The sequence below is a fragment of the Natator depressus genome, chromosome 11, assembly GCF_965152275.1.
Source record: "Natator depressus isolate rNatDep1 chromosome 11, rNatDep2.hap1, whole genome shotgun sequence".
Lineage (NCBI taxonomy): Eukaryota > Metazoa > Chordata > Testudines > Cheloniidae > Natator > Natator depressus.
The window spans coordinates 71,699,382-71,840,337 of NC_134244.1; the positions used below are offsets into that span (position 1 = coordinate 71,699,382).

At 52.4% G+C, this 140,956-nt stretch overlaps 2 protein-coding genes, 2 long non-coding RNA genes and 1 other non-coding gene across 7 annotated transcripts; 2 read left to right on the plus strand and 3 right to left on the minus strand.

Annotated features, from left to right (window-relative positions):
* Positions 1 to 4,303: 4,303 nt before the first annotated feature.
* On the minus strand, positions 4,304 to 21,031 carry LOC141996202 (antigen-presenting glycoprotein CD1d-like). Its single transcript, XM_074968169.1, has 8 exons — positions 20,838 to 21,031; positions 20,642 to 20,759; positions 19,144 to 19,574; positions 7,663 to 7,941; positions 5,978 to 6,259; positions 5,353 to 5,649; positions 4,437 to 4,536; positions 4,304 to 4,356 (listed from the first exon to the last, which is right to left on the minus strand). Exons 4-8 carry the CDS (start codon positions 7,850 to 7,852, stop codon positions 4,317 to 4,319), a joined length of 909 nt encoding a protein of 302 aa, XP_074824270.1. The 5' UTR covers positions 7,853 to 7,941; positions 19,144 to 19,574; positions 20,642 to 20,759; positions 20,838 to 21,031; the 3' UTR covers positions 4,304 to 4,316.
* LOC141996316 (U2 spliceosomal RNA) lies at positions 16,290 to 16,479 on the minus strand. The gene has a single exon (XR_012641524.1). It is a non-coding gene; the product is annotated as a U2 spliceosomal RNA (small nuclear RNA).
* A 1,281-nt stretch (positions 21,032 to 22,312) lies between the features above and the next one.
* Positions 22,313 to 25,027, plus strand: LOC141996204 (uncharacterized). Its single transcript, XR_012641499.1, has 3 exons — positions 22,313 to 22,393; positions 23,341 to 23,454; positions 24,910 to 25,027. It is a non-coding gene; the product is annotated as an uncharacterized LOC141996204 (long non-coding RNA).
* A 16,361-nt stretch (positions 25,028 to 41,388) lies between these two features.
* Positions 41,389 to 43,775, minus strand: LOC141996203 (uncharacterized). The gene is made up of 3 exons (XR_012641498.1): positions 43,516 to 43,775; positions 43,347 to 43,434; positions 41,389 to 42,641 (listed from the first exon to the last, which is right to left on the minus strand). It is a non-coding gene; the product is annotated as an uncharacterized LOC141996203 (long non-coding RNA).
* A 9,863-nt stretch (positions 43,776 to 53,638) lies between these two features.
* Positions 53,639 to 95,436, plus strand: LOC141996201 (uncharacterized). Of its 3 annotated transcripts, none has more exons than XM_074968167.1 (5): positions 53,639 to 54,002; positions 62,129 to 62,255; positions 62,865 to 62,978; positions 63,333 to 65,037; positions 89,770 to 95,436. In XM_074968167.1, exons 1-5 carry the CDS (start codon positions 53,979 to 53,981, stop codon positions 90,956 to 90,958), a joined length of 3,159 nt encoding a protein of 1,052 aa, XP_074824268.1. In that variant the 5' UTR covers positions 53,639 to 53,978; the 3' UTR covers positions 90,959 to 95,436. The 3 variants fall into 3 exon arrangements, with proteins under 3 accessions (XP_074824268.1, XP_074824267.1, XP_074824266.1); XM_074968166.1 differs by lacking the exons at positions 53,639 to 54,002; positions 62,129 to 62,255; positions 62,865 to 62,978; positions 63,333 to 65,037 and adding exons at positions 83,310 to 83,359; positions 84,192 to 84,279; positions 84,965 to 85,091; positions 89,034 to 89,147 and having other exon boundaries at positions 89,493 to 95,436; XM_074968165.1 differs by lacking the exons at positions 53,639 to 54,002; positions 62,129 to 62,255; positions 62,865 to 62,978; positions 63,333 to 65,037 and adding exons at positions 83,381 to 83,443; positions 84,192 to 84,279; positions 84,965 to 85,091; positions 89,034 to 89,147 and having other exon boundaries at positions 89,493 to 95,436.
* The last annotated feature ends 45,520 nt before the right edge of the window (positions 95,437 to 140,956 follow it).

Sequence of the window (140,956 nt, forward strand, 5' to 3'; positions counted from 1 at the left end):
AGGCCATGGCTGGCCATGAGCGCCCAGTGCAGAGTGTGGTGAACAGGGCACGCACGATGTGGGCTGTATGCACAGGAAGAGGGGGAGCAGGAGCACATCAGTGGGGTCACCACTGCATATGGCTCTGGTGAGACTGGCACTGGCTCCCAGGTCCAGTTCTGGGCTCTGCCTTGCCCAAAGGACATGGAGACACTGGAGAGGCTCAGAGAAGAGCTACAAAGATGAGTCAAGGCTCAAAAACCTGCCTCTTTGGGAAAGCCATATGGAGCTACATATAGTTAGCCTAGCCAGAGACGGTGGAGAGGGGCTTGATGTGTCTCCAAGTACCCAGTGTGACGGGATGCCCCCAGGGTGCAGCCTGGGACTGTGGGACCGCTGTGCCCCCTGAACCCTCTCCAGCCTGGGCTGTCTCTCACAATGCCCTGCTAGTGACCAGCAGCAACCCCGCCAGGCGCTGTTATCACTCAGCACAACCACATGTGGAGCCCCCCACACCCAGCTGGATTGCATGAATGCTCCCAGAGCCACTCCTGAATCACACCAGGAGGCACCAGCCAGATCCCCCCACCTCCCAGCCCTGTACCTCAGGAATATGCCGTGTATATTATTAATTGGTTCACCACTTCATCAATGGAAAGTGGATATACACCAGCCTTCAATAACAGCAATTTACCTTTCACTTCAGGCAAACTCGCTGGTAAAGTTAAACAGGTCAACAAGTTTATTGACTATAAAAGATAGATTTTAAGTGGTATTAAGTGATAGGCAAAAAGTCAGAGTTAGTTGCCAAAAGAAATAAACACCTAAGCGCACAGTCTGAACTCTCAACCCTCATAGATGGGGCAACAACTAGATGAAGCCGTTTTTCTCACCCCACTGGATATTGCAGTCCATAGGATACAGACTGAAATCTGGGCCAGTCTTTGGAGTCTCAAGTCTTCAGTGTCCTTGTTGCTTGCAGTGTAGGTGGGTGAAGGAGAAAGGCCCCTTCTGGACACGGTCTCTATTTTATACCCTCAGTCTCACGTGCTTGGGGAGCACAAGTCCAGGCATGTCTGGGAGCAATAGCGAGTCTCCAAGGTCAGGCTGAGCAATTCCCCTGGTGTGGCCTCAGGCAGGTGAGTCATTGCATTGTTGCTCCCTTGCTGGACAATGGCTGTTGATGGTTGTCTCACACCCTGCTTGGGCATTGGTCACTTTCCTTGCTGTTGCCTCTGGGGGAGCTAATATCTGGCTGATTCCCCAATTTACAGCATGTTTCAGTGAAAACCGTACAATTCTTGTCATTTCATATGCATTGAGGATATACATATCTAGACAGAACTATGACTTCTGGCAGATCATAACCTTTCTCCTGATACCTTACAGTCCCAGCAAAGCTCAGGGGCAACCCCTCCTGTGTTAACCCTTTCCCTGCCCAAGTTGAGCCCCACATACCGTCTCACTGACTCTGCTGCCTTCGGGGAACCTTTGGGAGCCTCTGATCCAAGGTGCAAGGAATGAGGCATCTGGGGCTCCGGGATCCTCACAGCCAGGGCTGATTACACTCCAAGCGGTGACTGTGGGGACCCCAGTAGGCCCTGGTGGGAGGGTCCAGCCATGTCATGCAGATGGCAGTACATAGTTAAAGGTTGTTTCCATTCATTGAGCAGGTTTTATTACAGGATCTCCACTCTCCTCCTACAGCTGAGGATAGAGCCCAGAAGTCCTGGCTCCCAGCAGGGCCATCCCTAGGCATTCGCAGAATATGCAGCTGCGTAGGACACCAGGAAATCTGGGGCCCCAAATTGCCCCGAATTTCGTGTTGTCCTAGGCAGCTGCGTGCTGCGTATGTGGCAGCACTGGCTCTGGTGGCCAGCCCTATCCCCCGGCCGGCCCCGCCATGGGCTGCGCCTGCTGCAAGGGCCATCACTAGGGGGCTGCGGGGCTCAGGACAACTCGCCCTCTGCCCCTGCTCCTCCCCATGCCCACGCCACCCCTTCCCCTAAGCCCCCACCCCTGCTCTGCCCCGCCCATCTCTTCCTGCCTCTGCCCCACCCTCACCCCACCCCGTCCCCCAAGCCTCCTCCCCTGAGTGACGCAGCCCAGGGTGGGGGATTAGCGGTGGGTCTGGCGCTGGCGGCAGGTGTCAGGCCCGCCCCCGCACTCGCCGGTGGTGGTGGGAAGCAGAGCGACCCTGCCCTAGTCTGCTCCACTCCGCCGGCTCCCAGCCACGTCACTCTGCTTCCCGCCATCGGCAAGTGCGGGGGTGGTCCCGATCCCTGCTGCCGGCGCCAGGCCCGCCTGCTAACCCCCCGGGTCACCCTGGGCCCTGCAGGGCCCCCCGAAGCCTGGGGCCCGGGGCAGTTGCCCCAAACCACACTGTTCACCAGCAGTTTCCACTGTTCTTGCTGCCTCCTGCCTGCTCCCCTGTCCTCTCAGGTGAGTCTCCCTGCCCTGCTTCTTCCCCCACACAGCTCCTTCCCCTGCAGCCCTCGAGCGCAGAACCCCGCCCCGTGGAGGGGCCGCTCCCACCTGATAGGGCAGCACAGTTGGTAGGGATGGCCCTGGCTCCCAGCCCCCCTGCTCTAACCTCTAGACCCCACTCCCCTCCCCGAGCTGGGACTAGAACCCAGGAGTCCTCACGCCCACCTCCCGGCCCCTTTCTCGATGCTTACATCTGGTGGTGAGCTGTGGAAAAGGACTTCGGGGCTGATCTCATTTGCATGGGCCCACCCACCTTGCCTAGGTGCTCAGCATGATGGGCTTGCTGGCCTAACGGTCACTTTTGGCTCGTGTGGGATCCCCAGTCTCTTTGTTATTGGGGCAGGGGTAATAAAGGGTTGTTATCCTGGTTGTGTGACTCAAGGACAGCAGAACTGTACTTGTCATTTTTTGACTGAGGGACTCACCTCCAACTCAATGGTACTTGCTAGGCAGGTGACAAGGGTTCAAAGCCTAGTGACTTGAGAGTGGAGCTAGATGTTTGTATTGGGGTGGTGGATGTAGGAGTTCTTTTGTACAGGTATCAGGTGTCTCTCAGTTATGTAGGAAGTTTAATTTTGATTCAATAAAAAGCTGTTTTATATGTTACAGAATTACAGCTATTAATATTTAGGTCTAAGTATTAGACCTGCTTTTGGATAGTGTCTCTGATGCAAGAGACTCTCCAGTGTGTGTGAGCTGGCAGGGAGATGTGACCAGGAGGGTGGCTGATGGAGAGGGCCAGAACAGAGCCCCTCAGAGACTGGAGCAAGTGAGATGCCTCCTTACCTCCATCCCCAAGGTGGGAGGTGAACTCTGCGGATGCACTGAAAAAGGACAGCAACTGTGAGTGGGGTGCAGAGAAGGGATGGGCACATTAATGGGACTTTTGGGTTGCTGGACTTAAGAACCCAAGGGGAAAAGGACACTGCCCAACTTGGTGGTGGGTCTTTTGCTCATGGTATAGGTTTATAAACCCTGTTTGTGGTGTTTCCCCAAATTAATGTCCCATTATTTCCCTCTTTTTATTAAAAGTTTTTTTTTGCTACACTCAGACTCTGTGCTTGCGAGATGGGAATTATTGCCTCTTCGAGGCACCCAGGGGTGTGTGTGTAATTGTTGCAGGTCACTGGGTGGGGGCTCGAGCCGGTTTTGCATTGAAAGGGAACCCCGAGATAATGAACACGGACCTTGTGGCTGCCAGCTCTGATGGGCAGAAGGGTTGCACTGGACCCCTTGTGCTAGGTGCTGCGCAGACACAGAACAAACCAACAGAATCTATCCCCAGAGCCCGTGGTGCCCCCCACCCAGCTCTGGAGGGGCCTTGCCCCCAGGAGCGCTCAACCCAGCCAGTGGCTTGGAGCGGCTTCTCTGGCATCCCATGGGCCATTCTGTTGTCAGGAGGTAGCTGGGCCTATGTCCCACGGTCAATCCGCTTGCTTCCCGGGCACCCCAGCTCAGCCCAAATGCCCTGCCAGGATCCCCTCCTGGTTCCCATGGCCCCCACCTTACCCTCTCCTTTTGTGTATGTAGCTGGGCCTGAACCCTGCCCCCAGGCCCTGGCTCCTGTAGCCCCTGGAGGGGCCTGCTGAGCAGCACCTCCCTGCAGCGTTTCCTGAATGGCACAGGCTAGTGCTGGCTCCATGTGGATCCTGGATCCCAAGCGTCCAACGTGTCCTAAACGTCCCAGAGGGAGGAGAATCCCATCCCCGAATCAGGGCCCTGAACTCCCAGTGCCCCAATCCAGATGGGGCCTCAGGGCCCTCTGCTGTGGAGCTGGGGGCAGATTCAGCCCCAAGATCCATGTCCCCAAGTGGGGGGCTGATCCCCACGTCTAAGCCGGTGCCGCCCCCTCAGGCTCTGGGTTCTCCTGGTCTGACGTCCCGGTGGCCCCTGGATGGAGAGAGCAGGGGGGATGGGTTATGGGGCATAACGGCCTCCCCACCCCCACCCCAGAGAGGGAGAGGACTCACCTGCGTATTCTCCACCACAGCACCACGGCCACGGCGGCTACGGCCAGAGCCCCCAGCGTGATGCCCACGGCCAGGCCGGGGCCCCAGGGCCTGCTGTGCCCTGTAACACACAGGGGGTGATGTGCTGGGAATGGGCATCTTGTTCCCTCAGCCTCCCCTGCAGTCCCCCCATCTCCTCACCTGGGCCCCCTGCCATCTGCCCTGCCACACCCCACCGCGGTTCCCTCAGCCTCCCCTGCAGTCCCCCCTCCTGCCCCCAATTGACCCACTGCCCTCAGCCTCCCCACCCTGACCCTGTTCCCTCAGCCACCCCGTCAGTCCCCCCTGCTGCCCCCACCCGACCCACTTCCCTCAGCCTCCCCCTCAGTCCCCACTGCTGCCCCCACCCAACCCACTGCCCTCAGCCCTGCCCTACCTCAGCCCTGTTCCTTCTGCCATCCCCACCATCCCACCTTCCCCTGAAACAGCCCCACTGCCCTCAGATGCCCCTACCCTGACCCTGTTCCCTCATTGTCCCCCATCTTCCCACCCTCACCGCTCCCCCCACATTCCCAGCCCCTCAGCCTTCCCGCATGCCAGTCCTAGTCCCCTCTGTCCGATCGCCTCTGGATTCCTGCCTCTCTCCCCAACCCCCCCAGCCCTCCCTACCTCTGCCCCATTGTCTCCCCTCTGCCACACTCCATACAGCTCTCCCCACCCCATCCCATTACTTCTCCCCTCAGCCCCCACCCTGCCCCTCCTGTGCAAGTCCTGTCCCATTCCCCTCAGCTCCTCCTCCCTGCTCCCCCGATCCATCCCCACACCTCCTCTGCCTCTCCCCAGTCTCACTGCCTGGACCCCACCCTGCTTGAGATGGGCAGCAAAAGCCCCCAGAGACTACGACTGCACCCCCCACCCCCCGGGGACATACACCTACCCCAGGGGATCAGCAGGCTCTGGCCCCCCAGGCTGCTGTGCTCCACCCGGCAGGCGTAGCTGTGCCCGTCGCCCGGCCCCACGGCCAGGGAGCTGCGCAGCTGGTAGGTCAGGTCCGCGTTGGGCAGGATCCCGCTGGAGCTCAGCCGCCCGCCCGGCCCCACCTCCTCCCCGTCCTGCAGCCAGGCCACGCGGATGGGCCGGGGGTAGAAACTGGTGACCCGGCAAACCAGCAGTAACGGCGCGGGGGTCCCGGCTGGGGGAGGCGCTCGGGCAAACACCACGGCGACCGGCCGCTCTGAGACAGGGGGAGAGAGACGGGACGGGGGAGAGGGGACGATTCAGTCTGAGCCTCAGGGACTCACTAGCCAAGCCCATCTCCATCCCCCGGGGTCTGGCGTTGGCCCCGCTGTCCTGGCCAGACCCCAGTTCTGCAGTTAGCATTGCTGACGGAATCCCCCTTCACGTCCTGTCTTAAAGTGCTGTGCAGTGTGGCTATGAAATCGTGACTGCGCTCCACCCCAGCTATAGCTGCACTGGTACACGACACCTGTTTAAACAGCCCCCCGCACCCCACCCCAGAAGTGGCTGCATCTCAGTGAGCAGGGAGTGGTGTCCAGCCTCACCTTGTCTCGCCAGAGACTCTTTCCCATACTGGACAAAGCTCTGGAGTTCACTGACACACGTTGTTCTCAGGAGGAACTGAGCCGTGGCAGACGTGCTCTTATCCTGGTTAAGAAAGTCCAGTGGCTTGAGGACCAACTTATCCCTGCGCTGAGTGACCCAGGTGCCCGAGTCCATGTTGAAGCTGATGAAATCCTCGCCGTTCACCGCAGAGTCACAGAATTGCCGTGAGGTGCCGTTGAGGTGGAGCTCGCAACCGGCGGAGACCTGAATAACAAAGGGGTCTGGCACAGAAAGGGCAGGGGCAATGAGGACGGGTCATTAGGAGGTCACCGGGGGGCAGGGGCAGGGGGCAGAAATAGAAAGATGGGGGAATAAAGACATCGTGTCAGGAGCAATGAGAATGTTAGGCCACAAGATGGGGCCAGGGTTGTGGGGCGGCCCTGGATGGAGTTAAGGGCACGTTGCAGTTTCTGTTTAAAACTGATGTTTTCCAAGTGCTCTGAGCTCCACACACATAGTCAGATTGGCTTGAAAATCGCTGCTCTCCATCAGGGCCTTAGAGTTTGTGGTGCAAATTTGGGCTCCCTTGCTCATGGGTTTTGTGAGATACAGACCCCCTATCCAAATCACCAGACTTTTAAATGTTAATTTTTTAAAAAGTGATTTGTGATGCTCTAGAGAAAATTATGGCCCTGAGCCTCAATAAACTTACATCCCTGGGCTCCCCGATCTCAGCTCTGCACCGGTAGCAAGGACAAGTCTGGTTCCCAGCGTTACAAAAGTCCCTGGGCCTCGGTTCTGTCTCTGGTGCGTACGCCGGGCGGTGACACGCACCTGTGCCCACAGACAGTTCACACCTCTGCCAGCGATTGTCTCCTCAGCAGCCTCAGGGCATGACACACCGAGAGTCTCACACTCCGTCAGCCGGAGAGGCAGAAACCTCTGAGCCCCAGGAGCATCTGTCTGAGCCCCATCACCGAGAGGTTCCTGCGGCTGCGAGCTGTGATCACAGGGCCGGCTGTCGCTCTGTCATGACATGCACATGCCCAGGCAGGTTGCCATGAAACTAGCTCTGCCCCAGCAAGGTGCAAGGGAGACTTTGTGGTGCAAATTTGGGGGCAGGTGGGTAAGGGGTTCCTGAGAGAAAGTCTCCCCCGAGGACCTTACTTTAGTGCTCCAGCACCAGACACCCAGTGCAGACACTGGGCTGAGCAGCTGAGAAGAGGCGTGCTGGGTCTGTCCCATGCCCTGGGGCAGGGCTGGTTCTGAGGGTGCGGGGCGGGATTTGCTTAGCTCTGCATTTCCTGCCCTTCCAAGTCATGTGTTGAAGGTGTCAGTTCTCAGTGTTCAGGCTGGCCAGGTTCCGGTAGCATGAAGAAGGGCCTTTGGTTGGGCACCTGGCTGTGAAAAACCATTTGCCACTGCTCAGGGGACAGGACACGGGGCTTTTCCCCTCCAGGGTGCACAGGCTGCAATCTGGCTGCAGAGCTGGGGGACTGGCTCAGCGGGGTGGAGAATGGAAAATGGGGCTATTCCCTTCTAGGGCACCCTGGCTCCATTCAGCCTAAGGGCCAGGAACTGGCTGGCTTGACCCCCATCCACCCTGTCAGGACACACTCAGTTACTACAGTGAGTGTGTCAGTCCTCAGCTCCCTGCTGGTTGTGGGGACCGCTCCATACTCACAGTGCTCCCCTTCATCCTTAACCCCTTTGTTCATGAGAAGGATGAAGTTGGACAGGTAGCGATGGAACATTGTCTCCAGGTCCTGCCACTGCCTCGGGGTCAGGCCCTGGTGGGCCCAGGGCTGCAGGAAGCGGATCCTGCAGGTGCTGCAATCCAGAGAGTGGGTCTCCAGGTCTCCGAGCAGGGCCATCCCCTCCACGTTGCTAGAACTGGCGTTGTGGAAGACGGTGGTTTTGAGCAGCCGGAGGGTGAGAGACCCTGGGGGAACAGGAGGGGAGGCTGCGGGAGGGAGGGGAGAGGAAACAAGTGGAGGACAAAGTGGGTGAGGAGAGAGATTAAGGCGTCTCAGTCTTGTTAATGCTCCCCAGCTCCACGGTTTTCCTGCTGAACCCTAACCTGCCTCCCCCCTCCTCTTGCACCCCAGCAAGGGTCACTAGTGCTGGATAAGTTCCTGGAGGACAGGTCCATCAATAGCTATTAGCCAGGATGGGCAGGGATGGTGTCCCTAGCCCCTGTTTGCCAGATGCTGGGAATGGGCGACAGGAAATGGATCACTGCATGATTCCTGTCTGTTCATTCCCTCTGGGGCCCCTGGCCCGGGCCCCTGGCAGAAGACAGGATACTGGGCTAGATGGACCTTTGGTCTGATCCAGTCCAGCCGTTCTTATGTGGTGCTGCCCCACCCTGGCCTTGGCATTATATCAGGCGCAACCTCCCCCAGCAGCAAAAAGGGCAGGGAGGGGGGGTCCCCACTTACCGGCCAGGGCCCCCCATGCCCAGGGGAGGAGCAGCAGAGGGAGCAGCATCCTGGCAGGGGAAGGGGATCCGGGCTCTGGCCGGTGTCCGTGCGGTGGGATGAGGGGCCCAGGGTCGCCCACAGGCTGTCGGTTCCTCCCCAGGCCACAAGCCTCGTCACCAACTTCTCCCTTTGTGTGTCTCTGCTGGGCTCTGTGCCCGCAGCTGCCAGCCCCGAGCCAATCAGGGCAGAGGGAGTCGGGGAGCGGAGGCCGCGCGGGAGGGGGAGCCCCGGCGGCAAGGTCAGAACTAGGGCCGGATCCGCGCCTAGGCAAACTAGGCCGGTATGCAGGGCTCGCCTTGGTGGCCAGCGTCCTGCTCCTCACCCTGCCCAGGGGCAGCCCAGAGCTGCACCCTCTGCCCTGGCACTGCAGCCAAACCTGGCCTAGCGTGGAGGGGAGGTTTGGGGGCCTGGAGAGGGAGTCCGCCCCCACTCGTGCTGCAGTGACAGGCCTGCCCTGTGGGGCTGGGCCTGGCTGCCCCAAGTGATGGGGGAGATCAGGGTGAAGAGTCAGAGTGGAAGGGAGGGCAGAGCCCCCCGCCATCTGCCCTCCCTCCCAGTGGCCCCTCCCTCTACCTGCTGACCCCTCCCTCTCCCCATATTCATCCTCAGCAGCCAGGCTCATCTCTAAACCCCTTTGATGGGGTGAGGGCAGGTCTGGGGGTTGAGCCTGTCGCCCACAGAGTCCTATTTCTGCCAGCGCAGAATGAGCACACAATTGCTGCCCCCCAGCAGGGGGCGCAGTCCCACAGGGTGACCCCCCCCCGAACTGCGTGACGGCGGGAAGGAGGCCAGGGCAGTCGTAGCCCCAGACAGACCCCCCACGTCCTGCCGAAGGAAGCCAGGCGCCATCACGGTACCCGCCCTGGAGCAGAGGCAGCGGGGCCCTGCGCTGCGAGACAGCAGGAGCTACGGGGGAGCAGCCGCCCGGCCCCCTGGACGCGCAGCGAGGGGCGGTCCGGGGCGGTTGTGCCGTGGGTGCTCTGCAGTGCCGATGCCGGGGCTTGTCGGCGTTTGCAGCCGGGAGCTTTGTTGTTTTGCACCTTTTAGGGTCGACATTTGAGCCCCGAGGCAGCACACGAGTGACCGTCCTTGACACACCAGCGCGTCCAGTCCCTGGGCTGGTACGAGTGGCAGTGCCACGGCCCAGGCCGGTTTATCGCTGCAAGGCCACGTGTTCGCACCAGGGCTGTGCAGACCGTGGTTTCTCTCCATTTCCTTCTGTGGTTTCTGGTTTGCTCTGACAGTTAACACACCAGCCAAACAAGGAAATACCATTAACCCCTGTTCCAGAGAGAAGCAAATGGGGAGGTGACGTGACCTGCCCGAGGTAACACAGTGAAACTGCAGCAGAGCTGGAAACAGAACCCAGGTGTCCTGACTCCTGTGTGGGGTGGTAGCTGCCAGACTGTCCTGGCCTCGCCCTGCTGTGGAGACTCTGACGGCCTTTCATTGCATGCCCCTGCCGTACAAATGCCACCCTTCTGCCGGGGGGAGTCGGCAGGAACCAGGGCCGGGTTCAGCATCGAGGGGTTCCTCATAACAATTCAGCACAGAACCTGCTTGAGTCCCCACCCGTAATTTGGGAAAATTAACCACCACCCCCGGCGCCTCTGAGAGCCAATGCTTCCCCCTCACTGAGTCGTGTATAGCAAAGAAAACCTTTAATAGAAAGAGGAAAGGAGCCCGGCACTATCGTGGTAAAAGACCATCACCACTAGTCATCAGCATATGACCGTGAGCCAAACGCCCACCCCGTCAGAATACGTTGGGCAGTGTCCTTTCCTCAGCTCCTCACTTTGTGTTGGGAAAGTCCAACAATCAAAGGCTCATTCTCCCCTCCCCCCCCCGCCCCTCTCACGGTTGCTGTCCTTGGCCAGCAAAGACCCGGCGTTCAGAGCTGCATTCACGGGGCGGGAGTTCACGTCCCACCCCGGTTACAATGAGGGACGCCTCAGCTGCTATTGCGGCCATGACTGCAAGTGGCTCCCAGGTGCCACCGTTCACTCTGTGCACCGCTGTGCGGCTGTGTCTCCGCCCCGTTGGCCACGGGCCTTCGCCGGCTCTGCTGCCACCTGTTTCTATTGCCACCTCGGCGATGCCACATCCTGAGCTCGCCCGGCTCAGCCCAGCTCTGGGGGCTCCAGCAGTTAGCGGCTGGGCCTCACCTCGGGCAGGCGGAGCAGTTGCTTGCAGCTGTCTCAGAGCCGCTCTCAGGCCTAGCACTCAGGCCTGGTGACCCGGGATTTGAGCTCCGGCAGGCAGTTAACAGAAGTCTCATCCGCGCTGTCTTTCAGTGCTAGACAGCAGAAGGGTCAAATGGTGTGTGGCCCTTACACAGAAACACCCCCCGCCCCCGGGAGAGACACCTCTCCCGCCCGTTCCCCCTCCCCTGGGATCTGGCACCCCTGCCGCCTGCAGAGCAATGCTGTGCCAGGGACAGACATGCCAACGCTCCCCAATTCATCGCCAGAGATGCGATTTCTAAGTCAAATGAAGCCTTACTTCTGTTCCGGGGCTAGAACTCTCAGATGTCACCGATATATTTTTTCAGCTGAGTTCTCTCCCCAGGACATTGCTGTGGGGCTGAGGAGAGGCTCCCGCTGTCAGCCCCTGGCAGGCTGATCTCCTGCCAGCCTGGGAAGTGGGAGAGAGGGGACCCCAGGGCAGGCCCCAGGCCTGGGGAGGGTGAAGAACCCAGAGGAGCAGAGTTGAGGGCGGGAGGGCTAAACTATGGCCTGGGGACCGCAGGGGGGCTGTGTTACCAGCACACAATTCTCTGTTAGTCGCACACTCCTTTAGGGCCACCCACCTTTACCCTGGCCCTAGGGCTCAAGGCGTAACCCTCTTAATGTAGGCACCCGCCCTTTCCCCATGCCAAGGGCTCGGGCGGAGCCTGACACTGCGGGTTTGGGGGTCTCTTACCAGTGACAGAGCCTTTCACAGTAATATCCTACTTACCCTCTCGTCAGCAACAGTTATTACCCAAAAATGCATACATTAACCCTAAAATGCTCACTACTCCCAGTCCCAAAAAGGCAGATAACTTTTCCCTGCTGGACAGTCAGGATCAGGTCATCTGGGGAGGCTGGGTGTTGAGGTCTGGCAGCTCTGACCTTGGAGCTGTGTCCTGGAGTTGGTTCCCAAGAACTTCCTTTTGGACCCCACTTTAGATAGTGAAACTTGAGCCTTGCTTAGCTGTACTGTAACCAATCATTGTACTAAAATGTTACAAACCAATCCTAACATAGTGTAACAAAATTCTCTAACCAATCCTACCACCTTAATTCATTCACCACCTTAATTAATTCACACCCCGCAAAATGAGCCATGTCACAGACAAAAACAATCAAAGAACCAGACAGAGACCAGAGAGAAAACAATAGAGAAGTGGGGATCATAAAGACAAAACCATAAAGAAATGGGGATTTTACACCCACAACTATTTATAAGTGATTGCTTGCCAGACAGAATGGGTCAAACTAAGTTTTCTTTAACCGCCTTAAGATCTGTTCCTTTATCTGGTGATGGTGGGTGCCATTAGGACAGGAGCCTTCCTAACAGCCCGATATTGCCCTGTTTTAATGTAGTTTAGATGGGATGTGAGGATGTAATAGCTCATGGCTGCTGCTCTCCTAATCTGGCTGCAGACAAAGTCCTCAGGCTTCATAGAATCATAGCACATCAGAGTTGGAAGAGACCTCAAGAGGTCATCTAGTCCAACCCCCTGCTCAAAGCAGGACCAAGCCCCAACTAAATCATCCCAGCCAGGGCTTGGTCCAGCCTGACCTTAAAAACCTCAAAGGAAGGAGATTCCACCACCTCCCTAGGTAACACATTCCAGTGTTTCACCACCCTCCAAGTGAAAAAGTTTTTCCTAATATCCAACCTAAACCTCCCCCACTACAACGTGAGACCATTACTCCTTGTTCTGTCATCAGCTACCACTGTCTAGATCTATCCTCTTTGGCACCCCCTTTCAGATAGTTGAAAGCAGCTATCAAATCCCCCCTCATTCTTCTCTTCCGCAGACTAAACAATCCCAGTTCCCTCAGCGTCTCCTCAGAAGTCATGTGGCTAGAGGAAAAGCCCTAATCCTTACAGCCGAAGTGAGGAAGGTGAGGGCTGATGGGGTGGCAGGGGCTGTATTGAGGGTGTGAGTAGATGGTGAGAGTGCTGGGAGGGTGAACTGAGGGTGGTGGTGTGTGCGGGGAGGTGGGGGCGGAGGGTACCCACGTACGTAACAGAAACGCGGGCATCATGCACTCGGCCTTTTGACCTGCAAGTTATTACATGCTTTTTATGCATTGAGGCAAAAAGGGAAGCACTGTAGAGGGTACAATAAATAAGCCTCAGAATTCAGGGGTGGGATTGCTGTTGCGTTTCTCATGTGAGTTTGGTCTCCATATTTTTAATAGGGGAAGTGTATTTGTTTCATAACTAGAGAGAAATTGGCTGATTTACAGACACCACCAACTGTGCCTGCAACTCCGTGATGTTCCAGGAATGTGGGGGGCTAGAGAGGAGACCGGGAGGGGAGGCCAGGAGGGCCACAACTGTAGCTCTGAGTCGGAATGGTCTGACTCAGATTTATGGGAAGCCAGGAGCTGGGATTAGCCCCACACTTCCTGGCCGTGGGCAGAGAGATGGGCAGGAAGCTCCTTGGTCACTAGAGAACTTGATTCATGCCGGAAGGGGAAGCTAAAGTAAATTGTGGTGAATCAAAATTCTAGTGAAACCCTCCAGTGTGATTTCGTCACGGCCCCACTGGGGAGTCATTTCCTGGTGCCGCAGTGCTGTCCCAGAGCCATTCACCTTTCTTATTCCTCAGGCAGACGAGCAATTCCAGGACCATGAAGACCAACCACAGCACAGAGCCCCGACCCCAGCCAGCATCTTGTCCCTGGCAGAGTCGGCCTGCGCCTCTGTGACTAGAAGAGCACGGGTGGTTTGGGCTAAGCCCAGCCTCTCCTTCCCTTTGTAACGTCCCTGCTCTCTGCCCCCAGGGATGGGGACAGGTCTGAGACATGCCCGTGTCTCCCGAGGGCTCCACAGAGCTAGGGGTGCCCCAAGGGCTCAGGGAATGTGCCGGGTTCAGAGTCTCTTACCCTAGTAAGAGGGGGCGCTGCAGGCTGATGTGCTCCACCTGCCAGGTGTAGACACCTCCGGGCTGGGAGCTCATCTCCATCATCACCAGGATCTGGAAGGACCAGTCTCCGGCTGTGCCTTCCCATTCTTGGACTGCTTGATTTCGGTCCCTGACGAGTAAAACCCCGTCATGGACCAACCAGCATCTTGGGGTGGGGCTGGGATCCCGATTTCAGGGGGGAAACTTTCACCTGGGGCTGAACTGAGAAGGAAGGGGAGAGAGAGCTGGGAGAGATGGAGTGGGATTCGGAGAACAGGTTCCAGCTCCCAAGTAACAGCCTTCCTTGGAAGGGGATGCCTAGTGTGGGAGCCTCTGCTCTGCAGCGCTTAGCTCTGGGGGCCCCCCTCTTTCTTTTCTTTATCTCTCTCTCTCCTGAGTTAATGCAAGTCACTGAGAACCCAGCACAGTGTAGGACTCTGAATCATCAGAGATTGGCCACGGACCCACTGGCTCAATATTTGATCTTTCTCAGATGCTTGCCTGGTGTGTCTTGCTCACATGCTCAGGGTCAAACTGATGGATTGCCATTTTGGGGGTTCGGGAAGGGATTTTACTGTAGGGACCTTGGGTCGCTTGCTCGAATCCTCTGGGTGTATCTCCCAAATCAATTCCCTGCCATTGCAGGGGCCGCAGGATCCGGTGCACCTCAGTCCCTCCTACTCTCTGCCTGTGGCAGACAAGAGAATAGTGGACAGATGGTCCCATCCAGATGATTGGGCTCTTTGCAGGGGTCACTCACTGGGTGGGGGGTAGTGGCCTGGGGCGTGCAGGGGGTCAGATCAGATTATCTGGCAGTTTCTTGTGGCCTGAAACTCTACCACTCTGACTCAAATCTTTCTCCTCTTCTGCTCCTAGTCTGGAGAAATCATTGACAGAGACTGTTCCTTACACTGAAACAACGATATTTTCCCAAGGGGAAAGGGTCAGAAATGTCTCTTTCAGGGGTACACAGATGAACAGCTGATCCAAACCACATACTTTTGGAAAGTGCACCAAGAAGAGCAGTGTGAACACCAACAGACAAACAAATGAAAAGAGAGACACTTAAGTGATCTACAACTGACTGTAACACAAAACTAAAAGCAACAAGCCCCCAATTCTAAGATCCCAGATAAAAACAAACACTAATAACCAGCCTGAAACAAAGACAAAACATGGGAACATCACAATCCCGATACTGACCCCACAATTGTTTTCACTTTTCACTTTCTTTGAACCGAAAGATTTTCTCAGCTGGGAGAGGCCCCGCTCCTGGAAGCGCTGCAATACCAGGCTGACTTGTGTAATGCGCAGAGCAAGCCCCTACTCCACCACCAACACACAGCTCTCCAATGGAGAACAGATCAGACATCACACTGGTAAGAACACATGTAACTTAAAAGATAACGTTTATGTTTCACAGTCCAAGAGACACAGACAAGGTTTTCATCTCAAGGCCAAGAGACCAAACATCAAGACACTTGGTCACAGCCTTTGAGAGACCAAGAGACTACCTACACTTGGTCTTAGCTCCGAGGAGCTGAGAACTCCAACACGACGCAGCCCTCCCGCTCCCGCCGCTTTCTACACCAGCAGGAGCAGCTCGCAGACGGACACCAGGCAGCATTAACAAGACTTTGAGAACTATGGAACTAAGTGGCAATCACTGCCCCAAAATCACTCCCCTACAACCCTTCAAAGCAAGAACTCTCCGCACAGGATTCTGCTCGCAGACAGAGAATTCCTTCCGCCTGCTTCGTTTAATTCATGTGGCCGGCTTCCCGGGCTCCTGGCAGGCACTGCTAATGTGCATAACCCGCCCACTGACATGTAACGCCATCTGTCAGCGTCAGCACTTACAGCGACAGGTCAAAGAGACTGGGCCAGCGCTAGGCCGGAGCCCGGTGCCCCTTTGGACCCTGGCACAGCTATCTGAACCAGTCCAGCAGCGTGTGGCAGACACTTACAGCTTCGCTCACCACGAGTCCAGCGCCTTGTCTAGCCACTACCCAGATGCCTGCCCTGCGCTGACCCCCAGCTTTTGCACTCAGCTCAGGAAAACAGGAATAGAGAGCTGTGCTGTGCAGGGACATCATGCTGAGGGCAGTTCTCTGGTGGCGGGGTGGGTGCAGGTCAGCGTGATGGAATTTCTGGTCTGTAAAAGTGGGGGGCCCACCAGTGCCTGAACAGTGACCCTCCTACCACATTCCATGAGTCCCCTGATGCCCTATGCCTTCCCCCAGGCCCTGCCCCACTCCTTCCCCATGAGGCTCCAGCCTTACGACGCCCATTCCCCCTGCCTTCGCAATTCCCCTTCTCCCCAAGCGCTCAGCCTCGCGCCACACCTTCCCCCTAGTCCCGCCCCTAAACCCCCCCCTTTCCCCGAAGCTTCGCCCCGCTGCCACCACATTCTCTCCCATGGGGACACAGATGAAACCCTGATCCAAACCACACACGTTTGGAAAGTGCATGAAGGGGATCTGTGCGAGCACAGACAGAGAACAAAATAAGAAGAGAGCCACTTCAGTGATCTATAAACAATAGTAAATGTAAGAAAAGCAGTCCCCCAACGCGAGAGACCCAATTTCAAACAAAATATAAATAACCAACCCAAAATAAATGAGTAATATATGAGCATTACAAAGCAGACACTAACATAAGAAATATTTTTCACTTTCTTTTAACCAGAAGATTCTCCCGGATGGAAAGTACATCACTCCTGGAAACACTGCAATACCAGGTTGATGCTTGGGATGGATGGAGTAAGCCCCTAATCCAGCTCCCTGTTTCAAAAATCCATTTAATACACAGTTCTCAAATAGAGAACATATCAAATATTAAACTGATAAGAACAGATTTAAAATTTTTATTAAAGCTAATGTTAAAAAATTATACAGAACACAGGTTAAGAAAAGCGTGTCTGTACATCTGAGTATCGTGCTTAGATTATCCACAATTACAAAGTTTGTTTTAAATGTAATAAGGTACACATAGTGCATAATCAGCAACAATCCAAATTAAGGTGGATAAATTTAACAATACTCTTTAGGTATTAACATCGAAGTATTTGGGTACATCACTCATGAAAAGTTATACAGAGACTTGGCTGTGGGAAGCAAATATATCAATGAGTGAAGATTGTCCCTCAGTATTACAAAATATAGGTAGGTTTCAGAGTAACAGCCGTGTTAGTCTGTATTCGCAAAAAGAAAAGGCGTGCTTGTGGCACCTTAGAGACTAACCAATTTATTTGAGCATGAGCTTTCGTGAGCTACAGCTCACTTCATCGGATGCATACTGTGGAAGCTGCAGAAGACATTATATACACACAGAGACCATGAAACAATACCTCCTCCCACCCCACTCTCCTGCTGGTAATAGCTTATCTAAAGTGATCATCAAGTTGGGCCATTTCCAGCACAAATCCAGGTTTTCTTACCCTCTGTCCCCCCCCCCACACAAACTCACTCTCCTGCAGGAGTGTGGTAATTGGAGGGGGGTGAGGGGGTGAGAGAACCTGGATTTGTGCAGGAAATGGCCCACCTTGATTATCATACACACTGTGAAGAGAGTGGTCACTTTGGATGGGCTATTACCAGCAGGAGAGTGAGTTTGTGTGTGTGTGGGGGGGGGGGGGGGGCGGAGGGTGAGAAAACCTGGATTTGTGCTGGAAATGGCCCAACTTGATGATCACTTTAGATAAGCTATTACCAGCAGGAGAGTGGGGTGGGAGGAGGTATTGTTTCATGGTCTCTCTGTGTATATAATGTCTTCTGCAGCTTCCACAGTATGCATCCGATGAAGTGAGCTGTAGCTCACGAAAGCTCATGCTCAAATAAATTGGTTAGTCTCTAAGGTGCCACAAGAATATAGGTAGGTTGTCCATTTAGAAAATACAACCCACTAGGGAAGTATTTCAGTTAATTACTAACTGCATTTTCCATTGGCACTCCAGCTCATCTCTCCTGGTATTGTTTATGTCCAGTGATGTGTTCTAGGTAGATGATCCTCACCCACCTGATAGCATCCAACACCATGAGTTACCACATCAACCAAACATAACATTAAGCAATTCTCTGGACACTCACTCTTCTGCCAGGGCTCGCTGGTGATGACGATTCCCAGTCGCAGTTGGCTGTGTGCGCCATATACTCCACCTATGGCACCAGGATTCCTAGTCCTTGGCGTGCCTCGCACCACGTCCAATCGCGGCCTATATGCTTCCCCAGCCCTCGCGAAGCATCGCGGGCCTAAACGAAGCACAGTCTCCCCCCTCTCTGACTCCCACAATGCTCCGCTGGCACCAATATCTGCATATTTAGTCAAGTGGCCCTGCCCCTCCTGCAGCCCACCCACGCCTGGCTCCTCCCCTTGCCAGCCCCAGCTGCGAGCGCAACAGCAGCCCCAGGAGCCCCCAGATCCTCCCTGCGTTTTCCCCAGGGCAGGCGGCCGTAGCTGGCAAGGGTGCAGGAAACTTTCCAGAAGTGGGGGGCCAAGACCCAACTGCTGATAGTGGGGGTCACAATTTAAAGGTTTGTCCTCTCCAGGCAGCCCCCACTTAGCCTCAGTTTCCCCTCCCTGTAGTTCCCATCTGTTCTCCTACCATGCCCTCAGGGGCACCCCTCACCAGCTCCAGCAGCTGCCACTCAGGGACCCAGCAGGGCCAGCAAGCTCTGGCAGAAATGGGGAGCACATGACCCCACATGACCCTCCACATTGCCTCTGAATGGCACCCCTGTGCAGGGGTGTTAAAAAGAGGGGCCATGCCCCCCCCCGCCCCGGTTCCGCTGGGTCGTGTCCCCACTTGCCAGTTGAGCAGGGTTTGGTCTGGTCCCTCCTTGGCTGGGGACCTGAATGGAAACCAGTGAGCTGAAGGGGACTTTGTAGGGGGTGCTCTCCCCTTGCAGTCCTTGCACCAGCGCAGCCCTAGGGGGGCCTGTGCTGCAGGGCGTGGGGTATGGGCGCTCTCCCCTCGCAATTAGCGCTGGTCCAATGCACCCCCACAATGCTGGGGGGCACCTTGTAGCTGCCTTTCCCTGACACCGGGAAGTCCTAGTGCGATTCTCACAGCAGGGGGTCTGCACTGTTGGGGAAGTGCTGAGGGACCCCATACCATGGGGGTCAGAGGGTCCATCATCCCACTGAGACTCCAGGGGGGCTCAGTCTCCATGAGTCAGGCACAGCTTGGCCTTTTCACCGCTCGCACCATCCATCTCCCTATGGGGCTTCTAAGCCCCCACTCTCAGCCCCTCCCATCTCTGCTGCATTCACCCGCCACCCACCATGGGGCAGGGCAGGGCTAGGCCAGGCCATTGTCCCACTGGCACAGCTGGGGTGGGCGGCCCAGAGAATTCAGTGACTGGCCCAGGCTCACACATGGAGTCACTTGCAGAGCCAGAAATTGAACCCCAGGATCCCAGCGCTTGAGCTCCTGGGCTCTCTCCTCTCCGCACCCCCCTGTCATGTCTCCACAGGTTCAGTTCATTGGCCCAGACCTGGAACTGAGCTTGGGAGATCCTTTCAGAGTATCGGACCCTCCCAGAGGGCCCCACGCTACCTTCAGGGAAAGCCACATGGTGTCACCGCTTAGCAGCCCTGCTTCACACCGAGCTCTTCCTTCAGCAAGTCCATCTGGGTTGGAGCCCTCTGTGAGGCCTGAACCCCCAAAGGGAGCGATTCCCCCCGTTCAGTACTTGCAGGGACTCAGCCAGCCTTGGCAAAGCAGGCGGGTTTATTCGGTGACTGGAACTCAGCGCAGGCCGACACAGCTCAAGGAAATGGAAGTTACAGCAGAGTTCCTTTGCGGGATCTCCGAGCCCCAGCCAAGCTGTGTGGCCCCCTTAGGTCCTGCTCTGTGCGTCTTTATCCCGTTCCCCTCTTTGTCTCTAGTTTTGCTCCTCCTCAGTCCTTTGTTCTTGGCCAGAGTACTGTCGCTCAGCCTCCTTCCTGAGAGGCAGGAAGTCTGTACAGCTCTGGGTCGCTGGGCCTCTGCAAAGAGTAAACAGACATTTTCCCCCACCGATGCAGCATAGAGGGGAGACTGAGGTGCATACAGTATTCATACAAAATATTACAGAAAAGTCCCACTCCGCCCCACCCTCCACCTGCCAGCCCACTAACAGCAGATTGGAGCTGGCCCCCCCGGAGGGCGAAGGCCCCCGTGTCCTATTCCTTGCCCCACAACGGCCTGCTGGTGGACTGGCACCGCTCTGGGCCCCGCCGTGCAGACACAGCACACAGTAGCAAGTGTCTGGCCAGGAATTTGTCCATCTCTTCTCAGCGTGGCTCAGGGCTGCTGTTCTACCTTGTAACAGGCTGGTCGGCGCAGCCCCCCTGCTCTCACCCACTAGACTCCGCTCCCCTCTCCTAGAGCTGGGGATAGAACCCAGGAGTCCTGACTAAAATTCCCCGCCTTGCTTGAACCCACTTCACATCCACAGCCCAGACGATTGCTGGATCACTGCAGGGCCGAGAAACCCCAGTCATGCCCAGGACCCCCGAGTGCTCAGTTCCGCACAGATGCGGAACAAAAGGACGGAAGCTATCCCCAGAGAGCCCATGGTGCCCCACACCCAGCTCTGGAGATGGGCCCTGCCCCCCAGGACCTCTCAGCCCAGCCAGCGAGTTGGAGCGGCCTCCCTGGCATCCTGTAGTGTCATCAGGGCTCCTAGGGGGTAGCTGGGCCTATGTCCCAGGGCCAATCTGCTTGCTTTCCGGGCACCTCAGCTCAGCCCGAATGCCCTGCCAGCATCCCCTCCTGGTTCTCGTGCCCCCTGCCTGGACCTTCTCCCTTTGTGTATGTAGCCGGGCCTGAACCCTGCACCCAGGCCCAGACTCTTGCAGCCCCCAGAGGAGCCTGCTAGGCAGTGCCTCCCTGCAGGGTTTACTGCATGACACAGGTCAGCTCCGGCTCCATGCGGATCCTGGATCCCAGTGATCCCACAGGGCCTCTGGCACAGGCCCTGGGCAGGCCCCTTCATGGTGCCAGACCCACTTAGTGTCTCACTCTGTGACTAGGGTAAGTGACCTGGCTTGACCGCCTCCTGGGACCGAACCTTGGAGTCTTCAGCACCCCTGCTTCACTTTGGGAGCCCCCTTCAGCGAGTCCACCTGGGTTGGACACCAGGGAGAGCCTTGTGCCTCCAAAGGGAGTGTCCACCCTGCTGCAAACATCTGCAGGGACAGCAGAAGGGTTTGTTAGCTGGCTGGACCACAGAGCAGACAGTCCTTGGTTAGCCGAGTCCCGCTCACCTTTGGGGGGCGCGGGGGGTCCCCGCGAGGAGACGGGCCTGGGCCGGGCCAGCAGCAGCGGGGGGGTTGCGGGACACGGGCGGGGCCGGGCTGAACGCCGCAGTGAATCCGATTCACTTCCTGCCCAGGGACCCGTTTCCACGGGACCCGGAGCCCGCGGCTGCCTCCATTGTGGGCTGGGCTCACAGCCGGGTGGAGCCGCTGCTGGTCCCCGCGGGGGGTGCGGGGAGAGCCCGGCACGGACCCCCCTCTGGGCCCGGCCGGGGGTACCCAGCCCCGGGCTCCGCCCGCCCCAGCCCCCACCCGGGGCCCGCAGGTGAGGGGCGGAGGCAGCGGGAGCCATGGGGGGGGAGGTTCCCGGCTCCGCTCCCGCCCCCCCAATCCCTGCGGCCCCCCGCCCCGGGGCAGTGCCTGGCCTGGGGGCGGGGAGAGGAAAAGCCAGGTCCTGCTGCTGGGGGGACGCGCTGCCTGGAACAGGGTGGGGGGGTCCCCCAACGCGGCTCTTTGGATCCTGCTCCTTTCTAGCAGTGGGGTCGGGGACTCTGTGCCTGCCAAGGGTTAATATGGGAGGCTGAGATTCAGTCGGGGTGTTTTTAGCAAAAGTCCTGGACAGGTCACAGTAATAAACAAAAATTCAGGGCCTGGGACCTGTCTCTGGCTTTTGCTATAAATCCCCCGACTGAAGCTCTACTCCTGAGCCCCACTGCTCCCCAGGGCCCCTGCTCCAGCGGTGGGGGCTGGCTGCCCAGCAGGCTGTTGCCCTGAGGCCCCCAGGGCTGCCCCCAAGCCCACTGCTCCAGCCACCCTCGGGGACGGGTGCTGCTCCGGCGCTCCCCGGGGTCAGCCATACCAGCCACTACTCAGGCGCTCCCCACAGCCAGCTGCCCGGGGCCCGGCCTGTGGCCAGCTGCACTGGCCTGCGGAAGTCACGGAATCGCAGCCTTATTGAGATGGTCTCGGTGGCTTCGGTCCTGGTGGGAGGGTTCGTGTGCGCACCACAATAAAGTGACCAAGGGTTTTCCCATCATGGCCGCGTCTCGAGCTCCTGTCTGCAGGGAAAAAGCTGGGGACCGGTGGGGAGAATGCGGTTGTGAAATGGACTAAAGCCCCATCGGAAACCTCCGCATTCGCCCTCCGACCCTGACCGGCTGCCGAATAACACTCACGTTTCACGGCAGGTCTCTCCGTTCTCCCCGGGGAAGTGGCGGGGAAATGGCCGAGGCATAGCTGGCTCGGGTGAGAGATTTTCAGGGGCCTGCTGGTGGGTCTGTGATGGTGGGGGCAGGAGGGGCAAACCTGCTGCTACATGTCCTGCCTGAGGCCTGATTTTTGGAACGCCCCCAGGTGTGGGGGGGAGGGTGAAGGGGCCCATTTCTGGAGGTGAAAACAACCCCTTCCTGTACAGGACTGAGAAAATGGACCAGACTCCCACTGCTGCAGCCTGAACCTGTCAGCCCAAGGCTGCTGTGAAACATGAAGGGAGATGCCCTGTCTCTTCGGATCCAGCTGCTGGGAATCGAGAGATTGTTGGGATTCCTGTCCTCTGGCTAGTAGGGGTGAGATAAATGTAAGGCCCCCCGCCACCACCTCTGCTGGGGTGGGGATAAAGAGCTCTCTCTTTCCCTCCAGCCCCTGAAACCTGCTGGCTTCTCTGTGCAGGGTAGGGGCGGCTGCCCCTCCCAGAGCTTCCTCTTCTTTCCGCACTCCTCCACTATTTATAATGGGATTGTGGCTGGGGCACCCGGTTCTGAGTTTGTTACATACAGCGGTGACCTTCGAGGAGGTGGCTGTGTATTTCACCCAGGGGCCAGGGGCTCGGCTGGACCCCGGTCAGAGAGCCCTCTACGGGGACGTCACAGAATTCTGAGACCGTGACCTCGCTCGGTCAGGGATTCCTGCCCCCTTACTTATTAGAAGCTGTGGGATTTCTGATATGCCCAGTTTCACTTCTGCTCGGGGTTCTTCCATGGGCACATCAGGGAATTGAGTCCCAAAGGCTGCAGATCCCAAGGGAAAGTGACTTTCACCTCCACACTACCACCCATGAGACAGGGGAGTCAGAGATGTAATGTAGACGCTACTTCATCCCAATCCCTCCAGCTGTCAAGAAGCATGACAGTTATCAGCGCATGTTAATTCTCATTTGCACACAAAATTCCTGCTTTCAATTCCTGAGACTTGCTCCATCTATGGAAGGGCCCTGGCTTCTGCAGGTTCAGACACAGGCAAGTGTTTCATATCAGCCGTGTCTGAGTCAGCAAGTCCCCCAGAGCAAACATCCTGGAAATTCCTCCTTGGGATGGGACACAACCCCTGCCCCCCCCATCCCCCCCACCCTATGCAGACCTCTGCTTTTGCCAAGTGGGTTCAGTGGCCACGTTCCCATCCATTTGGATTCCGTGTAACCCCCTTCATGGCATGGGGCCCGGTTATAATCAGAGACGGTTCCTTGTGAGAAATCCTGAGTGCACTCTGATCTCATCTGATTTCACCCCACGAGCAGGAGTCCCCCTACCCAAACCTGACACGGTCGCCCAGCTGGAACAGGGGGAAGAGCTGCGGGTCCCAGCTCTCCGGGGCTCTGAAGAAAGGGAGATCCCAAGAGGCGCCCATGCAGGTGAGAGTTGGTGAAAGTGAGACAAACTGTCCATTAAGTGAAGGAAAAAGCTGGGTCTCTTACACAAATGTGCTGCGAGTAAGGTCCTCCGATTCTGGCTCATCTCACCCCAGCCAGGGTTGTAGCCAGCAGGTCCAGTACCGGGTTTACAGGGGCCCCGGTGCCTGGAATGTTACCCCTCCTGCCTCTGCCTGCATCCCCAGGCTCGCCCCTGCTCAGCTTCTTCCCCCTGAGACCCTGCCTGCTGCTCGCTCCTTTCTGCCCCCTGGCCCCACCCGCCTGCTGCTTGCTCCTCTCCGCCCCCGGCCCCTTCCCTCCTCCCCTCAACTTGCCGCTCTCTCCTCTCTGCCCCCTGCCCCCCCTCCCGCCTGCCGCTCTCTCCTCTCTGGCCCTCCCCCAACCCCCACCTGCCACTCTCCCCTCTCCATCCCCTGGTCCCACCCGCCTGCCCCTCTCTGCCCCCTGGCCCCGCCTCACCACTTGTTCCAGAAGTGACACACTGGGGGGACAAGTGGGGGGTCAGTTGGCCCCCCCACGATTTCTGCTTGGCGGGCCATGGGGGAGGGAAAGAGGCTCTGTCCTCCCCAGGCAGCCGCCACCCAGAACAGAGCGGCTGGTGTGCAGAGTAGCTGGTCCTACCCCTTCCGCTCCTTGCCCAGGCCTGGCTGGCAGGGACAGGGGCCAAGTGAGCCTGAAATGTGTCGGGGGTGGAGGGAGCTGCTTCTCTCTGCCCCATGGCCCCTCCCCTCACCCGCTGCTCACTCCCCTCTCCCCTCCCACTTCCTGCTCACTTCTTGCCACCTCCTGGCCACTCCCCCTGCCCACTACTTGCTCCCCTCCACCCCCTTTCCCCCGTCACTCACCCTTAAGGCATAGCCCTCCCACTTTTAAAAGTGATGGGGCCATGGCCCTCTGACCCCCCCACATTGCGGCACCCCCATTGCCAGGTGTCAAGTTTTCGACCAGAAAGTCGAGGCAAAAAGGGGAACTGGCAGTGTGTGGTCAGCACTGCTGACTGGACGCTAAATGTCCGGATACGGGAGTAACCTCAGCCAGCCTCCTCACCGGAGGGGCGGGAAGAGCAGCGGTTTCTGCCTGGAGGAACTGCAGCTCAGCTGGAGAGAGAGAACTGGCTCCCAAGGACCCAGCTCCTGCAGAAGGAAGTAGGTGCCAGCTCTGCACCGCCCCGGGGGGATCCTGTCCACCCCTCCCCCCGCCTTGCTGTGCTTGCCCCCAGCACCTGCCTCGCTCCAGATGTGGACTGCCCCTCCCTGCCCCACCCCACTGTGCTCTTGCCCCGGCCCCTGCCTCACTCCAGCTGGGGACTGACCCTTCCGCCCACCTGCCACACTGTGCTTGTCCCCGGCCTCTGCCTCGCTCCAGGGACCTACCTGGGCTCCCTCCACATACACACTCTGCCCTTTCATTTTCTTTCCACGCTGCATTTGTTTCCAGGAAGGCACGTGGCATCGGAAGGTCAGCAGCGAATGTGCACACGCTGCAATCTGCCGCAGGTGTGAGTGAGGTGCAGGGCGGGAGACCGTAAATAGAGGAGAACGAACAAACCAGTCCCAGCGATAAAGAAAATAAACGACGAAAAAACATTTACGTGGTGCTCGGAAACAGAGGCGTAGAGCAGAAGTTGAAGAGCAGAAGGCAGAACTGCATTGCATAAGCAGTTACTTCATTAATAACAGCAGAGAGGCTGCCGGTGACCATACTAATCCTACTAGCTGCGCTAGTCGTGACGATGAGTGTGTAATTGATACTGGTACAGTGGCGGGTCCAGCCTACGTTGGACATGGTTCTGAAGATCAGGCTGTTTCTTCTGACGAAATCCTCTCATCAAAGAAAGAACCCAGTGATAACCTGCTGCTGCAAAACACACTAGTACGATTGCCTTCCTCCGATGCCGCTCTCTGGACCGTTGATGCTTTCACCCAAAGTACTGCATAGACGTGGGCCCTGATTTCTGCCGAAATCGCGATGGAAAATATGCAATGTCATCAAGACAACATAAGGGCAGAACAAGGTAATTATAACTTTTCTATGTTTTTTTTTAATACATTACTTCAGTGTTTTTGAGATCAATTTTTCCCAGAAAGGGGTTGACGTCACTATTCATTTTGAGAGACAATTGAAATAAGCAGATTTGTGCTGTCTCTATCTAAATGTAAAAATGTACATTCTAGGTTTTGCTCACTACTACACAATGAGCTGCTTACTCTCTCAATGCCCCACGAGTATGCCTGTATTCAGCAGAAATGTTGAAGAGTATTCATTAATATTAATTTTTTTATTTATTTTAGGAAACTCTGTGATACAGCCTTCAATCAAGTGTCCCCGAATGGTGAAATTATTGAAAGGCCCTGGCTCATATACTCACCATCGACTGGCTGCCTCTTCTGTTTTATGTGCAAATTGTTTTCTCCGAACAGCACATCTGCACGAGCCAAGAGAGGATTTGATTCATGGGATCACATTGGCAGACTCGGTGACCATGAAAGATCTACTGAGCACCGACAAGCTCTCACCGCTTAGACAATGCGTTTATCGAAGACTCAAGCCCTTGATAAACATACAGCAGATGGAAATATTAAAGAAAGAAATTACTGGACAGAAGTGTTGAAGCGAGTCATAGCAACAATAAAATTTCTGGCAACACGAGGTCTGGCACTGAGCGGGACGAATGAAACCTTTGGCAGTCTTAATAATGGCAACTTTCTGGGCTGCTTAGAGCTCATAGCAGAGTACGACCCTTTCCTGGCCTGCCACATCCACAACTGTGGGAATACTGGTCATGGCACAACGTCTCATCTATCATCGACAATTTGTGAAGAGTTCATTAAACTCATGGCTGACAAGGCAAAACAGGTCATTGTGGATGAGCTAAAACTGGCTAAGTATTTTTTCTTCAGCACTGATTCCACACTAGATACAAGCCCTACCGATCAGCTGACACTTACTGTGCGCTCCGTGCTGAATAACTGCACGCCCGTAGAACGCTTCTTGAATTTTGTTCCAGTTACATCGCATACAGGTCTTCATCTGTTTAATGTCATCCATGGAACCCTGAATGACAAACTAAATATCAATCTAAAGGACTGCAGAGGTCAAACATACGACAGGGCTAGTAACCTGTCCGACACTCAGGCGTGCAAGCTCGGGTAATTGCAGGCAGTGAGAAAGCAGTGTACATCCCATGCATGACCCACTCGCTCAACCTACGTAGCGTTGCAGCTGCAGAGTCATGCACGGATGCAATTACATTTTTTCGCTTTATCCAAAACCGGTATGTATTTTTCTCAGGATTGACTTATCGCTGGGGGGGGCCTCTTGCGAGATTCTCTGCACAAGGAGACATGTGAGGCCAGTAAGAAAGAACTTTTCCCGAAGCTCCTCAGTGACACAAGGCGGCCAGTTCAAGCGGGTGCACTTTGCAGTTTATCGTGCAACTACAAATCTGCTGCAGGCTCTTGGTGCGGACACGCTGCAGAATGGCTACACACGAGCAGAGGCAAACTCTCTTCAGCTGGAACCATGGCTCGGTTGGAGACTGCATTTATGACAACGTTTTGGAGTAGTGTCCTGACAAGAGTAAACAAAACAAATCAACTTCTGCAGTCTGAAACAGTGGACTCAGGCGGAGCTGTGACACTGCTGAAGTCACTCTCTGAGTTGCTGGCAGCACCACAGAATAGCTTTGAGGACTACCATGAATCTGCGATGTCTTTACGTTCTACAGCAAACTTCCAGTTACAGCAGCAACATCATCCAAAGCGTGTGGCTGATGATAGCGAAGAACCCGCTGTCGTGCTGACTGGTGAAGAGAAGTTCAAAGTTGAATCATTCTACGCCATAGTTGACTCACTTGGCAGCCATCTCAACAGAAGAATTCATGCATATTCAGAAATAAACAACCGTTTCTGTTTTTTAACGGGTGACCTTGACAGTAGTGCTGTTAAAGAGTCTCTCAGAAGTTTAACTGAATTCTATTCAGGTGACCTCAATGAAGAGATCTTTGATGAATGGGTACAGTGGTGCTCACTGGTAAAGCAACTTGCTTCCAAGCCGTTATCACAAGCTCTGCCTACACCACTGCAAATGCTGACCATAACGAACACGCAGAATTTGCAAACAGTCTTTCCAAATGTCTTTGTTGCGCTTCACATTTACCTGACACTCCCAGTCTCAAACTGCGGTGGTGAAAGGTCTTCTTCACATTTAAAAAGGATAAAAAGTGCTTTACATGCTACAATGATTCAAGAAAGACTTAACAGTCTTACTCTGTTATCCATTGAATCGGGGATGGTAAACTCTGTAGGCTTTTCCAATTTAATGAAGCGTTTGCTGCTGCAAAGGCACGCCGAAAAATCTGAAGACTTTTTTCATCCCTGTAAATAGCCCAATAGCTACATGCAGTGGTTTGGTTGAGTGAGTTATTCACATTCATACTTGCTATGTAATATGCAAATTACTTATCTGAAGCAAGACAAGTGTGAATGACACTGTAAATATATGCATCCGATGAAGTGAGCTGTAGCTCACGAAAGCTTATGCGCAACTAAATTTGTTAGTCTCTAAGGTGCCACAAGTCCTCCTTTTCTTTTTGTCTTCCGACAGTGGTCAACGCCATGTGCCCCAGAGGGAATGAACAGAACAGGGAATCATCAAGTGACAGACGCTCTTGCAGCCCCTCCTGGAAGAATCAGGGGGAGGGAGGGGATTTTATATATATTTTACAAATGACTAGAAACGCTCTCACAGCTGGTAGATTTCCTGTGGCGGGACTCACACCCAGGGCACGATGTGGCCCTTAACCTTTGTCTCCATTGCAGTCCAAACTCAGCGAGGCAGGTGTGAAAAGGGAAACAAATAAAAACACAACCTACCTTGTCTCCAGAGGCCCAACCCCCAGCTGCAAATATCCCCCATGCTATAGAGCAGTGGTTCTCAACCAGGGGTACATGTACCCCTGGGGGTACGCAGAGATCTTCCAGGAGTTACATCAACTCGTCTAAATATTTGCCTAGTTTTTCTACAGACTACATAAAAAGCCCTAGCGAAGTCAGTACAAACTAAAATTTTATAGAGACAGTGACTTGTTTATACTGCTGGATACTCAGAGTGCCAGCTCTGAACATGGACCCCCCGAAACAAATATCCTCCCCAAACCCCAGCTCTGAAACCCCCTCCCCCCAAAAAAACCCCAGTCATTGCTCCCAATGTTCAGAACACCCCCCAGTGGCTGATACCTGAGGAGGGGGTTGTTATAGCAGATTGAGCCTAGGGACTGTTAATTTATATTCATTCCACTTTAAAAAAAAAAAATCTTTCCCTTCCATCAGAATCCCAGCTGTGAGATTAAGCATCGGGCATGTTGGGTGCCGTAACCCTTACCATGCCGTGTCTGTGTCATAGCTAGAGAAATGGGTCCCCCCACACACCCACAAAGACATGGGGCAGAAAGTTTGGATCCAAATAGGGTGGCCAGATGTCCTGATTTTATAGGGCCAGTCCCCATATTTGGGGCTCTGTCTTATATAGCTGCCTACTGTACCCCCCCCCCCCGGCTCCTCCACCACCCCAGTTTTTCCACACTTGCTACCCAGTCCCCCTAGATCCAAATGGCATTTGCTACCAATACCAGGAGGAGGAACCGATCCAGCTATAGGAAAGGAAACACCCCCCAGGAATGAGACAAGAGGTCTCTGAGCCAGAAGGGGAGGGTAGAGGGGAAAGGAGGAGGACAGAGAGATAGTCAGGGGCAGCAGGAGCAATCAGTGGGGAGGGAGGTTCCCGGCTCCTGGCCCTACCCAGCCCTATTCCTTGCAGCCCCCCGGGGCAGTGACTGTTCTGGGGAGAGGCAGAGAGAGGAAAAGCCAGTTCCTGCCTCTGCCTGGTCTCTGTGCTGCTGGGGGGATGCGCTGCCCTTCCTCTTCTGGCTCCTGCGATCACAGTCTGCCACCTCTCCCTAGATGTGTTCTCCTGGTGTGTGTCCCCCCCCACCCCCCAGACGCTCTTCCTCTGGACAGAATGGGTGGGGGTGGGGGGATGTTCTGGGTCATGCTGCTGGATGCCTCTGTTGTGGTGCTGGGGTGATTTCAGCCAGTCCTCGCTGGGGACCCCCCATAGTCACCCTGAGGCCCTGAATCCTGCATAGGGGCCTGGAGCCCTGTGCAATGGGGCAAGCCCCTCTGCTGCTTCCTAATAGCTGCTAAAGCTGCTAAACTGGGGCAGACCCATGGGGAGCAGAGATGGGGCAAGGTGCAGAGTCATTTCCCTGCCCGGCCCCAGCCCTTTGCCCCGGGGCTCTCCCCTCGCCTGCAGGCTCCAGCTCTGGGGCTGGTGTGGGCAGAGCCCGGGGCTGGTTCCAGACACTGCAGAAAATCTCCCCCCCCGGGCACGGAGCAGGGTTAATGCAGATCTCTCCCCGCACACACCTCGGCTCAGCCCCGGCTCTTGGATCACAAGGAACGGAGCAGGAGCCAGCAGCAGCAGTATTTGACCTAGGAAGTAACAGGTCTGTCTCCTCTCTGTGCAGTAATCAGAGCCCGAATGACATAGCCTCCTTCCTCGTCCCCGCCTCAGGGCAGACACTGACCTCATCTCCTCCAGATCTGGAGTCAGCCACTGTCCTTCCTTGCCGTGAATCTGGATTGACACCAGTCTTTTACTGAGACCAGAATCTAACCTGGGTATGTGGCCCAGGAGGCATGAGGCCAAGACCTTTTTTTAACGTTGCCTACCCTGGAGATTTAGTATTCAGCAGTTGGTCCTCAAAATCATGAATGTGGCTTAAACCACAATAATTTGGAGCAGAGGCCAGGGAAGGGGTGGGGGGCAATTTGCCTTCTAGTTTTTGAGATTTTGGAGGAAAGCTGCCCACCTGCAAAGCATGTTTGAGCATTTCAGATTCAAAATTCCCCAATGGTTGTTTGCAGGGGACATCTCTTAGCCCACAGATCCCCAAACTGTGGGGTGCACCCCTTTAGGGGGCACAGAGGAATGTTTGGGGGGGTGCAGCAGGGCCTGAGCCAGCCCGCACAGGAGGTGGGGCAGGAGCGCCACCCAGCCACACTCCACCTCCAGCTCTCCTTTGTCCCCAGCCCCAGTCCCGCCCCCAGCCTCATCGCCCTGTCCTGGCTCTGTTCCTGGCCCCAGACCTTCCCCCGGCTGTGGGCCTCAGTGCCCTTACCCCTGCCTGTGCCCCTGCCTGCCATATCCTGGCTCCGGGGTGTGGGGGGGAGCAGAGAGGGGTTAGGGGGTGCAACTGAAAAGTTTGGGGACCACTGCCTTAGCCTCTCCTATCCCCTGGGGTGTGGGAGCTGCCATGGTCTCCCTCCCCACTTTCCTCATTTATGCTCACTACCCTGTCTCTCTAGTTTCCCCATCCGGTCTCCTTTTGCACTCGGTCTCCTCTCCTGCCATTTCCCTGCCCTTTCCCTTCACGGTATCCTACCCCTCATTTCCCCTTTCTGCCGACCTGATCTCTGTGGCCACCTCATCTTCCCCCACCCCTCCTCTGCACATTCATGTTGCTCCCCACATCCTCCTGTGGTGATTCCTTTTATTCTGTCCAGTGTCCCTTCTGTATCCCCTACTTCCCCATGCCTCTCTCAGCCCCTTCCTGCCCCTGACATCTTTATATGCCCCCTCAGCCTCCTGCAGCTCTTCAGTGTTCTTCCTGATCCCCATCCTTAGGCATGGAAATGCAGCCAGCTCTCCTTAGGGCAGCTTGGCTTCCACTTTCATATCATGAATGGGAAATGAGGGTCACGTTTAATAGGTGACAGGTTTCAGAGAGGCAGCCGTGTTAGTCTGTATCAGCAAAAAGAACGAGGAGGACTTGTGGCACTTTAGAGACTAACAAATTTATTTGAGCATAAACTTTCGTGGGCTAAAACCCACTTCATCAGATGCATGCTGTGGAAAATACAGTAGGAAGATCTATATATTCATAGAGAACATGAAAAATATGGGTGTTGCCATACCCACTGTAACGAGAGTGATCCATTAAGGTGAGCCTTTATCAGCAGGAGAAAAAAAAACTTTTGTGGTGATAATCAGGATGGCCCATTTCCAACAGTTGACAAGAAGGTGTCAGTAACAGCAGGGGGAAAAATAAGCAAGGGGAAATAGTTTTCCTTTGTGTCATGACCCATCCACTCCCAGTCTTTATTCAAGCCTAATTTAATGGTGTCCAGTTTGCAAATTAATTCCAGTTCTGCAGTTTCTTGTTGGAGCCTGTAATATTGCGACTTTTAGGTCTCTAATCGAGTGACCAGGGAAATTGAAGTGTTGTCTGACTGGTTTTTGAATGTTATAATTCTTGACGTCTGATTTGTGTCCATTTATTCTTTTACGTAGAGACTGTCTGGTTTGGCCAATGTACGTGGCAGAGGGGCATGTACATTGAATAGGGGAAAATTTATAAGTTAGTTTCCAGGGAATGTGAGATCCTGTGGCGCTCACAGGCACCAGAAATAAGAACATAAGAATGGCCACACCAGGTTAGACCAAGGGTCCATCTAGCCCAGTATCCTGTCTTCCAACAGTGGCCAATGCCAGGTGCCCCAGAGGGAATGAACAGAACAGGGAATCATCAAGTGATCCATCCCCTGTCGCCCATTCCCAGCTTCTGACAAGCAGAGGTTAGGGACACGATCCCTGCCCATCCTGGCTACTAGCCATTGATGGCCCTAGCCTCTATGAATTTGTCTAGTTCTTTTTTAAACCCTGTTATGGTCTTGGCCTTCACAACACCCTCTGGCAAGGAGTTCCCCAGGTTGACTGTGTGTTGTGTGAAGAAATACTTTTGGTTGATTTAAACCTGCTGCCTATTGATATCATGACTCCTAGTTCTTGTGTTATGAGAAGCAGTAAATAACACTTCCTTATTTCCTTTTTCCACACCAGTCATGATTTTATAGACCTCAATCATATCCTACCCTTAGTCATCGCTTTTCCAAGCTGAAAAGTCCCAGTCTTATTAATCTCTCCTCAAATGGAAGCTGTTCCATACCCCTAATGATTTTTGCTGCCCTTTTTTGGTACCTTTTCCAATTCCAATACATCTTTTTTGAGATTGGGTGACCTCATGTGCACGCAGCGTTCCAGGTGTGGGCGTACCCTGGATTTATGCAGAGGCAATGTGATATTTTTTGTCTTATTATCTGACTCTTTCGTAAAGATTCCCAACATTCTGTTCCCTTTTTTGATGGCTGCTGCACATGGAGTGGATGATTTCATAGAACTATCCACAGTAACTCCAAGGTCTCTTTCTTGAGTGGTAACAGCTCATTTAGACCCCACCATTTTATATGTATAGCTGGGATTATGTTTTCCAATGTGCATTACTTTGCATTTATCAACTTGGCTAGATTTGCTATACAACCATGAGAGTTGGGAACTCTGGAAGGTGGAGTCACCTCACATGCAGGGTAAAGCCTCAGGGCAGCTGTTTTCCCTCCAAAATCAGTTCCTCCAGTTTTAAAGTGGGGAGGGGAAAAATCTGAGGGGATTTTATATCACTATTTGATAAAGGAATGGAAAGATATTGCCTCACTTTTCCTACCATTTACATGGGCAGTGGGGAGCCCTAGGGTGACGCAACTTCGTCGGCTGGGAGGGGAGGATGGAGAAAGAAGGTTCTGGAAATTTCCAAGCCCCGTCTGTAGAACAGAATAGCTGCCATCTTCCTTCGTATTACCATGTCTCAGCAGTGGAAGCGTTCATTGATCCTGTGTGCTGCCGGGAGCTGCAGGGACTCAGTCACACACAGAGCGGGCCCTTCTGGAAAGCGGACCTCTCGTCTCGCAGGATCTGAGGCAAAAGAAAAACTAGTCTGTCAGGGTCTAGCCAGTTGCCCCATAAGCAGCTGGAAGACACCATTCCCTCAAGTGTGGCTTTGATGCTCATTAAACATGGAGAAGGTTACGTTCATCTGCAGACATGTCAATGTTAATGGGTGCATGGGGGGAAGAATTTAATCTGAAAATGTGAGGAGGAAAGTTGATCACAGGTGTGCTGACTCAAGGCAACAGATTCCTTCCAAAATAAGAAGGTGCTGTAGATAAAAATAGTGAGAAATGCCCCCAAATTTGAGGTTATTTTTACATCAACATTCTATAAAAAGTGAATAAACAGGCAAAATATGAAGGCATTACGTATCAATATTCAATAATTAGAAGGAACTGGCAAAATTTGAAGATATTTGATATCGGTGCTTAATAATTAAAGAGAAAAGAGTGGAAATTTGGGGAAATTTATATTGCTATTTGACCATAGATAAAGGGGCAAAATCTGAAAAGATTTTAGGTCAACATTCAAGCATTTAATAAGGAAACAAGTATAATCTGAGAGTTTACATTGCTATCAGTTAATTAGAGAGAAAAGGGACAAAAACTGAGGATACTAAATCAATGATAGATAATTAGAGAGAAAATGGAGCAACATTTTGGGGCATCTTGTGTCAGTATTTGACAATGCTCCATAATATGAAAGAAAAGCAGGAAGATTTGAGGGGATTTTATGTTGATATTCAATATTGGGAGATGTCAGGGTTCCTTCCCCACTCTGAACTCTAGGGTACAGATGTGGGGACCTGCATGAAAGACCCTCTAAGCTTATTCTTACCAGCTTAGGTTAAAAACTTCCCGAAGGTACAAACTTTGCCTTGTTCTTGACCAGTATGTTGCCACCACCAAGCCTTTTAAACAAAGAACAGGGAAAGAGACCACCTGGAGACGTCTTCCCCCCGAAATATCCCCCCAAGCCCTACACACCCCCTTTGCTGGGGAGGCTTGAGAATAATATCCTAACCAATTGGTTACAAAGTCATCAAAGACCCAAACCCCTGGATCTTGGAACAATGGGAAAATCAGTCAGGTTCTTAAAAGAAGGGTTTTATTAAAAAAAGAAAGGTAAAAATCACCTCTGTAAAATCAGGATGGAAAATACTTTACAGTGTATTCAGATTCAAAACACAGAGCATCCCCCTCTGGGCAAAACCTTAAAGTTACAGAAAACAGGAATAAACCTCCCTCTTAACACAGGGAAAATTCACATAAAACAAAAGAGAAACTAATCCGCCTTGCCTGGCTTACCTACACTGGTTGCAATATTGGAGACTTGGATTAGGATGGGTTGGAGAAGATGGATTTCTGTCTGGCCTCTCTCAGTCCCAAGAGAGAACAACCACATAAACAAAGAGCACAAACAAAAGCCTTCCTTCCCCAAGATTTGAAAGTATCTTGTCCCCTTATTGGTCCTTTGGGTCAGGTGCCAGCCAGGTTAGCTGAGCTTCTTAACCCTTTACAGGTAACAGGATGTTGCCTCTGGCCAGGAGGGATTTTCTAGCACTGTATACAGACAGGTGGTTACCCTTCCCCGTATATTTATGACAGGAGAGAGAAGGGAAAATCCGAGGGAGTGTTAGATCAACATTCAGTACATAACTGGAAAGTGCTGGTTCCTCCAGCCCTGCCATTAACATGGGCAGCAGTGAGCCCTGGGCGATGCTGTGTTAGCAGGGGCTGGGGGGTGGAGGGAAGTGTGGAGCCAGGAGGTCCCATGGCAGTTGGGAGGGGGCAGAAGTGGGATGGGGCAGATGATTTGCATCGGTGACTGGGGGGCAGCTGGCTTGTAGGGGGTAGAAGTTGTGACTGGGCAAACTGGGGCTAAGCAATACATTAATGTTCAATAAACTGTATAAAATGGGGTAAAATCTGTAAAGAACTGTACATAAATATTTAATAATTCATTGGGAATTTAATACCCGTTTCACAGGCCAGCTATCCTGTTAGCCATGGGCAGGCACTGTTCCCCCAACCAAGACAAGGCTTCTGGCTTTTATTTTTATTCAGTATATTCTGGGGTGGTGGCAACGGACCGTCTTCTGACCCTCACCTGGGATAGCGACAGAAGGCAACACCAGGGAGACGTCGCCGCAGAGAAAAAGAGGGCAGGGAGGCAGCCCAAACTCCTTGGCTATTTTATGTGGGCATTTGAGAAATAGCAAGAAAATCGGGCAAAATCTAAGGGGAAATAAGAGGAAAATGTTCATTAATGGGAGAGAAAAGGGCAAAGATCTGCCTGGATATCCATACTGGACAATTTGCGTGAAGTGGGGAAGAACTGGAGATAATTTTTAGTTGATAGTTGTGATAGACGTGGCAAAATCTGAGCAGATTTAATTTCAATCCAAGAGGGAAAATGGCAAAATGTGAAGGTGGAGACTAATATGCAGCAATTTAATGTTCAGGAGACTGTCCCCTTTTGGGCTTCTCTGGGGGCTCTAGCAGAGGCCTGACAGGGTCTTGGAGTTTCTCCCTCCTAAAAAGCACCCGTTCTGCTTGCTTTCTCCATCAGCAACAGATTCCCCCCAGATAAGGAGAAACTGCCCCAGTTCAAAGGGGAAAACAACTCTGAGGAGATTTCATGTCCATACTTGATAATCAGAGGGGAAAGGGCAAAGACTGGACAGAGCTGACATTAACAGTTAATTAAATAGAGAGAACAGATAAATGTGATGGGATTTTATATCCTTATTCAACAATGAGAAAACAAAAAGATTAACCTAGAACATAAGAACGGCCAGACTGGGTCAGAGCAATGGTCCATCTAGCCCAGTATCCTGTCTGCCGACAGCGGCCTGTGCCAGGTGCCCCAGAGGGAATGAACAAAACAGGTCAGTTTATCCAATGATCCATCCCCTGCCATCCAGTCCCAGCTTCTGGCAGTCAGAGGTTTAGGGACAGCCAGACATCTGGACCATCTTGGCTAACAGGCTGGATGGACCTATCCTCCACAAACCCATCTAATTGTTTTTTGAACCAAAGTTATGCCTGAGGGCTAGAAACTCAGATCCCTCCCCCGGGGTGCATTCATAACCAGGGAGCAGATTCTCAGGGGGCTGCCAGATCTGGGGGATCCTTTGTGCAGAGAGTCACTTTCCTGCCCATTCCCAGCCCTGTCCCCATCACCCGGCTGCGGTGCAGGCAGAGCCCGGTGCAGGGGCTGGGTCCAGCCGCCGCAGAAAGTCCCCCCCAGCCGGTCATAGAGGGGGCTTAATGCCAGGCTCGCCCCGCTTTTCCCATCTCCCACTTCCTTCCTCCCAGCAGCACCACCAGCCGCTGTCAGCTGATTCAGCCCCTTCCCGTGTCCCCCAGTAGCCACCTGCCTGCAACAACACTCGCTGCTGGGACCTGGGACTTTCCCAGGCTGGCAGTACCGGGTTTACCATGGTGCCGGGCCCAGAGTCAGAAGGGGCCCCAGCCAGCCCGATCCCCCGGCTGGCTGAGCCGGCCAGGAAAGCTGCCCCAGCCCCTGCTCCGCCACGCCTTTTCCCACCCCTGCTCCACCCCTGCCCCGCCCCTACTCTGCCCCTTCCCCCCCAAGCCTCTTCCCCTGAGCTACATCCCAGGGGACTGCAGCAGGGGTCAGGCCCACCCTGCACTCACTGGGCAGCGGGAAGTGGAGCGACCTGGCCCCAACCTCCTCCGCTCTGCCAGCTCCTGCTGGGGGGCAGTTTCCCCCCTGCTCCCCAAGCCTGGGGAGGAGATGTAGTGGTGGGGAAGGGGCATGGGATGGGGAAGAGAAGGGAATGGGGGAAGCGGGGTCAGGGGGAAGTGGGGGTAGAGGGGAAGAGGCAGTGGGGTGGGGAGGAGATGTAGTGGTGGGGAAGGGGCTTGGGATGGGGAAGAGAAGGGGATGGGGGAAGGGGGGCCCAGCATGCAGATCCCCTTGGCAGAAGCTGGGGCTCCCTTGTTCAGCAGGCCCATCAAACCCTCACCCTGACAAGCCCTACCTCCCCTGCATCTGTACCACCCTGATGAGTCCCCCAGACTCCCTCCCCACTGAGCCCCAAACACCTTCACCTGGATCCCCTGCAGAGTCCCATTGCGCCCGCACTTGGAACCCCCCCAATGAGCTTCTGTGTATCCAGATCTCCCACTGAGCTGCCCCCACCCAGACTGCCCCACAGAGAACTCTCTTACCCCCCACCTGGATCCCCCCACACTAAGTCCCTCTGCTGAGCCTGCTCACCCACACCTGGTGCGCCTGGCACGGGGGGGAGGGCCCCAGGGTGTTTCTGGGGCAGGCCTGGCCCTTGCACTGTGTCAGGGTCAGGTGCAGCTTCACTGCCAAGTCCCTTTCCCGGCGTGGGGTCGGGGGAGGCTGCAGGGTAAACTCCCACCTCCATGCAACCAGTGACCTGTGCTCCTCACTGCCATGTTGGAGCCTCCACATTTATTTATTGACAGATAAAATTTGCAGAATTTTAAAATATTGTGCAGTTGTGGTGGGAGGCCAGCGGGGGAAGTCTCTGGGCGAGGGGGCGCTGGGCATAAGGGTGGGGCACTAGGCAGGGGGGCGGTGTGGTGCGGGCCTGCCCTCAAGGGGAAGGGGCATGCTGGCAGCTCAGGGCTGGGCAGGCCAGCGTGCGTCCGGCAGCTGCAGGTTTGTAAATGGTCCCTCCCGCTGGGCTGCGCGGAGCGGGGCTGCTCCCGCCGCACTGGGCCTCATAGCCCTCAGCCCGCCCTTCACTCTGGAGACTGACCATCCCGCCCCCCTGCATCTTACCCCAGGGGGGCCACAAACATGTTTGGCACTGGGCCCACAGAAAATTAATCCGGCCCTGCAGGCTGGAAGAACCCAGGCATCCTGACTCCCAGCTCCCCCGCTCTGTCCTGCTCTCTCACCCCCCACTCCGGTGGGTGTACCCCTGTCACAGCCAGTGATCTGCATTTCTTTTCACTTCCATCCAAGCCGAGGAGGGTTCCCCCCGCATCCAGAGTCGCATTCACCGAGTGTCCCAAACACCCTAGGAGGGGCTAGGGTGACCAGACAGCAAGTATGAAAAATCAGGACAGAGTGTGGGGGGTAATAGGTGCCCATATGAGAAAAAGCCCTGAATATTGGGACTGTCCCTATAAAATCAGGACATCTGGTCACCCTAGGAGGGGCCCTGGCACAAGCCTATGAGAAGCTCCTCCGTGGTCGTCCCCCCCACCAACCCAGGGGGCCCCATCCTGGCTGCGGAGGACCCATGGGGTAACTTACAAACTGCTTCCCTTCTGGCCCAATTAGTTACTTGTCGCAGTTACTGACAAGTAGGTATTTTCCTTTGCTGCCCCCCGTCAAACTTTGCTGCCTCTGTCTTCTTTCCCATCCTCTAGGGCAGGGGCAGCAAATTGTGCTGGATGGGGCATTCCTGGACCATTTTGCTACCATTGTGAAATCACTATTTTGAATTTGGACACAAAAAAAGACGGGTTTTTGTGGCGGGGGGGGGGGAACATTCTATAATGTGAAACCTCCAGACAGTTGTATATAAAGCCCTGACGGAAGGCATTGCTATTTCTTTATTAGTCTCTTTTGATTGTAGATTAGGCCATACCATTTCTATAGCAAACAAATATTTAATGCACACAAAACTGTGAAAACAGTGCAAAGCATTGTAAACAGTATTTGAAATACTTACGAAGGCCTTGGAAACACAAGCTGTTAGGCAGAAAATTGACCATGGTTCCTTGTACAGACTTCCCTCCATTGTCTCTGTTACATATATCAGGGGTGCTGGAACAATTTGTGTAGTGGGGGTGCTGAGAGCCATTGAAGCAAACTGTTAAACCTGTCTGTCATGGAAACCACTTCAAGCCAGGGGCTATGGCAGCTCCCCTAGTTCCAACACCTAGAACACATATTGAACAAGTTTTCAACACAGAATCTGTAGTTCTGTAGGAAACAAAACAGACACCCCTTTTTTTAACCGTGAGGAAAAGACCTAAGGGCTAAATTCACCAAGGGACTTAAGAGTTGTGATGCTGAGTGTTGCAATGCCAAACTTTCAGATGCCTAGAAAGTCACAGGAACAGCGGTGTGACCCACAAAGCCTGAGTCAGGTGCCTAGGATCTCTGTACAATGAATGACGAGAGAGGGGAGCCTTAGAATGGGATCCACAAAAGCCAGCGAGCTCAGTGGGGAGAACCCCAAGCTAGCCAATGGGAGATGCTGATGACAGGGGTCTGTCCTAAGCCCCGTATGCCTCCTGATACTGAGGGGGCACACTGTAAAGGGAGGGACACACATGACCACCCCACATGTTGCCTCTGGGAGTAACTTCCAGCCCACCTTCCTGGGCCAGGGCAGCCAATCCTGCCAGCTCTTGGGGGGCTGGTCATAGGATCAGAGAGCACGTGTCTCTGGGCTTCAGCAGGGGAGGGGCAGGATGCAGGCAAAGCCTCTATCTGTGGCTGAGCAGAGACCAGGGAACCAGCTCCCAGTGCGTTCGCCTGTGACACCCCTGCCCTGCGCCCAGCCGTGCTCTCCCCACCCCACCACTGTAACCTGTGGGAGTGAGGGGACTCTGTCCTTCTCCCACAGTGCCTGTCCCCAGCACATTTCCAGCTTGCTTGGCTGTTCTCCCTGGCAGCGGGGTCCAGGCCCGGGCAGGGCGCGGGACTGTTTCACACACAGGCTGTGGGTGACTGCTCCGGGTCACTGCCTCTGGGCAACGCAGCAGGTGTCTGAGAGAGAGCCCAGCTGGGGAGGCAGCGGCGGCCCACCCCCTCTGCTCCCCGGCTACCTGGGATGGGGCCTTGCTTGGCCCCTGTCCTTGGCTGCTGGGCACAGGTGGGGAGCAGAAGGGGCAGTCCCACAGCTGGGTTCTCACAGGCAGCCTTTGCGCTGCACAGAGCAGCCACCTTCCTTTAGCCCGCATAAGAAGTGGCTCCATCCCATCCTTCCGCTCCCCCTGGGCCCGTCTGCCAGCCAGGGAGAGGGGCCAAACGCGCAGCAGGAGAAGGACAGAGCCCACCTCCAACCCCCTGCCAGGCCAAGCAGAACCAAGGTGGGCACTTGACCTCACATTGCCCCCACCCCACGTGCTGCCTATGCTAAGCCCCACCTGTCCGATATAGTTCAGCACCTAAGGGCCCATCTACTGTACACATTGTCGCTGATGCAAGTTACATCAGCATAAAGCCGCTGCAGTTAGCATGGGGCTCATGCACGTGCCTACTTGGCTGCTTGGGTCAGCGCTGCACATACTCAGCTGTTACCAGATGTGCCCGTTGGTACTCTCCTTTATTAGAGTTACTTTTCGGGGGGGGGGGGGGGATGTAATTCTATCCATGTACTGCTTGTGTTTTCATACGGAGCTCTACTCCTCCTCCTGCAAGTCCCCTCCCAATGGAGCTATCCTGCAGGACTTAGGTTCCCCAGGGCTGGGTTCCTCCAGCCCCAGAACCAGAGGAACACACACACACATTAACAGAGCAAGTCTGAGTGGACCGGGTCAATCAGCACTTTCAAGCCGACCCCTTATATGCCCCTGGGCTCAATAGGCTGCGCCAAGCAGCACTTTCAAGCCGACCCCTTATATGCCATAGGTACCACACAATAGAGTACAATAGAGTAAGCCTGAGCAGGCGGGGTCAAACAGCACTTCCAGGCGGCCACCCTCGTATGCCCCTGGACTCAATTGTCTGGATCGAGCAGCACTTCCCAGTTGCCACCCTCGTATGTCCCAGGTTCAGCACATCCCTATCCCCACTTTCACGTTACAATTGTTCTGGTCGTAACCCACTGGATGAGCAAACCCCACAGGATTTTTGGGTGCTACAGGGATCTTTAGCTTAGATAAGAGAAGTGTTATTGCAGAATAAATGAGGAAGCTAAAACCACAAAAGAGTAAAGTTCAAAGAGAGAGAGAGAGGGAAGCAACCAGCTTAACCATAAAAGTTATTTATTGAATAATAGTGATAACTACACAAGGAGAGCCTAAACAAATAGAGTTTGGATCCATGCATCAGAACACTTACTTGAACATAGGTAGGAGTTTTTGTAGAGAAACAACAATGGTTCAAGGGGGAACACTAGATTTGTTTATGGGTAAACTGATGACTCAAGGGTTTTCTTTAGGCTAGACAATAGGAGCTGATCACTCTTGGCTATGGGTGGTGTTCCTTCCAGGGAGCTCGCAATGCAATTAGGCTGCTTCAATATTTTGGACATCAGTCAAGGATTCATGACTAGAACTAGTCTGATAACTGCTGAGCTGGATGTGGGCTGGCGTATGTCCATTAACATCTGGAGCAGAGACCCCCATGATGCCGTGCTTCCCTGCTTTTCTGCTCCCAGAGTTCAGTGCGGTTCTTGCCTTGGAATCTCTGTTCTCTGTGCTAATGGAGATGCCTCCTTGTCCCATCTCTGATGCAGACGGGGCTACAGGAGTCGCCTTAATTCTATCACCCTTGTCAGGAGGGGTTTAGGTGTCTCCCACCACCCTTCACTGCTCTCTGCAAGTCTTTTCTCTGATCGGTGTTGGTTCAAGCAGAGGCTGGGGGGGAAGGGCAGGGAACTGTCCTAAGCTCCGTAAGCCTCCTGATACTGAGGGGGCACACTATAAAGGGGGGGACACACATGACCACCCCATATGTTGCCTCTGGGAGTAACTTGTGACACCCCCGCCCCAGCTCACCTCCGCTCCACCACCGCCCCGGAGCGCGCTTTTGGCCGTCCCCAACCACTTGGCGCCCTAGGCGACTGCCCTGGTGGCTCCATTAGTCCTCACGCTGCTCTCCCCCGGTGAGAGCCAGAACCCGCTGCTGCTGGCAGCTTTGCTGGGAGCTGTGGAATAGCTGCCCAGGCGGCATTGCCATGGGAAGGGCTCAGGACAGCGCTCGGGCCAAGCCCCACCGTCCTCAACAAAACCCAGAACGTCTAATGGGGTTTGCCCTAGTGCTACGACCAGTTCCGTCCAGCCAGTCCCATCCACGAGGCTTGAGAGCTTACAGTCAGTGGGAGTTGGGCTCCGCTGAGAATCCCAGCCCAGATTTCTCACCCTGCAGGCTTCTGGGATTGCTGTCACTTGGTTAGTTAAACCTTCTCCAAAACAGGTTGTTTCACACTGTGAAAGAACAATGCAAGGGTGTGACCCCAGTTTCATGGTGGTGTAAACCAGGGGAGACACAAGGTCAAATATAAAACATTCCCAGGCTCCACGAATAGGACTCCACTTCCTTGGTATCTCTGACATCATAAACCTTCTCCAGCCGCCAGCGGAGACAAGTTTGTCTTTACGTTGGGGAGGTTTTTTTGGTTCACCAATAAAAATAAAAATCAAACCAGCCACATCATTTCTGACGATTCAGGAACAAGCCAGATCCATCGGAAGATTCTGAGGGGAGAGAGAGAAAAACTCCTGGGATTGAAACTGCGTCGAGAGAAGAGAAGCCAGGAGTATCGGGTAGGTTCCTGCCCACGCTGCACCCTCTTCTCCAAGCCGGTGGCAGTCCAGCTCTGGCTGGAGGCCAGCAAGTGGCAGAGAGCAGCCGGTGACCTGGCGCTGGGGCTGATGCTAAGGCTGGGTGGCCACCCAGTGCTGGGGCCAGTGGACAGCTCGGCCAGTGCTGGGGCTGGCACTGGGGCCAGGTGGCAATCCAATGCTGGGGTCTGTGGGCAGCCGGGTGCTGGGGCCAGCAGGCGACCTGACACTGGGGGCAGCTGGCAGGCAGGCGAGCTGGCCCTGAGGCTGGCCGGTGGCCCGGGGCTGTTCAGATGGGGCTCCTCCAGCCATTGGGGAGAGGGCTCAGAGCTCCAGCGGCCAGGGGAGGCTGGGGGGATGTTGGGGGGGTTCGGGGGTATGTTGCGGGGCTCAGGCTCCAATGGGTGTAGGGGGGCTCGGGCAGAAGGGGTGGGGGCTGCATGGCTAGCCTCCCCAAAGGGGGGCTCACACACCGCCCATAAGGGGCATCTGACCTGATGGGGGATGGGTGGAGACAGAACTGATGGGGGGCTGGAGGGGGAGAGGATTAATAGCTGGGCAGGAGGTGGGCAGATGTGGGGCCGAGAGCTCCTGTAGCAGGGACCAAAATCACCCTACCCAGCATGTGGGAGAGTGGGCGACACTAATTGTCCCATGCGCACGCCCCAGCAATGGGCAGGAGGAGTTCACGCATCACCAGCCTGACCTAAAAACACAATGTAAACTTATATTAAAATGTTATAATTTGGGGGCCAATCTCATGGTTCGGGGGGGGGGTCGGACTCACGATTTTTGATCTCCCCAGACTGGCAGTACTGCACTGACGGGCAAAGGGAGGCAGCAAACGGTGAGGGGCACACCCTGCACCCGTCACAGCTCTGGGGAGCGGCAGAGAGGACGGGAGCGGTGAGAGGCAGCAGGCTGCGGGGAGACTGCCCCAGCCATCAGCAGTTGCCGCCCCGGACGGCGGGAGGGAGAAAGGCCGCGGCGGGGAAGCGAGGAACCCCGTGCGTGGCAGCTCTTGCCGCGGGCGCAGGAAGTGGGGAAAGGGAGAAGGGCCGGCCTGTGGCGGGCACGGCTCCTCCAGCCCCGGGGCTGCCGGGCGGGGAAAGGCAGAAGCGGCGAACTGAAGCAGGGACGCCCCGCGGCCGCCCGGAGCCAGCCGGGCAGCGGCGGAGCAGCGACCCCGCGGGGCGAGGGCGGCGGGGCCGGGCGGGAGCGTCCCCCGCAGCCCCGGGGCGGGTTAACGGGGCCCGGCGGCCCAGCCAGCGCGGGCAGCGGGGACCCCGCTCCCGCCCGGGTCAGGCCGGTCCCGAGAGCGCCCGGTGGCCGGCTGCGCACCGGGGACGCGTGGGAGAGGCCCCGCTCCCTGCAGACTCCGGCCCGGCCGGCGGCGGGGGGCGGCACGGCGGGGGGGGGGGGCGACCGCGGCTGGGCGGGGGGGCACGGCGGGGGGGGCAGTGCAATTTTGCAGGGGCGCTTTGCAGACCGCCAGAGACACAAACAAGGCAGCGGAGGACGTGGCCAGCCCGGCCCCACCCAGCCCGAGCCCCAGCCCGGCCCCGGGCGCGGTGCGGACCCGCCCCGGGCAGACCCGGCACAACCCATCCGGGGTCAGCGCCCGGCGGCAGGAAGCGCAGCGCGGCGGCGACTCCGGTGCGCCGCGACCCACGGTCCTCGCCAGCCCCCGGCCCTGGCTGCGGGCGGGACATTGCCGCGGCCCCCAACCCCGGGACCCTCCCCGTGCAGAGACCCCGGCCCGGCCCCCCCCCGGGACCCCGAGCCCCGCCCCGGCTGTGCCCCACGTGGAGCGAAGGTGAGACCTGCCTCCCCCCCCGGTGCAGCCCGTGCGGGGCTGGGGGGCCCGGCTGCTCCCCGCGGGGGGGCCCGGCTCCCTGCCTGGGCCGGGGGGGTGCCCAAGGATGTGGAGGGGGCAGGAATTGGGGGACAGGAATTGGGGGGACAGGGATTCACGGGATGTGGGGCGGCTGGGGAAACACACAGGTATCAGGGGGAGAATTCTGGGGCTCAGGGGAGCAGAGCTGGACTAGAGGGAAACTCGGGGGGGGGGATAAAGGGAAGGAAATGGGGGTGTGGGGGGAGGGGCTGGGGGGAGAATATGGAGCAAACAGAGACTGGCTGGGGAGGGCAGGGCCAGGAGGCGGGAGGGGGATGGGGAGAGATACAATGGCAGCTCACCCAGCCCATGGGGTAGGGAACAATCTCAGTATTTGGGGGTCTGACTCCTGAATGTTAAATGTTTGAGGTTGACGGGACTGAACTGGGCCCTGCTCTGATTTCTGTGCAGGATTCTGTGTGAAACCAGAGTCACTGCTAGCAACAGCAGGCAAGGAGCCCAGCTGGGATTTATTTAGGTTTGGTTCAGGTTTGGGTTCAGTTCCATTCAGTGTGTTCCCTTTCATTTGTGGTTCAAGCCACCCAAAGAAACAAAAATAGAAGTTCAGTGACAGGTTTAAATTGTATCCCAATCTCAGTGGGGGTAAACCCCCCAAAACAGCTGGAACTTAAAATGCCAACAGTCTTGATTTTTGATTCTTTATTTTGTAACTTTAACTTTACATGAGTTTTCCGAGTGTTTTTCTGTTGTCAAATGTACATGATTATTTTTTCCTAACCAAACTGTTTGAACAACGTCAGATAACCTGTTTAAACAGTTGCTTTGTCATATCGGAGCTCTGCAGTGACAGGACACATCTGAGGCCTGGAAATGTTCTTTCAGCACTCACTTGTCTTGCTGGACCTGCCAGTACAATTTGTGCCAGTTGGTACAGCTTGGGCATGCTGACATTTTTCTGATGCTCCCAGCAGTTGGGCAGGTTTTCTTCTTATTGAGATGTGGCTCATCTGCAAATGAATCAGAAATTGGCCCAACCCTTTCCTGGGCTTTCCTTTGTCCAGATATCGCTTTCTTTCTGGAGATTTCACAAGCGTTCAGAATTTCCATTTCATCTTTCAATTTCAGACCCGTCTGACATTGATTCTGTGTAATGAAATTTTGCCTTGACTTTGTCCTCTGCTGACAGTGGGGGTTGACATCTAGGATCAAGATATGTGTGTGACATTCTGTACTTTGGGGGAACACCCTCTGACTCCCATATGTCCTCCTCTGGATATAATTGTGATAATGCATATAAAGCATGCCAGGTGGGGTATCAGGGAAAAGGTTATGATTGGCTGAAAGTCACTGTTCCATCTGAATACGAATATCTTTAGTGCATATGAAGTTATGAGATTGTGTTATATGGTTGTCACTAAAATATGCTGTGGGTTTGGGAGGTGCCCAGATACTGGCTTACAGAGATAATGACAAAGGGAGGTAACCAACCCCTGGAAGGGTGCTGTTAAATAGAAATCACCAGCCATTGTCCAGCAACAGAGTTACAATGCAGTGACTCACCCTCATGAGGCTACACTAGGGAGAATTGCTCAACCTTGCTTAGAAACTCAGCAATACTGGTTTGTACTGTATAGACGTGCCTGGACTTGTATTCTCCAAGCACATGGACCAAGGGTATAAAAACCAAACGCAGGGGCCATGTTTGGCCTTCCTCCTTCACCCACCTACACTGCAAGCAACAAGTTACACTCTGAAGACTCCAACTGAGGGGACTGGCCCAGATTTCAAGGTGAAATCTGTATATTAAGGACTGCAATATCCAGTGGGGGTGAGAAAAACAGCCTAGTCAAGTTGTTGCCTAGTTTAATAGGGGGGAAAGTAACTTAAATTTCTTACGGGTACTGTTGTATTGCAACCCCCCCCCCCTTGGGGAGAGGGGCTCAGGGCAGAGGATTGGGGGCTCAGGATTGGAGGGTGTGGGGTGTGCAGGATTCAGGGCAGGAGGTTGGGGGACGTGGCGGGGGGCTCAGGCAAGCTCAGGGTAGGGGGTTGGGGTGATTGGGGGGAGCTTGGGTCTGGGAGTGTGGCCACCACGCTGCCCGGCCACTGGACCCCCCAGGATATTGGGGACCGTGCTGCCTGGCCACCCAAGTCCTGTGGCTGGAGCCTGGGGGTACTGTGGCCGCACCACCCAGGGCCTGGGGCCTCACACCCCCCACCACCACCACCACTGACCGTCATGCAGTGGGGCTGGGAGTCACGGGGGGGGGGAGGGGAGGGAGGGTTGGGATCCTTTGGGGGAGGGTAGAAGGGAAAAGGGGCAGAAGGGGAGGGGTGGGCTGCCCAGCACCAGCACTGAAACCTTACTAGTCGGCCGGCAGCATCCAGAGCCCCAGCTGCTCTCTTACCGGGGTGCCGCTTCGGGGTGCACCAGCCTACTTTCACCTTTGCTAATCGGGGTGAGAGTTTAGACTGCGTCCTTATTTTATTTCGTTAGGTAAAAGGCCAGAGTTAGTTATCAATCACATAATATCACCTAAAATCTGTCTTTTATAGTCAGTACGTTTGTTTTACTGTTTATCTTCACCAGTGAGTTTGTATGAAGTGTGTGGCAAATTGCTCAGGTTTTGCAAAGGCTGGTGTAGATCCGCTTTCCATTGCTGAAGTGGTGAACCAGTTAATAAATGTGCATTGCTCATCTTGAGCAGTCAAAGGCGGCATATTCCTCAGGTACAGTGCTGGGAGCTGGGGGGATTTGGCTGTGGCCTTTCTCTGTGTGATTCAGGAGTGGCCCTGGGAGCTTTCATGCGATCCAGCTGGGCGTTGGGTCTCCACATGCGGTTGTGCTGAGTGACAACAGCACCTGGAGGGGTTTGCTGCTGGTCACTAGCAGGGCATTGTGAGAGACAGCCCAGGCTGGAGAGAGTTCAGGGGGCACAGCGGTCCCACAGTCCCAGGCTGCACCCTAGGGGTCCCATCACAATATGTATGAGAGAAACATATTTTTCTGGGGTAGGGCTGGGGGATTGGAGGTGGGTATCATAGAATATCAGGGTTGGAAGGGACCTCAGGAGGTTATCTAGTCCCACCCCCTGCTCAAAGCAGGATCAGTCCCCAACTAAATTTACTGGAGAATTGCTAACATCGTTCCTATTTTTAAGAAAGGGAAAAAAAGTGATCCGGGTAACTATAGGCCTGTTAGTTTGACATCTGTAGTGTGCCAGGTCTTGGAAAAAGTTTTGAAGGAGAAAGTAGTTGAGGACATTGAAGTCAATGGTAAATGGGACAAAATACAACATGGTTTTACAAAAGGTAGATCGTGCCAAACCAACCTATCTTCTTTGAGAAAGTAACAGATTTTTTAGTCAAAGGAAACGCAGCAGATCTAATTTACCTAGATTTCAGTACGGCGTTTGATACCGTGCCACGTGGGGAATTATTAGTTAAATTGGAAAAGATGGGGATCAATATGAAAATTGAAAGGTGGATAAGGAATTGGTTAAAGGGGAGACTACAACGGGTCCTACTGAAAGGTGAACTGTCAGGCTGGAGGGAGGTTACCAGTGGAGTTCCTCAAGGATCGGTTTTGGGACCAATTTATTTATTTATTTATTTATTATTTAATCTTTTTATTACTGACCTCAGCACAAAAAGTGGGAGTGTGCTCATAAAGTTTGCGGATGATACAAAGCTGGGAGGTATTGCCTATTTAGAGAAGGACTGGGATATCATACAGGAGGATCTGGATGACCTTGTAAACTGGAGTAATAGTAATAGGATGAAATTGAATAGTGAAAAGTGTAAGGTCATGCATTTAGGGATTAATAACAAGAATGTTAGTTATAAGCTGGTTTCAGAGTAACAGCCGTGTTAGTCTGTATTCGCAAAAAGAAAAGGAGTACTTGTGGCACCTTAGAGACTAACCAATTTATTTGAGCATAAGCTTTCGTGAGCTACAGCTCACTTCATCGGATGCATACTGTGGAAAGTATAGAAGATCTTATTATATACACACAAAAAGCATGAAAAAATACCTCCTCCCACCCCACTCTCCTGCTGGTAATAGCTTATCTAAAGTGACCACTCTCCTTACAATGTGTATGATAATCAAGGTGGGCCATTTCCAGCACAAATCCAGGTTTTCTCACCCCCCCCACACACACACAAACTCACTCTCCTGCTGGTAATAGCTTATCCAAAGTGACCACTCTCCTTACATTGTGTATGATAATCAAGGTGGGCCATTTCCAGCACAAATCCAGGGTTTAACAAGAACGTCTGGGGGGGGGGGGTAGGAAAAAACAAGGGGAAATAGGCTACCTTGCATAATGACTTAGCCACTCCCAGTCTCTATTCAAGCCCAAATTAATAGTATCCAATTTGCAAATGAATTCCAATTCAGCAGTTTCTCGCTGGAGTCTGGATTTGAAGTTTTTTTGTTGTAAAATAGCGACTTTCATGTCTGTAATCGCGTGACCAGAGAGATTGAAGTGTTCTCCGACTGGTTTATGAATGTTATAATTCTTGACATCTGATTTGTGTCCATTTACTCTTTTACGTAGAGACTGTCCAGTTTGAGCAATGTACATGGCAGAGGGGCATTGCTGGCACATGATGGCATATATCACATTGGTGGATGTGCAGGTGAACGAGCCTCTGATAGTGTGGCTGATGTTATTAGGCCCTGTGATGGTGTCCCCTGAATAGATATGTGGGCACAATTGGCAACGGGCTTTGTTGCAAGGATAGGTTCCTGGGTTAGTGGTTTTGTTGTGTGGTATGTGGTTGCTGGTGAGTATTTGCTTCAGGTTGGGGGGCTGTCTGTAGGCAAGGACTGGCCTGTCTCCCAAGATTTGTGAGAGTGATGGGTGATCCTTCAGGATAGGTTGTAGATCCTTAATAATGCGTTGGAGGGGTTTTAGTTGGGGGCTGAAGGTGACGGCTAGTGGCGTTCTGTTATTTTCTTTGTTAGGCCTGTCCTGTAGTAGGTGACTTCTGGGAACTCTTCTGGCTCTATCAGTCTGTTTCTTCACATCCGCAGGTGGGTATTGTAGTTGTAAGAATGCTTGATAGAGATCTTGTAGGTGTCTGTCTCTGTCTGAGGGGTTGGAGCAAATGCGGTTGTATCTTAGGGCTTGGCTGTAGACGATGGATCGTGTGGTGTGGTCAGGGTGAAAGCTGGAGGCATGTAGGTAGGAATAGCGGTCAGTAGGTTTCCGGTATAGGGTGGTGTTTATGTGACCATCGTTTATTAGCACGGTAGTGTCCAGGAAGTGGATCTCTTGTGTGGACTGGACCAGGCTGAGGTTGATGGGTGGGATGGAAATTGTTGAAATCATGGTGGAATTCCTCAAGGGCTTCTTTTCCATGGGTCCAGATGATGAAGATGTCATCAATATAGCGCAAGTAGAGTAGGGGCTTTAGGGGACGAGAGCTGAGGAAGCGTTGTTCTAAATCAGCCATAAAAATGTTGGCATACTGTGGGGCCATGCGGGTACCCATAGCAGTGCCGCTGATCTGAAGGTATACATTGTCCCCAAATGTAAAATAGTTATGGGTAAGGACAAAGTCACAAAGTTCAGCCACCAGGTTAGCCGTGACATTATCGGGGATAGTGTTCTTGACGGCTTGTAGTCCATCTTTGTGTGGAATGTTGGTGTAGAGGGCTTCTACATCCATAGTGGCCAGGATGGTGTTATCAGGAAGATCACCGATGGACTGTCGTTTCCTCAGGAAGTCAGTGGTGTCTCGAAGGTAGCTGGGAGTGCTGGTCGCGTAGGGCCTGAGGAGGGAGTCTACATAGCCAGACAATCCTGCTGTCAGGGTGCCAATGCCTGAGATGATGGGGCGCCCAGGAAACTCTCTGAAAAAGCACAAGATCAAATCTGCACAGACACACCTCTGGAACCCCGACCTGGGATATTCTATCTACTACCCAAGATCCATAAACCTGGAAATCCCGGGCGCCCCATCATCATCTATGCGGTCTTGGGATGCATCTGGAGAGGTATTTGCAGTAGGGATAAGGAGGTTTTAGTACCGTTCTACAAGGCACTGGTGAGACCTCACCTGGAATACTGTGTGCAGTTCTGGTCTCCCATGTTTAAGAAGGATGAATTCAAACTGGAACAGGTACAGAGAAGGGCTACTTGGATGATCCAAGGAATGGAAAACTTGTCTTATGAAAGGAGACTCAAGGAGCTTGGCTTGTTTAGCCTAACCGAAAGAAGGCTGAGGGGAGATATGATTGCTCTCTATAAATATATCAGAGGGATAAATACCGGAGGGGGAGAGGAATTATTTAAGCTCAGTACCAATGTGGACACAAGAACAAATGGATATAAACTGGCCACCAGGAAGTTTAGACTTGAAATTAGATGAAGGTTTCTAACCATCAGAGGAGCGAAGTTTTGTAATAGCCTTCCAAGGGAAGCAGTGGGGGCAAAAGATCTATCTGGCTTTAAGATTAAACTCGATAAGTTTATGGAGGAGATGTTATGATGGGATAACATGATTTTGGTAATTAAATATTCATGGTAAATAGGCCTAATGGCCTGTGATGGGATGTTAGATGGGGTGGGATCTGAGTTACTCAGGAAAGAATTTTCAGTAGTATCTGGCTGTTGAATCTTGCCCATATGCTCAGGGTTTAGCTGATCGCCATATTTGGGGTCGGGAAGGAATTTTCCTCCAGGGCAGATTGAAAGAGGCCCTGGAGGTTTTTCACCTTCCTCTGCAGCATGGGGCACGGGTCACTTGCTGGAGGATTCTCTGCTCCTTGAAGTCTTTAAACCACTATTTGAGGACTTCAATAGCTCAGACATAAGCGAGAGGTTTTTCACAGGAGTGGGTGGGTGAGATTCTGTGGCCTGCGTTGTGCAGGAGGTCGGACTAGATGATCATAATGGTCCCTTCTGACCTTAATATCTATGAATCTATAAATCATCCCAGCCAGGACTCTGTCAAGCCTGACCTTAAAAACCTCAAAGGAAGGAGATTCCACCACCTCCCTAGGTAATGCATTCCAGTGCTTCACCACCGTCCTAATGAAAAAGTTTTTCCTAATATCCAACCTAAACCTCCCCCACTGCAACTTGAGACCATTACTCCTTGTTCTGTCATCTGCTACCACTGAGAACAGTCTAGATCCATCCTCTTTGGAACCCCCTTTTAGGTAGTTGAAAGCAGCTATCAAATCCCCCCTCATTCTTCTCTTCTGCAGACTGAATAATCCCCGTTCCCTCAGCCTCTCCTCATAAGTCATGTGTTCCAGTCCCCTAATCATTTTTGTTGCCCTCCGCTGGACGCTTTCCAATTTTTCCACATCCTTCTTGTCATGGGGGGCCCAAAACTGGACACAGTACTCCAGATGAGGCCTCACCAATGTCGAATAGAGGGGAACGATCACGTCCCTCGATCTGCTGGCAATGTCCCTACTTATACAGCCCAAAATGCCATTGGCCTTCTTGGCAACAAGGGCACACTGTTGACTCCTATCCAGCTTCTCGTCCACTGTAACGCCTAGGTCCTTTTCTGCAGAACAGCTGCCGAGCCATTCGGTCCCTAGTCTGTAGCGGTGCATGGGATTCTTGTGTCCCAGTTCAGTGTCATCTGCAAACTTGCTGAGGGTGCAGTCCACGCCATCCTCCAGATCATGAATCATTATCATTATTAATAAGCATTAATCAGTCTCCTGGGGGGCGGGGAGCGGGCCCTGCAGGTGGCTTCAGTGGGGAGGGGAGTTTGGAGCATGAGCCCTGCGTTAGGTGGAGCACTGGAGGGAGGAGCTGCCCCAGAGGTGGGGATGGTGGGAGGAGACCTGTCTAAGGGGAGAAGGTTGGGGAGCTGTTACCTTTGCCCTTGGGCTTGAAGAGTTATTACGACCGTCACAGCCCAGGGAACATCCAACCCCTTTTCTCCCCAGGGGTATCTCAGAGATGCGTCATCTACCTCTGAGCCCCCTTCTGCCTCCCATGGTGTGCAGACAGCTCCCAAGCCTGCACTTGTGGGCTTGCCCCCTTCTCGTTCTCTTCTCACTATATGTAGTTTTTTGGGTTTTTTTAATAATGAGCTTAAAAAAATGCTGAATCTTTATTTTAACTGTTAACAGCCCCTCCACCCCCCCCCCCCCTTTCTTTTTTTGTTCAGTTCCATTCGGGTTCAGTCGGTAACACAGATTTATGGTTGCGATTCGGTTCCGGTTCATGTGTGAAATACCAGTTTGACGATTCCAGTGTGAGTCCAGATGGGCGAATGAAATCAGCATCCACCTGACTGTCCCTTGGGGCTGCAGGGGCAGCAGAGGGGGGCTCGGTCGTTAGCTGCCCCCAGCAGAGGGTCTGGTCATTGCTCAGGCCGAGGAGGCCGGTGTCAATCTCTCTCTGAGCTCGGGATACTGGAGCCCGAGAGCTCGCTGGGCCTCCTGGGGCAGATGCTGCGGCTGCCTCCTTTGTGATCTGGGAGGCCAGGCTGAGCAGTCGCTGCTCCCCCAGTGGGGTCTGTGCTGGGACAGACCATCACTAAAGCCCCCCTGTGCCCAGCCGAGGGGGGACGTCATCCTGTGGCTGGAACCAACCCCGGGGGCGACCCTGGGCTCTGCTGGTATCAACTCCTGAGCCAGAGACTGCAGGTGATAAGACACCTGGGGGAAGTGCTGGGGGCAGGCAGGAAAGTGACTCTGCATAAATGGCCCCTCTTCACACTATGTCTGTTCCCGGGTGTCTGTGAGTCCCAGAGCTGCGGCCCCCGACGCTCCCAGACTCACCCCCCTGTTACCAGTGGCAGTAGCTATTGGAGAGGAAACGGAAACGCTGTCCAGGAATGGCAGGACAGCGACCAGTTCTTCTGCGCAGTTGGGAAAGTGGAGAGACTGGAAGGGGCAGCCGGAGCAATGGGGGGAGGGAGGTTCCCGGCTCCCAGCCCCACCCAGCCCCATTCTGTGCAGCCCCCTGGGACAGTGACTGTCCTGGGAAGAAGGTGAGGGGAAGAGAGAGGAAAAGCCAGTTCCTGCCTCTGCGTGGTCCCTGCACCACTGGGGGAATGTGCTGCCCTGGGGACAGTGTCAGGGGTGATACCCCAAAGTGGCTCCTTTGATTCTGCTCTTTTCTAGTATTTGGCTCAGAAGCTCTGTTCCGTGGAGGGTGTAAATGTGTCTCCTGGATTTAGTCCCAGTGGTAGGGGTCAGGTCTGTGTTGTAATGACGTCACTGAGGCTTCTCCGAGCATGGCAGAGTCTAGAGTGCAGGGAAAGAGCCTGGGGGGAATCGGGGTGTGAAATGGACTAACGCTAATTCAGAAATCTCCCGAATTTCCCTTCTCGCCCTGACAGGCTGCAGAATAACGACCCCGTTTTGCTCCAGACCATCCCATCTTTCTCGGGGCCGGGACAGGGAAATGGCTGTGGTGGATCCAGCTCAGGTAGGGATTTTGGGGGAGCTGCTGGGGAGGGTTGTTGTAGAGGGGGAGGGTCAGGAAACGCTCAGGGTGAGGTGGGGGAAACAGGGACTGGTAAACCTGCTGGGTCATGCTCAGTCTAGGGCCTGATTTATTAACAGGCCCATGGTGGGGTGTGGGGGTGAACATTCCCCCATTTCTAAAACAAGAAACAAGCCCCTGGACAAGGCTGGGGAAACAGAGCAAAGTGCTGGAGCCTCAATCCCCTAGGCAGAGACTGCAGTGAAATACAAAGGGAGGGTGCTGGGATTCCTGTCCCTGTTCCCTGCATGGAGCTCTGCTTCCCACATTCAGCCTGTGGCTAGTAGGTAGGTGGTAAATGAGAAGACCCTGCACTCCTCCATCTCCCCTTCTCTTTGTTCCCTGCAGCCCCCTGGCCACTGGTAGGTGTCAGCCCTTCAAACCCCACAGCTGGGTTTTCTCCATGGCTACAAGCTCAAATCTGTCTTAGGGCTTGTCTATACTGGCACTTTACAACACCGAAACTTCCTCACTCAGAGGTGTGAAAACACCCCCCTCCCCCCGCCCGAGCAATACAAGTTTCAGCGCTCTAAAAAGCTTGAGGGTTTGTCTACACTTACATTTTGTAGCGCTCTACCTTGCTGGCTCAGGGGTGTGAAAAATCACCACCCCAAGCGCTCAGACTTGCTGCGCTCTAAAGCGCTAGTGTGGGCAGGCTTCAAGCGCTCGGAGCTATTCCCAGCGCTCCTGCATGACCACACTCACACTTCGATCTTCGCCTTTTGGAGCAGGTAATCCGCAGACAATGACTCTCCTCAGGGCAGTTTCAAAAAGCTGGGTGTTTGCAAAACTGGACCTGGGTCATTTGCATTAACCTCTCCCCAGGAAATCCACTTTACACTCACTGTCCCAAAAGCCCATATTTGGTTGGCACGTTTTCAACATCGTCTTTTGAACTTCCAAGTCTTGTACCGGTCGCATCTCCCTGTTAGAGAGGGTACATACAATCCTAGCCAACAACAACACATACACTGAATACAATAAAGTTTTTCAAGGATATTGCAGGAAATTGCCACATCAATCACAGTGGGAAATCCAGGTTCAATTCCCCTCTCTGCCCCATAAGAAGGAATTTGAACAGACATTTCCCATCTCTCTAGAGAGTGCCCTAACCACTGGGTTATGGGATATTCTGATGTGAGTCTAACCAGTCTTTCATGTTGAAGCTGTTCCACTTTATATAAATATTTGAATATAAGGAATGTGCCAAGAAGAGAGCACGAATGACTTGATAGTCCAGTGGTTAGGGAGAGTGCAAATAGTTCTTGGGGGTGATGATACAATAAAAAATAACAATAACAGACAGACACACGCAGGCCACACCCAGTGCAATCCAGCTCGCTAGAACCCAGGAGGCACCGGGCGGAGCAAGCCCAGTCCCAGCCCGGCAGGAGGCGTGAATTGCAGTCTCTGCACGGACTCTGGTGTGGTGCAACCCACGTTCCTTGCCAGCCCCCAGGGCCTCGCTTGCTGTCGCTCGGGCCCCCCGAGTCCTGGCTGTGGGCAGGGGAGGGACATTCCCGCTGCTCCCTCCCGAGACTCTCCCCATGCAGAGATCCCAGCCCGGCCCCCCGTGACTGGGACCCTGAGCCCCGCCCCCCGGCTGTGCCCCATGTGGAGAGAAGGGGAGACCTCCCCCCTTCCCCTGGTGCAGACTGTGTGGGGAACGGGGGCCCCAGACTGCTCCCAGTGGGGCTGGTTGTGAATCCCTGCCTCGGGCAGAGGGAAGCTGCTGCAGCCCCCAGGGTTTGGAGGGGGTGGGAGTGGGACAGCGATATGTAGGGAGTCAGGGGGGGTTGGAGCCAGAAGGGGGCTGTAGAGGGGCAGGGGGCTCTGAGCCAGGGGTGGGGGGGAACGGGGATGTGTGTGTGTGTGGGGAGGGAATGACTATGTGAAAGGGGGCAAGAGGGGGGCAAGGGGCAGGATGGAGGGGAACCATGGGAATGTGGGGCTGCTGAAGGGAGGCTGGGGGAACACACAGGTATTGGGGCAGAGAGAGAATTCTGGGGCTCAGGGGAGCAGAGCTGGACTAGAGGGAAACTCTGATTAAGGGGGGATTAAGGAAAGGGGGGCTGTGGGGAGGCTGGAGGGAGAATATGGAGCAAGCGGAGACTGGCTGGGAAGGGCAGGGCCAGAGGGCAGGAGGAGGGAGAGGGATGGGGAGAGATACAGTGGCAGCTCCCCCATGAGGTAGGGAACAATCTCATTATTTTGAGGGTCTGACTCCTGAATGTTAAATGTTTGAGGTTGACAGGACTGAACAGGGTCCTGCTCTGATTTCTGTGCAGGATTCTGTGTGAAACCAGAGTCACTGCTAGCAACAGCAGGCAAGGAGCCCAGCTGGGATTTAGGTTTGGTTCAGGTTTGGGTTCAGTTCCATTCAGTGTGTTCGGTTTCGTTTCTGGTTCTAGCCACTCAAAGAAACAAAAGTAAAAGTTCAGTTACTGGTTCAAATCCTGTTTCAATCTTTGTGGAGGTAAATTTGAAAAAGAGGGCTGCAACTTAAAATGGAAACTGTTTTGGTTTTTGACTGTTTATTTTTTAACTTTACATGAATTGTCCTGTTGTTTTTGTGTTGTCAAATAAACACGATTATTTTTGAAGAACAATTTGTTTGAGCAACCTAATATAACGTCTTTAAATGTTTGCTTTGTCATGTTGGGCCTCTGCAGAGAAAGGACACATCTGAGGCCTGGAAATGTTCTTTCAACACTCACTTGTGTTGCTGGAACGGCCAGTACAATTTGTGCCAGTTGGTACAGCTTGGGCATGCTGACGTTTTTCTGATGCTCCCAGTAGTTTGGCAGGTTTTCTTATTGAGATGTGGCTCAGATGCAAATGAATCAGAAATTGGCCCAATCCTTTCCTGGGCTTTCCTTTGTCCAGATATCACTTTCTTTTTGGAGATTTCACAAGCGTTCAGAATTTCCCTTTCATTTTTCAATTTCAGACCCGTCTGACATTGATTCTATGACATCATTATTTCTGACTTCTGATTCAAGCATTTCCATCTTCATCCATGTTTTGGTGAAATTAAATTTTGCCTTGAGTTTGTCCTCTTCGGACAGTGGGAATGGCTCTCTAGGATCAGGGTATTTATATATGAGAGGAAGATGTCAGTTCCGACAGATTTCTTTCTAATTGTTTTCATTGACTGTAGTAAGAATTCAGGAAATGGAGAAGATTTTTGATATTTCCACTTGGCATTTTAACCATGCACCAGAAAGTTACCCATGGTCAGTCGTTCATATGGAAGAAATTCTTTGTTGTCACTGTCAGACGTCAGTGCAATTGTGACATGTTTGTGACAGGCTGGGTCAAAAAAAACCCCTTTGGGACTGCCACCTGATGTGCTGAGACTACCTCTAAGCCCATTTTCCCTGGCAGCTTGGGACTGCAGTACCCTGCCTTGTGCCAGACACGCCAGCCTGCTCCAGCACAGAGCCAGGTCTGAACCACGTCCCCCACAAGCTGCAGACTTAACTGAAAAGAGCTTAAGAAGTGCTCCTGTTTCTAGCACCCAGACACCCAGTTCCCAATGGGATCCAAACCGCAAGTAAATCAATTTTACTCTGTATAAAGCTTATACAGGGTAAACTCATAAATTGTTCGCCCTCTATAACACTGATAGAGAGAGATGCACAGCTGTTTGCTCCCCCAGGAATTAATTACTTGCTCTGGGTCAATTAATAAGCAAAAAGTGATTTTATTAAATATAAAAAATAGGATTTAAGTGGCTCTAAGTATTAACAGACAGAACGAAGTAAATTACCAAGCAAAATAAAACAAAAACACGCAAGTCCAAGCCTAATACAGTAGGAAACTAAATGCAGGTAAATCTCATCCTCAGAGATGTTCCAATAAGCTTCTTTAGCAGATTAGACTCCTTCCTAGTCTGGGTCCAGCAATCACTCTCACCCCTGTAGTTACTGTCCTTTGTTCCAGTTTCTTTCAGGTATTCTTTGGGGGTGGAGTGGCTATCTTTTGAGCCAGCTGAAGACAAAATGGAGGGGTTTCCAGGTCCTTTTATATTCTCTCTCTTGTGCAACATCACAGTCACAAGATGGGGTCTCTAGCCACCTGGGCAAGTCACATGTCTATGAATGATTCAGCTTTTGGCAGGCCAATGCCATTGTTTACGTGTTAGTATGAACGTTCCCAGGAAAGCTCAGATGTGGATTGGCGTCTCCCAAAGTCCATTGTTAGTTAAGTGCTCCCAATTACGTGAATAACCCCTTCACACTATGTTGACCAAATCTGCCTGATGTGCTTCCTACAGCAAACACTTTCAATACAAGCACAGAGCCAATGCTCGTAACTTCAGATATACAAATGATCCATGCATACGAATAGGAGGAATACATTCAGTAGATCAGAACCTTTGCAAAGATAGGTTACATGGCGTATCTAGCATAAAACATATTCCAGTTATGTCACATGTACGCTCATAAGCACAGCTCCATAAAGCATTATGGGGTGCAACGTCCCAGTGTTCCTTCGCCTTCCATTCCGACCCTGTCAGGTGAAGCTCATGGCCTGAGGTGGTCAGGTCTTGGCAGAACTCCCGGAGCTCCAAGAGTTGCTCAGACCCCGGCCCGGGACTCTCTGTTGCAGCAGGGTTGGGTCAGCGGCATCAGCAGGAACACATGGTGCTGCAGGCAGACTGGCCTGCCCCCCAGGCAGAAAGTGGCTCTGGATGTGAGCCTGCCATAGCCAGGATGGGTGAAAAGAGAGAACAGCTCCGGGGAGAGGGAGGGGGGCGTGAAGGTGGGTATCAGACAGTGCCCCAAGCAGGGGCTGGGAGTTGGCCCTGCAGGCAGCTTCAGTGGGAGTTTGGAGCACGAACCCTGCCTCAAGTGGGGCAACTGGAGGGAGGAGCTGCCCCAGGGGCTGGGGATGGTGGGAGGAGGCCTGTTGAAGTGGAGGAGTTTGGGGAGCCATTACCTTTACCCTTGCTCTTGACAAGTTATTGTGAACTTCATGGCCCAGGGAGCATCCAACCCCTTCTCTCCCCGGGGGGCATCTCAGAGATGGGTCATCTACCTTTGGGCCCCCCCTTCTGCCTCCCATGGTGTGCAGGCAGCTCCCAAGTTTCCCCTCTCTCTCCCTGCTCTTGTGGGCTGGCCCCCTTCTCTTCTCACTGTCCTGGGGCAGGCCGTTCTGGGGTCATCACCAGCCCACTGGCTAGTCTGTTGTCTCTCTTAAATGAAAATAAGATCGCTGTACATGGTTTTATTTAAAAATTTATTTATTTTAAAGATTGAGCTTAAAAAAGGCTGGTGTCAGAGTAGCAGCCGTGTTAGTCTGTGTCCGCAAAAAGAAAAGGAGGACTTGTGGCACCTAAGAGACTAACAAATTTATTTGAGCATAAGCTTTCATGAGCTACAGCTCACTTCATCGGATGCATTCAGTGGAAAATACAGTGGGGAGATTTATATACACAGAGAACATGAACCAATGGGTGTTATACATACTGTAACGAGAGTGATCAAGTAAGGTGAGCTATTACCAGCAGGAGAGAAAAAAAACCTTTTGTAGCGATAATCAAGGTGGGCCATTTCCAGCAGTTGACAAGAACGTCTGAGGAACAGTGGGGGGTAGGCGGGGGGGATAAACATGGGGAAATAGTTTTACTTTGTGTAATGACCCATCCACTCCCAGTCTCTATTCAAGCCTAAGTTAACTGTATCCAGTTTGCAAATTAATTCCAATTCAGCAGTCTCTCATTGGAGTCTGTTTTTGAAGTTTTTTTGTTGAAGAATTGTCACTTTTAGGTCTGTAATCGAGTGACCAAAGAGACTGAAGTGTTCTCCGACTGGTTTTTGAATGTTATAATTCTTGACATCTGATTTGTGTCCATTTATTCTTTTGCGTAGAGACTGTCTGGTTTGGCCAATGTACATGGCAGAGGGGCATTGCTGGCACATGATGGCGTATATCACATTGGTGGATGTGCAGGTGAACGAGCCTCTGATAGTGTGGCTGATGTGGTTAGGCCCTATGATGGTGTCCCCTGAATAGAGCCAGAAGAGTACCCAGAAGTCACCGACTACAGGACAGGCCCAACAAAGAAAATAAAAGAACGCCACTAGCCGTCACGTTCAGCCCCCAACTAAAACCTCTCCAGCGCATCATCCAGGATCGACAACCTATCCTGAAGGACGACACATCACTCTCACAGATCTTGGGAGACAGGCCAGTCCTCGCTTACAGACAGCCCCCCAACCTGAAGCAAATACTCACCAGCAACCACACACCACACAACAGAACCACTAACCCAGGAACCTGTCCTTGCAACAAAGCCCGTTGCCAACTCTGTCCACATATCTATTCAGGGGACACGATCACAGGGCCTAATCACATCAGCCACACTATCAGAGGCTCGTTCACCTGCACATCCACCAATGTGATATATGCCATCATGTGCCAGCAATGCCTCTCTGCCATGTACATTGGTCAAACCGGACAGTCTCTACGTAAAAGAATAAATGGACACAAATCAGATGTCAAGAATTATAACATTCAAAAACCAGTCGGAGAACACTTCAGTCTCTTTGGTCACTCGATTACAGACCTAAAAGTGACAATTCTTCAACAAAAAAACTTCAAAAACAGACTCCAACGAGAGACTGCTGAATTGGAATTAATTTGCAAACTGGATACAATTAACTTAGGCTTGAATAGAGACTGGGAGTGGATGGGTCATTACACAAAGTAAAACTATTTCCCCATGTTTATTCCCCCCCCCCCCCCCCACACACACACACACTGTTCCTCAGACGTTCTTGTCAACTGCTGGAAATGGCCCACCTTGATTATTGCTACAAAAGGTCCCCGTCTCCCCCCCGCTCTCCTGCTGGTAATAGCTCACCTTAAGTGATCACTCTGGTTACAGTGCGTATGGTAACACCCATTGTTTCATGTTCTGTGTGTATATAAAATCTCCCCACTGTATTTTTCACTGCATGCATCCGATGAAGTGAGCTGTAGCTCACGAAAGCTTATGCTCAAATAAATTTGTTAGTCTCTAGTGCCACAAGTCCTCCTCGTTCTTTTTTAAAAAAGGCTGAATCTTTATTTTAATTGATGTCCCTCCCTCCCCCGTCTTTCCCTCCCCTTCCCCAGTCGGTTCAGTCAGTAAAACAAAATTATGGCTCAGGTTCGGTTCTGGTTCATGTATGAAACTCTGGTATGATCTGGGTCTCCGGTTCCACTGTGGGTCCAGATGGGCGAATGAGATCAGCATCGGCCTGACTGTCCCTGGGGGCTGCAGGGGCAGCAGAGGAGGGCTTGGTCATTAGCTGCCCCCAGCAGAAGCTCTGGTCATTGCTCAGGCCGAGGAGGCCGGTGTCTGTCTCTCTCTGAGCTCGGGATACTGGAGCCCGAGAGCTCGCTGGGCCTCCTGGGGCAGATGCTGCGGCTGCCTCCGTTGTGATCTGGGAGGCCGGGCTGAGCAGTCGCTGCTCCCGCAGTGGGGTCTGTGCTGGGACAGACCATCACTAAACCTCCCTCTATGGCCAGCCGAGGGGGGACGTCCTCCTGTGGCTGGAACAAGCCCCGTAGGGCATCCCTGAACTCTCCCAGCATCAACTCCTGAGCCAGAGACTGCAGGTGATGGGAAAGACCTCTGGGGTAAGGGCTGGGGAGGGGTAGGAAGGTGACTCTGCATAAACGGCCCCTCCTCACCCAGTCTTTGCTGCTCCGTTGATTCTGCTCTTTTCTAGCATTTGGCTGGAGCCTGAACCCCCTGGGCAGAGACTGTGATGAAATACAAAGGGAAGGTGCTGGGATTCCTGTCCCTGTTCCTTGCCCAGAGCTCTGCTTCCCACCTCCACCTGTGCCTAGTCGGTGGGTGGTAAATGAGAAGACCCTGCCCTCCTCTGTCTGTTGGGAGGGACAAGGAGCTCTCCCCTTCTCTCTGTTCCCTGCAGCCTCCTGGCCACTCTGAGCAGGGTGGGGTGGGATTCTGCTCCCCAGGCCCTCCTAGACCTGACCTGTTTCTTCCCCCATAAATAGTGGGATTGTGGCAGGGGCAGCAGGCACTGAGTGGGGGGCACCTGTTGTTTCAGATGCCGGTGACCTTCGAGGAGGTGGCTGTGTATTTCACCGTGGGGCAGGGGGCTCTGCTGGACCCCTCTCAGAGAGCCCTCTACAGGGACGTCATGCAGGAGAACTATGAGACTGTGACCACGCTGGGTAAGGATTCCTGTCCCCTCAGCTGTGTGAAGCCATGGGGCCTGGATTTCTGCCTCTGGTCAGGTTCTTCCCTGGTCACTTAGATTACAGGGGAGTGGGTCACGTAGCCCATAGGAGGGAGCATTCACCTCCAAACCCTGTCCAATGGGATAGGGGAGTCATGGACCTAATGGACATGCTAATTCATCCCCATCCCTTCAGCTATCATGGGGTCAGGAGCAGTGTATTATCCCCTCTGCATTAATTCTCGCTCAAACGCAGGATCTCTGTGTACCTCCCTTCATGGGATTAGCTCCATCTCTGGGGAGGGCTCTCGCCTCTCGGGGTTCAGACATAGGCAGATGTTTAACACCGGAGCTGTATGGTGCCTCAGCAAGTCCCCCAGAGGACAAAGATCCTGAAAATTCCTAGTGAGGGTGTGATAACTCCTCCTCCACCAGACACCGGCCTCTCCCACGGGGACTCAGTGACCATGTTTCCATCTGTTCACATCTTGCAACCCCCCAGGAAAGCATGGGGTCATTTGAAACTTCAGATGTGCCCTTTGTGACAAATACGCCACCAATCCTCAGTGCATTCTGCTCATGCCTGATTTCACTTTCTGAGCAGGATTCCCCTTTCCCAAACCTGACCTGATAGCCCAGCTAGAAGCAGGGGAAGAGCCATGGGTCCCAGATCTCCAGGTCTTCGAGGAAAGGAAGATCTCAAGAGGCACCCGCACAGGTGAGGAGTCAGTGACACTGACTCAGAAACTATATGGAAAAAGCTGAAAATTGCAAAAATCTTGTGTGAGCCCCCCTCAGTTCTGCCTCATCTCACCCAGGTCAGGCTCTGGTCGGCAGGTGTCATCTCATGGCAGGTATCGCTCATGGCTTCCCACCCACCCTGTTCGCTGTCAGGAGTTTTCTCCCTGACTTCACTTCCCTGGGAGTGTTTGGATGGGATGTGGAGGCAGAATCCAATTTCTCAGTCTCCCCCACTGTTACTGTGTTGTGTTTTCCCTCTTTGCTACTCCCCTTTGTGTCCTTTCTGCCAGCCCAGGCACTGACTCGTGCCTGGATTCTCTTTCTCCCCCAGATGGTGACGAGACAAGTGAGAACGAGGAGGGGAATCCACAACAGGAAGGTCCTGAGCAAATGGAGCTGCAGGGAAACTTTTTGAGAAGAGCAGATGGGAATTTTCCCCAGTGCTTGGAACAGAGAAAAGTCTGGAGTAATTGGGACAGGTCAGAGGGGAAGCTGGGAAACCATCCAAGAAAGCAAGTGCACGAATCCTTTGAATGTGAGGGAGGAGACAAGGATTCCAAAGAAACCACAGCCCAACAGACAAATCCCAGGGAAAAGAAACCCTATAAATGCTTGGACTGTGGAAAAAGCTTCAGCTGGATCTCAAACCTTACTACCCATCGGAGACTACACACTGGAGAGAAACCGTATAAATGCCTTGAGTGTGGGAAAAGCTTCAGTCAGTGCTCAGGCCTTATTAGCCATGGGAGAACCCACACGGGAGAGGGACCATACAAATGCCTTGAATGTGGGAAAAGTTTCAGTACATCATCAGTCCTTATTATACATCAGAGAACCCACACGGGAGAGAGACCATTTAAATGCCTGCACTGTGGGAAAACTTTCAGTCAGCGCTCACATCTTACAAGCCATGGGAGAATCCACACTGGAGAAGGCCCACATAAATGCTTATACTGTGGGAAAAGTTTCAGTGGACCATCAGCCCTTACTGCACATCAGAGGATTCACACAGGAGAGAAACCCTATAAGTGCTTGGAGTGTGGGAAAAGCTTCAGTCAGAGCTCAAGCCTTATTAGCCATAGGAGAATTCATACAGGAGAGAAACCCTATAAATGCCTTGCATGTGGGAAAGGTTTCAGTGTATCATCAGCCCTTATTGTGCATCAGAGAACTCACACGGGGGAGAAACCCTATAAATGCTTGGACTGTGGGAAAAGCTTCAGTCTGCACTCAAGACTTATAAACCATAGGAGAATCCACACAGGAGAGAGACCCTATACGTGCCTGGATTGTGGGAAAAGTTTCAGCCAGCGCTCACATCTTAATAGCCATGGGAGAATCCACACAGGAGAGGGAACACATAAATGCTTGTACTGTGGGAAAAGTTTCAGTGGACCATCAGCCCTCACGGCACATCAGAGGATCCACACAGGGGAGAAACCCTATAAATGCTTGTACTGTGAGAAAAGTTTCAGTCAACACTCAGGCCTTATTAGCCATGGCAGAATCCACACGGGAGAGGGACCATATAAATGCCTTGAGTGTGGGAAAAGTTGCAATGCACCATCAGCGCTTATTGTACATCAGAGAACTCACACGGGAGAGAAACCCTATAAATGCTTATACTGTGAGAAAAGTTTCAATCAGCGCTCACATCTTACTAGCCATGGGAGGATCCACACAGGAGAGGGACCACATAAATGTCTTGAGTGTGGGAAAAGTTTCAGTGCACCATCAGCCCTCATTACACATCAGAGAACTCACACGGGAGAGAAACCCTATAAATGCCTTGAGTGTGGGACAAGTTTCAGTGCACCATCAGCCCTCATTACACATCAGAGGACCCACACAGGGGAGAAACCCTATAAATGCTTGGACTGTGGGAAAAGCTTCAGTCAGAGCTCAAATCTTACTGCCCATCGGAGACTGCACATGGGAGAGAAACCCTGTAAATGCTTGGTCTGTGGGAAAAGCTTCAGTGCACCATCAGCCCTTATTGTACATCAGAAAACCCACATAGGAGAGAAACCGTATAAATGCCTCCACTGTGAGGAAGGCTTCTGTCAGCACTCACACCTTATTCGACAATCCACACAAGAGAAAAACCCCATAAATGCTTAGATGATTGGAAAAGTTTCAGTCCCCGCTCATAACTTCATAAAAATTGAAGAATTCACATGGGACAGAATCTATAAATGCCTCAACTGTGGAAAAAGTTTCATTTGAAGATCAAACCTTGCTTCACATCAGACAACCCACACAAGAGAGAGAACCCATAAATGCCTGAATTACGAGAAAAGCTTCAATAACTGCAAGAAGAGATTCAGTCTGAGCTCACACATTATTCCTCATCGCATAATTCACAGAAGAAAGAGCTTGAATGTGGGGGAAGCTTTATCTGGTGCTCACACGGCATCAAGCCTCAGTAAATCCACACAGAGAAGAGCCCTTTTATGTGTCCTTAGCATGGAAAATGCTTCTGTTGGAGGTAACACCACAGTGAACATCAGAGACTCCTCCACACAGGAGAGAAATTCCCTCAGTGCCCTGACTAGAGCTGGCCATAGTAAAAACTCCATTTCCTAATTCCCACATGCATTGGTGGCATTTGGCTCCCAGGTATCTGTTAGAGGGCTTTTCCCTTCACCTGCTTCCCTGGTTCTTGTCTCACAGACAGAGAGCAGACCAGAAGGCCGAAGGGCAGACAATTCAATGTTTATTGGGGTTAGTTTCCAAGCAAGCATATTTTGCACCCTTCACACCAGTCAGGCTTATCCCTATACGCCGATAGAGCCTTTACCCCGCGTCCCCCCCCCTTCCCGGCCCTGACGCCGCAGAGCCTTTACCCCGCGTCCCCCCCCCCCTTCCCGGCCCTGACGCCGCAGAGCCTTTACCCCGCGTCCCAGTTCCCCATTCTCATTTTCCCTTCCCCCTCCTCCTTCTTAGCAGGTCCAAATAGACCTGCAGTGCACTCCCCTAGTCACATCCCTTACAACTTATGGTCGTGTTTTGTTCTCGAGGGTCATGAGTTGGGGTCTTCATGTCACCTCTTTTGTACCCCATGGGAGGAGTGAGGTTGTTCTCCAGTTAGGGACAGATATTTCTTTGGTCTTTTAGTCTTTTACCTCTCCCCCTATCCCTCCTTTCCCCTCCTGACTTGTTGCTTGACCTTGCTTTGAGAGAAAGAGTTGAGGCAGTTTTCAGGTGTGCGCTCATATATTCCATTCCAGCTATGCCCAGTAACACTTTAGTTCCAGTTCTTCTCTCTTTTCACCCCATCTGCTTGTGGGCAAATGTAAAACACGGGGTCCTTGTCCTTTGTTTACACATATTAGTATAAAATGTAAGAGTATCAAAAAGTCAACCCCCAAATTCTTTCTCAGGCTGACAAACAGGCTTATATGCTAAGAGTATCCATCTGCCCGTCTCTGGGGGCAGGTTCCGGCAGCAGCTGACCCTGAGCTGATCAGTGACCCTCTGGCTTTGCCTGGTCTAAGCTAGCCCCAGGCAGAGGAGGAGAAGCCCCGATCAGCCCTCCGACGGGTTACCCTGCCGATCTGGGTATGCCACCTGAGGTACTGGGGTTCCACTGAGCCTGCCCGTTCAGCCAGGGCCCCCTGCCCTGCCAAGCCAGGCTCTGCAGCCTGCTCTGTCACACACACAGGAAGGGCCACATCCTGCTGCAGAAAGACACAGACGCGGAGATTAGGTCTGCACCGTGAGACCCAGCTCAGGAAGTGCCCCGCATGCGTGTAGGAGTGCAAAGCCAAGGAGTGCACTGTCCTCCCAGCATGGCACTTACCACAACGGTCTGTGCTCTCCGTGCTTAGGAATCACACTCTGATTTCTTTGATCCTGAGTCAGACTCCTTAGGGCTAGAGATGAAAGTGTCCCAGACCTGGAGGGGGAATTCAAATGAACCCCAAACCTCTGGCTGATCTTTCTGAGCTAAAATCCCCGCTTTCATCTGTTGCAGAGGTCAGCAACCTTTGGCTCCCGGTCCGTCACGGTAAGCGCGGGCCGAAGGACATGCTGGCCGTGCTTCCTGCAGCCCCCACTGGCTGGGAACGGTGAACCGCAGCCACTGGGAGCTGCGAGCGGCTGTGCCTGTGGGCGCTCAGGTAAACAAAGCGTCTCGCGGCCCGCCAGCGGCTTACCCTGGCAGGCTGGGAGCCAGAGGTTGCCAATCCCTGATCTATTGTTAAAGTAGCTTCTGGGCTTTGTAGATGTTCAGGTTTGGGGTTTGGGTTTTTTTATTATTATTTTTGCATTAGGATGGTGTTAAAACTTTTGTAAATGACCCAACAAAATAATGAGGAGGTGCTGAGTACAGCAGGTTTATCCAGTTCAGAAGAAAATGAATAAACTGGGTTTCCTTCTTTGGGGAGTTAGAGTTCTGTGGGATTTCACTTTATGAACCTGCAAGTATTTTGTAGTGCACCTTGTAGTGTTGGTTTCTGTCTCTTCCTGAAGGCCGTTTGGTCACATATTTGGATATTAGTTTACTTTGACAGGATGTAGCAGGTTTATTGAGGACTTTATGAGACAAAGGATCAATTGCCAGAAGAGTCCTTTCTTTGTTTTATTTTAACCATTCTTTCCCATTGTCATAAGATTTTTGTGTGTTTGAACAATGAAAAGTCTCAATATCTGTCAGCAGGAACACTGAGGGTGAGTGCTAGATTCACACTCCGAGAGGCCGAGACTGAGCGGGACATGGATTTACTGCCTGATCCCTGCAGAGATGTGAGATGCACCAGGAGAGGGAGAGGGCAGGGAAACAGAGTTGGGAAACTGCAGATTTTTCTCTTGACAACCAGAGAGTGGAGGTTGAGAACTGTGAACTTGCTGCACCAATGCCAGAGAGAGACAGGAACTGCCCTGTGAGTGCTGGGTGAAGCCATCCCTCAAATCTAAAGGCTACAAATGATGCCCCGAGATGAATGATCGGGGAGGGGGCAGCATCTCCTGAGACAAGAAGGAAGCTGGGGAAACCAACAGGCCTGGGCCAGTGTTGAAGCCAGATTGACCCCCATCATTGAGGCCAGAGGTAGATGAGGAGCCTGACAGCCCAGCTCATCGCCCCTCCCCATCTACCAGTGTCCAGTGTGGGGATGACAGCAGCTCTCTCTGCCCCCCCTTAACCCCACACTGCATCCGTCTAACCTCTGCTTCATGGATTCCCTGCCCTCGGAGTGTTTGCTTTGTGACTGGTCCCAGCATCTCTCCTGGATTCTCTGCCCTTTTCCACCAGTCGGTAAATGTTGCTCTGTTGCGGGTGCGTGGGGGATTTGGGTGCAGCAGTGTGCTGGGCTGGGGATGCAAAGTCCTGTGCTGAGCTGGGCTGGGGGACAGGAGTCTGTTTCTCCTTGGTCATAATAAAGTAGAATTTAGTTTCTCACACTGTGTCCTTGTTTTCCATTAACTACCCACCGGATTCAGAGGGGAGGTTACCAGGAAATGCAGAGCAAGCCTGGTCTGGTACGGAAATGCACAGTGAGGTCACTCATACAGTCTCAGCTCTGCCTTGTCATAGGCTGTTACAGGCTGTATATTGACAGATTTCTATACGGAGAATATGGCTACAGTGGTTCTGCTCTGAGCTGGTTTCATCCCCAAACCCCGGCTCGCTCAGCCTTCCCACCGGCCATTCTAGCTCAGACCCGTTTAAAGCACTGGGGCTATGGGCAGTGGTCCAATTAAGCATGTGATTAAGGTTTGGCAGGACTGGGAGGTTAGATGTGTGGGTTTGGGAGAATGCATCCGATGAAGTGAGCTGTAGCTCACGAAAGCTTATGCTCAAATAAATTTGTTAGTCTCTAAGGTGCCACAAGTCCTCCTTTTCTTTCTCCCTGTTGATACTCGGCCTGGTCCTCAAAGCAAAACTTTCCTCAAATTTCTTCTTGTCTGGTTTCAAAATAATTTTGTCTCAGTTAATACCATGATAATTTGTAACACAGCAGCAGCCAGAGGCTCCACAGAAGACTAAGGCCGTGTTGTGCTAGGTGCTGTATCTACACATCATGAGAGACAGCTCCTAAGGGAAAGAGCTTAGAGTCTAAATACGCAGAACAGCCAACGCAAGGATTTTGCAAGTGTCAGGAGTGACCCTGAAATCTAACGGGCTACAAGTGACGCCCCAAGGGGAATGATGAGGGGAGGGGGCAGCATCTCCTGATGTCTGAGAGACCGAGGCTCTGCCCTTGAAGCAGGAATTCAACTTCTGTTATGTGTGGAACACAGATTGTTCTTCCCCAGAATTACGGCTCTTACCCCTAGAGCACAGAACACATTTTCTGAGAAAAGTCAGTCTCTTATTGGCTTTAGCAATAATCATTAACGATGGGTCTGATCAGACATTCTGCACCGACTGTCAGACCCTGCCATGGAGTGATACCCTTTAAAGCCCCGTACGGTTCTGATTAAGGTATTTGAGTGCTTGGGGACCCAGATTATATTAAACTGATTTTTAAGTCCCATTAGATTTTCAGTAAGTCTTTCAAAAGTATCGTTTTAAAAATCTAACCCAAAGTCATTTTTTAGGTATTAGGCACCTGAGGATGCAGATAGGGGCTTAGTGGGGTTGGCAAAGCAGGTGAGGCATTGGGGCTAGATGCACAAAAAGATTTAGATGTCCAGCTGCTAATTTCACTTTAGATACCTGAATCTGACTCGTAGATGCCAACAATCCTAAAACACACACGCTCAACTGTTGCCTAACTCTGCTCAGGAGTGGCGAGGGCAGGAGTTTGGGGGAAGGGGTGGCGTGGGGTGGAGTAGGGGCAGAAAGAGGTGGATCAGGGCCTTGGTGGAATGGGGGCGGGGAAGGAGGAGAATGGGGGGCAGGGGTGGGGAAGGAAGAGGAGGGGCGGCGTGGGCCCTGGGGTGGGGTAAATTGTCTCTTCCCCCAGGCCCCGCCCTCTTCACTCCGCCTCTTCACTCCCCCACTTCCCACCACCACTCTGCCTCTTCCACCGGACCCCGTCCTCACTCCGCCTCTTCCCACTTCTGCTCCGCCTCTTCCCCTAGGCGCCTCCCTCACATCCGCCTCTTCCCACCTCCGCTCCGCCTCTTCCCCCAGGCCCCGCCCTGGTTCCGCCTCTTCCCACCTCCGCTCCGCCTCTTCCCCTAGACCCCGCCTGACTCCACCTCTTCCCACCACCGCTCCGCCTCTTCCCCTAGGCGCCTCCCTCACATCCGCCTCTTCCCACCTATGCTCCGCCTCTTCCCCTAGGCCCTGCCTGACTCCGCCTCTTCCCACCTCCGCTCCGCCTCTTCCCCTAGGCCCTGCCTGACTCCGCCTCTTCCCCAGGCGCCTCCCTCACATCCGCCTCTTCCCACCTCCACTCCACCTCTTCCCCTAGGCCCCGCCCTGGTTCCGCCTCTTCCCACCTCCGCTCTGCCTCTTCCCCTAGGCCCCGCCCTGGTTCCGCCTCTTCCCCCAGACCCTGCCCTGACTCCGCCTCTTTTCACCACCGCTCCGCCTCTTCCCCATGGCGCCTCCCTCACATCCGCCTCTTCCCACCTCCGCTCCGCCTCTTCCCCTAGGCCCTGCCTGACTCCGCCTCTTCCCACCTCCGCTCTGCCTCTTCCCCTAGGCCCTGCCCTGAGTCCGCCTCTTCCCACCTGCGCTCCGCCTCTCCCCCCAGATGCTGCTCTTAGTCTGCACAGGCACTGCCAGCCGGACCGTGATATGGGGCAGCAGCTGCTCTCAGGCACCCCAGTTCCCCACCCAGGGCAGGTGGAGGCTCATGGGCTCCCCACAGCTGCCTGGGCTCCCTGGGTTGTTTTTACCACAGTCCAGGACAGTGATCCCTACACTGTGGGGTGTCCCAGCCATACGGCTAGCCCCACTCCCAATGCAACCCCACTCCTGGCCCTTGACTGCAACCTTTGGACCCACCACAACGCCTGGCTCTTGTTCCTGGCTCTGGCCTTGGCTCCCAGGGTGGGGTGGAGACGAGGTAAAGGTTGGGGCTCCTGGCCTCGGGTGCCCATCCAATCTGTTTTGGCCTTGGGGGTCCCAACTTTTTTGACAAAACTGGACATTTGTTCCATTTGCTTTTGCCAACTGATCATCAGTTGCCAAGAGAAAACTTTATGAATACCCAGTTTTGCCAAAAAGGGATGGGGGGGGGCATCAGGGGGCCTGGGTGGGGCTGAGGGAAGGAAGGGCAAGGGGGCTCAGCAAGCTCGACATGGAGGGCTGGGGGGAAAGAGAGAGGGGGCTCGGCCACCTGCACAGAGGTTTGGGGGGAAGGGAGACAGGGCTCGGCCGGCTCCGCACTGGGGGGTAAGGGAGAGGGGGCTCGGCCGGCTCCGCACTGGGGGGGTAAGGGAGAGGGGGCTCAGCCAGCTCCACACTGGGGTTTGGGGGGTAAGGGGGGGGGGCTCGGCCAGCTCCATGTGGGGGGCTGGGGGGTAAGGGGGGGGCTTGGCCGGCTCCGCGCGGGGGGCTGGGGGGAAGGAAGGGAGAGGGGGCTTGGCCGGCTCCATGTGGGGGGGTTGGCGGAGAAGGGAGAGGGGGCTTGGCCAGCTCCGCGATGGGGCTTGGGGGGTAAGGGGGGGGGGCTCGGCCGGCTCCGCGCGGGGGGCTGGCGGGGAAGGAAGGGAGAGGGGGCTCGGCCAGCTCCGCACTGGGGTTTGGGGGGGGAAGGGAGAGGGGACTCGGCTGGCTCCGCACGAAGGTTTGGGGGGAAGGGAGAGGGGGCTCGGCCGGCTCCGCGCGGGGGGCTGGCAGGGAAGGGAGAGGGGGCTCGGCCGGCTCCGCGCGGGGGGCTGGCAGGGAAGGGAGAGGGGGCTCGGCCAGCACCGCACGGGGGGCTGGGGGGAAAGGGAGCTCGGCCGGCTCTGCACGGGGGGCTGGGGGGGAAGGGAGAGGGGGCTTGGCCGGCTCCACGCTGGAGTTTGGGGGTGAGGGGAGGGGGCTCGGCCGGCTCCGCGGGGAGGGGCGGAGGAGTTCACTCATTCTCTACGCAGGCTCCCTCACTCTTCCGGCCTGGCGTGGGACCGCAGAAGAAAGAGGGGGAGCAGGGCTGGGGGTGGGCAGCAGGGGGCAGGGCCAGAGTGCCAGCGCTCCTGTGGGGCTGGGGCCCCGAGACACAGGGCCCTTCGGCACATGCAGTAATCCGCCCCGGGCCGGAGGGGTGAAGGGGGATGCAGGGGGCAGGCTGGGATGGGGATGCGGGGCAGTGGGTGCACGGGAGGGAAGTGGGTGGCGGGTATGAAGTGCTTGAGAAGGTGAAGCCTCCCCGAACTGGGCAAGACACGCTGGATGGGGCGCACCTCTCTTCGGAGCCTGCCACCTTTGAAGGGTTGGTGTTGGGAGGGCCCGAGACAGGGGTGGCACCAGCACCTGGACCGTGGCCCTGCTCGTGCTCTGGCCGCGTGCCAGCCGGAGACCCTGCTCCCTCGCGGCTTCTTCCTTTGTGGCCCCGCCCTCACTTTGCCTTTTCCCCAAGGCCTTGCCGGCCACGGCTTGGGCCTCTCTGTCCTGTTCCCCATGCCCCTCACACCTCTCCTTGGTCCGAGAAGCCCCAAACTGCTTCCGGCCGGAAATCGGTCATGGAGACGGGACTATTACAAGGCATTTTCAGCGCACGGTAAGCAGGCAGATGCGTTTTTCTGCTTTCCTTGCAAACGGGGTTCCAGTGATTTGACAGCAGTGTCCCTGGTCAGCAGCAGCCGGCAGTCAGGGGTAATTGGGGGCAGCGAATGCCCCCCCCCAAGTGTTTGTACTTGCTCAAGTTCCAGAAGGGCCAGGGGAGCGCTTGGCTCGGGTGGAGGGCGCGAGCAGCAGGAACCGTGGGGTTCTGGGGGTGGAGAAAAGGAGGGACTCAGTGAGCAGCAGACCGGGGGGGGGAGGGGGCACAGGGATGGGGTGGAGGAAAGGAGGGAGTCAGGACTCAGAGAGCACCAAAGCGGGCAGGAGAGCGGGGTGGAGGAACTCAGCAAGGAGCAGGTGGTGGGGGTCTCAGAGGGGTCTTGCGATTTGGTGGCCTGCGAACGGTAGTGTCTCAAGGAAGGGGGTGGAGGGACGTGCGGGGTGGGTGAGCCTTGGGGGACGGGGCTAAGTGGGGGTGGGGCCTTGGGCTGACCCAAGGGACGTGGTGGGGAGAGGGGAGTGGCGAGGAGGCCAAGCAGGGGCCTGGGCAGAGCCGTGGTCAGGCCTCGGGGAGCTTCCGGCGCTCTGCTCAGCCTCCCCAAAAGCCAGAGCGACGTGGCGCCACCCCCAGCCGTGCGGGCAGTAGCACACCTTCGCCGAGACACCACCTCTTACAAGCGACCACTTTTGCCAACTTCCATGAGTGGTCGCTCTGGGCACGTGTTACCCTCATTTCTTAAACAGTCAACGGCTGGGGCCCCTCCTTTGGTGTTCTCTGGAGCCCCTTCCTCTGCTTTGCCTTCTCCACGCTTGGACACGTTCTTGCCTAGAGGAGAGCAGGGAATGGGGCTGTCCGAGCCATGCCTGGCGTGGCTGCCCGCTCCGGTCCCCAGCAGTGACCCAAGAGCCTCCAGCACCGGTGCCATGTTTACAGGGCTCAGTGCAGGGAGGGAGGCCCGGGCAGCCCAGCCCCTCTGGGGCCCAGCCCCTCTGGGGCCCAGCCCAGCCTGCATCCCAACTTCAGGGAGACTCACTGCAGCCAACTGCTCCAAAGAGATACGCTGCGCCACTCTCTGCTGCCTGCTTGGTGCTCCCACTTGCCTATCACAGCTCCCCAGCCTCTGCTTGGCGTGCAAGGCAACTCCCCGCCTCTCCCTATTGCGCTTGAGCCATCCAAGTCAGAGCGGCTTTGTCCCAGGAAGGGTGTTCAAATGTGCATTTGCTAGTCGCTGACTGGCCCGTGCAAAGAGCACCTGGGGCTGTGATTGGAGGCCGGACCAGGAGCTCCCCTCCTTGCTAGGCTGTGCCATGGGGGTGAGTCTTGCCACACTCTCAGAAACTCCCCAGCCCTTGTGTGGGGGGTTGAAGTAGGTGGTACATACCACCCCCATACCCACCGCCTGCAGCCACCGCTCTCTCCCCTCTGCCTTCAGAGCTGGGTGGCCGGAAAGCAGTGGCTGCTTTGACCTTTGTGTTTAGAGGGGTGGCTATGGCCCCCACAAGCCCCCCCCAGCACTGCTCCCGGGGTGTGTTCGTTCAGTGTGCTGCCCAGCTCTGCGCAGACAGCGGGTCCCGCAGATGTTGACAGCACGGCCCAGTGTCGCTAAGTGCTGAAGGCTGGAACGTCCTCGCCTTCCTGACGCTGCCAGGAACGGCTCAGTCAGTGGCGGGACTGCCCACTGCCCCCTCGGCTGAACAAAGAATTAAGGCAAAGTGCCCCGACATTTATAGACTGAAACAAACATCTAGAATACGCAACTAACACCCCACCTTACGTGTGTCCTGACAGCGCTTTGTCACCTCCCCTTCCTCCTGATATCTTGGACACAACATTCCTCTCCACTGATTTATCAAACCAGCTTGTACTAGACTGGGCTGTATCTCTATGAGCTGGGCTATAGTTATGTAGATCTCTAGTGCCCGGTACACTAGCAACAACTTTGCCAAATTCATGTACTGGGCAGTGAACTTGTGAGCATCTGCTTTAATACATGGCCTGGCTTGGTTTCACAGCCTCTGGTTCAGGACTCAGATCTTGTGCCAGGCCCACTGCTCCAGGCTTCTTCTCTCTACTATCCCCCAATCTATGGTGATTACTGAGGGCGGCAGTTCTCCTCCCAAACTGAGGGAATCCTACATTAGTCAGTAATTAGAGACAGAACAAATCTGTGAACATTGAGGAGAGTTTATAGCCATATTTGACAATTAAGAGAAAGTGAGGAAAAATCGAAGAAGATTTACACACATTGGCTAAGCAGACAGGAAAAAAGAAAAATCTGAAAGGTTTCATAGCAAACAGGTCTTTAAAGCAAAACCACACAATCTTTATGCAGAGATTATGTCAGTAACCCATCAAGAGAGGGAAAGTGATCAGCATGGGGCGGGAGGGGTGCAGTAAAATTCAGTAAGTGAAGAAAGGGGGGAATCCGTGCAGCAATATTTGATGATTGGAGAGAAAAGCGGCAAGATTGCAGGGTAGAATATCTGCAGGTTAAATCATTCCATGGTGGAGCAGCAAAAGTGGATGGGAGGTATGTCAACTTTAGCTTCAAAATATTATAGTAAAAGCATGTTCTTAACGGTGCACAGTTGAGCAGTCTCAGTTACCATTGCCAGAATCAAGGATGTCTGGGCTCTGTTAATTCATCCCCCATGTGTCTGCGCCTTGCCATATAATCTCCAGTGACAGGACCACACACTGCAGCGCTCATTAACACAGGACCCTGCCTCATTCAGGGTACATCTACCCTGCAAAGCCCCCCAAAACAACACAAAAAACCACTGCAGCGAGTCTCAGGGTCTGGGGCAGGCGACTCAGGGTTGTGGGGCTCCGTCCGCAGGGCTAAAATAGCAGTGTCAAGGCTCGGGCTGGAGCCTGGGGTCTGAGATCCTCCCTCCTTGCCAGGTTTCAAAGCCAAGGGTCCCACCTGAACCCAAACACCCACATTGCTATTTTAGCTCCAAAGCCAAGTCAAACGGCCTGTGCTCTGAGATTCCCTGACTCGAGTCTTTATTTGCAATGTAGACGAACCCTGAGGGAATTTTAAGCTCTGAAGTCTCTGAGGGAGCCAACATGTCCCTGACCCATCTCTGGAATTCAGTGGCTCCCCTTGACTTGCCCCAGGGCCGTAATGGAGCTGTGTGTGTAAATGGCAAATCACCCCCAAACAAACATCTCCCCCCTCTCTCTGCTCTATCTTAATTACTCTGGGCAAAACGCCCTGATTCCCTCCGACAACCCATGTGTGGGGTTAATTACATTTTCTCTGTCTGTGCCCCAAATTGTTCCTTTTCCTTCTCTGTTTGTGGTGCTGGAAACTTTAAAATTGAAATCCATGTTCTGGGGCTTCCCTGCAGACCTTATCTGGGCTGAGCTGTGACCTGCAGACTTGGAAATAACAACACTTAGATGCCCCATGAAAGATAAAATCCGTCTTCGGTTTGAGGCTCTGCCACATCCTGGGTGCAATCCAGACCGGACAGAGCAGACATGCCAGCTCTCGTGAACTGATCCCAAGAGTCACCATTTCTGAGTCAAATTAAGCCTCACTCAGAGATCTCCTGGTAGAACGCTCAAATGTCAGGGTTTTTTTTCCACCTGAGGCACATTCTTAAAATGGGTTTCCAGCCAAACAGGAGTGACCTGCCCTAAACAAAGGAATGTGCTTCCTCCATAAGGCAGTTACTTCTACAGCACTTGGAAAGACCATGAGAAATCTCTTACATAGCAGGTAAACAAAGCTAACAAGTGGGGGGGAAGGGAGAACTTCAGCTGAGATAGAAAGAAGCGGGGAGGGGCCAACCCTCAAACAAGCAATTTAATCAACTGGAAAAAAAAACCCCTGACATGTGAGAGTTCTAAAAGTGAGGCTTCAATGTTACTTTGAAATTCTGTCAGCTGCCCCAGATGCGGCAGGGCTCCAACTGTCAGCCCCAGGTGGCTGCTCCCCTGCTGTCCTGGGACGTGGGAGAGGGGACCCCACTGCAGCCCCCCCTTTCTGGGAAGGGTGAAGGACCCTAAGGAGCAGAGATGAGGCTGGGGGCTGTAGGAGGCTGAAGTGAGGCAGATGGGGGCTGATGGGGGGGGCTGCATTGACGGTGGGTTCTGAGCTGGGATGGGATGAGTGCTGGGAGGGTGCACTGAGTGCAGTGGGGGTCAGTGGGGTGGGGGGACTGGAGTGCTGGCGTGGTGACGATGGCGGCTAGGGGATTGAACTGGGGGGCTGAATTGAGGGGTTGGGTGGGGACAGAAGTGATGGGGGGTTGGGGAGACAGGATTAATTGCTGGGCAGGAGATGGGCACTTGTGAGAGCTCCTGTAGCAGGGACCAAAATCACCTTATCCAGTATGTGAGAGAGTGGGGGACACTGATTCTCACATGCGCACACACTAAGCTCTGATGGGGAGGGGAGGGGAGGTCAAACAAGACTGACCTACAAACACAGTATAAACTTTTATTAAAATCTCATGATTTCTGGGCAATTTCATGATTTTTGATCTCCCCAAATTGGCAATACTGCACTGATGGGCAAAGAGAGAGGTAGCAAATTATGACAGGACCCCGTTGCCTGATTTTAGGAGGTTAATATTATGAGTTAGATCATATGGATTATAGGCTCATCAATTGATCAGATCAGAAGATAAGAAGTTTCTTGTCCCAGAATCAGGCTACATAGAGTTTGCGAGGACCATTGGGATGTACGACAAGGACACTCACACTGAGACAAATGTAGCCTTAAAGACTTTTATAGAGATAAATGGAATAGTAACCAAACAGCAATCAAGTGGTAAAATGATCAGAGTTACAAAGGCAATAATGTTGGTCTAGAGATACATGTGATATTATGCACTATCAAGCTTTTGATTAATATACTCACAGTCTTGCATTATAACTAGGGCTGACGACAGAATTGCCGGGCTCCTGGGCAAAGGGGGGGGGGCATGACTTTGGGCCCCTGGAAGGGGCAGGGCCTCAGGCAGAAGGGGCGGGGCTTCAGGGGCTAACCTGTAGCCTCCCTTTTGCCCCCCTCTCCCCATCAGCAGCATTGGGTGCCCCATACTGCTGCTGGCCTGGCCAACGATTTAAAAGCGGCCAGGAGCCCCGAGCTGCCAGCGGCACTGCTACTGCTCTTTAAAAGCAGCAAGGAGCTTCCTGCTGCTGCTTCCCTGGGAGTCCCGGGCCCTTTTAAGTCACCCAGGCCCCTGGGCAATTGCCCCCCCTTTGCCCCACACCCTGCCGTCAGCAGCCCTGTTTATAACCTGGAGGTAAGAGACCAAGGACCAGCCTTGCCTCTGGCATGCCAAGAGAGTTCAGGTCCAGGTCCCTCAATTCTTGAGTGAGAAGGACAGAGCTTACGAGAAGCTAGAGAGCTAAGAGCTATAGAAGACTGACAAAGTTAACTTAAGAGTTTTACTTATCTGACTGACTTAACACTTACAATTCAGAACTAACAGAGTAATAAACCAAAGGGCAATAAAGAGAGAACTAAGAAGCCTCTTAGGCATGGTGGGTCACCCTTGTCACAGAGCTTGAACACCTGAGCCCTCTTTCTATGTCCAAACTTCATCTCCTCTCCCACAGAAATGTTGGGGTACCCTTACTTCATAGGCTGGTATGTTTGTATATATTGATAACATATATACACATATTAATGACATTAGCTCATTCTCTTATTTCTGCCCTACCTGGTTATTTCGGTTCTTTTCCAAGTTCCAAGTTGAGGCATACCTGTTAAGTTTAAAGAGGGTATGCAGTTAGGTAGCCCCCCATACCACCCTGCTTCAACACATCCTTTACCTATCTGTGTTAAAGGTTGCAACCATATATGGACCTTATGCTTTTACTCATCAACACCTATCTAGGTGAAAGGTCCTAAACTGATATACACTAACTTTGCCTTAAAACAACATACAGGGTGTGGCCTGTAGGTCCCTTGCATTGCAGCCAAAAATACTCTAATATAAATCTCTACACATTTTATAACCTATTATAATAAAACAAATAGTCAAACCCATAAGAAAATAAGAATCCCATAAGAAAAGATATATAGGCAAGTAAGCAGGCTAGCCCTATAGGCTTCAATATCCTCAATCTATCACAACTTTCTACCCCTGGTCTAGGAGATGCGGAAAGGTAGAGAATGGGGAAAGGTAATCGTGTTGGGAATGTCCCCAGCCATCAGAATTTACCAGCCCCGGACCACAGGATGGAGAAAGAGCGAGATGGGAACACGATGATAGAGGAACCCCATTCATCACAGTCTGTTACCGCGGGAGCAGAAAGTGGGGAAATGTGAGAAGTACCAAACTGTGGTGGGAATGTCTCCATCCATCACAACTTACTGGCCTGGGACTGTAGGGCGGGGAAAGGCAGAAGCAGCAAATTGTGACAGGGCAGCAAAGGAGGGGTGCACCAATGTACCAGAGCAACTTGTGCAGGCAGAGTTACACTGGCAGGGGAGGAGCAGGGAGCCCTGCGGGGGCAGGAGGGAGAACTGGAGGGCCCCAGGGGCAGGGGAATTGAACCCTACAGCTAACACCAGAAGAAGCTGGTGGCAGGGCGCTGACAGCTCCATGGCCCGAACTAGGGGACCAGCCCTTGCAGCTCAGCCCAGGCTCGCAGACAGTGACATGCTGTGGGGAAAAGAGACCCAGTGATCCAGCACACGAGGACCCCGGAGGCACTGAGCGGAGGAAGCCTGGGGCCCAGCCTGGCAGCAAAAGGGAATTGCGGTCGCGGCCTCACCAGCCCCCTGGGCCTCGGTTGCTGCTGCTGGGGCCCCTCGAGCCCTGGCTGCGGGCGGGGGAGGGATATTCCCGCTGCCCCACCCACCCCAAGAGACTCTCCCTGTGCAGAGACCCCAGCTCGGCCCCCCCGACTGGGATCCTGAGCCCTGCCCCCCAGCAGTGCCCCAGGGGGAGGGAAGGGGAGACCTGCCCCCCCAGGGAGATGCTCCTGGTGCAGCCTGTGCGGGGCAAAGGGGCCCCAGGCTGCTCCCAGCGCGGTGGCTGCAAGTTCCTGCCTCGGGCAGAGGGAAGCTGCTGCAGCTCCCAGGGTTTGCAGGGGATGAGGGGGAGCAGCGAGATGTGGGGAGCCGAAAGGGGGGCAGGGGGCTGTGATAGCCAGAGGGCATTGAGGGGCAAATGGGAATGTGGTAGGGGGCAGGAGGGGGTTGAATAGGGATGTGGAAGGGGGATGTGGAGGGGGGGATGCAGGGCGTGGGAGGGGGCCATGGGGATGTGGGAGGGGGGAATAAGGATGCAGGGGGCAGGGCCGCTGGAGGGAGGCTGGGGGAACACACAGGTATCAGGGGGAGAATTCTAGGGTTCAGGGGAACAGAGCTGGACTAGAGGGAAACTCTGAGTGTCTGATAAAGGGAAGGAAAGGGGGGGGATGTGGGGGAGGGGCTGTGGGGAGGCTGGAGGGAGAATATGGAGCAAGCCCAGACTGGCTGGGAAGGGCAGGGCCAGAGGGCAGGAGGGGATGAGGAGAAATACAATGGCAGCTCCCCCAGGCCAAGGGGTAGGAGAGGGGGAGGGGGCTGCCCAGCCCAATCCTTTCCCCTAGAAATGGTGAAACAAACACTGGGGGAGGGTGGGCACTGGCAGGGGACTTCCGCCTAAGGGCTCAGCATTTACAAGGCAAATATCCGCCCACACAGCCACCCTGCTCCCCACCACACACACACCCTGCTCAGTGCTCACAATTTAGTCTTTGATTTACATGATTTGGGGGTCTGACTCCTGATGTTAAATGTTTTAGGTTGAGAGAACTGAAGAGGGCCCTGCTTTGATTTCTGTGCAGGATTCTGTGTCCAACCAGAGTCTCGAGAGCAACAGCAGGCAGAGTCCGACTGACACTTACTTTGGTTTGTTTTTCTGTTCAGTTCAGGCTCAGTCAGTTCAACAAAATTATGGCTGAGGGTCCATTCTGGTTCACGTATGAAATACCTGTGTGAGTCCAGAGGGGAAATGAGATCAGCATCGACCTGACTGTCCCTGGGGCCTGCAGGGGCAGCAGAGGGGGGCTTGGTCATTAGCTGCCCCCAGCAGAGGGTCTGGTCATTGCTCAGGCCGAGGAGGCCGGTGTCAGTCTCTCTCTGAGCTCCGGATACTGGAGCCCGAGAGCTCGCTGGGCCTCCTGGGGCAGATGCTGTGGCTGCCTCCGTTGTGATCTGGGAGGCCGGGCTGAGCAGTCGCTGCTCCCCCAGTGGGGTCTGTGCTGGGACAGACCATCACTAAACCTCCCTCTATGGCCAGCCGAGGGGGGACGTCCTCCTGTGGCTGGAACCAACCCCGGGGGCGGCCCTACGTGGTCATTGTGGGCTTTGAGTGTGGGCCCAGTGTGGCAGTGCCCTAGTGTACCCAGTACTGAATCTCAGAGACATTTTTCAGTTTGATCACATACCTCTACATGACTATCTGCATTGCCATACACAGCTCCCTCAGCCCCAGTTCTTCTATTTGAGCTGTACACCCATGTGGGTTTACCAGTGTCCACAGTGAGCAGAACTTTCATAGTGATCAGGGGAAACTCCCCACAGATTTATCTCCTTCCTCATTCAGACCTTCTACAGCCATGTCTCCAGTGCCACCCCATGTCACCAGTCACAGTATGTCGTCCTAGTCTCAGCTCAGAGTTCCAAAGCCAGCAGATACCTGATCAGTTCTGACAAATCCCTCCCTCAGCACCCATCCTGCCATTTGAGCGAGCCACTTGCAAACACCATTTCCCCAAAGTGAGGACTTAGCCCTCGGGAAGCTGAAGACACCAGCCTTTCTCCCTCTGCTCCCATCTACATGCTAGTCTACTACCTGATCATCACCACCACCTCTCCCCATGCTTGTTTCCTTTCTACTTTGGACATGCTCCCCAACCAGCTGGGGCTATTCTCCCACTGCAAACCTGACCTGCTTCCTCCTTTCAGTCTTCCCTTGACATTCCTTTCCTATGGGTGACCTCTGTTCCTTGAGGTTAACTCCAGTTTCTTTATCTGCTCTAGCTTAATGGCCCGCAGTAGTCACAGAGCCACCTGCAGCGTCTCTGGCTACAGCCATTGGGCCAATTGCCAGAGGCCAGCCTTAGATAGCTGCAGCTGGTAGCAAGGGAAGGGTGGCAATTACAAGGCTGAGCATGCTTGAACCTTGCAACAGCGGCACTAGGGACTCTAAATCCTCAGTGCCAGCCCTAGGCAGCCGCAGACTCTGCAGTTAAGTGCTTCCCTCCTCTAGGCCATGGCTTTAAGTACCTGAGATGCCCATCACCTGCAGCAGGGGCACTAATTCCCATACACCCCTCAGCTAGCACGTAGTCATGCAGAAAGTGAATGATTTTGAAGGCTGGGGTGCAGGAGGTTCCCATCCCTGAGCAGCAGCTCTGCAACAAGCTCACATGGCCCCCTGCCACTGTGGGACCAGGACCCTGTGAAGACAGTGGAGTTACCCTGTGTATAAGCAGTTCTATCCAAAGCCTGTTGAAGTGACTGGGAGTCTTTAATGGGTTGTGTATAGAAGCAAAGGACCCCATTCTCGACTCTGGGAGCAAAGCGCATTCTGTGCTGCACTGGTTTACTATGGTAACAGGAAGGCCTCACATTACCCAGTGAATAAGCAACACCTCCCACAGCACCTAACTTTTTCTGAGAGGCCTCCTGCCCGATTACAAACTGTAAACCTGCTTTGCTTACCAGGGCTGAAAATATCTGGTAGTGTGGTCACAAAAGCAAGGCTCTTCTGAATTCAGGAGGGATTTTGGATGTGCACAGAACACAGACAGGACTGGTTCCCGCACAGTTACAGAACTGTGGTAAAGTGGAACAATTTTCAGCTTGTGTGATTGGAGGATATCTGGATCCATATGATAAGACTGTCCTAGATAAATGAGGAAAAGTTGAGGTGCCTTTGTTATTCTTTTCTTCCGCTCTTCGTTTCTGTGGGGAATTTCCCAGTGCAATATTACTGTCTTCCTTTTAAACAAACAAAACTAAAGAAAAAATGGTAATGGCTGTTGAAAATAGCAATTCCAGTCCGAGTTAGCACTGGGAAGACCCCAGCGTTTGTCTCTCAATTTTATCCAGTTTTTCTACAGCAAGTTACAGTAGATCAGCATTTTTGACTTGGGAGAAATGAAGTAACAGCAGCCTAAATTGAGCTTGCGCACCCCTGAATGTTGAGTGTGTTCAAATCGGGAAGGCAGGTGCTAGATTCCCCTTTCTGAATACTGGATAAATCTGGAAAGGAAAAGCCAATTTCTGCTTCCACGGCTCAGACTGGAAATCCTCCTATGGGCCTGGTACTGCACCTAAAGGTGCCCAGGTCCTCCAGCCTCCCCTCCCTTACTTTTCATTTTAACTTCTCCTGGTGGGGTCCCCAGGACCGCCCTTGCTAGGCTTCAGACAGAGAGGGGCACTGTTCACTCAATCCACCCAGTTCCTTCCTCGGGGGCTGCCAGGCGAGGCCACCCCGGCGCCCCTGAGCAGCCTGGGGCAGTCTCCGAGGGTGGCAGCGGGGCCAAAGCCTTGGGCAGGCTCGCTCCCCTGCAAGGCGAGCTGGAGCTGGAGCTGGAGCTGAGGCTGAGGCCCCTCCCGTGCGGAGCGGCCCAGGGAATGCTGGGAAATGTAGTTCCCGCCCGGCCCCGGGGCCGGCTCTCCCGGGGGGCAGCGGGCCAAGGAACTACAGCTCCCAGCGCCCCGCGGTTCTCGGCTCCCGGGCCGCCGGGGCGCGGCGCGGCGAGGGGGCGGAAGCGGGGCAGCCCGGTACGTCCGGGGCGGGGGCGGGCTGGATGCTGCTGCCGGGTCGGGCCGGGGGAGCCCGGGGGGCCGCTCCAGCCCGCGGGGACAGTGAGTGGGGCGGGACCTGGGGAGAACGGACCCAGAGAGCGGGGGGGGGCGGATTCGCGGGGGGGTTAATTTCATCCGGTCCCTGTTTGCCCTTCCCCCCCCCCCCCGGCTGCAGAGTCTCGGCGGGGCGTCCCCGTCCCTCGCTCGCTGCCCCGGCGGGAGGTGGCGTCCAGGGGAGCCCCCGCCTTTCCCGGCGTGGACTCGCTGGCCTCTCGGTTTTGCCCTGTTTTTCCCCAGAAGTCTCACATGGCCATTTAAAGCCTCTGATTTTGGGGGGGGGTCCGACCCGGGGGTTTCCCGCGTTCCCACCCATTTGATCAGCAGCGATTTGTCCTTGTTCAGGTGGGAAATTGTTGCCCTGGGCCATTCCCCAGAAGGGATCGGGGTTCCTGGGGGCGGTTTCGGGGAGCCCTGAGACAGCTGCCTCGGGGATGGGGTGACCGTTCCCTGCTGGCAACGGGGCACGGCGGGGCACAGGAGGGGAAGGAAGGAGCGAGTCCCCCATGGAGCCTGCCCAGCCCCCGCATATTGTTCAGAGACTTTGTTAGTGGGAGGCTTGAAAATCTCTCTGTGGGCTTAGCCTGGCAGGGGGGGCCAGGTCCACGCTGGAATAAAGAGATCAAACGTTTTCCCAGCATGGCAGAATCTAGGGTGTCTGTCTGCTGGGAAAGAACCTGGGGGAATTGTGGTGTGAGATTAACTGAAGCCTGTTCTGAAACCTCCCCCATTTCCCTTCTCGCCCGGCCAGGCTGCAGAACGACTCCACATTTCGCTCCAGCCCATCCTGTCCTCCCACGGCACAGGGCAGAGAAATGGCTGCAGCCGATCCAGTTCAGGTAGGGATTATTGGGGGATGGCTGGGGGGTTCCTGGGGAGAGAGGAAGCAAATACGCAGGCGGTGGGAAAGTTTGGGTCGTCTGCTTTGGAGGTTGGAGTGGTCAGGAAATTCACGGGGTGGAGAAAGGGAGGAGGCCAGGGTATGGTAAACCTGCTGGGACTTGTTTAATATGTGGCCTAGATTCTAGTACCAGAGCCATGAGGTCCGGAGGTGGAAATGCCCTAATTTATAGAAGAGGACACAACCCACCTAGTTGCGGCTAGGAAAACAGACCAGACTCCCAGTGCTGGAGCCTGACCCGACTAACCAGCAGCTGCTGTGAGATATGAAGGTGGCACCCAGCAGTGAGGCTTAGGGCGGTGACTTGGCCCCTCATATCCAGCTTCTCACAATGAGGAGGGTGTTGGGCTTCCTACCAAGCAGCTCTCCCTGGACCCTGCTAGGGCTCCACCTCCTGTATCCGTCTCTGGCTAGTAGGTGTGTGATGGATCTGGTGGGAGAGACAAGGGGCTCTCTCTTCATCCCCTCACCCTGGTGTTTCCTGGATGCTCTGAGTGGGGTAGGGGTGGGACTGTGGTGACTGCGAGCTACTCAGAGCTTCCGTTTGATTGGCTTCTCTCCCCCGTGAATAGTGGGGTGTGACTGGGCAGCAGGTCCCGAGTGTTGGATTCTTTCTCTTTCAGGGGCAGGTGACCTTCGAGGAGGTGGCTGTGTATTTCACCAGGGCAGAGTGGGCTCTGTTGGACCCTGCTCAGAGAGCCCTCTACGGAGACGTCATGCAGGAGAACTATGAGGATGTGACCTTCCTGGGTAAGGGTTCCTATCCCCTCGGTTTTTAGATGGGGAAATCTGAGTTAAGGTTCACGTCATCCCCACAATGCAATCTCTACTCTGCACTGTTTCAGCATTACCTGACTTTTGGTTTTACTAGCTGGTGCCCCAACCTGGCCCCACCCCCTCCCCTAAAGCCCCACCACTGAGCCCCCACCCCAACTCCATTTCTCTCTGCTCCTCCCATCCTGGTGGCTCTGTCTAGCACCCACCCACACACTCAAAGTGGTCCAGGAGGTTCTCCCTCCTCAGGGTAGGAAGGGTGGCCTGGTGGTTAAGGCACAGGCCTAGGGCTCAGATGTTCTGGTTTTGATTCTCTGCTTTGCCACAGACTTCCTGCTTAGCTTTGAGAAAGTCACTTCACCTCTGGGTGCCCTAGATCCCACCTGCCCAATGGGGCTAATGCTGACCCAGCCTCCTAGGCTAAATCCATCCATGCCTGTGTGGTGATACAGGCAATGGAGGTATCGAGGTTTTGGCATTCACAGCACCCCTGGCAAGGAGTTCCACAAGCTGACTGTATGTTGTGTATGGAAATACTTCCTTTTGTTTGTTTCCCATCAGCTGTAAGACACCTGAAGGTGTATTTCCAGAACATACAAATGTTTTCACCTTTCTCCAGTGGCAGTGCCTTCTTTTCCTATAAAATACTCAGGAATTAGAAATCAACTCTTAAACATTGCAATCCATTTATACAGTGCATTTGATATTTCTCCAGCACAAATGAAAACACACTTCAATTCAAGGTATAGTAAAGATTCAAAACATAAAAACAAATTTAAAAAATTGAACTCGCACTTACAAATGACTGATCGAAAAGCATGTTTTAGCCTCTGGAGACTGTTCAGTTTTATAATGTGATATAGAAATCCTGAGTATGTATCTACAGTGATCCAACTGGATGAGTCTTAACCATGCCTTAATGAAAATACAATATGATGCTCTACATCTTAAATGTTAAGAAAATTTGCCCTCTAAACAATGTCATTTCAAGGGCATACTCAAATATTATGAAAGCTAGTAAAGGGACCTGTTCTAAGGCTGTAAAAACAGGTAGAACTAAGAGCAGTCCAGGAATTGTTTTAAAAAAAATATCCCCAGGATCCATAGACCAATTGAAGAAAGCAAATGTTGTTATTTTGGGATTGAGAAGCAGAGCTCTGTACAATAACTTCCTCTGATTTCCATCGGGAACAATTGAAATGTCTACTTCACCAAAATAGGACTGAATTATTCTATTATAGACTAAATAGAACTGAAATAAACTCTTAAACTGACAATAAAACTGACCAGCTTTGTGGGAGAGCCTTAAGGAGGTCAGCATCATCAGGTCCCTTCTCTCGGCCAAGGCTTGCCGGAACCTGCTCCCTCCTGACTCATCCTATCAGCTGGGTGACAAGGAGCTCTTTCCCCAGACAGTGCTTTGAGTGCCCCTCTGGACCCCAGGCTGCTTGTGCTGTTGCTGGCTGCGGGGGCTGGCAGGGGGGTTTCTAAGTGGCACAGGCTCTCAGCCGCTCAGCTGGAGGGGGCATCTGAGAACCTCATTAAAGACCCTCTGTGTGCGAAGGGGTGGGAGTGGACAGAACGGTACAGCTCTCCCCTCCCGCTCCCGCTCCCAGCCACGGAGCTGCAGCAGCCTGCGCAAGGGGAATTTACATCTCCCAGCTGCTGCTCTGCGGGACAGCCCTACCAGCAAAGCAACTTCTAGCTCCTCTCGCAGCTAAGGGCTTCCGGATCCTCCGGCGCCAACGGGGACGGGGAGCAGCAGTTCATTTTCTGGCTGTGCTAGGAAACTCAGGGAGGAGCAGAAGCCCTCTCTGCCCGCCCTAAATGGTGCCCAGCTCCCTCTGCCCTGGAAAGGGACCACCTTTCCCTGCTGGGGGAGCCGGGCGAGGAATTACAGCCACACACTGCTGCAGCAGAGCTCATCTGCGGGCTCCGTGGTCGGTGGGTGAATGGCTGGCGTGGGGAGGCTAGCTCCCCCGCCCCTTCCATGCCCACCAAACTGATTGGTTGGAAACAGTTAATCCTGCTGCCCTGGGACAGGTTGAGGGGGCCCTGCTGCATGCGCAAAGGCTGATTTGTGCACTTCTCTTCCTACCACAGTCACAGCTCTGCCGAGCTGCTCCAGCTGATCCTCGCGCCATTCGGTTACCACTGACACAGTGCACACAGCTGCGGGGCATGCAGATAAATCTGGTTTCCCATCTGTGGAACACAACAGAAACAATGACATGTTCTCTTAGTCCTCCCTCATGTCTATTGTAGAGTCATAGATTTTATGGCCAGAAAGGACTATTCATCCATCAAATGGGGAGTCCTGTATAAGACAGGCTATAGAATTTCATCCAGCTGTTGCTGTATTCAGCTGAACACCTTGTGTTTGAATAAATCATCTTCCAGAAAGGCAGCCAGTCTTGACCTGGAGACTTCCTGAAATGGAGAAGTTTGTAAACCTTTACACCAGCCTTACTGAACTATTTCCCATTGTTAGTGCCAGCTCAAGGGTTAAGGAAGGGGAGAGTTAAGGTTGTGTTGCAGGTGTGGCATGTATTTAAATGTATCATTTCCTAGTTTTCAAAGATTTGTTTTTACCTACCATCCACATGCTGGGAGGACATGAAACAGCACTGGGCAATGTTAACGGCATGAATGTAGTGCATGGGTATTTAATTACCTTGATTTTTTAGTGGATTTTTTTGCCAGTATAACTGTATGTACCTTAGAGCTTTTCCTGACACAGCTATGATAGTTAGCGGTGTGATTTTTCACACCCCCATCTGACAGAGCTATGCTGGCAAAACTTTTAAGTGTAGACTGGGAAGACTGTGTGTGTGGATTTTAGAGCACTTTAAAATATGATTGAACCCAAATATTTTGTAATCAGAAGGCAAAACTTTCAAGGCGAACTTCTGCTGAATGCAAGAAAAATGGACAACATGCGTTGTCTGAAAGGTAGCAGATGTGGGGCTCAGTCTCACATTCATGGGTGTAGCTCAGCTTTAATGACCAGACCCAATCCAAAGCAACATCCAACCCTTGAGCCAACTCAAAGAAACAATGGGGGCCACCAACTAACTGAGGTCAACGCCAAGTGATTGAGATCAATCAGGGGAAATCAGAACCGTAGTTTCAGCTCCAGCTGTGTGCAAGCAAATGTAACCAGAGCAAGATGATTTTATAAAATGCTACCTTAGGTGTGGGGACTGTATCTTAGGAACCTCTTTAACAAATCACCCCATAATTGAACCACAAACTCTTCCCTGAGTGCCCACGAAAAATTTGTCCAGCAAATTTCAAGACATTCCGAAAAAACCTGTGGAATTTAGGGTAGTTAGAATAGTTGGTCTTTAAACCAAAAATAATATTTCTATTGACCTAGCTCTTGCCTCTGGGGGATGTGGATGGCCTACCCTGACAGGAAAGCCCAGTGTCTACCCTAATGCCCTACAGCGGTACAGTTTCAGTGTCTCAAGTGTAGACAAGCTCTGAGATGCGACATTCAATGATGCCCCTCCCACCCCCGGCAGTCCCTCCTATTCCTTATTGCGCTGAACCCCACCAGCCCCTGCTCAATGGTCCCGGCTGTCCTACAACTCTCCCATTCTCTCTGGGTTTCCCTCTGTCATGAAGAAGCAGGTCCAAGGTAACTTCCCTTCTGGCTGGAGCCTTAACTTCCTGGAACATGGAGTTACTGCCTGTGTGTTTTAGGAGCCTCTTTGCTGAGCAGAGTCTGGCTGTGTGTGTTCCCAGCAGAGATGGGGATAGTTAAATCCCTCATAAGCAGAGTCTCCTGCACCTGGGGAGCTGCCCCCAGGATTTCACTGCTGTAAAATGGTCTGGGGTTAAAGTAATAGAAACTTCTTTGCAGCAAACGTCCGTGATTCCTCTGATCTCCCTTGTTTTCTTTCCCCTGAGCAGGGTTTCCAGTTTCCAAACCTGATGTGATCTCCCAGCTGGAACGAGGGGAGGAGCCGTGGGTCCCAGATCTCCAGGGCTGTGAGGAAGGAAAGATCCTGAGAGGTGCCTGCGCAGGTGAGGGATCATTAAACCAACTCAAAGCTCTTTGTGCCGGAAAGGAAACAGCTGGGACGCCCTAAAAGCCTTGTGAGCTCTCGGGGTTCAGGAGTATCCCCAGAAGGTCTTGTATCCTCAGGGCAGCTGTCGCTCATGGCTTCTTACGCATCCTGACTGACACCTGGCAGCAGCTCCCTCCCTGAGGGGATGTGAAGGCAGAATTGTTCCCCTCCTCTATCCCCTATGGGAGTAAATTTACAAGAATCCAGCTACTAGGTTTCTTTTCTGTCTCTCCAGCTCTAATTTTGGTTTGTTTACCCCTTTTCCATCCTGTTTCTGAGGTTTCTCTCTCTGTCCCAATAGGTTCTGGGATGGTGAGTGAGGAGAAGAAGCAGAATCCTCAGCAGGAGGATTCTGAGGAAGTGGAACCACATGGGGGATTATTGCAAGGCTCCAGAGGGAATGTGTCCAGGCATCTTGTGCAGGGGAAAGCCTGTGAGAGTCAGCACAGGCCAGAGAGGGGGCAGAGAAACAAGCCTGTGGAGAAAGTGGGTAAATTCATTAATTGTCAGGGAACTCACCAGGACCTCATGGAAACCACAGCCCAGCAGCGAATACCTACAGGAGAGAGAAAAAACACATGCAGTGAATGTGGAAAACATTTCACTAGCCACTCAGGCCTTATAAAACATAAGAGAATCCACACTGGAGAGAGGCCCTATGGATGCAGTATGTGTGGGAAAACCTTCAGTCAGAGCATTCACCTTATTCGACATCACAGGATCCACACAGGAGAGAGACCCCATGAATGCAGCGAGTGCGGGAAAACCTTCACTCTGAGCTCCACCCTTATTAATCATCAGAGGATCCACACAGGAGAACGACCCTTTAAATGCAGTGAGTGTGGGAAAAAGTTCACTCAGAGCTCAGGTCTTGTTAAACATCAGAGGATCCACACAGGAGAGAAACCTTATGAATGCTGTGAGTGTGGGAAAAGCTTCACTGACAGATCAGATCTTATTAATCATCAGAGGATCCACACAGGAGAGCGACCCTATAAATGTAGTGAGTGTGGGAAAAAGTTCACTCGGAGCTCAGGTCTTATTACACATCAGAAGATCCACACAGGAGAGAAACCCTACAAATGCTGTGAATGTGGGAAAAGCTTCATTCAGAGCTCAGCCCTCAATAAACATCAGAGGATCCATACAGGGGAGAGAACCTACAAATGCTGTGAGTGTGGGAAAAGCTTCAGTCAGAGCTGTCACCTTATTCGACATCACAGGTTGCACACAGGAGAGAAACCCTACGAATGCAGTGAGTGTGGGAAAAGCTTCACTCAGAGTTCAGCCCTTAATAAACACCAGAGGATCCACACAAGGGAGAGACCCTACGAATGCTGTGAGTGTGGGGAAAGCTTCTCTGTAAAGTCAGACCTTATTGAACATCAGAATATCCACATGGGAAGGATACTTCATCAGTGCTCTGTGTGTGGAAAAACTTTCACACAGAGCTCATCCCTTAATACACATCAGAGGATCCACACAGGAGAGCGCCCCTATGAGTGCTGTGAGTGTGGGAAACAGTTCAGTCAGAAATCAACCCTAATTACACATCAAGCAAGGCATACAGGAGAGAGACCCTATCAGTGCTGTGATTGCGGGAAAGGCTTCAGTGTGAGCTCAGACCTCATTGTACATCAGAGAATTCACACAGGAGAGAGACCTTATAGATGCTGTGAGTGTGGGAAAAGTTTCACCCGGAGCTCACCCCTTAAAAGACATCAGAGTATTCACAGGAGAGAGACACAGCATAGAAACTCTGTGTAGGGCAGAGAAAAGATTTTAAAAAAACCAAAACACATTTGCTAATTCCCACATAGTGACCTTTTGGTTTGTTTGCACTATTTGTGTCACTCTGTTCTCTCAGATCCCTCGTGTGTTGCCCACTTGTGCCTTTTACAGGTCGCCCTTCTCTAGGGTGAACCCTGTGGTCCTTTCTACCAACTCCTTTCTCCTGTGAGTCATTGGAGTGTGTGTCCTTCCAGCAAGGAGTTTCCATCAGCCCCAGGTGGGGGAAATTGGGGTGACCACAAGTAGCCTCACTGAGTGAAAATGGACTAGGGTTTTCTCTTTTACTGTAGGATTTCCTTGGAGTCGGTGTGCTCGAGGTAGCTATCCTGATGTAAACACACAGCTACATTTGCAGTGCTGACATAGCCCAGGCACAGGGGTTGGGGTTAGCTAGCATCTTCCCCTTTGGCCTGTCCTAATGGACACCAATTTTCCTGGTCTGGACAATCCCTGAGCCTCACGTTTATACTGTCACCCCACTAGCAGAGTGACTGTTAGTCACCAAGTTCCCCCTTTGCTGACAAAATGTCTCCTTCCCAGTTGTGCTCACGCTGGTCCCAGTTGTGCTGGGCAGCAGGTATTTTTACTTTTATCAGTTTCCTTATTGACAATATATTTCAATATAGCAAAGAGGAGAAGCAGGAGTAGGACAAATGTATCATTTCAGCCTCTGCGACGCTGGAAGGAAATGGGGTGAGTCAGAGGGATTCCCTCCTTCCCCATCACCATCACTGTGCACACTCACTCAGCAGTGCTGGCACCTGCGAGGCACAATGGAGTTTCTCCACCTGTATTCTACCCCTCCAGCTCCCAAAGAGTCTCTGCAATTAGTATCAATTTGATCCTAAATCTGACTCATTAGAGCTGGAAATGAAAGTGTCCCAGACCTGGACGGGGAATTCCAATGGATCCCAAACACAGTGCCATCATTCCGAGTTTAAATCCCAGTTGCTGTCTATTGACAAAACCACTTCTGGACCTTTTCCTGCTGATATGAGATTCTTTGCAGATCAGAAGGTCGGCAGTTTTTCCCTATTACGATGATGATTCCCCCCGCCCCTCCCAATAACAACTCCATAATAAGGAAGTGCTGTTGATGAAGCAGGTTTGAATGGATCAGAGGAGAAAGCAATGGGGGAATCTGATTTCCGATTACATCTACTGCTATCAGATGTAACCTGATCTGGAATTTAATTTTTCATGAAAGAGAAGCTGACTTACACCGCTCTGTGTTGAAGCTTTTTCTCTCTCTCCTGAAGACCATTTGGTCACATAATCGAATATCAGTTTTGTTCTCCAGGATGTAGCTTGGATTTATCGAGGACTTTGGGAGAAATGACTGTTTGCTAAAAGAGTCCTTCCTTTATTTTTGTCTTTCCCCCCACTGCTGCTTAATGACATTGCAGAAACTTTAGTGCAGTTCATGCACCTGGAGAGGCTGCTCCAAGCCATTGGGCATGCTACCAAGGAAACAGGAGTGGGTTTAGGCCTCCATCCACTCTGAAATGGTGAACAACAGCAAACCCCCGATTGCACAAATAACTGAACTAACTGGGTGTGTGTGGCCTATTTGGGAAACGCTGTCCCTGCCTGTGTTGATGTGGAGAAAAGAGAAGTACATTTGTGAACTTGCCTGTGATAGATGCTCAAATGTGGACTGAAATGAACTCAGTGTTGAAAGTGAGATAACTGCAGAATATCTATTTTTAATGAGTTTCCCAAGTTTCCCCTCCTTTGGTGGCTTTCGGGGATTCTGAGGCAGGAGTGTTTCTAGTCTCTAACTTACACCCTGTGCCACCAGATTAAAGAAACAAACTGGGCATGTTTGTAAAAGCCATTCCTCACTAACTCAGCTCAGATGTTGGGTTTGGTAAAGGACTCTGTTCCAGAGGAATGGAAATGTACCCTGACCAAGGCCAAGGATTTGGAAGAACTCAGGCTGATATAGCAGACACCCAGTAGTTGATTGTTGCCCTAGAGAAGGACGCTGCGGTGAACTACGGTCCAGGTAAAATTGTTTGTTTCTAACACCACTCCCTAGTTCAGTGTCACTGATTACAGTCCCAGCGGATGCCAGGGCTACATTAGAAGGTCCTTCACTATTGGGATCCAAAGTTCCATGATGCAAAGTGAAAATTAGTTGATGCCTTTAGCGGGGACTTTCCTTCCCTAGCCTGATGGAGCACCAAGGACTTCCATGCTGTTAGAACAATGGTAATGGAGGAGGGACTCAATGTGTCAGGCTCCAATTTCAGACGGCTGGAAGTACAAATGTTGAGTCCTGATTCTGTGCTCTTGTCACTTGGTTTAGCTCTTGTGTCTGTTGTAGTTGTACCCACTTCGCCTCCACTTCCTGCTGCTATGAACGATCGGAATGAGTGAATATAGAGCCGAGGTCCTTTTTCTCATGATGCAAACCTTCCTGCATAGCATGAGCCCCCTTCCACCAACACTTCTGTCAGAAGAATCAGAGATAAATGAACTCACAGATGTGGAAAGCTCCTATGCTGGTGTAGCCCACGTTTACACAGTGCTCGCTTGCTTGAAATGCGGCTTAAAATGAAACAAACCGGTATGATCAGATTTTATAATCTTTGACTATGTTCTCATTCCTAGTGAAAATGAAGTTAAACATGAAGTTCATTATTGCTTAAAGCCTAACTTAGTGATTACCTGAATTATATTGGAACCCTGCAACGCCCATTGGTTTGCTTTTTGTTAGTACTGTACGAAGTGATGGCCAATCCTGACAAGTTTGTTTGTTTGTCATATATCCCCTTTTGGACTAGGGAGTTCTGACATAAAACATCACTCCAAGGCTGAGGTGGGGGAATGTCTGAGAGAAATAGCGTATAGGAGAACACAGACCCCGTCTAGAAGACAGTTATTTCTATTTCAAATGGAATTTTTTCTGACAAGCTCTAAAGTAAAATTAATAAGGAGACAAGTTGTGTAACCTTTTACCCAATGAGACAGTGTGGGTCACCGAGTTCCTCTCATCTCTGCAAAGTGAAGATGTAGAACATCTGTCAGGAGATGGCCACGGTTCTTTTTATGAATGGCAATGGATGCATGAGGGAGGCAGTAGGTAGTTCGGGTTTTTTGTTTATTTTGGCTACCCATTATATTTATGGCAGCTGAGACCCCTTTTTCTTTTTTAAGGAAGCCCACTGTCACAGTTCAGCCTTTTAACCCCCAGGCCAGGCTAATGTAACTTCTAAACGGTCCTTGGATTTCTTTCATTTTGGAGATCTTTGGGGTTCAAACCTCCACAATGCTTGTGGTTCGCAACAACTGATATTTTAAGAATACTGGTGGCTTTAATGGGACTTTTCCAAACTGACGATAACCCAAAGTCTGCCTCGCTGGAAATGGATCAGGCAATGGTGTCTGTAAACGAGGTGTCCTTCGCTCCTCATATGCCCTGAGACTTCAGGGGAGTGACCGTTATGTGGGGTGAGCTGGAATCCTCAACCATAAAGACCAAGGTAAAGGCAGAAGCCCTTTTGCACCAGCAACCTGTCACATAAAGATGGACATTCCAGGACACCGAGACTGATCTCCTCTGGGGAAGGAAGTCATAATATTAGCAACAGGCTGTGCCAGCCTTGACCTCTCTCCTCGTACCTGAGAAAGCTTATGAATGTGGAGTACTGAGCCTGTGACCCCGTCACCTAGACTGCAGCTTTAGCTCCTACTCTATGGGAGTCCAAAAAGCTGCAGAGTTTCCATCACTTGTCAATTTCAATGTCTTATTGTTACTTTTTCTGATTTTTGGTGTTTGATTTTTACAAACTGGGTGTCATCCCAGCCTTTCTGTTCCACTGCAGTGGTACAGTGGGGCTCTGCATGTACCTGTGTGTACGAAACCTGTCACATCCACACAGAGAAGGAGCTAGAAACAAATTCCCAAACCTAAATAACTCTAAAATACTGCCCATCAAAATGATTGAATATGTGCTCCTCATTCTGTGAAAGTGTTTGAAGAAACTAAGCTGTCTGATATCATCAAAATTCTATGTATTAAGGTCTGTCTCCATTAAGTTTTTTATCTTTGGAAGCCACCAGGAGAAGGTTAGCCACATACTGGTGAAGTCGAAGAGGGAAACTCTGAGGTCGTGGCTTAAATGTGAACAACCAATTGAAATATTCGAGCGGCTCAGCGTAGATCACAGTGCCTGGGTGAAGTTCAGTAGCTGAGATGAATGGACAGAGGGCTCCTTTGTTCCTGTTTCAGGATTTTGAAGGGTTGTTTTTCTGCTGTATTATTCTGATGATTTGGCTGAACAGATGATTTGATTCCAAAGCAGGATCCTTGCTGACTGACTGATTTCCTGGTCTGACCTGTACTGTGTACCCCAGAGCGAGCTGATGGTGCTGGTAGTAGTTTAGGTTCTTCATCTTATTTGTTTTATGTATTTCATTAAAATGAACAAAGATAGCACGTCATGTTTTCCAGTAAGCTCTCTTGGTCAGAACTGTAGAGAATCGGGGTGGAGATCAGCTGGTCCAACTGGGAGCCTCATCAGCTTCTTCTCTCTTAACTCTTAGGTTCTCGTATGGGAGAAGCTGGGCAGGGGGCTCCCATCTAAGGTCTGACTGCATCCTAGGGGACTCAGAGCATCGCAAGGGAAAATGAACTCCCCTATGCAGGCTTTCAGGAGTGGGGAATGGGTGGAGTGGAGGTGGGCTGGGGCAGTGTGTCTGCCTGATAAGGGGATGGTTAAAGGTGTGGGGGGGTATCTCTCAGTAGGGTTGGGGTGATAGTGGAGTTCTCTGCTGTCACTGTCAGGGCCAGGCCCAGCCGGCACACCCATCTGGCTTGCCCTGGGGTTGTGTCTGGTCAGGCCCAAATGAGTTTGAAAGCTTATAAACGGGGGTGGTTCCGGCTTGCTTGGCCCTGTCCCCAGCATCCAGGCCTGGGCGAGGAGTGGAGGGGGCAGGCTGCAACTGCCCCCTCCCCAGACGGGTTCTCTCGGGCAATTGCTGCATGACTCTGAATGGCCACCGTCAACCAGCGTGAGAACCGGAAGCAGGGACCCTCTGCTCAGCCCGTGGCAGGGGCACTGCCCATGCCCCTCCCCCTGCTGAGGTGCCATGAGGGGGCCGGAGCTCCGAGCAGACATTGCGGTGCTCTGAGTCTGCCTGCCAGCCCAGGGGCATGTGATCCCTGCTCCTGTGGCTTCAGCCCCCCAGGAACCAGCAGTGGTGTTCCTTCTGCTTTTCCCATCCATGTGCGGAATGTATTTTGTTATGTGCACCCATATGGAGGTGAAGTGTGGCGGGACTGGGGCCGAGGTATATGGAGTGTGGGAGGGGGCTCAGGGCTAGGGAGACTTTGGAGTGTTGGGGATGAGGGTTCTGACTGGGGTTGCAGGATCTGGGGTGGGGTCAGGGATGAGGGGTTTGGGGTGTGGAAGGGGGCTCAGGGCTGGGGCAGCAGATTGGAGTGCAGGGATGAGGGTATCGGCTGTGGGTGCGGGCTGTGGGGTGGGGCTGGGGACAAGGGCTTTGGGGTTCAGGTTTCCTTGGGGCTGCAACAGGGAGAGGACTTCTCCCCGCAGCAGCTCTGGGACTGGGGAGAGGCGCCTCTTCCTGCCAGAGCAGCTCCGGGACTGGGGAGAGAGGCATGTCTCCTCACCACACCCCTGCACCGGGGGTGGGAGATTCGCCGCAGCCCTGCATGCCCAAGCTCCCCCATCACCTCTCCCCACCTCACCCCACTGCCATCTTCCAGGCCCTCCTGTGGGCACACCCCTGAGTGCAGGGTGCACACCTGCACTACTCTCCCAATTAAGTGTGTGGCCCTTGGTGGGGTCCTATGTGGCCGTGGAGGTGCACACCTTAGAGGGAACGTAGGCTAGTGTGATTGCCTGCCCTGGCCAGGGACATGGGGCTGGAAGTTTCCACCCAGAGGCGACACGTGGGACATCCCTGACATTGTACCCCTCCTGTATCAGCAGGTTTGAGTCATCTCTGCTGGGAGGGGTAGCTTGTCCCCCACTGTAACATTAGGGACGGGGGCTGACTCCATGGCAGATGACCCCTCTCCCTTTCCTACCAGTGGAGGGAGGGGAAATCCCTTACCCACTTCTCCAGCTTCCTCCTTCAGCTGCAAGAGGTTTCTAGGTTGTGTTAAATACACTGCGTGGCCATACCAGCCAGCTGGTGGTTGGAGCTGGCTGTGCTGAAGTGCTGGTTGCAGGGTCCTGCTATAATAACCTCAATGTCACCATTCAGGGCAATTGTACCTGGATTCCCACTCCGTGGCCCACCAGCAACACCCACTCTTAGACTTCCAGCCTTCACCTCTCTTGGGGGGAAACACATATCTCCCCCTCTCCTGAACAGGGAATTTCCAGGCTGCACTGGTGCCATTTACATCCCACACAGGCAACGTGGCACCAATGTCCCTCGGATGGGTGACCTGTGCAATGTCTCAGTGATCACCCACACCTTCCGCCTCCTGATGTGCCTGGACCCAACAGTGAGGAGCATCGTGGAGAGAGCGGGGAGACCTGTCCTTACTCTGGTCTCGTGCCCGCAATGCCTCGCAACGACTAGGGAAGAGGATCGGCTGTCACTGGATGTGATGCAGGGAGCACTGGGAGCTGGGACTCCTTGTCCCACGCATAAAGAGCTGAGCCCAGCATAAAGAGCCTCATCACCCTGACTGCCAGAATGATGCTGGAGAGGACCCTGAAGGACGCCATCTGCTGTCACTGCCGACAACTTAAAGCGGAAGTTGGATGAGGGCAAGGTTTTCGAGGTAAGACGCCAGCAACCACTTCCTCCCCAGGGGCAGCTTCACCTAGTTTGCCAACTGGTGACAGGGCCCAGCTCAACTGCATTCCCCTGAGAAATGAGATGCTGCTCCACTTCAGAGCCTGGCAGTTACACCACAATGCCATCCAGGACCGACTGGTCAAAGCCATCCTGACAACCCTGGGGGAGATCACCATCAACCGTGCCATCTCCGGAACGGACAGCCAGCTACGCCCAGGCATCGTTGTGACCAGCGAAGAGCAGAGAAGGGTCGTCATGGTGGCCATCACGGTGCCTTTTGAGAATAGGACCCCAACCTTCCACGGGGTCTGATCTCAGAAGGTGGAGAAATACCAACAATACCAGGACGCATGAATGAGAAAACCGGCAAGGGACACAGAGAAATAACCCATTTTCTTCTGTGACAGACAGTATCTGTCCATAGAAGACCCACCAGACACCGACAGAGTGAGGAACAAACTCCACCCATGTCCATATCCCCCTTTCCGCTACTGACTCTGACTCTGTACACTGTATGGGTGGCATACCCGAGATCACTTATTCCCTACCACTTTTAAAAACTTACCCACCTTAATCTGGAGCAATTCTTGATATGTACCCTATGTGTATCTCATCAGCTTGTAACTAAGACTTCTGATTTTTCATAACCCTATCCCCACAGTCCTTGTCTGCCCTGGGTCTGAGCAGGGTCAGATGTCACTGGGCCATCAGCCGGTCCATACCACACGCCCACACCATGGCTGCACCTGTGGAGCTGTCTGGTCTATTAGATTGTAATGCACTTTTGAGAGCAGGGCTGGTTGCTCACTATTGGTGTGTACGGTGCCCGGCACAACGGGGTGCGCATCTTGGTTGGGGCATTTAGACACTATAACGATGCTGCCTCTGGTGGGACACAACTGAGAGTACCAATTCAAGACAAATTGCTTAGAGCAGGACAGTTATAGCCCAAAGCTGGGGTTCCTATGCACATCAAGGCAAACCGAACCAAAGCAGTCAACCAGAGAGGACTTTGGTTTTACCCCACTGGCTATCCAGAAGTCATACAAGCAATTTCCTTAGACACTCCGGTTTCCCAATATCACCACCAGGGCCGCTCGTTATGGGTACGAATGGTTATGAAAACCAATACCCCAGTAAAAAAAAAAAAGGTTCTCCCGATCCCAAAGGACCAAGCCCCAGACCTAAGTCAATATACAAATCAGATCTTGCCCACAAATCTCGCAGTTGCCAATCCTTTAGGATCTAAAATTTAAAGGTTTATTCAGAAAAGGAAAAAGATATAGATGAGAGCTAAAATTGGTTAGATGGAATCAATTACATACAGTAATGGCAAAGTTCTTGGTTCAGGCTTGTAGTACTGATAGAATAAATTGCAGACACAAATCAAATCTCTGGAGTTGGGATGGGTCATTCAGTTCTTGGTTCAGAGCTTCAGTTTGCAGCAAGGTTCCTCCAGAGGCAAGAAGCCGGATTGAAGACCAGATGGAGGGGTTTTCAGGCCTTTTATATTCTCTGCCTGTGGAAGGACCCCTCTTTGTTCTTATTGTGGAAAATCATAGCATCAAGATGGAGCTTGGAGTCACATGAGCAAGTTACATGTCCATGCATGACTCAGTTTGCAGGCCAACACCATTGTTTACATGTTAGTTTGAATGTTCCCAGGTAAGCTCAGATGTGGATTAGCATCTCCCAAAGTCCATTGTCAGTTAAGTGTTTCTGGATTGGGCACTTACTGAGAATAGTCCTTTCTCAAGAAGCTGACCAAATGCTTCCCTGAGACTACTTAGAATGAAAACACATTGAGATAGAAGTACATAGCCAATATTTATAACTTCAATTACAAAAATGATACACGCATACAAATAGCATCATCCTAACAGGCAAATCATAACCTTTCCATAGAAACCTTACTGGACGTCCTTTGTACAATATTTGCTGCAAATATATAATAGTGGTTGCAACAATGATCTATACAGTCCCAGTTCATATTAATAACGTCACAGATGCTACTGTAGAATGGACATATTGAGGAAAACAAGCCAGTGTGCAGAGGTGCTGGAACAGTTTTTAAAGTGGGGGTGCAGAGCTATTGAACCAAACTGTAAACCGTGTATATAATGGAAAGCACATCTCTCCCACCCTTAGTTCCAGCACCTATGCCAGCATGGTATGAATGGCCACTGATTGCTGTGGGGAAAAGTGGCTCCATCGCCTGACCACACCTGTCCCAGGTCTCTGGGGATCTCTCAATGAGCAGATGAGTCCCTGGCCCTGGTGATTTTTCATGTCAGTGACCCACCCTCATTGGCTCCAGCCTTGGTGCAAAGGTCGGATGAATTCTGAACAGGGTCACCTCGGCTCTGCGCCCCCTGGGATCTGAAACATTTAAACCTCTCTCAGGGTGCATCTGCACTGCAGGCGGGAGCGAGCTTTGCGTGGGTGTAGACAGACACATGCTAGGTCTGCTCGAGCTAGTTCACTAACACTAGCAGCGTAGCTGGGGTAACCCGGGCAGCAGCTCGGGTTACCTGCCTGAGAACAACCCCGCCTGGACCCCCTTAGGTATGTACTTGGGCAGCTAGCTTGAGCCACCGCCCACGCTACCCCCCGCTACACTGCTGTTTTTATTGCACTAGTGTTAGTCACTCAGGGCACGCTGCACCCAGCCGTGCGGCTCCTGCCAGGCCGTGCAGTGGTCAGCGTGAACCAGACTGTGCCCGTGACTTTCCCTAGACTGGGACAGCCGCCAGCCAGTGTTGCCCACAGAGCGGCCAGCATTGGCCAGGAAGGGAGCCTGACCAAGGCTCCAGGGCACAGACTCACAACCTCCCCCGCACCCTGCACTCTTGATTCCTATTGACAGAGCTCTGGGCGGAGATGAAGCACCCCCTGCCCTGTGAGACTGTAAAGTGTACAGAGACTAGAGAACAGGAATTAGAACCCTTCAGCTCCTGGTTCTGAGTTAGTGATAAAGCCAGTTACAAGATGTTAGGGGGCTTATTCCTTCACCCACTCACTTCCCTGGTCCTTCTCGCATGAACAGAGAGCAACAATACCCGAAGTCCAAAGGTGCAAACAATTCGATGTTTATTGGGATGAACTTCCAGCAAGCATGATTCCAATTTCCTTCCTTAGTATCCTCCTTCCCAGCTCTGACACCACAGAGCCTTACACCTGTGTCCCTGTTCCCATTCCTGCCCTTAGCCAAACATGATTCCAATTGCCTTACCCACATTCCCTGTTCCCATTTTCCCCACACCCACCCACCCCCTCACTTCCTGATTGACTGCAGACTATATAGTAAAACTTGAGTTCCGCTTAACTATACCTTAACCAATCATTTTCCAGAAATTTAACTAACCAATCCTAACATATTGTAACATGATTATGTAACCAATTATATCCCACCACCTTAATTAGTTTACACCCAGCAAAATTAATTATACAGCAGACAGGAACAATCACAGAACCAGACAGAGATTATACAGACAAACAATAGCAAAGTGGGAACTATAATGACAAGACAATACAGAAGTGAGGATTTCACATCCCAGCTATTGATAAGTAAGTTCTTGCCAGACAGGATGCTATCAAACTAAGTTTCCTTTTACATTTTCTAGGCACTTCTCTTTCTCTGGAGGGGATAGGCATTATCAGGACAGGATTGTATTCCTAAAAGCCCAATAGCACCTGATTTCAATGTGACTAGTTTGGAATGTGAGGATGTGACTGTCGCTTCCCAGCTTATGGCTGCCTCTGCTGCTTAGCCAAAGGCCTTAGCCTAAGCACAAGGCCTCAAACTGTCATAGTAAGAGAAGGCCCTTACACCGGCAGACAGTGATTTTGATTCTTTCTTTTGTACCTCTAGAACTAGTCAAGTGATAAGAATACACCTAAATTCTTAGAGTATAGGCCTTTACAGACAGGCCTGAATACCCATATCCTAACACAAGACACTGCTGCCTCCATTGTGATCTGTGATCCTGGGCTGAGCAGCTGCTGCTCCCCGGTGCGGTTTGTACCAAGGAAAGACCTTCATTAAAGCCCCTTCTATGCCCAGCCTGGTGGGGAGGAGGGTTCCTGTGGCTGGAACTAGCCCCCTAAAGCAGCCCCGGGCTCTGTTGACACCAATCCCTGAACTGGAGGCTCTAAGTGATGAGAGAGTCCTGGGGGAAAGTGCTGGGCCGGGCAGGAAAATGACGGCACAAATGTCCCTGGGAGCCTTAGATCTCGCTGCCCCTGCGAATCTGCTCACTTATTGTTCATGCACCTGAGGAAATTCTCTGAGCTGTGTGAACATCATGAAGCTGTTGCCCTGACCCAGCTCTGGCCAGGATCTGCCCCTGGGGGAGCTCCAGAGAGACCCAGGGAGGGGGAGGCCTGGAGGGAGCTGCCCACAGAAAGCAGGTCTCTGCCAGAAGGGATCAGAGAAGGTACCAGGCAGGAGGTACCTGCAAGGATTTGAGGTAGGAAGCAGGAGGTGGTTTAAACACAGTCCCTGACTGCATCACTCAGGCTCCCTGGGCTGGGACCTACAGGAGAGGGTGGGCCTGGGTCCCCCTACCACCCAGGGATGGACGTGGGTAGAGACTGCTGAGATCCCTGACCGGGAGAGAACAGGAATAGTGAACTTTGCCTTTGTGTTCCTGCTGTAACTTACTTTATTTCTGCTCGGTTGAAGAAAGAAGGGAAGAAACCTGTACAACAATGGAAAAGGGGTCAGGAGAGGCCCTGAGACAAAGGCCTAAACCCCTGGGACAAAGGCCCCACTAAAGGGGCCGGCAGCACTTTGGGTGGGGGCCAGACTCCTTTCAGACCCGAAAGCAAAGAGACAAAGTAAGTCAGCTGGAGGACTGGAGTTATAGACAAAGACTGACAGATCTAGGTTCCATCCCTGAACCAACTAAGGGAAACTGAGTCAGGGACAGACACAGTTCTGCTGCACACTCCCAGGGTTGCTACAGTGCTAAAGTCCCTCAGTTATGGGTGCCTGTTAATACAGACGAAATTTATGGTCATTAGGCATCTAGACACTTTTGAAAATCCCACGAGGCATCTACCTGCATCTTTAGGTGGCTACCTACTTTTAAATGTGGGGCCTCAATGACATGACTGTGAGGGGTAGTTAGTTTCATTCTGCCAGTTCAAACAGATTTTTATTTCTTTTTGTGACACTTATTCAACTGCAAAACACCTGGGAGAAAAGATCTGCTTGTTCCAGATGCAGCCCCTCCATCTCCAATGAGAAACCTTCTGATATAAGTGGGGGTCCCCAACCAGCCCCAGAAGCAGCGGGGAAGACCAGGCTCCACTGCCTGGAGGCTGCTGGAGGGAAACAGACAAACGACAGAATGGTTCTTTTATTCAGGATGGAAAAGCTCCAGGATCTTGTCAGGCCTCCCCTGTGCCCCGAGAGACACACAAAAGGGCTCAGCCCCCCAGTTATTCTCCCCTCTTCGGCTCAGCTTCAGGAACGGCCAGTTTATAAACCAGGGATCTTGTCTAGAGTTTTTGCCATTTTCTCTCATTCGCACATTTGGAAATAAAATCACCTCAGGTTTTGTCCCTTCTCTCAAATATTGACAATAAAAATATCTCCAGTTTTGCCCCTTTTTGTCTCTAATTATCAAATATGGAGATAAAATCCCCTCAGATTTCCCTTTGCTCACAAACTATTGAACATTTATGTCTCCCCCCGCCCCCCAGGTTCTGCCCCATTTCCTCAAGTCACAAATATCCCCAAACTGTCCAGCCCCAGGCCCCCCGGTCCCAGTTGCTGCCCCCTCCCAGCCCAGCTCCCCCTCCCCCGACCAACTGCCAGTTACCTGCCCCTCCCCCGCTGCTGTCCCCTCCCAACTGCCATGCGAAGCCCAGCTCCCCGTAGCCCCGGCACCTGGCCGGTACAGACTGGCGAGTGGGGGGTGCGGGGGCTTTACCTCCCGGGTCCCGCTGCCAGGGTGGGTCTCCCTGCTGAACTCCCCCCGCCCCCCATGGGTGAGCCGGGCTCTTTGCTACTCCAAGGGCGGTGGCTCCTGGGAGCTAATGGGGGCCACCCCCCACACTGTGCTCACTGCCTAGATACGTGCCCAATTCTCACACCGCCCCACAGCCCCACTCAGCTGGACAGAAACCCCAGCAATGGCAGACACGCCCCGTGCACAGAGCCAGTGACACTCATACACACACCCGAGGGGGCTGGGGTTTGAACCGTCTCTGCGCGGCCACCCCCGAGGCTGCCGTAACCTCTCTGGTGTCTGTTTGGTCACTAACACGCCCCCGCAAAGTCTCCCTGCCCCAGCTGCTAAGCCAGCCCGGTAACATGTCAGCCCCAGGCCAGTCCCCGTGGGCGGGGCGCTTGTGGCTGGTGGGGCGCTGTGCTCCGGGGTCTGTCTCGTCTGAGGGGGCCGGTGACCCACGGAGCCAGCTGGGTCTGACACAGCCTTTCCGCTCCCAGGATTTCTCTGAATCCTCCTCACGCAGGGTCCCGGGCTTAGCTCTCGGCTTCAGCCCTGGCTGGGCCCCAGTAAGCGTCACCGCCCCCCTTATGTTCAGGGGGTTACAGCCCCCCCTTGCCCTGGTAACGTGGCGTGGCCCCAGGCTCCCTGCTGCCTGCGTCAATGGCAGGGCCGAGGGATCCAGCACATCCCAGCACATCCCTGAGTGTGGATGGAAAGTTCCCTTGGATTTTGCCCTTTTCTCTCTGATAACCCAATATTGACCAAACCCCCACAGATTTCCCCCATTTCCCATCGAATTCCCAAATTAGATGTAAAACACCCTTCAGCTCGGCCCCTTCTCTCTCGTTACTGGTGACTGATGTAAAATCTCCTCAGATTGTGCCACTTTTTGTCTAATTCTCAAATACTGATGGAAAATCCTCTCCGGCTGGGATTTTTTCCCCTCACATGTTTTAAGTGCAGCAACTTCTCCTTTTTTGGAGGGAAGCTGTTTCCCTGAGTCATTCTCCATGTTGGGGGGGCTGCACGGGTAGGGGGTCAAACCCCCCAGTGACCAACTTTCTCTTCACATCTCGAATCAAATTGTTTCCCCCTTTATGCTCATTAAAATTGACCTGTCGGTGGCGACCATCAGAGCCAGGAGCCTCCCCCATTTGGGAAACAGGGTCTCCCAGCTGCTAGTGGGACATTTGGCCAGACCTGATCTGGTTTTAGCCCCAGATGCATCAGGATAAGGGGTCACTCCCCTACAAAGGGGGGGTGCTCTGTGTGTGACTGGGTCCCTTCTCCCCACTGTTCAGCTCCCACAGAGTGGCTGAAAACCTGCACTTAACACCCCCATTCCTGCCATTGACATGGGAAGCAGGGAGCCGTGGGCGATGCTAGGGCGGGGAGCGGGATGGGGCAGGAAGCTCCTGTGGTGAGTTGGGGGAAGCAGCAATGGAGGAAGAGCAGGTGATTGGCAGCTGTTGGTTGTGGGGGGCTGGGTTGGGTTAATTATTTGATAATTTGGGGAAAATGGGGTACAGGCTGCAGAGGATTTTATATCAGTATTTAATTAGTAGTTGGGAGTTTAAAGTGAGATAGACACTCCTCCACCCTCCGACAAGGCTAGGAGTCAGCTAAGTGGGGTTTTGTGGATCACAGACACTGACCTTTCCATCTCTCCAGTTCAGATAGCAGAGTCTCCAGGAGGAGACAACGGGGAGATGTGAGATTTCACCCTGTTATGTTTATGATGGTAAGCCCCCAGCTAATGTAACTGGTCCAGACACTGACCTTTCTCTCTCTCCATCTCAGATCACAGAGTCTCTGGGGGGAGAAAAGGGTGGAGGTGATTCATAGATTCTAAGGCCAGAAGGGACCTGTGATGGGTTGGATCACAGAAACCCCCTTGGGGACTGCTGCCTGATGTGCTGAGACTACTTCTAACCCATTTTGCCTGCCAGCTTTGGACTCCAGAACTTTACCAGTTTGTGCCAGACATGCTAGCCTGCAACAAACACAGACCCAGGTCTGAACCACGTCCCACACAAGCTACAGGCTTAACTGAAAACAGCTTAAGAAGTTTTCCTGCCTTTAACACTCAGATGCCCAACTCCCAATGGGGTCCAAACCCCAAATAAATCTGTTTTACCCTGTATAAAGCTTACACAGGATAAACTCATAAATTGTTCGCCCTCTATAGCACTGATAGAGAGATATGCACAGCTGTTTGCCCCCCCAGGTATTAATACATACTCTGGGTTAATTAATAAGTAAAAAGTGATTTTATTAAATACAAAAAGTAGGATTTAAGTGGTTCCAAGTAATAACAGAACAAAGTAAATTACCAAACAAAATAAAATAAAACATGCAAGTCTAAACCTAATACAGTAAAAAAGTGATTACAGATGAAATCTCACCCTCAGAGATGTTCCAGTAAGCTTCTTTTACAGACTAGTCTTCTTCTAGTCTGGGTCCAACAATCACTCACACTCCCGTGGTTACTGTCCTTTGTTCCAGCTTCTTTCAGGTATCCTTTGGGGGTCGACAGGCTATCTCTTGAGCCAGCTGAAGACAAAATGGAGGGGTTTCCCAGGGACTTATATAGTCTCTCTCTCTTGTGGGTGGACACCTCTCCTTCCCCCTGTGTAGAATCCTAGCTACAAGATGGAGTTTTGGGTCACATGGGCAAGACACATGTCCATGCATGACTCAGTTCCTTACAAGTGGCAGCCATTGTTTACATGCTACCTTGAACGTCCTCAGGTAGACTTCTCATGTGGATTGGAGTCTTCCAAGGTGCATTGTCCATTAATTGTTTCTTGATCGGGCACTTAACTTGCAAATTCCTTTCTAAAGAAGCTGACCAAATGCCTTACTAAGGCTACTTAAAATCAAACAAGTACACAGCCAATATTCATAACTTCGAATACAAAAATGACATATGCATACACATAGAATTAATATATACAGTAGATAATAACCTTTGCAGAGATATGTTACATGGCATATGTAGCATAAAACATATTCCAGTTATGTCATATATACATTCATAAGCATATTTCCATAAAGCATTATGGGGTGCAACGTCACAGGACCATTGTGATCATCTAGTCTGAGGAAGGAACAATTAGATGCACACGTACAGAATGGGAAATGACGGCCTAGGAGGGAGTACTGCGGCAGGGGATCTGGGGGTCATAGTGGATCACAAGCTAAATATGAGTCAACAGTGTAACACTGTTGCAAAAAAAGCAAACATCATTCTGAGATGTATTAGTAGGAATGTTGTAAGCAAGACTAGAGAAGTAATTCTTCCATTCTATTTCACCGTGCCACATTTCAGGAAAGATGTGGACAAATTGGAAAAAGTCTAGAGAAGAGCAACAAAAATGAGGTCTAAAAAACATGACCCATGAGGGAAGATTGAAAGAATTGGGTTTGTTTAATCTGGAAAAGAGAAGACTGAGATGGGATATGATAACAGTTTTCAAGTACCTAAAATGTTGTTACAAGGAGGAGGAAGAAATATTATTCTCCTTAACCTCTGATGATAGGACAAGACGCAATGGGCTGAAATTGTAGCAAGGGAGGTTTAGGTTGGACATTAGCAAAAACTTCCTGTCAGGAAGGCACTGGAGTAAATTGCCTAGGGAGGTTGTGGAATCTCCATCATTGGAGATTTTTAAGAGCAGGTTAGACAAACACCTGTCAGGGATGTTCTAGATGGTGCTTGGTCCTGCCATGAGTGCAGGGGACTGGACTTGATGACCTCTTGAGGTCCCTTCCAGTCCTATGATTCTATGATTCTATGCAGATGGGCCCCTGCAGGCATTGCCTCTAAAATCAGTTCTTTCTCACTTGGAGCTCGTCCACTTGGGCTGTCAGCCCTTGGGTACCAACACTGCTGGAAATGAGAGAAACATTGTCATAGGCTGATTCCCCATTCTGGCACTTTGAGTGCAGAAGGTGGGGCCCCGCAAGGACTCCAAAGATTAATACTGGCCACTACAGGATGGTAATGCTGCCAGCACCCAAGTGTAGAACCCCTTTGAGAGCCCAGGAAGGCACACTTGGGAAATTCCTTCCTGTGCGGTACCCTCAAGCGTTTTCACCCCCTCCCCCCCGGGAAAGAGTTGAGAAAGGAAAAAAAAAAAAAGAAATCAGCCGTTGCCACCAGCTATCTAAAAACATGTGCACAACCCTCTTAGGACACAGAAATCCAATCAGCTTCTAAAAAGGGTAAATGTTATTAAAAAAACAAGAAAAGAAATAAATCTGGAACTCAGGCTATTGCTAGGTTTAGAATTAAGCATCAAGAATAGCTTTCTTAGGGTTCAGCTTAAAGATTACAAGCAAACAAAACAAAAGCACCTGGGGTTAGCACAGGGGAACCCACAGACCACAACAAAAAGATCCCTGATCATCTGTCTAAAATTTCCTAATCTACTTACAAATCTGGGGTTCAAATGAGTAGTTTCTAGGTATGATATAGATTATTTCTCATACCTGGCTCAAGTTCCTTATAGTATATTTGCAGTCTGGCTTCTCTCTGCAACCCTGAGAACAAAGAAAAAAGACATCCAGCAGTTTTTCCCAATTTGAAAAGGTACAGCTTTCCTATCAGCTCCCCTGGTCAGGTGCCAACCCATTTTAAGCTTACCTCTTAGCCCTTTACAGGAAGGCAGTTAGGGTACAGTTGCTAAGGCGGATTCTATAACTAACTGAATGGCTGGGGAGTTACACAAAGGTGGTACCCCCCGCCTCACTTATCACACCACCGATTCCAGGGGGAAGCAGGACACCTACAGCACAGAAGTATCAAACCCAGGAGAGGTAGCAAGTAGCCCAGGGAAACCCGTCTGGTTTGCACTTGGCTGGATACTAGGCCGGGGTTTATTGACTCACTCTTGCCCAGCCCAGAGCCAGCAGACTGAGCTCTAAAGACTGCTCATTTCCCCACTAATTGATTGCAGTGCTAAGGGCTCTGTGTGGCTTTCCTCAGGGCTAGACCCGGAGGGGCGGCCCCACAGGATTACAGAGTGGTATTATTTTGCAAGTCTGAGCTGGTTTGTATGGAGCAGGCTCAGCATTTGACTGTCGGCCAGGGGTCGGAAGGGTCTGTTGGTTACGCTGAACCTAAATCCTTAGCGAAGAGACGATGTTAGACTTCGCGCTGTACTGCCCCTGTGCTCTGTTCCCAGAGCCTTTGGGGGGTGGGGGGGAGGGGCAGAGCGCTAGTGTATGTTGGGGTGTTGCTCATAAGTGCTGACTCCGTGGGCACACCGGGGCTGAAGCACCTACAGAAAAACATTAGTGGGTGCTCAGCACCCACCGGGATAATCAGCTGTGGCAGCCACAAATCAGCCCTTGCGCATGCAGCGGGGCCCTCTCACCCTTTCCCGGAATGGCAGGATTAGCTGTTTCCAGCCAATCAGCAATAGCATGCAGCCGCCTATCAGCTGTTTGGCAGGGAGCCAGCCACGGCCAGCAGGTATCAGAGGCAGAGGGAGGCTGAGCCTCTCCATACATCCAGGTGTGGCCCGCCTGCACTCCGCCCTCAGTCCCCCTCCTGCTTCCAGTGCTCCATGGCTTGCTGCCTGGCCTCCCCATGCTCTGGGGACTGGGGATGTGCTGCCTGACCTCCCTGCGCTCCGGGGCCTGGGGCCACAATGCCTGGCGCTCCAGCACCTGGATCCGGAAGCCCTTAGCTGCGAGAGGAGCTAGAAGTTGCTTTGCTGGTAGGGCTGTCCCGCAGAGCAGCAGCTGGGAGATGTAAATTCCCCTTGCGCAGGCTGCTGCAGCTCCGTGGCTGGGAGCGGGAGCGGGAGGGGAGAGCTGTACCGTTCTGTCCACTCCCACCCCTTCGCACACAGAGGGTCTTTAATGAGGTTCTCAGATGCCCCCTCCAGCTGAGCGGCTGAGAGCCTGTGCCACTTAGAAACCCCCCTGCCAGCCCCCGCAGCCAGCAACAGCACAAGCAGCCCGGGGTCCAGAGGGGCACTCAAAGCACTGTCTGGGGAAAGAGCTCCTTGTCACCCAGCTGATAGGATGAGTCAGGAGGGAGCAGGTTCCGGCAAGCCTTGGCCGAGAGAAGGGACCTGATGATGCTGACCTCCTTAAGGCTCTCCCACAAAGCCGGTCAGTTTTATTGTCAGTTTAAGAGTCTATTTCAGTTCTATTTAGTCTATAATAGAATAATTCAGTCCTATTTTGGTGAAGTAGACATTTCAGTTGTTCCCGATGGAAATCAGAGGAAGTTATTGTACAGAGCTCTGCTTCTCAATCCCAAAATAACAACATTTGCTTTCTTCAATTGGTCTATGGATCCTGGGGATATTTGGCAGGTGGGATCTAGGGCACCCAGAGGTGAAGTGACTTTCTCAAGGCTAAGCAGGGAGTCTGTGGCAGAGCAGATAACTAAACCCAGCATACCCGAGCCCCAGGCCTGTGCCTTAACCACTAGGCCATCCTTCCTACAATGGGGAGGAGAAACCTCCTGGGCCATTTTCAGTGCGGGGGTGGAGGTGGGTGCTAGACAGAGCCACCAGGAGGTGGGGAGCACAGAGAGGTGGAGTGGGGGTGGGGCCTCAGGCGCAGAGTGGGGGCCTGGCCTCGGGGGAGGAGGCAGAGCCAGGGTGTGGCACCTGCCGGCAAAACCAAAAGTCAGTGCGAATGATGGGTTGTATATCCCCTACTGAGAACTCCTCCCTCTGTCCTCTTCCAATTGAAGTGGGCATCAGCCCTGTAGGACCACCCCGAGAGGGGATTTGACCAAAGAGGGGAAGTGCCATAGTGGAGTGACCTGCCTGCAACAGGATCCTGTGGTCCCTCTAAGATGTTCCCACACTGCCCTCTACCACTTCATAGAATATCAGGGTTGGAAGGGAACCGAGGTGGTCATCTAGTCCAACCCCCTGCTCAAAGCAAGACCAATCCCAATTTTTGCCCCAGATCCCTAAATGGCCCCCTCAAGGACTGAACTCACAACCCTGGGTTTAGGAGGCCAATGCTCAAACCACTGAGCTATCCCTCCACCCAGTTGGTGAGGGTTTCACTCCTGTCTTAGGCCATCTGAGAAGGGAAACGTGTACCAATCCAGAACAGGTTTAGCCCGAATGTCTGGGCCATGATTTCAACAAAACACATCCTTGGAATGAGACGGCCTCTTCCACGCAGTGTTGTGTTGTGACTTCCAGGGTGATGCTGCCAGCCACGCAAACATGGAGCTCCAGAGATTGGCAGCTTCGGGCCTAGACCTTCAGGCACTGCCTATTCTGATCGGTACGTTTCCCTTCTGGGATGGACTATGGGGTGTGTGTGAAACCCTGACCAATTAGTAGAGGATGGTGGGGGGATTTCATGGAGGGGTGATGGGCCCCTCTTGCAAGCAGGTCACCCCACCATGGCACTTACCCTATTTGGTGAAATCCCGCCTCTGGTTGGTCCTAAGGGGATGAGGCCGACCCCAACTGGGAGAAGTTCTCAGAGGGGTCACATGACCCACTTCCGGATGGGTCATTCTGCCCCAGAACTTTCCCCCATTGCTCAAATCCATTCCTGAGGCAGATGGATGGAGATAAAACATCCCCAGATTGGTAGAGGAGTGGGAGGAGCTCTTAGAGGGGTCACATGCCACTCCTTGCTTCCGCTCACGTTGGCATCTTGACCCCAGACGTCATACATCATGAGGTGGCCCAGCGACCAGAGTCTGTGCAGCCACCCTCTCCGTCGGGGCTGTGTGGCCCATCGACCAGAGTCTGTGTGGCCGCCCTCTCCATCGGGGCTGTGTGGCTGAGAGTTCAGAGACAAGATGGTTGCCTCTCCTCTTGGGGCTGTGCAGTCTTGTGGCACACTGGGGAGGTGGGCTGCCACCCACGGATGGATGGTTACAAGGGCAGGGGGACCAGGGGCCTCGCTACTCAACTGGGTCCTAGCTCAGGGCCTTGTCCGTGGCCAATGTGTTTGCTATTGAGTCAGTGGGGTTCCAACCAGAACATGCTGATGTCACTCAGCATGACAATGGCTCGTTCACCCAGGTTACTTCAGAGGAGAAGTCTCTAGGCCACGGGCTGGGGGTCTCTGGGCTCCCGGCGTGGGAAACTCCCAGACACTCCGATCTCCCTTGCACGTCTGCAGGCACCCGGGGATGTGGCTGGGTTTCGGCGCCTCAGGGCTCTGCAGTCAGGGGCTTCAGCTGCTTCTGGACTGGAGCCTACAATGTGCATCCTCCATTTTCGGCGCTCTGCCTAGCGTGAGCTGAGCTGCTCCCTTTCACACTGGTGCTCCAGTTGTAGCGTGTCCGGCAGGGCTGGGGAGGGGCTTGGCTTCCTCCGCCTAGACTGTGGGGTTATGTGGGGCTGGTTCACCCCGGCACACGCTGCTCGGCCTCTTCTGTCTCTTCCTTCCCATGCAACAGCTGCTTTGCCATCTCACAAGAGATGGGATCAGTGGTGGGCTCAATTGGCTCCTGTTCGCCTCCAGATGTCTGGAAGAGGGAGAAAGGGCAGGAACACAAATTAGAAAAACAAAACCTTCAAGCAGGGTAGTTTTCCACGGTACAAAACCACCCCACTTTGCTAATGATCATTTGCAACTTCCCTGAGAGCTGGCATTTCTTAAAGAGAGCACCCAACCCCCCGCAACCTCCACTACCCTGGGGGCTGGCAATGGTTAAAGGGAGTCTGGGAGAATTTCTCCTCTCTCCGCCTGGCTCTGATGAGTGAGGGAATCACATGCGAGAAGCTGTGTGAATGTAGGGCTGTATGCAGTGGGGTGAGATGTCCTACATAGAGCCCAAAGGTGGGGTTGTCCTGACACTGTGGTAACTTCATTCTAGTGAGAGAGATGTCAGAGATCAGCTCCAGGGTGCTGCCCTGTAACAGTGTGTGGGAATGGGGCAGAAGTGGGGCAATGATGCACTCATGAAAGGAGTCAAGCCTGATGAAGCCACATGCTGGGATGCATTTTTCTGTGTTAGGCTCCAGGCAATGCATAGGCCAGGAGTTGGTTTGGTGACCCTCAGAGCAGGCATAAGCACCACAGAGGAGAACCAGCACCTCAGTCTGCTCAGTGTTGTTTCCTGGCTTGGAACTCTCCTCTGTCTGACAGTGGTGACAGACTGCCCATGGTTCAGCCTGCTCCAGCCCTACTCCCCAGGCTGTTCCAATCGTGCTTTTGACTTCTGACTCCAGCTCCAACCCTTGGCTCTCCTCGGCTCGACCTCCACCACTCTGACCACTAGGCACCACTACCACTGCTCCATCCACTGGGTCCAACCATCTGTGCTTTGGTTTCTGACACCAGCGATGTGTAGGAGTCGTTCACCTCACTGCTTTCCATGTGTATGGCCCTGCATTTGTCAGCACTGGTTTTCATCTGCCATGGTGCTGCCCAGTCACATGGCTTTGTTAGATCCCTTTGAACTTCTTCGAAGTCTTCTCTAGGCCTGACTAACCAACATAATTTTGTGTCATCTGCCAATATCCACCTCACTGTTCAGCCTTAGTTCCATAGAGTTGATAAGGATCTGTTGTACGTACCATAGCAGGACAAAGAGCTCTTCTGTGTTGGTCCCAGTTCCGTAGTCGAATGCAGAACCCGACACGAGATTTACAAGCTTCTGTAACCACTTGTTTTATGTATTGAGGATGAACCATCTGATGTACCACCATGTCAGATTTCAAAGGCACTTCCTGAAAAGCTGAATCAGAGGAAACAGGTTGAAAACCCCATGGTGCTGATGTGACTGGTGCCTAGGAAACCTCCACTTCAGATGGCCATTGCCCCCTGCTATTAGCTACCCAAAATTCTAAAAAGAAAAGGAGGACTTGTGGCACCTTAGAGACTAACCAATTTATTTGAGCATAAGCTTTCATGAGCTACAGCTCACTTCATCAGTGCATCCAGATGAAGTGAGCTGTAGCTCACGAAAGCTTATGCTCAAATAAATTGGTTAGTCTCTAAGGTGCCACAAGTACTCCTTTTCTTTTTAAGGTGCCACAAGTACTCCTTTTCTTTTTGCGAATACAGACTGACACAGCTGCTACTCTGAAACCTGCCAAGATTCTAAGGGCACAACAACAATAACACAGCTCCTCCCAAAATAGCCCTGGACAGAGAGAAGACCCCATTCTTGCGTAACTTCCCCATGTGCTGGCATACACTCGTACACACACCCGTACACACAGATGGTTGGGGGCACTTTTTCTTTCGATGGAACACGAAAGTGACAGCCACAGCGACATTACACCATCAAACATTTAGGCTGAGATCCACAAAGGGATTTAGGCTCCTAATGTCTGCTGAAATCCTTTGTGGCCCTGTGCCTTCATTCCTGAAGAGATCACAGGGAAAAGTGTTTCCCATGTGCCCTCATGGGATTTCCTAGGAGCTGATAACCAATCTCGGAGGGAATCTCCCTGGCCTGCAATCACTCCATTCCAGGGAGGGCAGGTGATGAGGGTAATTGTCATCATCATCATCCTTAATAACAACGGCTCTTTTCAATTCTGTCAGGCCTTCCATTACAGACTTTCAGACCTTTATGAAGACACTTTCCCCACACAGCTTTAAGGCTATGTCTACACTAGGAGCTAGAGATGGAATTCCCCTGCTCCCATACACATATTGTGGTACCTCGATGAAGCTCGCATGACCATCCTTCTTCCTTAAACGCTGTCCTTAGACAGAGAGGGACCTGTGTCCACATTCAAACCTGTGTTCGGGCCCTGTGCTGCACCCCTGTACTTCCCACAGAGGCACAAACACACAGAGGTATTTCCTTACCTTCATACAGGCGGGAGATGCCATCTTCATTCACTGTTTCAGACAACAAATTGTAGTAATGGCGGATAGTATTTCCTAGACATACAATGAATACAGTGCATCTCATTACTTTTCAAATCCTTCGCTGAAAACTGCTAAGGATGCAGCCATTCCCCCAAGACAGCCCTTCGGAAATTAAATACATTCCTTACATCTGTTCACAAAGCACATTAGATAAAGCATCACATGCCCAGAAGTTACTGAGAGGCTGATTTCCAAAGGAGATTGAATTCACATCATGCTGGTTTCCCCTAGGTGCAGCCAAAAAGTTTTTGTGGGCAGGGGAAGTTGGTGCGGTATCCACACACACCGTTTTAGGATTCTGGTGCTGTCAGAGGGAACAGAGCAGCAGTCTAGAAAAGGGCTTTGAAGGAAACATTTAAAAAAGATCAAGTGAATTTGCTCTGCTTACCAACGAACAGGGCTGCAGAATGTCGTATTGTTGTCTGTGAGCTTTCCAGGTACTCTAGGGCCTGAAACAGGAATTTGGGGATGTGGTTCTGGTTATTCTGCATCTAGGAAGAAAGAAGGAAGAAATGCACAATATACAAATGACATGTTCTTCCCACAGCGAATAGTCCAGGAAAGCCAAAGCATATAGCCAGGGCATGGCAACCGCCAATACGAACCCATACACCAGAGCAGCACCTCTCTGAAGTTACTGTTGTGTTCTCCAGAACCTCCGCTTTCATTTGAAAAGTCAAAAGTTTGGAGGTCTGACAGTTGTGGAGAAAAATGTCAACAATGTGAACGGATTGTAACTCCTGCAGAAATGAACCAGCAGAGAGTCTGGAATAGAGTCTTGCAACCCGACTGAAGCGGATGGGTACTCAGGCTGTGGGGTCAGAAAGGTCTCCCTCAAGTCCCCATTCACCCCTCTCAAGGCACAAAGAATTCACCTACCAAGAAGTTCCAGACACACTTCAAGAGCTGTGAGGAGCCATCCCAGGCCATGCTGAGGAACAGCCTCTTCAAATGAGCCCAGCCGAGAAACACTGCGCAGCAGAAGAGCGTCAGTTTACATCACTGCAAGAGAAGGGGAGACCAAGAGGTTCTCACTGAGAGAGGGATAGTCTGGGGGACATCGAACCTTCCCCGTCCCTTGTTCTCCTGCTTTTCCTGCTAGTGGAGATTCCTGTAATTTGTCCTACACAGGACTGTGCTCAGGAGAGGAAACTGAGAATTGGCTGGAGAGAGCCAGAGTTGTCCTGTCCTTTGGATGGTTTGGAGCAATTACCCAGGGCCCCATACTTTAGGGGGAAGCAGGACCTGGGCCGTGCCAGGGCCAGCAGCAATACTCCTGGCTCCGCTATGCTTTGCCTTCTGCTCAGTCCTCCTGCACAAAGAGACTGTATGAGAGCGTGAGTCAGCTTTGGGATCCCAAAGAGTCTCACCAAAGGAGCCCTCAGATCAGGCTTCCCTCCACATCCCAGTTGGCCCAACGAAAGAGGGCAACGTCCAGTGAAGGTTGGGAAGCTGGGACCTGGAGAAGTTCTCTCAGGAGCTCCAGGGAAGAAGGCAGGGCAGCTGCACCCACTGTCCAGAAGGCTGTGGGCATATATCAGCTCCCTGAACCGATGGGGCACTGACAGATCTTTGCTCCCTTTTCTTTTGCTGCCTCTTGTTGTGAATCTTTGGATGCAGCAGCCCAAAGGCCTGAGGCCTGTCTTTGCAGGAGAGACTCAGGGCTCTTTCCCAGAAGAAGGCTTTTCTTCCCAGTTGTGCTGTGTGCTGTGAGGATGGATGAGGCACGAGGCTCCAGCAGGGAGTGAAGCGGGGAGGAAGAGACTCTGCTTGGGCAATGGGCTCTGGTGATGACTGGAGTGGGGGCCCCAGGGGATTCTGGCTCTTTGCTCTGAAGGAAATAATGACCGTGGCACTTACCAGTGTCACACTCTTCTCCTGGTCTGCAAGATGCAGCAGCAGCGGGAGCAAGCAGTGGATGATTTCCTGCTGCACCAAGGGTTTGTCGGGGTCCTGCACCCTGCTCACCACGTTGCCAAGCAGTGAAATGGCAGCTGAGCGCACACTGCCCTTCTCCTGGCAATGACACACAGGGGGTGGGGACCCCCGGTTAAAGCCAGGCAGTATCAGAGCAGAACGCGACAGAGTCATAATCCGCCCGCTGCTCCGGTTCCCCTGTGTGAACTGACTTGGCTGGCGGGAGCAGAGCGGACACCAGGCCAGCGCCATAGACATCTTGTGCAAGGCCTGAGACACTGTGCAGGACAGCGCAGCCCTAGGGTGTCCCAGAAGCAGTTTCTGTCTGGAGAGCCCAGAATCCCAGAACCCGAGAAGATTTGGGGAGAGGGAGGGAAGTCTGCTGGAGACTGGTCTGGGGAAGGGGAGAAGCCGCTGCTGGAGCCTTGCAGGGATGCGCTGCTACAAAACACAGCATTTCTTTTGCTCTTCGGTGCCCCCGAGAGCCGGGCCATTCCCGACCCACCTCTTTCCTGCTGAGACTCTCCACCTCTTTGGGGGCCTGTGTTCTCCAGACAGCTGGTCATCTGCCCAGGGCCAGGCCCCCTCTCCCCCAGGCCAGGCTGCAGCAGGGGCTGGGAGCATGGCGCTGAGGCTGAGCTTTGGCGAGAAGAGGTGGCTCAGCAGGAGATTCCCCACCCGTGGCGGGGGCACTCCTTGGAGGCTCCATGCAGGCCTGAGGGGCGGGAGCCAAGGAGATGGGGAGAGAGAGACAAGGGCATCAGAGACAGGTGGAGGGGGGGCATGGGCTTCTCCTGGGGTTCCAAGCCTTACGTCATCAATGAAGGGGCGAAGGCTGACTGCAATGTCCTGGGAGATGGAGCCAAGCCCCTCCCTGTTGAGGAGGTAGATGATGTCTCCAGCTTTATGCATGGCCTCCTTGACACACCCTCCATCCCGGTCACAAAACCTGGCCACGATTGCTGGCAGCTGGGACCGTAACAATTGCAGCTGCAGGAATGAAGAAGGCAGCTCATTACTATCTGGGGTGACAGCCTGGAGCACATGCTGGACCACTCCCACCCAGGAGAAACCACGGATGGCACAGCCCCCCAACGGGGCAGAAAGTCATTCTCCTGTCACTCTGTGCCATCTGCTTACTGTAGCCTTTGTCTTTGTTAACCCCGCTTCCACCATTGCATCACATCTCCAATCAGGGGTCAGCTCATGGGAGCAGGGAGCACGTCATGCTTTGATTTGCTCAGGAAAGCACCTCCACCATTTGAGTGCTGTGTGTTAAACAACAAGGCTTGTGTGTGGATCTCGCTCTCATTTCCGAGCTATTTGAGAGACCTCGGCTTCCTTGGTCCCCTGGGCAATCCACGGCTCTCACCTTTTCTGGCTGGAACACAATACTGCCAAGGCCTTGCAGACTGAGCTTATGTATGACGGGATTTGTGTCTTTGGTCCATTCCATGAACTGCGCCCGGAGCTCTGATTTTGTCAGTACTGTGTCAATGGAAGGACTCTGGAGAAACTGGAAAGTGCCAAATCAACATCAGGTTGAGGAGCAGAGGTCTTCCTGTGGGGTCTGTTTCCTGGACAGTCGTCTTTACCAAAGGGCCACTTACTCCCACCCAAAGTCTCTGGTGCGTAGGGAGCCAGTTGCTGCTGTTTCAGTTGGTTCATTCCCAAAAGTTAGACTCATGCACAAATCACAAATCAACCCCCAGGGAAAGGGGCATCTCCAGGTCTCATTGAGTGTCATGCAGAGACCCCTGGGACAGAAGAAAAGCAGAACCTCAGGTTAGGTGAGGAGAGAAGCAAGGCCTTGGGGCACTGGAGAAACCTCTCCTCTTGTCCCATAATCCCATCTCGGCACATCCAGCCAGGAGCAATCTCACCCTGTCTCTCCCTCCCTCTCTTTGCCATGCCCCACAACCATCCATGTGCAGAGAGGAGCTAGCTGACAGTAAGGCTGCTGAGCTGCTGACAATGTGCCCCAGAGCTTACTGGCCTGAGCTGCTCTCCAGAAAGTGCCCTTGTGCCTATCAACTAATGAATCTCACCTCAGTGCAGAAAGTCATGGCGATTGTTCTCTGCTCATCCTCCCTCTCACTCTGGACGATGGTGATTGCCTCTCTGAAAACTGCAGGGAGCTGAGGATTGTGATTTTCAAGGGGGAGAGAGAGTTCTTCCCTAGTTGCTGGGCTGAGCTGGCAGCCTGGAACAGAGGAATATTTCACACGGAAATCCCATTCCCAAGAGAGACCCAGTGAGGAGGAAACTTTGGGCTCCTACCTTGCAATCAGGCCAACACCCTGCAAGTAGTAATATCGGGAAGATATCATGTCCCAACCCTGCTGAAATTGGAGCCTGGCAAATTCCTTCCAGCTTCCGGGCATGGAGAAAAGAGTCTTCACAGCCTCCACTGACGTGCTAAAGAGAAAAAAATACCAGTATCAGGCAACGAGATCTGCCCCAAGCATGGCAAACCAGTACAAACCCTGGGACACACAGCATGGTCAGCAGTAGCTAGCCTCCCCGAGGATAGATCCAATGTGATATCATGGTGCTTCCCTGCCCAATGCGCCCTGTCTACACTGCAGTTTCATTGAGTTTCTAACCAATTAGTGACACTGTAGCTTCTTAAGATGGTTGGTGTCATCACTCACTATGGCTGAATACTTGATTCTTTACTGTGACAGGTAACAGGACTCAAGCGGGCATATGGGGTCGGATCCTTAGTTGGTGTAATCGAGCAAAGCGATGTCAGTTTACACCACCTGAGGTGTCTTCCGGCGCTCTGGTTTTCCCATGTAGATGGAAGCCCCACACTGTGCCCACAGAGCCAGTCGAACTGGTCCCTCTTCCTCCTGTCTACCTGTGAGGCTGACATCCTGCAGGGCCTGGCCCCATGTGCTGCCGGTGTGGCTCTGTCCGCGTTTGGGGATGGAGGCCCACAGATTTGCTCAGCAGACAGTGATGAAAGCACTGACCCTTTGGCGGGTGGCACAGGTGGTTGGATGCACAAACATGACTGCTGCCTGAGTGTGTAGGGAAAGCAGCTGGCCTGTGGACGGCGTCAGATGAGCGAGTGTGACTCACAAGAAAGCATGGCTCTCAACCCTTTTTCCTCAAGAGAGACCTGCACCCAACTGAGCCTGGGCTAACGACAGCACCCGAACCACTGATGGCCATGAACAGAGCCCAGGTGTTTAGCAGAACAAGTCTGTTCTTCCTTTTCCTTTCAGTCATTACCTTAGGGGGCTGAGGCAGCTGGATCCCTCCTCAAATCTCACTTACAGCCAGAGACACATTGCCGCTCCTCTCCTCCTGGCGTCTCTGCTGGAGCTTGTCCAGCAGCTGCTGCAGCATCTCCCTGGTGAGCTGTGGTTCTTCACCCAAGGCCTTCCACAGCTCAATGGCACACCTGCAGAGTCAGAAAGAGAAGTCAGACCTTCCCTGCTTGGCCACCTCTTGCCCTCCCCAGTGAATGTAGGCAGGAAAGGCGTCTCTCAGAGGAGACACTGATTGGTGCAGGGAGGCTGAAGCAGGGCAAGTCCCTTCAGAGAGCTTTGTATTTATTCCTTTTCCCTAATGGGTTATTGTTCCTGAAGCTAGCACCCCTGTTCCCAAGACAGTGACTATGTACTGACTGCAGTGTGGTGGATGGGGTCAGACACTGAATCAGAACATGGCCTGATAGGAGAGGATTCAGGAGCTTGGAAGGGGAGATTGTACTGCCCAGCGTGACAGAGATGGAAGGAAACTAGTATTGAAATCCCTCTCCTCTCTTCTCTCCATTCTTGCTGATCTAAGTCCTGCTGGTCCCCGCAGGCATCTGCAGAGGAAGACTGCAGACGGATCCAAAAGACTTCCAGTCATTTGACTTTCCAAATTTGGTGAGGAAGGTTGGACATGGTGGTCAAGCCCTGGGGACACTAGGAACTAGGTTGGACAAATCAAGAGCAGATGGCCTGGAAGCAAAGTCTTCAGGAAGCTTGACTGAAATTCTGTGCCAAGGGTGCCGAGTTTCTACAGCTTGTAAGCACAGCCCCTGGAAAGCACTGTGGCTGTTCCAAGGAATTCAAATCTGACAGGTTTACAAATCAAACACTCAAAGAAATATGAAAACCAACACTGTATTCCTCTGGTAACTGGACTGGGTAAGAAATTCCATTTCTTTCATGCTGCTCTTCAATTTGCTCTCCCATGTGACACAGATTTGTCTCTGGGCAGTGCAGAACTGCATTGCAGAAGATGCCAAGGAAAGCTGGAGTTTTGACCTCTGGCTAGGGTCCAAGTTGGGTTTCATGGCCCCTAGGAACATGGGGATTGTGTTATAAACACCTCAGATGGATGACTCTGCAAAGTGACCAGCAATAACCAGCAGGACTCAGAGTTAACAACATATTGAGATGAAAAGAGGCACTCACCCCTCTCAGAGCTATTATTGCCGGCTGTCTGCAGACTCAGGCAGGCTGCACTGCATTTACGCTCTGGTCATGTGTGGATGATTTTATTTTTTTTGTAACAATTAGGGCTGGAAATTTCTGTCTTCAGAGATTTACCTCTGCTGCACAGCTCCAGAAGGATGAGTGCATTTTGTCACTAATTCCTCAGCCATGGAATAAGTAGGGATCTGACTACGGGTAACAATCCTGCTCTGGTCTGCAGGGGATAGACAGATGGGCCTCATGGGCCTTTTCCATCTCTGCCTTCTCTCATGCACTAAGGAGCAACCAGACCTCATGAGCCAGGGATGTTGAGTGAGCCCCAAAGTCATTTATTTTGACATAGTCATGGATCTGAGAGGAAGTGGGTGACCCATAGAAATCAGGATAATGCAGGAATTCTCCAGAAAACTGGCACGTCTCCATCCTGGGCAGTGCAGGAGGAGGGGTTGGCTCCTCAGCAGCTGGGCCTGGGTATCTCCTCTTAGTAAGCATGGACAGCTCTCTGCACAGCAGGAAACTCCCTCCAACTGTGTGAGCCCCACGGACCCTTCCCGGCCTGTGGCCTGTAAGTGGGAGCAGGAAGAGAAATAACAGACTGAGGTGATAACAGAGCAGCTCCCTACCTGTGCGATGAGAGCGTGTGAGCCACACAGGTTAGAACCACGTCCTGGGGGTGGGAGCGAGCCAGCAAGGCCGTGGCCCTCAGCGCTGCTTTTCTGGCTCTGGGATCGCAAACGTTGTCGACCCAGATTAAGATCCCTCCCACGATGTCTCCAACCTGGAAGAATGCCAGGAAGTTGAGGGATGGATTAATCAAAGAGTGGCCTCCTCCCAGGGAAGCCCTCCTGGCAGCCCTGCAAGCCGCCTCTGACCTCAGTTTCCCATCTTGGCTCCTCCATAATCTGAAGAAAGAGGCTTTGACAAGTCCAGGAACCCCAGTCTTCTTGAGGTCTGGTTAAGCACCTTAAAGCTCAGAAACACGCACAAAAGCCTTCCCCAAAACCTTACAGTGGGCACAGCCCAAACTCCCCTGATGTCCCAGGGCCTTCCCTGCCATAGCAAACTGCTCTCAGCCCTGCTGTCAAAGGCTTCCCTGCAGGAGCCTTTCCTCAGTCTCTGCATCTTCCTGTTGCTCTTTCTAGCACAATCAGTTCCTCCAGACCAGGGGTCTCAACCTAGTTTCCATTGTGGGCCACATCCAGTCCTACTGTTTGTACCTGAGGATGTCCCATGGGGCGCAGCTCTGTGCTGATTTGGCCGCAGGTTGAGGACCACTGCTCCAGACCCCAGAGCCCATCCTAGAGATGGCAGGCCTAATGTGGAGGCTCGTAAGCAGACTAGGTAAGTGCTGCCTTGCCAGGGCTGGGGCTGTCTCACACCTTCAGTGTGGCTGGGCGTCCTCAGGGAAGTGTCAGGGCTAGTTGGATGGGGCGAGCCAGTTCCAGGCCCCACCCCTAAGGAGAACCTCTTTGCTGCGGGATTGTAAAACCTGCCGTAACAAATCTTAAAGCCGGCTCTCTACCCTCGGGCTCAGGCTATGGCACTAAGAACAGCAGTGTAGACGTGGTGACTTGGGCTGGAGCCCAGGCTCTGAAGCTCCCCTCCTCCCTGGGCTTCAGAGATCAAGGTCCAGCCCAAGCTCAGAAGAGTCTGCATTCCTGTTTTGGCCCCACAGTGCCAGCCCTGGGAGCCCAAGTCCATACGGCCAGGAGGCTTTAAGGCTCCTGCTGCAGAGTTTGCAACACAGGGTAGACAGACCCTAAAGGGACAAGCCACCCCCGAGGGCTCTTCCATGAGGAATTGGTCATTGCTCTTGTCTCTCTCGAACAAGGAGCAGGAGCTACAACCCTGGGTGGAGGATTCTGTTGACCTGTTCGGCTAGCGGGGTGGGCAACAGGATGAAAGCTTGGGAGAGACAGAGAGAGACGTGCAAGGCCAAATTCTTTGGAGAAGGGCAGGAATGTCACCTATTCCAGGCCGAGCGATTAAAGGCAACGCTGAAAGGACTGTAGGGAACGTGGACCCTGATTCCTTTCTCGAGAAGCTGCGCCGGCTTGGGCAATTCAAGGAGCTCTCTGGGCTTCAGATTCCCCAGGTATCAAATGGGTAGAATTCCTACCTCCCAGGAGGGCGGTGGAGCGTCATTAATCAGGGGGAGTAAATGACGCGGAGAGCCTTCTACCCAGGGGATGTAGAAATAACGTCGGCCAGAAACCTCCCTAGGCCAGTCTAATTCATGGGGCAGGCACTCAGATTCTGTGGGGATGGGCAACAGGATGAAAGCTTGGGAGAGACAGAGAGAGAAGTGCAAAGCCAAATTCTTCCTGATACTTCAGCTGGAAAACAAGGCCCTGCAGCATGTCTGAGGAAACCATGTCTGCTCCTGGAGCCTAATGTGGAGGCTCGTCAGCAGACTAGGTGAGTGCTGCCTTGCCAGGGCTGGGGCTGTCCCACACCTTCAGTGTGGCTGGGCGTCCTCAGGGAAGTGTCAGGGCTCCAGCGGGCAGAGGACACTTCAAAACCTGACACCACGGATCCCCGCGGATCCCAAGCGCTGAATGGCAAGGGGCTGAGCCAACCTTCAAAGCACCATGCTAGTGTGTCCCAGGAACGGTTTCCTAGGAGAGGCGATTCTCCCGTCCCCCTCTCTGCGCAGCATCCCCCTGCCCCACTGCGGGCGTCTCTTACTCTCTCCATCTTGTCTCCGTGGAGAGATACGATGGCCCTCAGCTCTTCCTCTGCGGCTCTAAATCTCTCCAGGGTGGGTGTTGTCAGACCCTGCACGGCTGTCATCAGCAGGGCGTGGAGCGGGGCTGAGGAAGGGTGCTCCCCGAGGGTCTGCAATGAACAGGGACAAAGCCTGTGGGGACTGAGTATTTCCCTCAGGCAGCTGCCCTGGAACAGTCTGTCCCCGCGGGAGGCTGGCAGCGCCGAGGGAGCCTGGAGACTCTGGCTGAGCCCGTTTCTTCAGAAGCCTCCCCAGGTGCCAAGGTTTCCTCAGCCTTTCGTCCGCTCTCTGGCCCCCTCTCCTGAGAAGAGACGGGAGCCTCTCGGGCAGTGCGGGGACCCCAAGGGCCACCCCATTTCCTCTCTCTCTAGCCCCTCCTCCCAGGACGCCCAGCTTTTCTTGAGAAAGCCTCAATGTCCTGCAAAGCCCATTCGAGTTGCTCCTTGAGTGTCGCCGAGGGGTCACTGGAGAACCTGCCCCATGTCCCATCCCACCCCGAGCGCCTGAGCAGATTGGCTCAGCAACTCTGGCAGCCCACAGTGTCTGCGAGGAAAGGAGTGAGAATAGGGCCCAAAGGGAAACGCCCTCTTCCTTCCCCACCCCGCAGCGTGTGGCGCTGCCAGAAAACAGGCAGGAATCGCTGGCAGGAGAGAAAGTAGCTGAGACTGAAGGAGCGAGTCTGCCTGGCTGAGGAGAAGCCCAAACCGTGGGCCTCCGGGGCCAGAGCCCTGTGGGTCAGAACTCACTGGGCACAATGTTACTCCAGGGGGCCCGGTTCCAGGGTCACCTAAACCCAGGGCCTGGGGTGCTGGAGGCCTTTGCCCTGGTGTCTCAGGGCAGCCCCTGGGGATTGCTGCAGCTGGCCTGCGTGGCACTGGATTAGCACCGTCTGTCCTGGATGCCCGCAGCTGAGGACGCAGTAGAGCACACCGGAGTGACCGACTCGCATCCAGACTCCAGCCCCCTGGCACGTCAGGAGCTCCCAGAATTGCAGACTTTTGTCTGCGCTGCAGGGTGCTCTGTCACTGACAGCAAGAGTTACAAAGGCGTCGAGGTGCCTTTGTAACTCGGACGGAGCCCAGATGTTGGCAGGTGGGATCGAACCTGGGACCTTGGGAGCTTCATGCATGAGCCTCTACAGCAGGGGCGGGCAAACTTTTTGGCCTGAGGGCCACATCGAGTTTCCAAAATTGTATGGAGGGCCAGTTAGGGGAGGCTTTGTCTCCCCAAACAGCCAGGTGTGGCCTGTCCCCCGACCCCTATCAGACCCCCCACACACACTTCTCGCCCCCTAATGGCTCCCCTTGGACTCCTGCCCCATCCACCACCCCCTGCTCCCTGTCCCCTGACCGCTCCTGGATCCCCTGCCTCTGACTGCCCCACATCCAACCCCTCCTCTTCTTCCTGACTGCCCCTCCAGGACCCCTGCCCCCATTCAACCCCCCCATTTCCCACCCTCTGACCTCCCCGACCCCTATCCACACCCCCGGCCCCTGCCCACCCCCTCAAACTCCCCTGCCCTCTATCCAACCCCCCCACTCCCTGCCCCCTTACCGTGCTGCCTGGAGCACCAGTGGCTGGTGGCGTTACAGCTGGGCCATGCAGCACAGAGCCCCGGGTCAGGATGTGGCTCTGCAACTGCGCTGCCCCAGGAGCTTGCAGCCCCCAGCCCAGAGCCTCGCGCCGGCGGTGCAATGAGCTGAGGCTGCGGGGGAGGGGGAACAGCAGGGGAGGGGCCGGGGGTGAGCCTCCTGGGTCAGGAGCTCAGGGGCCGGGCACGAGGGTCCTGCAGGCCGGATGTGGCCCACGGGCCGTAGTTTGCCCACCTCTGCTCTACCGCATGAACTAAAACCCAACTGGCTATTAGCTGAGGCTACAGAGCAAATCATGGAGCAGGGCCTCAAGGAATCAATTCTGAAGCACTTAGAGGAGAGGAAAGTGATCAGGAACAGTCAGCATGGATTCACCAAGGGCAAGTCATGCCTGACTAATCTAATTGCCTTCTATGATGAGATAACTGGCTCTGTGGATGAGGGGAAAGCAGTGGACGTGTTATTCCTTGACTTTAGCAAAGTTTTTGATATGGTCTCCCCCAGTATTCTTGCCAGCAAGTTAAAGAAGTGTGGGCTGGATGAATGGACTATAAGTGGATAGAAAGCTGGCTAGATCATCGGGCTCAATGGGTGGTGATCAATGGCTCCATGTCAAATTGGCAGCTGGTATAAAGCGGAGTGCCCCAAGGGTCAGTCCTGGGGCCAGTTTTGTTCAATATCTTCATTAATGATCTGGATGATGGGATTAATTGCACCCTCAGCAAGTTTGCAGATGACACTAAACTGGGAGGAGTGGTCAATATGCTGGAGGGTAGGGATAGGATACAGAGGGCCCTAGACAAACTGGAGGATTGGGCCAAAAGAAATCTGATGAGGTTCAACAAGGACAAGTGCAGAGCCCTGCACTTAGGACAGAAGAATCCCATGCATTGCTGCAGACTAGGGACCGAGTGGCTCGGCAGCAGTTCTGTGGAAAAGGACCTAGGGGTTACAGTGGATGAGAAGCTGGATATGAGTCAACAGTGAGCCCCTGTTGCCAAGAAGGCTAACGGCATTTTGGGCTCTATAAGTAGAAGTATTGCCAGCAGATCAAGGGATGTGATCATTCCCCTCTATTCGGCATTGATGAGGCCTCATCTGCAGTATTGCATCCAGTTTTGGGCCCCACACTACAAGAAGGATGTGGAAAAATTGGAAAGAATCCAGCGGAGGGCAACAAAAATTATTAGGGGGCTGGAGCACATGATTTATGAGGAGAGGCTGAGAGAACTGGGATTATTTAGTCTGCAGAAGAGAAGAATGAGGGGCGATTTGATAGCTGCTTTCTACTGCCTGAAAGGGAGTTCCAAAGAGGATGGATCTAGACTGTTCTCAGTGGTAGCAGATAACAGAACGAGGAGTAATGGTCTCAAGTTGCAGTGCAGAGGTTTAGGCTGGATATTAGGAAAAACTTTTTCACTAGGAGGGTGGTGAAGCCTGGAATGGGTTACCTAGGGAGGTGGTGGAATCTCCTTCCTTAGAGGTTTTTAAGGTCAGGCTTGACAAAGCCCTGGCTGGGATGATTTAGTTGGGGATTGGTCCTGCTTTGAACAGGGGGTTGGACTAGATGACCTCCTGAGGTCCCTTCCAACCCTGATATTCTATGATTCTATGACTCACCTTTTCTCTGTCTCTAAGTGGTCCTGGTATCACTAAATGGGACAGAACACCACACCCAGGAGGTGTGCGGGTTACACCTATAAGTGCAGGGATGGGCCTCGTATGATTTTCAGCAGTGCCTGTGTCCCATGGAAAGTGCATCAGAATCAGGCACCTGAGTCAGGCACTTCTGTGAATCCCACTAAGCACCTCCGTACTTCTTTAGGTGCCTAAACCCCTTTGTCAATCTGGGCCTCATCCAAGCAACCCAGATAAACTTGTAAAGACTGGCTGGAGTTGATCACACTTGAAGAGTGTTTCTTTTCAGCTCCCTGAGCAAGGGGCAGGTCGTTCTTCTGTCAGAGATACCAGCACCAGGAGATATTAATACACACAGCAGGGGATGCTTTCCATTATCTCAGTCACAAAGCATGATTACCATCGTCATATGGGAGCTGCTTGTTAATGAGGGGATGGGAGTGCGCTCTTCTTCCTGCTCTTCTGGGCTCCCTTTTCCCCACTTCTCCTTAGTCTCTGATGGCTCCTTCTTCATCCCTGGAGCAGAAAGAAACCTTCTTAACGTTTTGCTTTTCCATGTCTTATCCCTGGTTTCCAGAGGATGGAAGTTGGGCACAGAGCCCTGAAGCGAATTGCCCCAGGTCAGACTGAAGGTTGTTGGCAGAGCTGAGCAGATAACTCCAATCTTATGATTCTTAGCTGGAGGCTTTTACCAAACAAGACTTCCTCTTACCTAGGGGCCGGTTTCTTTTCTATTCTACTCTTCCCCTCCCCTTGCCCACCTTTCCCGTCAGTGATGGGCAACAGGCCTCATTTTGCATTTAACCCCCCAAGAAGCAATGACTCAGCTCTGGTACGGTTCCCAGTTGTGACCTGCTGAGACCTCTGGAGCATTTTATTGATGAAATGGACCCGATCCAGGAGAAAAGAAATGATTTTCTACAACGTCCAGCCTCTCTGATCCCCTTACAGCCTGGAGCAATGCTAGTACTCCCCACCCCACAGAGCCAGACCCCCAGAGGGGAGTGACCTGACATTGTCAGCTCTCCCCACCTCAGCGATGGTCCTCTGACACCCTATCCCAGAGGATCGGGCACTAAATGGATTCCAGAGTCTGAGGTACCCATCACTGCCCCATGAGACGGCCCTGATGTCGAAGGCTTCTCGAGTGACTGGTGTGAGTATTCCTCACATGCTCCTCGCGAACCATGTGGATTGAATCCTCACCTGTAAGATCCAGTTCGACTTTGCCTGTAGTCTCCTGCAGCTTCACCTCCTCTGCCTCCACCTGGTTCTCAGCTGCTTTCTTCTTCAGGGACAAGTGCATCCTTCTTGGAGAGGAAGCTGTTCTCTCCTTATCCCTATCGGGCATCGAATGGTCAGATTGGCCACAGACACAGTCTTTTCATGCCTGACAGGATGGTCCACGAGCATTTGCTTCTCTTGGGCTTCTCTGGCAAGGCCTGCTCTTGCTGGCTGAGGACAGAGCATGACTCAATTGCTGCAGGTTGGACGAACACTGTGTGCACATGGATCTCTCTGTGCTCCGTAGAGGCGAGTCTTTGGAAAAAGGAATGAAGCCTGGAATAGAAAGAAGGAGGAAATGGGTTTTTCTGTCATTCTCTAAAGGAAGGGAATTAGTCTGCCCAGGATTCCCAGATCCAAGAGCGTGGTCTTTTGAAGCCATCTGCTCCTCTAATAGCCAGGACTGGTTCATACAACCAAGAACAGAAGCAACACAAGACTGGCCATACTGGGTCAAACCAAAGGTCCATCTAGCCCTGTGTCCTGTCTTCTGACAATGGCCAATGCCAGGTGCCCCAGAGGGAATGAATAGGTAATCATCAAGTGATCCATTCCTGTTGCTCATTCCCGGCTCCTGGCAAACAGAGGCTAGGGACACCATCCATACCTATCCTGGCTAATAGCCATTAATGGACCTCTCCTGCATGAATTTCTCTAGTTCATTTTTGAACCCTGTTATAGTCTTGGCCTTCGCATCATCCTCCGGCAAAGAATTCCACAGGTTAACTGTGCGTTGTGTGGAAAAAAATACTTCCTTTTGTTTGGTTTAAATCTGCTGCTTATTAAGAAAAACAGCACTTGGATTTGAACAAAGGACCACTTGATCTGCAGTCAAACACTCTATCACTGAGCTTTACCCCCATGACTAGACCCAGCCACAGGTGAAGATACATGGAACCACTGTGAAACAGGAATTCTTCTGGGGAAGTTCTAGGGCCTGTGTTATGCAGGAGGTCAGACTAGATGATCAGGGCTGGCCTTAGAGCCTTTGAAACTATGAACTTATGAATCTAAAATTGGCTTTAACGGCTAGTATGAAAATTGCTGCTCCTGTCCCAGAGGAGATGCGTTGAGGTTTCCTTGGGGAGAGGCACCAGGATCCCCGCTCCACCTTTGTCACAGCCTTTCTTGGACGGAGCACATCACAGCTTCTCCCCTTTTGCTCTATAACAAGAAACCTCCACGCACCAGATCTGTAATTCATCCCGTCCTAGCACAGTCACTGGCTACATTTCCTAGCCTGACTCTCACCCCATGGAGCTCACGCCTCCTCTGCCAATGGACAGACATGGAAACAGCCAAGGTCAATTTCTATTTTCTTTGCTCACTGCCTGGGCCTAGCTGCAAAAATGCTTCATTATTAACCCCACTCCTTTGTGCACAGAATGTTGGGACTCTGGGAACAGACAGGGCCAATCTGAAAACCAAGAAACCTCTGTTCCCAGAGAAGCCAGGAAAAGGAACAAAGGATTGTCATCTAGAAGCCTTGAGGGTCTGGAAGGATGGATTAGCAGCTGCAAATATATTGACTTATTCTCAACTATCTCAAAATCTGGAATGTATTAGCATGGGGAAAATAACCAGTAAACTTCAACTGAAGAATTTCCTATACTATTGATAACGTCCAATCAGAAGTTAGGCCACCAAAACAATGACAAAGAAATCACACTGAGACCCATGACAAATTTAGTCTGCAGTTTATTTAAACCCCTTTCCCCTATTTAAAGCAGGGGTGGGAAGAGGTGGGGCTGGGATTTAGGGAAGGGGGTGGAGCAGGGGTGGGAAGAGGTGGGGCTGGGACTTTGGGAAGGGGGTGGAGCGGGGATGGGAAGACTCCAATGACACCAAGATTTCTTTCTTGAGTGGCAACAGCTATTTTAGACTCTGTGATTTTATATGTATGGTTGGGATTCTGTTTTCCAGTGTGCATGGTTTTGCATTTATCAACATTGAATTTCATCTGCCATTTTGTTGCCCAGTCAGGCACCCAGTTTTGTGAGATCCCCTCTTTGTAGTCTGTTTTGGACTTAACTATCTTAGTTTGTATTTGTTTGTATTTGTATTATCTGCAAATTTGGCCACCTCACTGTTTACCCCATTTTCCAGGTAATTTATGAATATGTTGAACAGTACTGGTCCCAGTACAGACCCCTGGGGGACACCACTATTTACCTCTCTCCCTCCTAAAAACTGACCATTTATTCCTACCCTGTGTTTACTATCTCAGAAACAGTTACTGATCCATGAGACAACCTTCTCTTTTATTCCATGACAGCTTAAGAGAGCAGAATAGGGTTTCCTTGGGAGGGGGATGAATTGAGAATATATCAGAAGGTTGTACAGATTTATTGTTCCATGAAACTGAAAGTACATCTGAAACTCAGAGCAGGATTTAAACCTGCATAAGGGAAACCTCCAGTGGATTTCAAATCCAACGCCTTAACCGCTCGGCCATCACAGCTGTTGAGAAATAACAGCTGCAATTCCGGATAAACTGATAAATAACCACAATGCCCAGCACTGAAGTCATCTGAAATATGGAATTCAAACAGTAAACCCGGCTCCTAAAGCAGAGGGGAAATAGGGCCTTTTCTTTTTACTTAGCCATGTACAATAGCTCAGAGGGCACTTTTAAAAGTCTCCCCTCCACAGCCTGGAAAAGGCCAAGGATTCTCACGTTCTAACTTGCTCTGAATGAGGATCACTGGACCATAGAACCATCCAAACCTGTGATGCACAGAACGAGGCTGAGAAAAATGCTTACTGGAAACAAGAATTGCTCCCCTGGAATAGTAGCTGTATTGGGCAGCTGGAAATCTCACAAGAGAAGCTCGAGCTTTGGAGGCTCTGTAGTAGAAGTCCTAGTTACTGCATGGGAGGTCTGCATTTGTTTTATGGACAATAGAGGTCTGAGGTCTATTGCCGCAAAATTTCAGTAGAAAATTTCAGACCCAAATTGTGTGTGGTGGGGAGATTGGTGGGGGTTTCTTTGGTTTTGGTTTAGTGTGTTTTCTTTTTCTCATTTTAAATGTCCTTGATCATTTTGATGGGAAAAAGATTTGTAGGAGGCCAAGGAAAAGTAAGAAAAGTTAAAAATCTGCATTGGCAAGAGGGGGTCTCTGAATTCCAGAGCAGGGGTGGAGATTTTCATGGCGGGGTGGGACGGTTAAGGGATAAATGAGAGGCTTTTGCTGGAACACAGGGAGAGGTTTTGCAGTTTAATTTTTCCAAAGAGAAACCTCCCCACTTCACCTGTGCTGTTGCCCAGCTCAGACCCCACTGACACCCCTGTGATGAAGTGGGATTTTCTGAACGTTTTGTATGCATATTGTGTATACCTCAGTTTCCCCTATTTGTTAAACAATTATCTAGGTCAGAGGTCCCAATCTGTGGGGTTCACCCCTACGTTGGCCTGGGGGAACATTCCTGGGGATGCAACTGGGGCCTAGGCCAGCGCCCACACAAGGAGGCGGGGGTGGGTGGGAAGGAGAACCACCCTGCTCCGCTCCTGGCAGACTGCAAAGAGTTACAAAAGGATCTCTCAAAACTGGGTGACTGGGCAACAAAATGGCAGATGAAATTTAATGTTGATAAATGCAAAGTAATGCACATTGGCAAACATAATCCTAACTACACATATAAAATGATGGGGTCTAAATTAGCTGTTACCACTCAAGAAAGAGATCTTGGAGTCATTGTGGATAGTTCTCTGAAATCATCCACTCAATGTGCAGTGGCAGTCAAAAAAGTGAACAGAATATTGGGGATCATTAAGAAAGGGACAGATAATAAGTCAGAAAATATCATATTGTCTCTATAAATCCATGGTATGCCCACATCTTGAATACTGTGTGTAGATGTGGTTGCCCCATCTCAAAAAAGATATATTGGACTTGGAAAAGGTTTAGAAAAGGGCAACAAAATGATTAGGGGCATGGAATGGCTGCTGTATGAGGAGAGATTAATAAGACTCAGACTTTTCAGCTTGAAAAAGAGTTAACTAAGGGGGGATTTAATTGGTGTTGGTCCTGCTTTGAGCAAGGGGTTGGACTAAATGACCTCCTGAGGTCTCTTCTAACCCTAATCTTCTATTATTCTATGATATGATAGAGGTCTATAAAATCATGACTGGTGTGGGGAAAGTAAATAAGGAAGTGTTATTTACTCCTTCTCACAACACAAGAACTAGGGGCTACCAAATGAAATTAATAGGCAGTAGGTTTAAAACAAACAAAAGGAAGGGTTTTTTTCATGCAACGCACAGTGAACCTGTGGAACTCCTTGCCAGGGGATGTTGTGAAGGCCAAAACTATAGCAGGGTTCAAAAAAGAACTAGATACATTCATGGAGAATAGGTCCATCAACAGCTATTAGCCAGGATGGGCATGGTGTCCCCTAGCCTCTGTTTGCCAGAAGGTGAGAATGAGCGACAGGGAATGGATCACTTGAAGATGACCTGTTCTGTTCATTCCCTCTGGGGCACCTGGCACTGGCCACTGTTGGAAGACAGGATACTGGGCTAGATGGACATTTGGTCTGTTCCAGTCTGGCCGTTCTTATGTTCTATGTTCTTAATAAGGAGGATGTAAGCAACAATGTTTCTCCAGGGTACATGATGAAGAGGCAAGGACTCCACTTCCCTTGCTGGTTTCTATCATAGAGTGTGATAGAATCACACCAATAATTACCTGCCTTTTCCTGGGTGAAACCCACAGCTGAGGTTCCCGTGCTTCACCATGTCCCCTGCTACAAAGTGCTGCTGACTCTCTCCCAGTGCTCTTGCTGAGCTGGAATGAGGGGAAGAAAGAACAAGCCCATGCACCCCAACCATAATTTAGGGGTCCTCTCAATGGAATCCATTTATGGTTCTAAAGACAAGCTTCAAACCATTGTGTGCCCTAAAAATAAAGAGTCTAATGATTGCAGGTTTGAGTCCCATGGTAGTTCTGCTTCCTTAGTTTTCACTTTGGCCAAAGGCTCTGGCTCCAGGTGGGCCAGGGAAAGCAAAGACTGGCATGTGAGTCCTAGATAGTCCCAGTCTAGCCTCTGGGCTTCCAAGCTTGCCAAAGAAAGTGGGTGGATGCCTGGGTTAGTGTGTAGAGAAGTCTCCCTCCTCCTAATCTGTGCCTGTCCCTGTGCTTCAGGGGGCTGGTTAATTAGCACCTTTGGAGCCCTGGGTATTTCTCTGCTTCTCGCCAGTTGGTGAAAAGCTGCTTGGCGAAAAATCTCCCACCAGAGTGAGTGCCTTGAGTGGGAACGGTACAAGCCCCCACCTGGGGGCTGGCCCTGCTTTTCTACCACATTCTGATGCTGGCCACAGAACGCCAGCAGTTCGTCTGTGGTTGGCCTGCAGTGGGTGTTTGAAGCGCCAGGAGGCGGGGAGCAGATCGGCCGGGTGTCTTTGTAGCTGTCTGTAGACCACAATTAGGCATGGTCCCCCCTCCTCTTGCCCCACCCTCTGGAGCTCGATGGTGTGGAAGCCTTCCCTTAGAGCTGTCAGCCGCAGCCACCCCTGCTGTAGGTGCCCAGAGGAAGAAAGTGGTGCTGGACTCCAACCCGTGACTCTTGCTCCTGGTTCTTTCCCCTGATTTTGAAGCCTGGCCATGGTGCTCCTTCTTTTAAGGATGAGGTGGGCAAGAGAAAAAGCGTGGAGACAAGTGCAATGGCAAAAGCCTGTCAGCATCAGGTATCTCTGTCAGGACACTCAAGTTGTGGGACCCCAAGCTATTGCATGGGTTCATCCTGTCAAGCCAGCTGGACCAAAGACCTCCCTCGAGTAGGCATGAGGAACCCAGCAGTAGGGAAAAGACAAATTCTTGTGCAAACCAGTGCAGTGCCAGGAAGTCCCACCAAGATTTGAATTGGGATTACAGGATTCGGAGTTCTGAGTGCCATTGGAGCATAGGACCAGCTGGCCTGGCCTTTTCTGGAGGACACCTGTGACCACCAACACTCAGATGTGTTGTATCCTTGGGGGCAACAGTTTTAGGAAGAAATCACTTGAGACACAGAGAGCTGTAAACCTGGAGAGCAGCCATTTATTGCCACATACTGAACTAACCAAAAACCAGCCAAAACTGGCTGGGCTATCCCCTAATAATCTGACTCAGTTGCCATAGCAACAACAAGATTCTATTACCATAACAACCAAATACACAACATATTCCTCCTCCCTTAATGAGAACATCCCCTAAATAAAACAAACACGAAACTAGAGAAGGAGGGTAGACTGCCTCCGTTCCCGGCTAAACCCCAGGGACTATTTCGCCCTGTAACCATGGGTTCACCCTAGCTAAAGCTCCAGCCATTGAGGAGGCCTTCTGTCTCTAGGTGGATTACAGCAGACTTCTGGTGTTGTTGCACCTGACAGTGTCCTGGGCGCAGACCTGACAATGGACTCAGGGTTCGTAGCGCGAACGGGTGGGGATGTGGTATCAGCTCGTTCCAGGCAGGGATCTATCTCCACTGCAGGCAGTAATGGAGGGGGAAAGTCAGGAACAGGTGACTCTTGATTCGGTGTCTCGCCGGAAGTGGTGAAGTCAGGCAACTCAACTGAAGATGTGTCCTGAGGACTGGTATGACCTGGCAACAGCTGATCTACATGTTGCTGACAGGTGAGGTCCTCTGCAGTCCGGACAGTGTAGGAAACAGGTCCTGTTTGAGCGATGACAGTGGCAGGGACCCATTTAGCTCCAGAAGTATAATTCCAAGCCAAAACTGGCTGTCCCGGGCTAAAGGTTCGGTCTTTTGCTCTGGGTGCACACCTGATGACTTGATCTTGCTGCTGACGTTGCACAATTTGTCGGGGTTCAGAAGGTTTCAGCAGATCAAAGCAAGTGTCATCCCATCATTAGAAAGGCCGGGGATGCCTTGGTCATAGCATGAGGTGTGTTTCTGTAGGATAGTAAGAAGGTGTCCAGAAGCTTTTGAATGGATAATTGTCCCCTTGCCAGTTTCAAAACTTGTTTCATTGTCTGCACAAACCTTTCAGTTAATCCATTGGTGGATGGATGATATGGTGCTGAAGTGATGTGGTATATCCCTTTTGCCTTCATAAAATTTTTAAACTCCTGAGAGATGAACTGCGGTCCATTGTCACTCACAAGTTGTTCTGGCAGACCAAAATGACTAAAGAGTCCCCATAGTTTTTGGATAGTACTCTCTGCAGTAGTGGACTGCATTAGAGAGACTTCTGGCCATTTAGACTGGGCGTTTACCACTACCAAGAACATGCTTCCTTCAAATGGGCCAGTGAAGTCAACGTTAATACATTGCCATGGGTTGTCAAGCCAGTCCGCTGGGTGTAGAGGTGCCCACTGGGGTGCACTCCTCACGTCCTGACATAACATACAAGCTCTTGCCTTCTCTTCAATAGCACTGTCCAATCCAGGCCATCAAAAATAGCTTAGTGCAATTTCCTTCAGGCGCCCTATTCCACAGTGACCGGAATGTAGCTGTTCTAACGTCTGTGATCTCAGTGGTGGTGGGATAATGACATGTCTTCCCCAAAACAAACAACCAGACTGAATCATAGAATATCAAGGTTGGAAGGGACCTCAGGAGGTCATCTAGTCCAACCCCCTGTTCAAAGCATGACCAATCCCCAATTTTTGCCCCAGATCCCTAAATGGCCCCCTCAAGGATTGAGCTCACAACCCTAGGCTTCGTAGGCCAATGCTCAAACCACTGAGCTATCCCTTCCCCTGGATTGATAACTCCATCCTCCTGGACATGTAGGTAACAAGGTCGGGTGAGACCGGAGGGATGTTCCATGCATCACCAGGTCCGTAACTTGGGACAATACTGGGTCAACGCAGGTTGCCTTCTTTACCTGAGTAGTGGCGATGGGTGTGTTCTCTACCTGTTCAAAGTAAAAGATTTCCTTCTGGGCAATATCTTGACTTTTGACAGGCAAAGGCAGCCTTGGGAGACAATCCACTTTGCCATCAAGAGTGGATTTTTGATATTTGATTTCATATGTGTGCGTGGAAAGCAACAATGCCCAATGCTGCATTAAAACATGACATACAAATACAACTAGCAGCTAATGGGGGAATGCCTGTGTGAAGTCAGAGGTTGATGGTCTGTGAGAAGACTAAACTTCCGTCTGAACAGGTTCTGATGAAACTTCCAAATTCCGAAAACGATTCCCAATACCTCACATTCGATTTGGGCATAGTTAGTTTCTGCTTTGCTTAGGGTGTGAGAAGCAAAAGCAATAGATGTCTCTTCTCCCAAAGGCATAATGTGTGACACGACCACTCCCATAAGGGGACTCCATAAGGGGACTCATCACAGGCCAACTGTAGGGGTAAGGATGGATCAAAGTGCGTCAGAACTTCAGAATTCAGCAATGCACCCTTAGCTTTGTTAAATGCAACATCACAGGCTTCAGTCCACTTCCAGGCCTTGTTCTGCCCAAAGAGCCTGTGGAGTGCTTTTTGCAGTGTGGCAAACTGCGAGATAAACTTTCCATAATAGTTCAATAGTCCCAGAAATGAGCAAAGCTGGCTAACATTTTGAGGAGGGGGAGCCTCCACAATAGCCTTAACTTTTGCAGGGGCCTTATGAAGACCCATAGCATCAATGATGTGTCCCAAATATTCAAGAGAGGGCTGGAAGAATTCACACTTGTCTTTGCGGACTAGTAGGCTATTCTCTTCCAGTCCTTGTAGGGTAGCCTCTACATTCTTTAGGTGATCCTCCTCATTCTTTCCAGTGACCAGGATGTCATCCAGATACCACTGGACTGTTGGCAAGCTACACAAGATCTGGTCCACAGCCCTCTGGAATAGGGCAGGAGCAGACGTTATTCCGAAGGGTAGGCGACAGTATCAATAAAGCCTTTTATGCACCACAATAGTCAACAGCTCTTGGGACTTTTCATCAATGTGCATCTGTAAATACGCTTGACTCAGCTCAATCTTACTGAACTTCTGTCCCCCAGCCAGGCCCGAGAAGAGGTCATCGATGCGAAGAAGCAGGTTTTGCTCTGCACACAACACCGGGTTGACAGTGACTTTAAAATCACTGCAAATCCAGAGGGAGCCATCTTTCTTCGCTATTGGAACAATAGGAGTTGCCCATGGGCTATAGGTAACTGGTATTAGGACTCCATTTGTGGCCAGGCGCTGCAGGTCCACTTCAACTTTCGGCCTGATGGCATATGGCACGGTTCTGGCTTTCAGATATTCTGGTTGACTGTCAGGTTTAATGTTCAATGTCACTGATTCCCTTCACCCTTCCCAGATCCTCTCCAAAAACAGCAGCATGTTTCCTTAGTACAGTGGTCAGACTGGTTTCTTCTTTAGTCATTTGGTGCACTTCTGCCCAGTTCAGCTGGATCTTCCCAAGCCAAGACCTATCCATTAAGGCTGGGTAATTACCTCTCACCACAAACAGTGGCAATTTAGCAGCCCGTCCATTGAGCTCCACCTTAACCTCAGTAGTGCCCAACATGGGCACAGCTTCTCCCGGGTACGTCTTCAGATCAGTTTTCGTTGCCTGAAGCAGAAGATGCTCTAGCTTTTTGTTATACACCGTCTCAGAGACCAGCGAGGCGGCTGCACCGGTGTCCAGTTCCGTGCGTATCGGTTTGCCGTCCAACAACGGGGTTACCCAGTGTTCATGTGAGCCCACTGCCAAAGACAAAACGTGGAGTGGCACTTCTTCTTGTGATGTGGTGTCTCCTTGGTCATCCTGGGTCTGCTCTAGCGTATGCAGATTTCCCTTTTAGGTCGGCCAGACCACAGGCCTCTTTTTCCTTTGTTTACAGGCACACTCAGTGTGTTCGTTTTTGCCCCATTGTCGACACACCAGGTCCTGACACCAGCATTCTGATGCCTGGTGACCCGGCTTACCACAGCCGCAACACTCCTAACTCCGCACAGTTTTGTGGCTAGGTTCTTGTGACACCTTATGCACCCTAGGGGATGCACCTCCTGTATTGCACCTCCTTTGTAGCCAGTTCCATGGGACTGCAATATCAACAGCTTTCTGTAAGGTAAGCTGAACCTCTGTCAATAGGCACTTCTGTATAGCTTCACTGTGCAAGCCGCACACTAACCTGTCACAGAGGGCGTCATTTAATAGCTCCTTAAATTCACAGTGTTCCTCAAGCTTTTTCAAAGTTGCTACAAATCGCATAACTGTTTCGTCCTCTTTTTGGTCTCTTTTGTGGAACCTATATCTTTCCGTAATTACCAATGGTTTTGGAGAAAAATGGGACCCCAGGATTTCCACAGAGTCACTGTAAGATTTGGTCTCAGGCTTAACAGGGTGTAGTAAGCTGCGCAGCAGGGAATAGGTCTTAGCCCCTACAACACTTAAGAATACTGGCACCTTCTCTTCTGTAATGTCATTTGCAATAGCAAAAAGCTCAAAACACTCAGAATATATGTGCCATTGCACTAGAGTCTCCTCAAAAGGTTCCAGCGGCCCGTAAGTGTACCCATGGTTTTAGTTTCAGTTTGCACCGTCAGTGCAAACAAGCCAGTTCTCACCCCCTTCCAACAGTTTGGAGGGGGGGTGTTGTACTTGACTTCTACTTTCTTCTCTTGCTGGGGAAGCACAGGAATCCCATCCTTGTCGCCACATTGTTGTATCCTTGGGGGCAACAGTTTTAGGAAGAAATCACTTGAGACACAGAGAGCTGTAAACCTTAAAAGGCATCCATTTATTGCCACACACTGAACTAACCAAAAATCAGCCAAAACCAGCTGGGCTATCCCCTAATAATCTAACTTAGTTGCCATAGTAACAACAAGATTCTATTACCATGACAACCAAATACACAACACCCCACTATCTCAGTATTTGTCTGTAACCAGCCCTGAGTGCTGGGACAGGGGAGAGGAAGGTAAGGAAAGTTTTGATGAGCCGAGGCAGCTGTGTGAGCTGATGGGCTTGTCTAACCAGTTGGGGAAGGCAAGGTTAGTGGAAGATGAGTGTCCCTGTACCTTACCTGTTACCTGTGTGGAGGATTGTGACTGCGAAGGGAATGTTCCTGTCTCTGTTAGGGGTAAATGTACATTAAGTAAATGTCAGACTTGCCCATGGAGGGAGCTACCCCAGTCTAAAAGCAGTTGTCTGTGAACAGCCATGTGTGCTGGGAAAAGGGAAATAATATCCCAAGTGTCTGTTAAAGCGGAAGGTTTCTCCAGCTCTTTTTTGTCTGTGGAGCAGAGAGAAGGTGCCTCTCAGCCTGTGATAGTTGAGGGTAGTGCAGTTGTCTCAGAGTTGGTTCTGGTTACAACCAACACCCAGAAAGGAAATGGTCCTAAATTTTTGTCTGCTAGGGAGAGTGACACTGTAACTAGGTTGCATCCAGTTAGTGTCCTAACAAAATCCCAGAGACCAAATGACTCTGGTACTGTTGCTTTGCCTGATGCTAGTGTGTTGCTGGGAAAGGGTGCGGCAACATTGTCTATTCAAGTTGATACCCTAGCCAGGGCACGAGGAAAGCATAAAGGTGATTTGATTGTGTTGCCCACTGACAGTGTGGAAACGTAACCAGAAGGAAATGATTCCTGAACTTGTGTGTGTTGAGACTGACAACTTGTATGTTGCCTAGTCAAGGCACTAAGAGAATGTCTCCCCTGTGTGTAGGAGTCTCTGATGTTCAATGTGGTGTTAGTTACACCTGAAGCATTTTCCAGGCTAAGGACATCTGAGAGGGCTCTTCCCTGTATGGACTTGCTGATGCTTGCTGCCATGTGAGCATGAAATGCAGGTACCCCTTCAAGCTCTTTCTTGTGTGAATTATCCAATGCGGAATAATGTGTGAGCTCAGACTGAAGTTTTTCCTGCAGTTATTGAAGCTTTTCCCACATTTCAAGTATTTATGGGTTCTCTCTCTTGTGTGGATTGTCTGATGTGAAGTAAGGTTTGATCATCAATGAAACTTTTTCCAGTCGAGGCATTTATAAATACAGTGCTATGTGGATTCTGAAATGTTTAGAAAGGTATGAACTGGAACTGAAGCTTTTCCCATCATCCAAGCATTTGTGGGGTCTCTCTCGTATGTGGATTGTCTGATGTATATTAAGATTTGAACTCTCATGTAGGCTTTCCCACAGTGCAGGGTGGGCAGAAAAGTTTTGCTACACTGAAACATGGTCAAAGAGCCACAGCGGCTACATTTCAGGTCGGAATCTGGGATAAGGTTGGTTTCACTCAGGTCTACATGCTGCAGTGTGGAGACCAGAGACCTAGGTTTGACCCTAGGTTAGAAATGTCTTTATGTAAGGTTAAGAAACAGTGTAGACGCTCAAGCCCAGGGTTCTCCAACATGGGACAGCTGACTCCAGACCCAATAACCCTGGGCTTACATTGCATTGTAGACAATCCCAGAGTGACATACATGCTTATCCTCATTAGTGTTCGGTGACACAACCAGTTCAGGAGAAAAAAAAATCCAGGACTATCTTCAAAAATCACACCTGGAAAATGAAAGGGATATAAACAAGGAAACATTTTTATATGCTTTATTTACATTAAGTAAATGTCAGGCTTAAAGAGAACTGGGAGGGAACTTTCATAACCAGACCATGTGGTAAAAACAGTCAAAAATTTGATGCATTGTCCTGAAAGGCATTAAAGTGGAAATATTGCAAATGAACTCTGGGTAGGAATTAATGAGCAGAGGTGAAAGTGGGCTGGTGCAGGCCGGTATGGCGTATTGGTGAGAATTGGCCGCCGGTACCAGCCAGCACACGGCTATTCACACCCCCTCCTTCCCATCCCTGGGGCTGCAGGGCGGGAGGGGGGGTGTCACAGAGATTAGATATTGGAGT

Bases quoted from the DNA above. Each gene is read 5' to 3' on its own strand.
- LOC141996201 (XM_074968167.1), top strand. From the start codon at position 53,979: ATGGCTGTGGTGGATCCAGCTCAG. The intron at 62,256-62,864 runs GTAAGGATTCCT...CTTTCTGAGCAG, and splicing joins TGAGACTGTGACCACGCTGG to GATTCCCCTTTCCCAAACCT. The intron at 65,038-89,769 runs ATGCCTCCACTG...GAGAAAAAACAC, and splicing joins ATAGGAGAGAAACCGTATAA to ATGCAGTGAATGTGGAAAAC.
- LOC141996202 (XM_074968169.1), bottom strand. From the start codon at position 7,852: ATGGCCCTGCTCGGAGACCTGGAGACCCACTCTCTGGATTGCAGCACC. The intron at 5,650-5,977 runs GTGAGGCTGGAC...CCCCTGTCTCAG, and splicing joins AGAGTCTCTGGCGAGACAAG to AGCGGCCGGTCGCCGTGGTG. The intron at 4,537-5,352 runs GTAGGTGTATGT...TGTGTGTTACAG, and splicing joins GAGCCTGCTGATCCCCTGGG to GGCACAGCAGGCCCTGGGGC.